Source organism: Vipera ursinii, assembly GCF_947247035.1.
Source record: "Vipera ursinii genome assembly, chromosome: 3".
NCBI classification, from domain to species: Eukaryota; Metazoa; Chordata; class Lepidosauria; order Squamata; family Viperidae; genus Vipera; species Vipera ursinii.
The window spans coordinates 179,594,176-179,722,254 of record NC_139516.1 but is presented as its reverse complement, the minus strand read 5'-3'; the positions used below and the strand labels follow the sequence as shown (position 1 = coordinate 179,722,254).

Sequence of the window (128,079 nt, the reverse complement as noted above, 5' to 3'; positions counted from 1 at the left end):
GGCGGCGGTGAAGATGGCGGCGACGGCGTGGGCGTCGGCCTTGGCGCGAGTAGCAGCCTGCACAACGATTTTTTTGGGCCGCGCTCGGCGGTGGTGGCGATGGCGGCGGCGGCCCGGCTTTGGTGGTGACAGGGACGATGATATGCTCCGGACGCTCGGGGATTCATCAGCTGGCTTTAGGGCCATTTTTGTTTGTGCCGGCGTTCTGAGACTGTCGCCCCGTTCGCGGGGGCCGGCTGCTGACTCTGGTGCCTTTGGGCTTTTGATCTTTTCGCCGGCGGCGGGACTTCCATGTGGCCCCAAGCCGCCTTGGTCCGCTTTGGTGGTGGTGTCGCCCTCGGGCCGTTTTGGCGGTGGAGAGGGTGACTATTATTACTCACCTTGGCGACGATGGTGGACCTATTCTCTTGCTTCAGGCCGCCTCTTATGGCGACGGCGTCTTCGGACCGCTTGGCTGGCGAAGAAGACGACCGGGAGTCATCTTACCGGAGCAAGGACGACATGGGGCTCCTGCATCGTATATCATCTTTGGACTGCTTTTGCAGTGACGCCGGTGATTTAGACTACTTTTACTCTGGCCTGCCTATCCTCCTTGCCTTGGACACACTTTTTACCATCTGCCTACCTATCCTCTCCCCTCTCCCTTTGGACTTTCGACATACCTGGGTATCGGCCACGGTGGGAGAGTGGCTGGACTTTTCCATCTGCAACCACATAGAGGTGGGAGCTCTATGGGTTTGCCTACCCAGAGGATATCTGGTCCACCCCCAGGAACGGAGCCTCTACCCGTTGTGAGAGAACGGGCTGCGGCCTGTCTTGGGGGCCACCCAACTGAGTGGCAGTGAAGTTGGGTGGATCCAGGTTTCTGTCATGTTCAATCCTCCCATGGACAACTAGGGATGCCTATCCTGGACTGTTTGGACTTTTATACTTATGCGGCAATATACGAGTACGCGTTTGTATGCCCTCAGGGGTGCCCCCCTCTCCTGGGTGCGACCTGCCTCCTTAAATGTTGATGACCTTGATGACGGGCCCGAGTTTTGGGTCTCTGAGAGATGGCTGGGCAGGGGCAGGGGCTATCCATGTAATTCTAGGAAGCCTCTGATTATTTTTTTATCCAAATTTTTTATAAGGTTAGGGAGCGGGGTGGGAGATAGCGGTGGTTTGGCTATGGGGGGTGGCCGATCTACCATGGTTCAGACCAGCCTTGGGTCTGATGGCACGGGGGGAGAACGGGGTGGCGTTGTCGCCGGGGCTCATGAGCGGGTCGTGGGATTATCAATTCCCACGACGGGGAAAGGCAGCAGGCGGATAGACAGGGGGCCGTATCGTTACCGGGAGGGCCGTCCCCGCTATTTGCAAGCGGTGAGGCGCTCCGACCCTCTGCTTCTTCCCCGAGGTTCCGGGAGCGAGGATGTGCAGCCTCCTGAGCTCCGGCTGGTGTACCTGAATGCCAGGTCCGTGGTTAATAAAGCTCCCCTCGTTAGGGATTTAGTTGAGGGTGAGCAGGCGGACCTGGCTTGCATCACGGAGACTTGGTTGGGCCCAGAGGGTGGGGTCCCTTTGGTTGACCTCTGCCCACCAGGCTTCCGGGTGCTGCACCGGCCAAGAGCTCAAGGTAGGGGTGGGGGAGTGGCGGTTATTATTAGGGAGACCTTATGTCCGCGGGAGACCACCGTTTCTCAGATAGTCGGGTGTGAGTCTCTCTTTGTGAGATTTGGTTCGGGGGCGCAGTTGGGTTTGCTGCTGACGTACATTTCGCCTAGTCGTGCAGCGGCAGCCCTGCCCGAGCTGCTTGATATCCTCTCAGGGTTGGTGGTTGAGTTTCCCAAACTTATAGTTTTGGGAGACTTCAATCTACCATCCCTGGGAGGCTCATCTGAGCTAGCTCGGGAGTTCATGGCTTCCATGACGGCCATGGACCTGACGCAAGTAATTTCTGAACCAACTCATGAGGGAGGCCACACTCTTGACCTGATTTTTTTATCTAGACGGTGGTTGGATGATCTTGGTGGGGGCTCTCCATTTATTATGCCCCTGTCATGGACCGATCATCATCTCCTGCGGATGGTCTTCCGTTTTGCCACCCCCCGCCGTGGGGATACGGAACCAATTAGATGGTACCGCCCCAGACGCTTAATGGATCCTGATAGATTCCAAGCGGCGCTGGGGTCCCCACCTGCCTCCATTGCTCACAGCTCGGCGGATGCCTTAGTGGAAACCTGGGAAAGGGCAGCCACTGAGGCACTTGACCGGGTTGTACCCTTGCGGCCCCTGACCCGGCGCAGATCCCAGCGAGCTCCATGGTTCTCCGCGGAGCTCCGGGAGATGAAGCGTCGGAAACGGGGCCTAGAGAGCTGTTGGAGGTCGAGCCGATCCGAACCCGACCGGTTGTGGTTAAGAACCTATATTAGGTCTTATCTCGCAGCGATGAGGGTGGCGAGGTGTAATTACTTCTCTACCCTCATTGCGTCCGCAGATAATCGCCTGGCCGCCCTGTTTAGGGTGACTCGCTCGCTCCTTAATCAGGAGGTGAGGGAGGATCCCTTGCAGGGTCGTGCTGAGGAATTTAGTCAACATCTGTCGGATAAAATCGCTCGGATTCGGACCGGTTTGGACTCCAGCTGGGCAGAGTCAGGCGATCAGGACACGGACGGTCTTGTCAATGTTATCTGGGAAGAGTTTGATTCTGTGACCCCTGATGAAGTGGACAGGATTATGGGGAGGCTGAGCTCCTCCACATGTTTGTTGGATCCGTGCCCTTCCTGGCTGGTTTATGCAGCTAGGGAGAGGACACGAGGCTGGCTCCAGGCGGTTATATCTGCTTCTTTGAGTGAGGGTTATTTCCCCACCGTCTTGAAGGAGGCGGTGGTGAGACCTCTCCTCAAGAAGCCTGCCTTGGACCCAGCTGTATTGAACAACTTTCGTCCAGTCTCCAACCTTCGCTTTCTTGCGAAGGTTGTTGAGAGTGTGGTGGCGCATCAGCTCCCTCTGGTCCTGGATGAAGCGGATTATCTGGACCCCTACCAATCGGGTTTCAGGCCCGGGTACAGCACGGAGACGGCATTGGTCGCTCTGGTGAATGATCTCTGGAGGGCTCGGGACAGGGGATATTCCTCTGTCCTAGTCCTATTAGACCTCTCGGCGGCTTTCGATACCATCGACCATGGTATCTTGCTGCGGCGTCTCAGGGGATTGGGAGTGGGAGGCACGGTTCTTCGGTGGTTCTCCTCCTATCTCCTGGGACGTTCGCAGTCGGTGTTGGCAGGGGGGCAGAGATCGGCCCCTAGGTCTCTCGTTTGTGGAGTTCCTCAGGGGTCGGTTCTCTCGCCTCTCCTGTTCAACATCTACATGAAACCGCTGGGTGAGATCATTCGTGGTTTTGGCGTTGGGTATCATCAATATGCCGATGATACCCAACTTTTCTTTTCGACCCCAAACCACCCCAGTGATGCCCTCGCTGTGATGTCCCGTTGCCTGGAGGCGGTTCGGGTCTGGATGGGGAGGAACAGACTTCAGCTCAACCCTGACAAGACTGAGTGGCTGTGCATTCCGGCATCCCGGGACATTCAAAATGTTCCATCTCTTTCTATGGGGGGTGAGCTCTTACCCCCCGTGGATAGGGCTCGCAACTTGGGAGTCCTCCTAGATTCACGGCTTACCCTAGAAGATCATGTAGTGGCCGTGACTAGGGGGGCTTTTGCCCAGGTTCGCCTGGTGCGCCAGTTGCGGCCCTATCTGGACCGGGATGCCCTGTGCACGGTCACTCATGCGCTCGTGACCTCTCGCCTTGACTACTGTAATGCTCTCTACATGGGGCTTCCCTTGAAGACCACTCGGAGGCTCCAACTGGTACAGAATGCGGCCGCGAGAGTTGTCTTGGGAGTTTCCCAGTACTCCCATGTTACACCTTTGCTCCGCGAGCTGCATTGGTTACCAGTTGTCTTCCGGGTGAGGTTCAAGGTCTTGGTTATGATCTTTAAGTCCCTACATGGCATGGGTCCGGGGTACCTCGGGGACCACCTGCTGCCGGCTTCAACTCCCCTCCGCCCTGTGCGTTCCCACAGAGAGGGCCTCCTCAGGGTGCCTCCGGTCAGGGAATGCCGACTGGCGGCCCCCAGGGGGAGAGCCTTCTCTGTGGGTGCCCCGGCTTTGTGGAACCAACTGCCGGTGGAGCTCCGGACGGCATCGGACCTCCGAACTTTCCGTCGTGGTCTGAAGACCCATTTGTTTGAATTGGCCGGTCTGGCCTGATGGGGGAGCTGGGTTTTAAATTGTTATTTTAGATTGTATTATTGTTTTTTAATTGGGCATTGATTTAATCTCTGTTTTAACTTTTGTATAGTATTGTATTTTTATTTATATGCCCTGTGAACCGCCCTGAGTCCCCAGGGAGAAGGGCGGTATATAAATTAAATAAAACGTAAACGTAAAACGGTATTTAACCATTCATTTTATTTTTTCCTTTAAAAATATCATGTTGAGGATAAGACATCTCCATATAGTTTTGACTTCTCCAGACTAAATATATCAGTGCATTTAACTATTCCTTTTAATTCCTTTCCCCTTAAATGAACATGTTGAGGACAACTTCCCATAGTCTTGTCTTCGCCAAATTAAATATATCACTTCATTTTAACCATTCCTTTTATTATTGTTTTTTAAAAGCTCTTATTACCTTGGTTCCTCTTCTTTGGACATATTCCAGTTTGTGAAGTTATTTAGAAGTATTTTCAAGAGAACATGGCCTAGAACAGAATCTAGTGAAATGCCAATCAACTCTTCCCTCTAGCTTGATTAGATTCAGCCAACTCTATATTCCTCTAACTATAATATAATGCAGGCCACATTTAGTCTTCGTCTTTATTTGAATATTCTAGTAAACTTACAAGATGCTTTCTTCAAGTCGAGGTATTCCATGTTCACTTCATTCTTGTGGTCAATTAATCTGGTCACGTATCTCCTCCCCAAAAAAATAAGGCATGTTTGGCATGTTTTATTCTAATAGGACCACAATGGATTCTGATAAGCAATACATTTTTCTATATTTTCATAAACAATCTGTTCAATATTTAAATAGGCATCATCAACATGTTCTCTTGGCAACGATCAAATAATTAAAAAAAACCAATAAAATACAAAATAATAAAAATATAAAAAATAGAAAGCACCATATCTGGCTTGCAAAAATCTAGAGAGCCACTTGATGCAGCAAAGAGATAGAGAAAGCATTTACTTTTGGCTGCTTCTAATCATTCATTCAGATTTTTTTTTCAGTCAAGATATGGCATACCTAAGAAAAACACTATAACAAATATTTTAAAAATGTTTTCTATCAGTAGGGAAATAAGAGCAGCTAGTAGCTCCTACTTCTAAACTTTTTTAATGAGTGTTTTAAAGAACAGTAAATAAGAAGCCACTAAAACGAATATCAGAGAAGCCAGGTTAAGTTCATGGGAGGCTGATATATACCTACAGTGGACTCTTTGGTAGATATTCATTTTTATTATTCCCAGAGTATCTCTTCTACTTGAGATCCAATTCTATAGTCCTGAAACTAAAAGGACTATTGAGTGAGGACAAAAAAACCTGCAGGATCCTGTCTTCTAGAGAAAATTTAAAAACTTATCATTCCACTATCTCTGTCGTGTGGAGATCCCTTTCTCCTTTTTAAGAAAATTTTTATTTATTTATTTATTTAGAAAATTTATATTGCCACCTACTCTCACATGACAACTCAAGGCGACTTACATGGATATAAAACACCATATAAAAAGAATAAAGAATAACAAGAAGAAAAATAATAAAATAATAACCCCCCATCCACCCAGTGACAACATTCAAACTAGCCAATTAATGGGCTCCATCCCGCACTGGGTTCCCCAGGGCCACTGGCAAAACCAGGTCTTCAGCGCCTTCTGAAAGAGTGTTAGAGTGGGGTCAGTCTAATCTCTGGGGGAATGAGGAAGCCACCACAGAGAAGGTCCAGAGAGAGGAAGCCACCACAGAGAAGGTCCTTCTTCTGGGTCCCGCCAGATGTATCTCCTTAGGGGACGGGACCTGCAACATTGCTTCCCTGCTCTAGTGAGTTGGGTAGATGTGACCAGCAAGAGATGGTCCCTCAGATAACCTGAAGTATCACCACAAGATATTAATTTCATTATTTGCCTGTAATTGATTTAAAAGGTTGGGAATATGAAGAATTGTTCCCAGCAGATTTAACTAGCCTGAATGTGGTAAAGAATGCTTGATTTTGACAAAGTCATTCTCTCATGCAAACTTTATTTCATCCCATATGGACAACTTACTCTTGCATGGAAAAGGATGGGAAGGTAGTAAATTGCAATAAACATACTATGGCAATCCCACAATCTACCTAGAGAGACATTTGCATAGCAATGAATATACATAAGATTGATTGGATGTCACTTAATTGTACTTTTATGTGCAATAAAACAGAATTACACTTGAGAGCTATAACAACTTCCTGTCATTAGAAACAGGAAAATCTGATGAAGCTTATGGTTAGTTTTGTAACAACACCACTTAACAATTTATATTTGAGTGAGCTTATGAGCTTCCCCAAATACCTCATAAAAATAAGCAAACAAGGAGCTCTTCCAGGGAATCATGACTGAAGCAAAGCGGGGGTGGGGGGGTTGGTTTTTCTTTTGCTATTCTGCAGCTCTTAGATTCTTCACTTTCCATGTGACCTAAGCTAGTGATCATCCATTTACATACTTGTGATTATTTGATATGTCAAGGTTGGTTAAGCTCAGAAAAAAATTACAACTAGGATCCAGCCCGGGTAAGATAGTGTTCCAAACACGGAAAATAAATTAATGGTCAGATTTGGAGCAGGTGCTCAAGGGGAAAATCTGGTGTGACAAGGATGTATTGACAGAGAAATGCATAATACACAAACACCATACTACTCCCTTTTGAATAAACAGAGGCAAATGGATGTGATTGTGAATGTGTTGTAGAAACAATAGCAGTCATCCTGTATTTTGCAGTCTCTCATCATTATCAGTATGCTTAGAAAAACTGGAATAGGTTACTGGTTGCTAATTTGGAGTACACATAGGATACCTTAAGTAAGTATGGTCATAACTGATGCATCAGTCAATGCTGAGAGTAGGCTTCCCTGGTTTAGCCACAACTCCAGGAGACCCCTCCCCTCCACAAAACAACTTTTTCAAGAGGAAGCATGACCCTATCCAGTGCAACATCCCAGAGCAGATATTACAAGATTACCCTGATGTCTATTGCTAACAAACAATATTTGATAACATGAAATATGAATTTGTTTTACCCCATCCAGATCCTTGCAGCTTCCAGACAGAGATTCAAATTCAGGACACATCTAGCTTGGTTACTTACAGTAATATATAATTGGGTAAGCTATCATATTATGACAAAGGAAAGATGTTAATGTCTTCCATTATCATGTCATGTGCTCTAAAGGAAGGACCAGTTCAAGCGTATGACCAGTTCTGTGAGTCAGGGCTGCAATTCACTATGTAAAGCTGATCCTCACCATGGAGACCATATACTCACGAAAAATTACATCCTAGTCTTGGGATGCAGCTGGTGTAGAACCAGAAACCCAGTTAGTCAAATAAGGATAAGATATATCCTCATAATCATCCAGCCACATCTCATAATACATACCAAGTTTGTGGATTCTTCCACTAACATGTTCTGAATCGATACGGTATTATTCTGCATTTATCAAAGGCACCTAATGATACAAATGATACATTGTATACTGTTTACATTTTTATTCATTGCATATATGTTATCCACAGTATATTTTTGATCTATTCTATAAATATATCTTTCTTTTATTAATTATATATTAATTACTAAATAATAATAATTATTAACTAAGCAATTATAAAAGAGGAGCAAAAGGAAAAACAAAAGATGAAAGTGGAAGAAGATAGGCTATACTATTAATTGGTACCACCATGAACTGACGAAAAAGAAATTGCCTGGAGGAAACATCTATGTATCATGGCTGCATGACAAGTACAAATAAACGTGGAAAAAAAACCCTGAAAACTTCAGAGAAGAAAAAAAATGTGCAAGACTGGAACAGTGCGCAAATATTTATGATGAGAACCAGCACAGATATTATGGTCCACTGAGTATAAAAGTTGGAAGCAGAACACTGGAAAGCTGTGATTCATCTAAGACAGACATGTCAAACACAAGGCCCGGGGGCCGGATGCGGTTTCATGTGGCCCGCGAAGCCATCCTGAAAACAGTGAGGGAATGGCCCCCACTGCCTTGGCCCTGGCCCAGAGACTCTCCTTCTGCCAGAGACCCTCAGATCTGTCCCACTCCTGCCCAGGCCCCCATAGGCACTCTTGATGCGAACGATGTAGAGCTGGCCATGCCCACCCAGTAGGCCATACACACTCTAGCCACGCCCACCCAGTAGGCCACACACACCCTGGCCACACACACACCCAGCCCCCGGAGGGCAACCGCAATGCTGATGGGGCCCTCAATGAAATTGAGTTTGACACCCCTGATCTAAGAGCTGTTTGAAATCCCGCAATGTCCTTTTTTCTTATCTGGTCAGTACATGAAAAATATTTTCTCTGTCTCTTTTCTCCTTTTCGTGGGGTATATAGTTTGTGTGTGGCGGGTGGGGGAAGTTTGTACAGTGGAATACATTCCCTAAGGACAGAACAGAATTGTCCTTTTCCATTCGTCTTACTCTATTTTCCCTCATCTAATTACCAGTCCCTCATCATCTTCAACAAAACCCTCTCAAAACAACCTCTATGCAGGTGTGAGCTCTACCATATTCACCTACACTAAACTCTGACTTTCAGTCTCTAATTCTCTAGCACTTTCTTCAGCTCTTCCTTCCATTCTAATATTTACCTTTCTCTCGCTAATAATCTAACCACCCAAAGTAAATACTCTGCTATTCAGCAACTTAATCCCTGACCTAAACTAAGCTATAACTAAGTCTAAGTGCCATCTTTAAAAATAGTATGAACAAATAGATATTTCTTTATATATTTTTGGCTTGCTGTATTCTGAACATTCTGTTCAAATCAAATGATATTTTTTCTCTTACTTATTTTTAGCTTGCTCCAAATCATATCTGATCCATTTTAATACTTTGTAAATTAGCATTTCCATTTTTCTGAGTCTCTTTTGCAGCTTTTAAGTTTTACTATCAGTCATAGTTTGATCTTTATATTATAGGGCTGCTAAAAATCCATTAGATGAATAACTTTCTAATTTCTCATGTGAAACTTGGTGGGTTTTTTTGTTTCAAATGCAGGACATTTTGAATACTAACAGAACTGTGCACTAGCTTATAACAGGTATGCCTGCCTGCTTTTTTTTTAAAGCAGCTGTTTCTTTTACTTTCTGTTCTTTTTATCTGCACCATTATGCAAAAATGTCAATGCTTTTAATGTATTTGCTCCTTCTCCCTACTGTCACCCAGTCTTTTACCCTTTCTCTAGTAACTTACTATTTTATAGTCCATTCTGTTAATTTAATTGGTATACACATACAGTATACAGACATAAGCACACATATGTGCATGTGTCCATGTGTGAATGTGTAATATCAATTATTAGTATAAGCTAATATTAGTAAAGTATTAATATTAGCTAATGTTAGTAAATAAGGGACGCGGTGGCTCAGTGGGTTAGGACGCTGAGCTTGTTGATAAGAAGGTCGGCAGTTTGGTGGGTCGAATCCCGAGTGCCGCATAACAGAGTGAGCGCCTGTTACTTGTCCCAGCTTCTGCCAACCTAGCAGTTCGAAAGCACGTAAAAATGCAAGTAGAAAAATAGGGACCACTGTGGTGGGAAGGTAACAGCGTTCCGTGCGCCTTTGGCATCTAGTCATGCCGGCCACATGACCACGGAGACGTCCTCGGACAAGCGCTGGCTCTTCGGCTTTGAAACGGAGATGAGCACCGGCCCCTAGAGTCGGAAACGACTAGCATGCATGTGCGGGGGAACCTTTACCTTTACCTAATGTTAGTAAATAATTAGCATTAGTCTTTGCATTTGTACTTGCATGCCTCCAATGCAGACAAATTTTTAAGTATGAAAAGTCTGAAAAAAGTGAAATCTTAATGAGAACTAATTGCTATTTTATTTACTCCATATGTAAAAAAGAAAAGGTTTTTTATTCAGTGGTAAATATTCTGCCAATGATCCAAGATTTAGTCCCAAGCAGCCATAAATAAGAGGAGGGGAAAGTCTTAAACCACAAAGAATCATTGGCAATCAGAATTATGTTAGGTTAGAATAATCAATTATATTATGTTCTATAAGCTGCCTAAAATAGCCCCATGATTATAGGCAGTAAATAAATTTAACAAACAATAATAATAAGAAAAGACAGATCTTTTGTTCTAAATCACAACTGGTTTGTTGTTAAAAAATTGAGATAAGGAAACATTGTGTGTTCAACCTTAAGCTCCTGAGCAAAATAAGAATATAAATCTAACAAATAGAAGAATACTGTACTTTAATTTGTTTCTAGGCCTAATTAATCAGTAACACTAACATTAATTACCATCATGAATCAGAATTAATCAGGAAAATACCTAGTAAGGTATTTGTAAAGACCATTTTTCCACTTGAAACTTCTGTTATATCTACTGTACATGATTCAAAAAGTGAAAGCTATAGTTGACTATATCATGCAAAGTATTCTTTTTCCATCCTCTAAACTATGTAATGTTTCCCATTTCTGTTTTAAGTCTCCTGGTGTATGTAAACAAAGCATCTTTCAGAAAAAAAACTATAAACAAGGAACAAACAATTGTTAATTGTTTACAAAACAATTTCTTTCTCAGCAAAAGTTCCGTAAAAAGGGATTCTGTGATATGTGCTTTTATTTGAGGTTAAATTACTAAAATGCTTCATGCACATTTTTCTTGATAATTCTACTTATGTGGATTTAAACACAATTTTCATGAATTCAAGAGAAGGAAACAATTTACTTTCAGGATAAGCAAGAAACAACACCTAAGACTTCTGATAAATTGTATTGTAGTTTGATGCACTAAGAAGTATTTTGATTCTATTCTTTTTTCACTTTTTTCAAAAAATATAAGAACACATCTTATGGTACAGATCTTATTTCTGTATGCTGCTATTTAGACTATCCATTAAAAGCAATTAGTTCATCAAAAAGAACAGTAAGTGACCTTTCCATGACTCTCTAACAAAGTTGAAGCTCTATTATACTGGAAGGTTTATAGAAAGCTAGTTCATTTTAAAAATGGGTTAGCTTGTCAAGGATTCAATCAAAACAAGGTCTTAGCACTTTATTCATTGGCCAAATATTTCTCCCATAAATGACCCTCCCAGGAAGAGATTATTCAGTGGGGGCAGAGCTCAACCACTCTACTTTCTGAACCATCTGAAAAGAACAACAGATAACAAGACAGAAAGCAGGATTCGGTTCGTCATGGATGACCAGGAGCTGTATCCTAGAGAATTTCTTCAGAAGGTAAGATAACACATTGCTTTCTGTAATTTAGTGGGCTATTCTTAATTTGTTTACAGGAAAACATATTTTTTGCCACAGAAAAATCTTTATATTTTAGACATACATTTAAATTTTTTCTTCAGAAAATCAGTAAACCTGAACAAATGTAATCACTTTTGTCAATGGTTTTAATTCCTAAATTTAATGTTTTCTTCAACATCATTTCACCTTGTTTGTGCCTTTGTTTTCCTTGTTGTTCTCTTTCATCCATGTGAATATATATTAACCTCATTTAGCATTTTCTTACAACCTTGTCATGTTTTTATCTCTTTTTGTTTTAAAGTCCCAGTTATATTTGGTCTGTCAATTCACTTAGTATTCTTTGGAACTAATTACCTTTGCTCAATTTATAATTAACTTTCTACATCGTTTTGAAAATCTTCCAGTTTCTTCTTGAAGAAATGCTATATATTCGGCTGAAAAAAAAATATAAATAGAACTTTGGAACCATTGCAAATAAATAAGTACTCTCAAGGTATTACTGATAGAGAACTTCTCAAATAAATTTCTCTAGACATATCAGAGAACAATTATTGGAACACAATAAAAAGAAATTATGACTAATCAAATATCAGAATATTATAATGTACAAACAGGCCACATATGCTTTCTATTACATAGTAATTACTCCTATTAGTCTTCCATTAAGGTGTCATATTTTTAGCCTAATTAAGTATGTTATTATGCCTGTAATCCTATACTGTATGTAGTTTACCTGGAAGTAATTCCCACTAATTCAATGGGATTTAGTTTTAAGTAAATATGCTTTAGATTGCACTGTCAGAATCTTAATTTTTGAAAGGATTCTTCTTTTTCAATATATTGCATTTATTAAACAGTCATATTTTCATGAAATGTTTGCTCTGTTATCTTCAATGAATCTAATTTAGCCTAATGGGGTCATTGTTTTACCACTATCAAGCTCATTTTGCAAGAACACAATATAAAAGCATTTTCAGTCCACTCTGGGGAAACTACTCTACTTTTTAATCTGCTTGTTACATTTATTATCTTATATAAATACATTAAAAAATATATGTGACGTTTGGTCATTAAGCTTCAGATTCTCCTTGGTACTCCTTAAGAACAATTCATTTCAAAATGTCCTTCCAAAATTTCTCAGAGTGCTTTAAGGTTGCAGCCTCACAAAGCTTTAAAAAACTGCAGTCTAAAAGAACCTAGTCAAGACTCTACAAATATACTAATGTTTCTTATTTAGGGAAACTGGGATCTTAAGGTTCCAGACGGTGTTCAATTGAACTAAATCACAAAATAATTAGAAGTAACACATGCAGATATGCACAAACACACACATATAATAGCAAAAGTTATTATTTGTAACTACAATTACAATTTTAACAAATAATACATGTATTAAACAGATGGTGAATCTTAAATCATAATTTTCATTAAAAATTCTTCAACCCCGTAGACTCTTGCTTTAGAAATTTTGTCTCTATGAATGCCTTCATTTCAGTCTTAACTTTGTCCACATAGGTCCACATAGCCTTCTCACCAGCTTTTTCAGAAGTGACTTGTCGTTTCATTCCTAGGGCTAAGAGAGTGTAGATGGCCCAAAGTTACCCAAGCTGACTTTTTGCCTAAGGCAGGGTAAAAGGAACCCATATTCTTCCAGTTTCTTGCTCAGGGCCTTTAACCACTAGACCAAACTGGCTTTCTATTTTGGAGTAAGCACCAGTAGATTCAGTGAGATAGACCTCTGAGCAGAGATAAGTAGGACTGGGCACTGGGCTAGAAAGTAGGAGTCCATGAATTCAAGTCCTGCCTTAGCCGTGAAAGCCAGCTGAGTAACTTTGGGCCAGTCACTCTCACTCAGCCTAACTCACCTCACAGGGTTGTTGTGGTGGGGAAAATAAGAGGAGGAAGGTGTATTGGGTATTAGTGTTAGGCAGCACAAAGAAACAACAGCCCACGACTTAATAGCCAGCCATCAAAACCCCAATCAATCAATTAAAAAAGCCTCACACAACCAGGCACAACATAAATACTGCACATCCTGGTAGAAAGAAGTTCCCGCAAGGATGGGTTCCAGCAGGAGTCTGAAAATCTTTGGTCCCAGTGACCGATCCACCCTGGATCCTGCAATATTAGGCATGTTCGCCACCTTGAGCTATTTGTAAAAAGAACAAAAGTGGGATACCAACAAACAAATCATGTAAACGAAAGACATATATGAAACGTGAACATATACAGATATATTCATGCTATCTCAAACTCAACGTGGAAAGACTGAGAGGCTATTGTGTGCCATCCTAATTGTTCCACCCATTTCTCATTCTGTCCCATCTGTTTTGGTTTTCAGATCTGCCAGCTGTGAGACTCCTCCTCAGTGAGGAAAAAAAATGGAAGAGTCCAACCTTATTTTCTTCGTGGCCCCACAGACGCCCGCCGCTTAGGGAAGAATCCAACTTTCTCCCACGCGCCGTCCGTTCTTTTCGGCGTCCCTGCCTCCCTTCCCCACCGTGGGCGTGTCGCGCCAAGCGAGCAGTCGGAGGGAGGGGGTTCAATACGGGAGACGAACTTAGGGTGTTTCCATAACTTCCTTCTTTCACGTCCCGGTTCTCAGGTTGCCTCCTGAAGTCCCGGCCAGCCACGAGCACGGTAGCCATGAAGCGCTCGATCCTGAAGTGGTTTCAGAGCCGCGACCAGAAGCAGCAGCCCCCTGCTTCCTACGAAGGGGTGGTCTGCGAAGCCGACGCTTGTTCGGTGGCCTCGCAGGATGTCTTTAAGGTAAGGTGCCTACGGGCAACACCTACTACAGCTGCCTCTGGGAACCGGTGGGAAACGAGAGACGGGCGATCCTGAGTAGCTTGTTCGGACCAAGACAAAGAGAGCGCTAGGGGCAGGGATGCCGACCGCTCCGGGGAATGGGAAGAGGTGGAATGCAAAAAAGGTGGAAAAGACAGCAAGCGAGAGAGAGCCCGTCCCGCGCTGGACTCTTGACCGATTCTTAGGATCATGGAGAAAATTGAAGGGTCGTTTAGCTGTGTACTGTTTCGTCCTGATTCTCCCCGTCCGCTCTGTATTTTAGAACCGGCTTCTTCCGTTGTCTTCAGATTTATTTTTATTTTTTTAATTTTCATAGTTTGGTGGAGAATTGGGGACTGATACCCAACCCATCTGGAAAGCTCTAGTTGGACCACCTGGTCCTTATTCAGGTAGAAGAAGAATGTTTTATTTTGTCACCTAAATGGGCCTAGGTACTTTGATTCTGTGTTAGATAGGGGAAAACAGACCTCAGGCTTCCAAGATCAGTTTTCTGTTTGGGAGGCCAGTGTGGAGATCTTCCATCTAAAGCCAAAAGTAATGGCTTAGGATAGGGAGTAAACCTCACTGAGCTGCAAAATCTACAAATGATTTGTTACAGATAATACTGCATCTATTGAATTAATTCCACACAACATTTTGAAACTGGCAAGAAGTGCCGGAAGATGACTCAGTGATTGCATGTGTTCTACATTAGTGAAACACTGAGGCTGGAAATTAAACAATTAGCAGATATGTATTTTCTTGCCATTTTTACTAAGGTTTAAATCAAGGGATTAGAAAACTAGTGCAATTCACTGAAAAATCTTTCAATGCTTGTTTTAAATTAAAACCAGTTCTTGGCTGAAATCTTCCAATTTGTATTCAAATCTAATTGTAATCTTCCATTGGGCTTCCAGTGTTCTTAGCTAAACCCTTTTCATTGTTGAGTTACATAGGACAAGCTGAGTGTACTTAATTTTTGTCCCAGGTCTTCTGCAGAATACTATTAATATTAAATATTAATAGTCAATTAAATAATTAATATTCAATAGTAAATTACTTGTTAAAATATTCTAGAGAATTCTGATAAGCATCCTAAGTGTTCATTCCAACTTTATGGATAAGTAGATGTGTCTGTATTTATGTTGAGTTTTCAACTACATGTATAGCATTGTTAGGAGAGTGGATTATAATTTGAATTATACGTTCTGACCAGAAAAGCTAAAGTGCTGAAAGATTTGTTTTCAAAATGTAATCTAAAATGAACTTCACTTACATATTTTTGCCATTTATACCGGTAACAGTTGAAATTTTTGCTTTCTTAATATAATACACTGTAATGTTCTAATACCTCATGCTAAAATATAGCCTTTTCTGTAATCTAATTGTTGTATTACTAGTATTTCTTTAAATATGCTTCAGTGTAGAAATTTAATACTTTCTGGGGGAGGTCTACCTAGGTGGGGTAGGCCTCATTCAGCAGAACTATTTTCATGTTTCCAGGACCCTTTTAGACCTAAATAAAATAAATTGTACTAATTAGATTAAAGGTCATCTTAAATAACTGCAGCTCTGCTATTAGTATAGTAGATGAAACTCTGTAGTGATAAATGAATAGTTAAGTAATAATTCACTGCCAACATCTTATATAATAAAGAGCTGCTAAAAAGCATTGATATAATTTGGAATTTCTGTGGAACCAGACTAAAATTGCTTAAACCTCAATTAGGTGATCTCTGATGGGAGTACTTGCAGACTTCGAAGTTTCATTAAGAAGAATCGTGAAGGACTTAAGAAAGTGGATCAGCTGAATGCTACACCATTGCACCATGCTGCAGGAAAAGGTCAACTTGAGTTAATGCAAATGATCATGGATGATTCCTCATTTGAAGGTACCAAAATGCAGTTGTGGTTAAGGCTGGATGCAAATTCAGTAACTCAGGAGGACAGTGAAGAATAAATTTGTTATGTATCATGTAGAGTGCTATGACCTAATAAAACATGATAATCATTAACAACATACTGTTGGGTTACATCATTCTGCTGCATTCAAAAAATGGCTATTTATACATGTATCTATTTATACATGTATACATGTATCTACTTGTAGTTGGTTCACATGGTGTGGTAGGATGGAGGGTTTGTTGTCACTGTGTGTTGGGGGGAGAGAGCATGGGGGAGGCTCAGCTAATCTCAATGTACACATGTTGTACTTTGACAATAAAGGTTTATTATTATTATCTCTCTATGTGCACCTGCAAACTCATATTTATTTGAAACGTTTTGTGATTAAAGAAACTAATTATAAGGAAATTGCTTCATCTAAACACAGACAGGTAGTTTATGTTTTTCTCCAAGCATATTTCCCTTGCAGATGTTCTAAACCAGGGGTGTCAAACTTGTAATGTCACGTGACGCGTCGTGACATATCATGACTTTTTTGCCCTTGCTGGCAATGGGGTGGGTGCAGATTCGCTATGATGCATCCGGCCCATGGGCCAGCAGTTTGACCCGTTCTAAATTTATCGGAAACATAGGCAAGGGAAGAGCGGTTGGTGCATACCTGTCTATGTTCAGATGAAGCAACTTTCTTCTAATTAGTTTACTTAATCACAAAACTTTTCAAATAAATATGAGTTTGTATGTGCATATAGATGGTTACTACTAAAATGGGAAACAGTGATTTGTATCAATCATAGTTTGATCCATGTAAAACATCCCAGCTGGGAAGAACAGATGCTTAGAAAAGGAAAGGGAAAACCATACAAGTTATCTCAATTTTCTGAAAAGTTCCCATCTGACAGCATCTGGAAATCAACAAGTCCAAACAGTGCAATCTGTTGAGTAATCATCATGCTTTGTATATGTTATCGCTACAGATGGTGCAATGTTTCTTCATTAAGATACTTTTAGCCATTGCTTTTGCTACTGCTCCAAATTTAAGGAACTGTGTAAATTGTTTCTATAATCAAAGCCATGTATTTAGTGGAAGTCCAGTTGTTAGTATATTGTGGAGGTCTTTCATTTTAAATGTTTGCATATTTTGCAGCACTCAGGAAATAGCTTTTTAAATTCTGATTATTTAACTGATATTGGAGGCTGACTGTTAGAGAGGGATTGTAGGAGACAGATAACATTTCCTTAACAGAATGGAGGAGTGTATGGAATTTAAACTTTGTGATACATGCAGTTTTGCAAAAGAAGCAAACAAGAAAAAAAATAGTTGACATCTGGCTGAAGCACCTCACAGAGTATTGCTCCTGGTGTTTGATGTGACATAGCAATAGCTTTTGGATGGAAAATTAGAATATATTCACAAATACATATACAGGTAGTTCTTGACTTACAACTATTTGTTTAGCAACCATTCAAAGTTACAATGATGCTAAAAGTGATTTATGACTGGTCATCACACATATGACTGTTACAGCATCCCTGTAATTATGTGATCACAATTTGTGCACTTGGTAATGGCACTTATTTGTAACAGTTGCAGTGTCCTGGGATCATGTGTGATCACCATTTGCGACCTTCCCAGCCAGCTCCTGACAAGCAAAGTCAATGGGAAAATTTGGATTCACTTAATGACAGTGTGATTTGTTTAATGGCCATGGCAAAAAAGATTGTAAAAACAGGCATGGTTACATGATGATTCACATAACCACCGCATCACTTAGTGATGGAAGTTCTGGTCCCACTTGAGGTCGTAGATTGAGAATTACTCTATTCACAACTCAAATTCATGTAGAATGAAATGCATCTACTGGTCTTTTGAGAGCATATTACAAACATGCACATACAGTTGATGGTTTAAATGCGGAATCTTGAGAATACATACAGAATAAGGTTTCTGCTCTAAAGCTAGTCTAAAGAAAAGAAGAAATAGGGGAGACATGATAGCCGTGTTCCAGTATCTGGAACAAGGCAGAGGGGACCAGTTTGTTCACCAAAGCACCAGAGGGAAGGACGAGAAACAATGGTTGGAAACTGATCAAAGAGAGAAGCAACCTGGAATTAAAGAGAAACTTCCAGACAGTGAAGACAATCAACCAGTGGAACAGCTTACCCCCAGAAATTGTGGGTGCTCCATCACTGAGATTTTTAAGAAGAGACTAGACTTTCACCTATCTGAGATGGTATAGGTCAGGGGTCAGCAACCTGAAACAGTGAAAGAGCCACTCGGAACTGGTTCCTTCACAAAAGGGAAAACTGGGAGCCGCAAAAAATGTGTGCACATGCGCATACATGCGTGCATGCACAGAACAGGGTTTGACTGAAGAGTGGAGCCAAGGCGAGCTATGCACCTACCCTGCATATTTGAATTGATTGGTTGAACTTTTTTAGTCCCACTTTTTTTTTTTTGGACTGCACATGGCAGAGGACCGGGAGCCGCAGGAGACGGCTGAAAGAGCTGCATGCGGCTCCGGAGCCGCGGGTTGCAGACCTGTTGTATAGGTTCTCCTGCTTGAACAGGGGGCTGGACTAGAAGACCTCCATGGTTCCTTCCAGCTCTATTCTATTCTATTCTATTCTATTCTATTCTATTCTATTCTATTCTATTCATTAAATTTATATTTCCATTTCCATTTCCATTTCATTACATTAGTTTTACATGAAATATAATACCATTTTATGTGAAATAAAAGTGTGAAGTGACATTTACTTGATTTTCCTATCTTTGGCATAGCTCTAAATGTAACAGACTCGTCTGGAAATACACCACTGCACTGGGCTACAAAAAAACAACAGACTGGAAGTGTTAAATTACTTCTCAGCAGAGGAGCCAACCCAAACATCCTTAATTCCAATATGATTTCTCCACTTCACTGGGCTGTGCTGTATCTTTTGAACGATTTAGTTAAGGTAAAGCTACATTTCCAAATTTATATGCATACAAGTTAGTGAAGTTAAGAAATAAGATCATGTCATAGATATTTATAGGAGTTATTGTGAATAAATGGGGTTTGATATGCTGCATCTTGATTTTTGGACAAGCTGAACTATACCACAGATGAGAAATGCTGCATCTTATAATCTCTACTACTAAGTGTAGAAGCTAAGTTAATCTTTCAAATTCTGATATTGTTCTTAAGTTTTTAAAACAAAACCAGATAACAGAAATTGCTTCATTAGCAATTTAGTTTTATTAGCTGACGGCAAAATACAGAGGAAAGTTTAAAAATAGTTTTAAAATTTTGGCTTTCAGGATAAGGTTTCTTCTCTTTTGATACTTTGGGTCCAGTTGATTCCTGATGAGTACCTGTTTTTTCTTGGCAGTGGTTTGCCTCCTTTCTAGGGCTGCGAGAGAGTAATTGGCCCAAGGTAACCCAAGCCAGTTTCATGCCTAAAGTGGGACTATAACTCACTGCCTCCTGGTTTCTAGTCTGATGCCTTAACCACTACACCAAACAAGCTCTATCAGGAAGTTATATTGAAGATAGTGAGTGTTCTGATATAATGAAGCTAAAATGATGGAGAGTACAGAGCAGGGATCCCCAGCCCCTTGGATATGGACTGGTACCAGCCTTTGGGAACTGGGAAGAAGAAGCAGCGGGCAAGTGTGCAAAGCTTCATTTGTGCATGCACAAGATCTAGGATGCACAAAACTATTCCCTCCCCCTGCTGCTGCTGCTGCCTGTCCGTGGAACCAGAAAGGTTGGGAACCAGTGGTGTAGGACTCCGCCTGGAAACAGAGAAAGACTATATCTTCATTCTGCCTTAGGCACAAATTGTCTAGTTATGAAACCACTACCAAAAGTGTTATAAGAAAAATTGCAGAGAGAGTCTTATTTGCAGTTATTAATCTATATATAGTCTACAACTTACAACTATAATTGTTCCAAACTGAGAAGAATTTAGTTAAATAGGCAATACAGGAATCCTCAAGTGTACAATCATAACTGAGCCTGGAATTATAATCATAAGTCATTGTGGTTGTTGTGTAGCCAGTTCTTTGCAGGCAATAAGCGAGACAGAAGGTTTATTAAAATAAACAGGAACAGAACTGAAACAGAGGCTGCTGCGCAGCTACTTATATGGATGGCCACTAGGCGGTGGCCAATAGGTTTAAAGGAACCCATTCCCGCCCCAAATCTACCAATGATATTCCTGGAGAGAACAAGTCTGGCTTGGTCTGTAGCTGTTACACAGACATACCATTGAGTAACCGTTAAGCAGCATTTAATCAATACAAGCAAAAACCCCAATACATTAAAGTGGTCATTAAGCGGGTTACCATATGACTGGACCTGATTTTATGACCTTTTTTGTGGCAGTCATTAAATAGACATGGTGATCATTGATAGGGAGGGAGGGAGGGAGGAAGTGTGGGTGGGAAAAGGCAGGCAGGTAAGAAGGAAGATGCTTCCACAAACCTTCAGGCCCTAACTCTGAGTTTAATATGATGATATCTGACTTTATTAATTGTGCCATAACAGAAAATTCAGTCTTAATTGAAGCCATTGTTATATAGCAGATTACATACAGAATAACGGTATATCTTAACACCACTGAATTGTGATAGGATCCTGGACGTTTAAGAGTATATGCATTCAATTTACAAACAGGAGCTACTATTTATTTGAACTTCTAGACTTAAAAAATGCAACACTGGAATATTGCTATAATACAGTACAACAGTGAGCATTGAAAATGGGGTGTAAACATATCAAAACAGGTTTTCATTAACTGTACTAATTGCATACTAATATTAAGGCACAGCTCTAAATCACAAATCTGGTCAGAAACATGAAGTGATCTATAATTGGAGAACAAGAGTGAGTCTGTCCTTGTCACAGTTACAATATATCCTGGTCCAAGAATATAACAGTGAGTTGACAGAAAACATTTACATTTTATCTGAATATTTAGATTTTCCTTGGATGCAGCAATACGGATGTAAATCTGGAAGGAGAGGGTGGGAATACACCCATACTAATAGCATGTTATAAAGATAATCCTGAAGCACTGAAACTTCTGGTATGTATAACAAATGTATATATTTTTGTCAGTGTGCTTGAGTTCTCCTTTGTCTGCTACTTACACTATCTTTTTATAACTTCATGTTCTTGAGGGTTGCGATGTTGTAATTGATTTGCCACCATAATTGAGCCTACTATTTCATGATGGTTGTAAAGTAAGTCACTGTATGGCCAGATCAGTTTTAGCAATAGTAATAGCAATAGCACTTAGACTTATATACTGCTTCATAGTGCTTTACAGCCTTCTTTAAGGACCTTACAGAATCAACATATTGCCCCGAACAAAGACTTTGGAAGGATCGAGGTGGTTAGGATCAAATTGCTGGCAGTCAGCAGCCTGCAATACTACATTATAACCACTGCACCACCATGGCTCTTTTTTTACAATCTCATTTTACAATCTTTTTTGTGGCAGTTGTTAAACACAGCTGTTGTTAAGGTTTCCAGAAAAATATAATAAATTGCACTTACAGGACCCTTTTCTTCAGTTTACCAATCGACAATGGTTGGTGACCTCTGCTCTGCCACCTTTACTCGAGCTTGCTAGTCGGCCACTTCGCCTCCTTTGTGCTGGGTGGGGCAGCGGCCTGATGGACCTGCTGCTGGCGGCGGTGGTGCGCATGTCAACAGAGAGGGCTCTGAGTGCCACCTCTGGCACGCGTGCCATAGGTTCGCCACCACTGCCTTAAGGGAAGAAATTGATTGTATGGGAACCCTGTAATCCCTCCATCATTCCAGGGAACTTTAGGATAATCTATCTCTACTGAGGAAGATGCACTTTGGCTGAGTGAGAAGTAGAACTTTTTGATTTGTGGCCTCTGTTCCACAATTGGGAGAGATCACCAGCTAAAATGCATTTGTATAAATTAGCCAGTGTTTTAAGATTTTCATTTCTTATGGTATGGTAGTGTATGCAATGAGTGTGTGTGAAAGTGTTTAAGAGTTGTCATTTCATAATTGGTTCTTCTTCTTGCAGATCGAAAATGGCGGTGACATTTGTAAAGCGAACAATATGGGCTGTATGCCAGTCCATGCAGCTGCCTTTTCTGGTTCGAAATTATGTTTGGAGATTATTATAAAGCGAGGTAAATACATTTAGGAAACCATCCATTAATATTGATTACAACTGAAGTAGCACTCAGACATGATTCCTTAAAATATTATAGGTCTGTAGGGTTTAAGTGGCTGTAAAGTTAGTGAGTATAATAGCCATTAATATGAACAGGGCAACAGATGCTAGGATGTGTTATTCTGCAAGGCTCCTGAGGCTGGAGGAGAAATAGGGCAGTGATCCAAGGGCTGGTACAAAAGGGGAAATGCTGCCTCATGCACATAATTTGTTGCTGTTGGTAAAATACTTTACTTTTAAAAAGTGTTAAAATGTTATCAGAGTTATATTTCCATTATTACCCAAAGTAATGAAAAAGAATTCCAATGATTTTTCAGCTCTTAGAAAAAAAGGAGCTTGGAACAGGATTACAGGTACCGTATATACTTGAGTATAAGCCGACTCGAGTATAAGCCGAGACCCCCAATTTCACCCCCAAAAACTGGAAAAAGTTATTGACTCGAGTATAAGCCGATCCGCCGTTCTGCAAGCCTCTGCCGCCAGCAGAGGCTCGATCCGCCATTTTGCAAGCCTGAATACACAGGAATACCCTGTGTGGCCGCGGCTCGTCGGCAGGTCTCCGTTCCTCCTGCCGACCTTTGGGGAGGTTTGGGCGCCTCCCCAAACCTCCCCAAACCTCGGCAGGTCTCCATTCCTCCTGCCGACCTTTGGGGAGGTTTGGGCGCCTCCCCAAACCTCCCCAAACCTCGGCAGGTCTCCGTTCCTCCGCGCAGACCTGCCGACCTTTGGGGAGGTTTGGGCGCCTCCCCAAACCTCCCCAAACCTCGGCAGGTCTCCGTTCCTCCTGCCGACCTTTGGGGAGGTTTGGGCGCCTCCCCAAACCTCGGCAGGTCTCCGTTCCTCCTGCCGACCTTTGGGGAGGTTTGGGCGCCTCCCCAAACCTCGGCAGGTCTCCGTTCCTCCTGCCGACCTTTGGGGAGGTTTGGGCGCCTCCCCAAACCTCCCCAAACCTCGGCAGGTCTCCGTTCCTCCGCGCAGACCTGCAGACCTTTGGGGAGGTTTGGGCGCCTCCCCAAACCTCCCCAAACCTCGGCAGGTCTCCGTTCCTCCTGCCGACCTTTGGGGAGGTTTGGGCGCCTCCCCAAACCTCGGCAGGTCTCCGTTCCTCCTGCCGACCTTTGGGGAGGTTTGGGCGCCTCCCCAAACCTCCCCAAACCTCGGCAGGTCTCCGTTCCTCCTGCCGACCTTTGGGGAGGTTTGGGCGCCTCCCCAAACCTCCCCAAACCTCTGCAGGTCTCCGTTCCTCCGCGCAGACCTGCCGACCTTTGGGGAGGTTTGGGCGCCTCCCCAAACCTCCCCAAACCTCGGCAGGTCTCCGTTCCTCCTGCCGACCTTTGGGGAGGTTTGGGCGCCTCCCCAAACCTCCCCAAACCTCGGCAGGTCTCCGTTCCTCCGCGCAGACCTGCAGACCTTTGGGGAGGTTTGGGCGCCTCCCCAAACCTCCCCAAACCTCGGCAGGTCTCCGTTCCTCCTGCCGACCTTTGGGGAGGTTTGGGCGCCTCCCCAAACCTCGGCAGGTCTCCGTTCCTCCTGCCGACCTTTGGGGAGGTTTGGGCACCTCCCCAAACCTCCCCAAACCTCGGCAGGTCTCCGTTCCTCCTGCCGACCTTTGGGGAGGTTTGGGCGCCTCCCCAAACCTCCCCAAACCTCTGCAGGTCTCCGTTCCTCCGCGCAGACCTGCCGACCTTTGGGGAGGTTTGGGCGCCTCCCCAAACCTCCCCAAACCTCGGCAGGTCTCCGTTCCTCCTGCCGACCTTTGGGGAGGTTTGGGCGCCTCCCCAAACCTCGGCAGGTCTCCGTTCCTCCTGCCGACCTTTGGGGAGGTTTGGGCGCCTCCCCAAACCTCCCCAAACCTCGGCAGGTCTCCGTTCCTCCTGCCGACCTTTGGGGAGGTTTGGGCGCCTCCCCAAACCTCGGCAGGTCTCCGTTCCTCCGCGCAGACCTGCCGACCTTTGGGGAGGTTTGGGCGCCTCCCCAAACCTCCCCAAACCTCGGCAGGTCTCCGTTCCTCCTGCCGACCTTTGGGGAGGTTTGGGCGCCTCCCCAAACCTCCCCAAACCTCGGCAGGTCTCCGTTCCTCCTGCCGACCTTTGGGGAGGTTTGGGCGCCTCCCCAAACCTCGGCAGGTCTCCGTTCCTCCGCGCAGACCTGCCGACCTTTGGGGAGGTTTGGGCACCTCCCCAAACCTCCCCAAACCTCGGCAGGTCTCCGTTCCTCCTGCCGACCTTTGGGGAGGTTTGGGCGCCTCCACAAACCTCCCCAAACCTCGGCAGGTCTCCGTTCCTCCGCGCAGACCTGCCGAGGTTTGGGGAGGTTTGGGGAGGCGCCCAAACCTCCCCAAAGGTCGGCAGGAAGAACGGAGACCTGCCGAGGTTTGGGGAGGTTTGGGGAGGCGCCCAAACCTCCCCAAAGGTCGGCAGGTCTGCGCGGAGGAACGGAGATCTGCCGAGGTTTGGGGAGGTTTGGGGAGGTGCCCAAACCTCCCCAAACAGGAACGGAGACCTGCCGAGGTTTGGGGACGTTTGGGGAGGCGCCCAAACCTCCCCAAACAGGAACGGAGACCTGCCGAGGTTTGGGGACGTTTGGGGAGGCGCCCAAACCTCCCCAAAGGTCGGCAGGTCTGCGCGGAGGAACGGAGACCTGCCGAGGTTTGGGGACGTTTGGGGAGGCGCCCAAACCTCCCCAAACAGGAACGGAGACCTGCCGAGGTTTGGGGACGTTTGCGGAGGCGCCCAAACCTCCCCAAAGGTCGGCAAGTCTGCGCGGAGGAACGGAGACCTGCCGAGGTTTGGGGAGGTTTGGGGAGGCGCCCAAACCTCCCCAAACAGGAACGGAGACCTGCCGAGGTTTGGGGAGGTTTGGGGAGGCGCCCAAACCTCCCCAAAGGTCGGCAGGTCTGCGCGGAGGAACGGAGACCTGCCGAGGTTTGGGGAGGTTTGGGGAGGCGCCCAAAGCTCCCCAAACAGGAACGGAGACCTGCCGAGGTTTGGGGACGTTTGGGGAGGCGCCCAAACCTCCCCAAAGGTCGGCAGGTCTGCGCGGAGGAACGGAGACCTGCCGAGGTTTGGGGACGTTTGGGGAGGCGCCCAAACCTCCCCAAACGTCGGCAGGTCTGCGCGGAGGAACGGAGACCTGCCGAGGTTTGGGGAGGTTTGGGGAGGCGCCCAAACCTCCCCAAACAGGAACGGAGACCTGCCGAGGTTTGGGGACGTTTGGGGAGGCGCCCAAACCTCCCCAAAGGTCGGCAGGTCTGCGCGGAGGAACGGAGACCTGCCGAGGTTTGGGGAGGCGCCCAAACCTCCCCAAACAGGAACGGAGACCTGCCGAGGTTTGGGGAGGTTTGGGGAGGCGCCCAAACCTCCCCAAACGTCGGCAGGTCTGCGCGGAGGAACGGAGACCTGCCGAGGTTTGGGGAGGTTTGGGGAGGCGCCCAAACCTCCCCAAACAGGAACGGAGACCTGCCGAGGTTTGGGGATGTTTGGGGAGGCGCCCAAACCTCCCCAAAGGTCGGCAGGAAGAACGGAGACCTGCCGAGGTTTGGGGAGGTTTGGGGAGGCGCCCAAACCTCCCCAAACAGGAACGGAGACCTGGGGAGGTTTGGGGAAGCGCCCAAACCTTCCCAAACGTCGGCAGGTCTGCGCGGAGGAACGGAGACCTGCCGAGGTTTGGGGAGGCGCCCAAACCTCCCCAAAGGTCGGCAGGAGGAACGGAGACCTGCCGAGGTTTGGGGAGGTTTGGGGAGGCGCCCAAACCTCAATAAAGGTCGGCAGGAGGAACGGAGACCTGCCGAGGTTTGGGGAGGTTTGGGGAGGCGCCCAAACCTCCCCAAACAGGAACGGAGACCTGCCGAGGTTTGGGGAGGTTTGGGGAGGCGCCCAAACCTCCCCAAAGGTCGGCAGGAGGAACGGAGACCTGCCGAGGTTTGGGGACGTTTGGGGAGGCGCCCAAACCTCCCCAAACGTCGGCAGGTCTGCGCGGAGGAACGGAGACCTGCCGAGGTTTGGGGAGGTTTGGGGAGGCGCCCAAACCTCCCCAAACAGGAACGGAGACCTGCCGAGGTTTGGGGACGTTTGGGGAGGCGCCCAAACCTCCCCAAAGGTCGGCAGGTCTGCGCGGAGGAACGGAGACCTGCCGAGGTTTGGGGAGGCGCCCAAACCTCCCCAAACAGGAACGGAGACCTGCCGAGGTTTGGGGAGGTTTGGGGAGGCGCCCAAACCTCCCCAAACGTCGGCAGGTCTGCGCGGAGGAACGGAGACCTGCCGAGGTTTGGGGAGGTTTGGGGAGGCGCCCAAACCTCCCCAAACAGGAACGGAGACCTGCCGAGGTTTGGGGAGGTTTGGGGAGGCGCCCAAACCTCCCCAAAGGTCGGCAGGAAGAACGGAGACCTGCCGAGGTTTGGGGAGGTTTGGGGAGGCGCCCAAACCTCCCCAAACAGGAACGGAGAACTGGGGAGGTTTGGGGAGGCGCCCAAACCTTCCCAAACGTCGGCAGGTCTGCGCGGAGGAACGGAGACCTGCCGAGGTTTGGGGAGGCGCCCAAACCTCCCCAAAGGTCGGCAGGAGGAACGGAGACGTGCCGAGGTTTGGGGACGTTTGGGGAGGCGCCCAAACCTCCCCAAACGTCGGCAGGTCTGCGCGGAGGAACGGAGACCTGCCGAGGTTTGGGGAGGTTTGGGGAGGCGCCCAAACCTCCCCAAACAGGAACGGAGACCTGCCGAGGTTTGGGGACGTTTGGGGAGGCGCCCAAACCTCCCCAAAGGTCGGCAGGTCTGCGCGGAGGAACGGAGACCTGCCGAGGTTTGGGGAGGCGCCCAAACCTCCCCAAACAGGAACGGAGACCTGCCGAGGTTTGGGGAGGTTTGGGGAGGCGCCCAAACCTCCCCAAAGGTCGGCAGGTCTGCGCGGAGGAACGGAGACCTGCCGAGGTTTGGGGACGTTTGGGGAGGCGCCCAAACCTCCCCAAACAGGAACGGAGACCTGCCGAGGTTTGGGGACGTTTGCGGAGGCGCCCAAACCTCCCCAAAGGTCGGCAGGTCTGCGCGGAGGAACGGAGACCTGCCGAGGTTTGGGGAGGTTTGGGGAGGCGCCCAAACCTCCCCAAACAGGAACGGAGACCTGCCGAGGTTTGGGGAGGTTTGGGGAGGCGCCCAAACCTCCCCAAAGGTCGGCAGGTCTGCGCGGAGGAACGGAGACCTGCCGAGGTTTGGGGAGGTTTGGGGAGGCGCCCAAAGCTCCCCAAACAGGAACGGAGACCTGCCGAGGTTTGGGGATGTTTGGGGAGGCGCCCAAACCTCCCCAAAGGTCGGCAGGTCTGCGCGGAGGAACGGAGACCTGCCGAGGTTTGGGGACGTTTGGGGAGGCGCCCAAACCTCCCCAAACGTCGGCAGGTCTGCGCGGAGGAACGGAGACCTGCCGAGGTTTGGGGAGGTTTGGGGAGGCGCCCAAACCTCCCCAAACAGGAACGGAGACCTGCCAAGGTTTGGGGACGTTTGGGGAGGCGCCCAAACCTCCCCAAAGGTCGGCAGGTCTGCGCGGAGGAACGGAGACCTGCCGAGGTTTGGGGAGGCGCCCAAACCTCCCCAAACAGGAACGGAGACCTGCCGAGGTTTGGGGAGGTTTGGGGAGGCGCCCAAACCTCCCCAAACGTCGGCAGGTCTGCGCGGAGGAACGGAGACCTGCCGAGGTTTGGGGAGGTTTGGGGAGGCGCCCAAACCTCCCCAAACAGGAACGGAGACCTGCCGAGGTTTGGGGATGTTTGGGGAGGCGCCCAAACCTCCCCAAAGGTCGGCAGGAAGAACGGAGACCTGCCGAGGTTTGGGGAGGTTTGGGGAGGCGCCCAAACCTCCCCAAACAGGAACGGAGACCTGGGGAGGTTTGGGGAAGCGCCCAAACCTTCCCAAACATCGGCAGGTCTGCGCGGAGGAACGGAGACCTGCCAAGGTTTGGGGAGGCGCCCAAACCTCCCCAAAGGTCGGCAGGAGGAACGGAGACCTGCCGAGGTTTGGGGAGGTTTGGGGAGGCGCCCAAACCTCCCCAAAGGTCGGCAGGAGGAATGGAGACCTGCCGAGGTTTGGGGAGGTTTGGGGAGGCGCCCAAACCTCACTAAAGGTCGGCAGGAGGAACGGAGACCTGCCGAGGTTTGGGGAGGTTTGGGGAGGCGCCCAAACCTCCCCAAACAGGAACGGAGACCTGCCGAGGTTTGGGGAGGTTTGGGGAGGCGCCCAAACCTCCCCAAAGGTCGGCAGGAGGAACGGAGACCTGCCGAGGTTTGGGGAGGCGCCCAAACCTCCCCAAAGGTCGGCAGGAGGAACGGAGACCTGCCGAGGTTTGGGGAGGTTTGGGGAGGCGCCCAAACCTCACTAAAGGTCGGCAGGAGGAACGGAGACCTGCCGAGGTTTGGGGAGGTTTGGGGAGGCGCCCAAACCTCCCCAAACAGGAACGGAGACCTGCCGAGGTTTGGGGAGGTTTGGGGAGGCGCCCAAACCTCCCCAAAGGTCGGCAGGAGGAACGGAGACCTGCCGAGGTTTGGGGACGTTTGGGGAGGCGCCCAAACCTCCCCAAACGTCGGCAGGTCTGCGCGGAGGAACGGAGACCTGCCGAGGTTTGGGGAGGTTTGGGGAGGCGCCCAAACCTCCCCAAACAGGAACGGAGACCTGCCGAGGTTTGGGGACGTTTGGGGAGGCGCCCAAACCTCCCCAAAGGTCGGCAGGTCTGCGCGGAGGAACGGAGACCTGCCGAGGTTTGGGGAGGCGCCCAAACCTCCCCAAACAGGAACGGAGACCTGCCGAGGTTTGGGGAGGTTTGGGGAGGCGCCCAAACCTCCCCAAACGTCGGCAGGTCTGCGCGGAGGAACGGAGACCTGCCGAGGTTTGGGGAGGTTTGGGGAGGCGCCCAAACCTCCCCAAACAGGAACGGAGACCTGCCGAGGTTTGGGGAGGTTTGGGGAGGCGCCCAAACCTCCCCAAAGGTCGGCAGGAAGAACGGAGACCTGCCGAGGTTTGGGGAGGTTTGGGGAGGCGCCCAAACCTCCCCAAACAGGAACGGAGACCTGCCGAGGTTTGGGGAGGCTCCCAAACCTTCCCAAACGTCGGCAGGTCTGCGCGGAGGAACGGAGACCTGCCGAGGTTTGGGGAGGCGCCCAAACCTCCCCAAAGGTCGGCAGGAGGAACGGAGACCTGCTGAGGTTTGGGGAGGTTTGGGGAGGCGCCCAAACCTCCCCAAAGGTCGGCAGGAGGAACGGAGACCTGCCGAGGTTTGGGGAGGTTTGGGGAGGCGCCCAAACCTCCCCAAACGTCGGCAGGTCTGCGCGGAGGAACGGAGACCTGCCGAGGTTTGGGGAGGCGCCCAAACCTCCCCAAACGTCGGCAAGTCTCCGTTCCTCCGCGCCCTGCCTGCCTGCTTCTTTCCGCTGCGGAAAGAAGCAGGCAGGCAAGGCGCGGAGTTTGGGGAGGTGCGCGCGCACCTCCCCAAACCTCCCCAAACTTCGGCAGGTCTCGGACGGCGGTGGCTTGGGAGAGGTGCGGGCGATCCCGGAAGCACCAAAGCCTCGGCCGCGCACAAGTCCTCGGTAAGTTTTTTTTGTTGACTGGAGTATAAGCCGAAGTGGAATTTTTCAGCCCAAAAAGTGGGCTGAAAAATTCGGCTTATACTCAAGTATATACGGTAATTCTCGACTTACAACCACAATTGAGCTCAAAATTTATGTTGCTAAGTGAGACATTTCTTAAAATTTTGCCCAATTTTATGATTTTTCTTGCCATAGTTGTTAAGTGAATCACTGCAGTTGTTAATTTAATAACCTGTTTGTTAAGTGAATCTGACTTCAACATTGACTTTGCTTGTCAGAAGGTCACAAAGGGTGATCATATGACCCCGGGACACTGTAACCGTCATAAATATGAACCAATTGCCAAGCATCCAGATTTTGATCCTGTGACCATGGGGATGCTGCATTGGTTGTAAGTGTGAAAAACGGTCATAAGTCACTTTTTTCAGTGCTGTTATAACTTTGAACTGTCACTAAACAAACTGTTGTAAGTCGAGGATTACTTTACTAGAGCTGGACTGCAAAGAAGTAGATGACACTAGATGGCAGCAGAAAGACATGCAGAAAAATTTAACACTTTGCTATGTTCAGCTTAACTATACAATGAGATTAATTACTGGGTGCATAAAATCTACACCTATTCATTGGCTACCAGTTCTTAGCCATATACCGTATATACTTGAGTATAAGCCGACTCGAGTATAAGCCGAGACCCCCAATTTCACCCCCAAAAACTGGGAAAAGTTGTTGACTCGAGTATAAGCCGATCCGCCGTTCTGCAAGCCTCTGCCGCCAGCAGAGGCTCGATCCGCCATTTTGCAAGCCTGAATACACAGGAATACCCTGTGTGGCCGCGGCTCTCGGGGAAGCCCTGGCTGTCCGCTTCCTCACTCCACGCTGCCATTCGGGGCCCGCGCGTTCCCCGGGCAAATTGCGGCGCCCAGCAGGCGAGGAAACACGCCCGTTCCAGTCGCCCCCCCCTTCCCTCAGGAGACGCGAAGCAAGTGACCGCCTGGAGCTTACCGAGGACTTGCGCGCGGTCTCCGTTCCTCCTGCCGACGTTTGGGGAAGTTTGGGCGCCTCCCCAAACCTCCCCAAACGTCGGCAGGTCTCCGTTCCTCCGCGCAGACCTGCCGACGTTTGGGGAGGTTTGGGCGCCTCCCCAAACCTCCCCAAACGTCGGCAGGTCTCCGTTCCTCCTGCCGACGTTTGGGGAGGTTTGGGCGCCTCCCCAAACCTCCCCAGGTCTCCGTTCCTCCGCGCAGACCTGCCGACGTTTGGGGAGGTTTGGGCGCCTCCCCAAACCTCCCCAGGTCTCCGTTCCTCCTGCCGACGTTTGGGGAGGTTTGGGCACCTCCCCAAACCTCCCCAGGTCTCCGTTCCTCCGCGCAGACCTGCCGACGTTTGGGGAGGTTTGGGCGCCTCCCCAAACCTCCCCAGGTCTCCGTTCCTCCTGCCGACGTTTGGGGAGGTTTGGGCGCCTCCCCAAACCTCCCCAGGTCTCCGTTCCTCCTGCCGACGTTTGGGGAGGTTTGGGCACCTCCCCAAACCTCCCCAGGTCTCCGTTCCTCCGTGCAGACCTGCCGACGTTTGGGGAGGTTTGGGCGCCTCCCCAAAGGTCCCAGGTCTCCGTTCCTCCTGCCGACGTTTGGGGAGGTTTGGGCGCCTCCCCAAACCTCCCCAAACGTCGGCAGGTCTCCGTTCCTCCTGCCGACGTTTGGGGAGGTTTGGGCACCTCCCCAAACCTCCCCAGGTCTCCGTTCCTCCGCGCAGACCTGCCGATGTTTGGGGAGGTTTGGGCGCCTCCCCAAACCTCCCCAGGTCTCCGTTCCTCCTGCCGACGTTTGGGGAGGTTTGGGCACCTCCCCAAACCTCCCCAGGTCTCCGTTCCTCCGCGCAGACCTGCCGACGTTTGGGGAGGTTTGGGCGCCTCCCCAAACCTCCCCAAACGTCGGCAGGTCTCCGTTCCTCCTGCCGACGTTTGGGGAGGTTTGGGCGCCTCCCCAAACCTCCCCAGGTCTCCGTTCCTCCGCGCAGACCTGCCGACATTTGGGGAGGTTTGGGCGCCTCCCCAAACCTCCCCAGGTCTCCGTTCCTCCTGCCGAAGTTTGGGGAGGTTTGGGCGCCTCCCCAAACCTCCCCAGGTCTCTGTTTCTCCGCGCAGACCTGCTGACGTTTGGGGAGGTTTGGGCGCCTCCCCAAACCTCCCCAGGTCTCCGTTCCTCCTGCCGAAGTTTGGGGAGGTTTGGGCGCCTCCCCAAACCTCCCCAGGTCTCCGTTCCTCCGCGCAGACCTGCCGACGTTTGGGGAGGTTTGGGCCCCTCCCCAAACGTCGGCAGGTCTGCGCGACGTTTGGGGAGGTTTGGGGAGGCGCCCAAACCTCCCCAAACGTCGGCAGGTCTGCGCGGAGGAACGCAGACCTGGGGAGGCGCCCAAACCTCCCCAAACGTCGGCAGGAGGAACGGAGACCTGGGGAGGTTTGGGGAGGCGCCCAAACCTCCCCAAACGTCGGCAGGTCTGCGCGGAGGAATGGAGACCTGGGGAGGTTTGGGGAGGTGCCCAAACCTCCCCAAACGTCGGCAGGAGGAACGGAGACCTGGGGAGGTTTGGGGAGGCGCCCAAACCTCCCCAAACGTCGGCAGGTCTGTGCGGAGAAACGGAGACCTTGGGAGGTTTGGGGAGGTGCCCAAACCTCCCCAAACGTCGGCAGGAGGAACGGAGACCTGCCAACGTTTGGGGAGGTTTGGGGAGGCGCCCAAACCTCCCCAAACGTCGGCAGGAGGAACGGAGACCTGCCAACGTTTGGGGAGGTTTGGGGAGGCGCCCAAACCTCCCCAAACGTCGGCAGGTCTGCGCGGAGGAACGGAGACCTGGGGAGGTTTGGGGAGGTGCCCAAACCTCCCCAAACGTCGGCAGGAGGAACGGAGACCTGCCAACGTTTGGGGAGTTTTGGGGAGGCGCCCAAACCTCCCCAAACGTCGGCACGTCTGCGCGGAGGAACGGAGACCTGGGGAGGTTTGGGGAGGCGCCCAAACCTGCCCAAACGTCGGCAGGGGGAACGGAGACCTGCCGACGTTTGGGGAGGTTTGGGGAGGTGCGCGCGCACCTCCCCAAACCTCCCCAAACTTCGGCAGGTCTCGGACGGCGGTGGCTTGGGAGAGGTGCACGCGATCCCGGAAGCACCAAAGCCTCGGCCGCGCACAAGTCCTCTGTAAGTTTTTTTGTTGACTGGAGTATAAGCCGAAGTGGAATTTTTCAGCCCAAAAAGTGGGCTGAAAAATTCGGCTTATACTCAAGTATATACGGTACTCCCCCTGCACTTACGACGACAAGAATCTCTTATTCGGGAGTATAGTAAGATCCTGCTAAACTCCTCTCTACCCATTCATGGTTATACCTCTGTTCTTTTAAGAGGTCGACTAAAGTCAAGAAACCCACCACTCCTTACAGCGCTTAAGCTGCTGGCCGAACACCAGAGCACCACACAAAAGTGGATGGAAGCATGGAATAGCTATACCTCCCAAGATATTTTCGAGCATATTAATCCTAATAATATACCTCCAGGGTATATTATACAATAGAATTAGAACGACTCATGGGGTGTGTGCCAATTCTTTGTATAAATGGGGGAAGACATCTTCAGCGCAATGTGATTGCGGGGCTTCCCGACAGACTATCCAACATATAATGAGGGAATGCATTAATAGAAAATACCCAGGAGATTTTAAGGACTTCCTCTGCGTAACAACGGTAGCTACTGACTGGATTTCCAAACTCGACATCAAACTCTTAAATGTTATTTCTGGTTTCCTCTTAGGTTTTACTACTGCTTCTTTTTAATTGTTTTAACTGTTTTAACTTGTAAATATGAAATGTTTTTTAATATTGTGTGTGACCAGCCATACGCTAAATAAATAGTGGGTTATATGGAATTTTACAGCCCATGTTCGTTAGCTCTAGGCTGCAGTGGACAGCTGATGTCTGCTCCTGTATTAAAATGTGTAAGGTACCCTTTAGTACAAATGATTTTATAAACAGAAGAAGGAAGGAAGAAATAACATAGAGGTTTTCTGGTGACACAGCACTCAACTCCTTCAACATTCCTTACTTTAGAATGCTTACAGTTTTGATAATCTTTGTAAGCTGAATAAAATCTTACAAAATGAACAGAAGTTGTCAAATATTTGAATAAACTTATTTTTAAATGTTAAAATGTTATATTTATTATTAAACATTTAATAGGAATCAGTAAAGCAGTAAATAATACCCTTTCTTCTTCTTCTCTTAGAAAACTATATCATAGATTTTTATTTTTATTTTTAAGGTGAAGAACTTGGGTATTCACCTGAAAATCATATTAATTTTATAAATAATGGGAAATGTAGTCCTCTTCATCTAGCTGTCCAAAGCAGAGACTTGGGAATGATTAAAATGTGCATTGAATATGGAGCAAAGATTGATCTGAAACAGGTAAAATCTAATAAATGTTTATTTTACTACATCGATTGTGGGGGGGAAAAACACAAGCATTTTTAAAATTCCTGTCGAAAGAATTAGATGTTGCACATAATTTATGCATTGCAATATTTATTGTATGTTTAGTTATGCCAATTTTATCCCCATAATTTAGTACAGTACCTCTTGGCAGCTTCTTCAATAGAAAAAAATTATACTTATATTTCCTTTTTCATACACAGAAATAGTTTTTCTCTTATTTCTACCCTTCTTGCTCTCTATTTCATGTAAAAAAACAGATATTTAATTACAGCTCTAGATATCCTGCATTTTTTATCCATGATGACTGGAGCTTTTTGAATTATAATTCAGCAAGATATGAAGAGCAATATTTTCTCAATTTATTTTGCAAAAAAAAAAGAAATGTTGCCTATGAACTGAATTTGAGTGGAATCAAAAAGGAAGAGTCCAGATTATGTATGTAATGCTGACTGTTATACAGTTAATAAGACTATATCATAAAATATCAAAAATATTTGGTTTAGGGATTATACATTTTCTTTTGGTTTATACCTCCACTTATAGAGTGACAACTGCACAGCTCTTCATTTTGCTGCTACCCAAGGAGCTACTGAGATTCTCAAGTTAATGATGTCATCTTATTCAGGGGAGGAGCCTATCATAAATGCATTAGATGGAAATAAGGAAACATTGCTCCATAGGTAAGGGTTTTCCTTAGGTTCCTTATATTATTTATGATATGGTATTTTCATTACTAATTTTTCCCAGCATTATGGAGTTATTTGCACTGGTTTCAGTAGCCTAGTTTCCTTGGGCTCATCATCGAGGCCTTTGGCAAGTGAGAGTGAGACCTCTTACTTCATTGCCATTGCCATCTTTTATCTTTTATTGAATTTATTGTATTTTTTTTCTTTTTTATTGTTATGAACTGCCCAGAGTTTTTGAGAATCAGGCAGGATGAAATTTAACAAAGAATAAATGTACAAAAGAGTAGAAGGAAAAAAAAACTAGAAAATCTCAAAACACAAAGACTTGCAAATAAAAGTAGAATGACTATGGCAAAAGAAAACAAAGTTAGTACCAATAATAATAAGCATCTTGAGGGCAATTCCAAAATATCTGGAGGACCACTTGAAAACCATCTGCATTGACAAAATCACCATCAGTCAATTGCTAAAAGCAATTTTACTTGGAACAGCTTACATTCTGCAATTATACTTTTAATGTCATCAAATAACATCTGCCTGTCACAGATCCTTGGGAAGGACTGGCTGGCTGAATAAAGATATAAATCCAGTCTAAACATCTGGCTAGCAGTGCAACCAATCTTAATAATAATTAGGCATCCTTAGAACACTGGTATTACTATTAAGACACTTGGACTAAACAGCTCATGGATTTCAGTTATGGTAATCCTGGAAAGCCCCTTTGTGACACTGAACAACAATAAGGGAACAACATTAGAGTTGGAAGTTCATATATTGTATACTTGGAAGAGCTTTTACTCTATCATGATTAGAGACTATAATTGATAAAAACTAGTACATCAGAGACAAAATATAACTTTTCATTTCACTATTATATGCTCCTTGTGATATTTTGGTTTGCTATTCATTTTTTCTGCTAGGGCTGCATTGTTTGATCACTATGAACTGGCAGAACATCTCATTTCAAAGGTAAACGTTTAGCTATAATTGAATTTTTAATTAAACAGCAATAAAGGTTGGTATTAAACTTACTGGAAGTTTGCATGGTAACATGCAGTAAGACATGATTAAAAAATTAATTTCCTGTTTAACTGATATAGTAAATTTATAGAGGAACACAAATATTAAGAATATAATGTATACGTTCAATGGTTCTAATACTGGTACCCATTTATAGTATCAGTGTAGGTTAAATGCTGCCAATGTATCAATTCTAAGAAACCATACTATATTGCCACAGCATCCAAATTAAGTGGTTTGATCCACACAGTAACAACAGAAGTCAGTAAAAACATCTTTTTGAATAAATATTATGTCATTCTTTGTTAATCTGTCAGATGTTACGATTTAAAAATCCAATTTATTTAAATAGAGAAATAGACTATGGTGTTCAAAACAAGCAACATTTTCATACAAACACACAGACACACACGCACAAATACATAATATATAAATTCATTTATTTATAATACTGTATATAATATATATAAAGCTGGAATGTATATATGCATATATGTTTGAATGTGTGTGTAAACATACAAACATAAACACCCACGTACTGTAATTCCCTAAGTTGTCATTAATATCTCTGTATTACTGTACTTTTGATGGACTTTTCATTACAGGGAGCAAATATTGATAGTGTTGACATTGAGGGTCGAACACCATTACTACTTGCCACTTCTTGTGCATCATGGAAAATTGTGAACCTGTTACTTTCAAAAGGTACAAAATGAATAAAACACACTTTATGAGCAAGATCAATGTTAATTAATTAAAACTGCTGGTTAGCAGTTTTGAAATCAAAATCTGTTTTTCAAATTAGGAGCAAATTTAGAATTAAAAGATCACCTTGGTCGTAATTTTTTACATCTAACTGTCCTACATCCTGGAGGGTTGCAGCATCTGAATGAAGATTTTTTGAAGGTAACAAAAATTTGTGAAACTATTAATAAACAATTGTCTAATAATTTTTAAGAACTAATACAGGTAGTCATTGACTTACAACAGTTCATTTAGTGGCTGTTCAAAGTTACAATGGCACTGAAAAAAGTGACTTATGACCCTTTTTTACACTTACGACCGTTGCAGCACCCCCATGTTCATGTGATTTGTATTTGGATACTTGACAACTGGTTCATATTTATGACAATTGCAGTATCTTGGGGTCATTTAATCAACAGTGGGCGGGCCTGCCCTTTGGAACCAGCTGCCCGCGGAGCTTAGGACTGCCCCCGACCTCTGTTCATTCCGCCGGGACTTGAAGACCTGGCTATTCGAGCTCTCTGGCCCAGGCTGAGAATTTTTAATTTTTAATTTTAACTGGGGTTTTTATTTTCTTTCAGGGTTTCATTTAATCTTTTTTAATTGTTTTAACTTTTGTATGGATTTTCTTTTATTTTTTTTATTCCATTTATATCCCGCCCTTCTCCGAAGACTCAGGGCGGCTTACAAGCTTAGCAGTAGCCTTCATTCTATGTATATGCCTGCTTATTAGGGCTTTCACACACACCCCAAGTGGCATTATTACAAAGTCAGCTTAATTGCCCCCAACAATCTGGGTCCTCATTTTACCTACCTCGGAAGGATGGAAGGCTGAGTCAACCTTGAGCCTGGTGGGATGCGAACCTGCACTAATTGCAGGCAGCTGGTGTTACTTAAGGAGGCATTAGCCCACTGCTCCACCAAGGCTCCTGTAATACCCTGTAAACCGCCCTGAGTCCTTCAAGAAAGGGCGGTATATAAATCTAAATAAATAAAATAAATAAACTTTTGTGACCTTCTGACAAGCAAAGTCAATGGGGAAGCCAGATTCACTTAACAAATCAGCAAGAAAAGTCATTTAAATGGGACAAAGCTCACTTAACAAATTTCTCAGGCCTCAATTGTGGTTGTAAGTTGAGGACTACTTGTATTTTTATTTTCTTCATGATATTAAAGATACATATTTAAGTTCAGTTTGGTTTAGTGATTAAGGCACCAGGCTAGAAAGCAAGAGACCATGAGATCAAGTTCTGCCTTAACTATGAAAGCCAATTGGTTGACTTTGGGCCAGTCCCTCTCTATCAGCCCAACCCACCTCACAGGGTTGTTATTGTGGGGAAAATAGGAGGAAGAAAGTCTGTTGGATATGTCTGCAGCAATGACTTAGTTGCAAAAATAATAGGCAGGATACAAATAAATAACACATAGGATGAAACATTACTGCTGGTATTGCAGTTTATATATAAAAACTATACTTCAATCACAGACATTTTTGTGGGTTTTAGTTTTTTGTTCTCATCTACTTTTATTCAACTGAATATCAATTTTCAACATCTCTCGGCAGAGAAATCAAAGTATTCCCTAGATCTGTACCATGAAAATACCAAAGTTCAATAGTAAAGCATATTCCGAATTCAAGGCAGCAAACAATATCAAAATCCCTTATGGTACAACATAATACAACCTTCTGTTGTATTATGTTGTACCATAATACCATCTGTACCATAAAACCATCTGTTGTATACAACATAATACAACCTTCTGTTGATCAGAAGGTCAGCAGTTTGGCGGGTCGAATCCCGAGTGCCGCGTAACAGAGTTGAGTGCCTGTTACTCATCCCAGCTTCTGCCAACCTAGCAGTTCGAAAGCACGTAAAAATGCAAGTAGCAAAATAGGGACCACTATGGTGGGAAGGTAACAGCGTTCCGTGCGCCTTTGGCGTCTAGTCATGCCGGCCACATGACCACGGAGACATCCTCGAACAAGCGCTGGCTCTTCGGCTTTGAAACAGAGATGAGCACGGGCCCGTAGAGTCGGAAACGACTAGCACGCATGTGCGGGGGAACCTTTACCTTTACCTTTACAACATTAAATTATATTCATCCATTCTAAAAGTGAACTTAGAATTATAACAAACTAAAGCATTGAAAACATGTTATAAATACAGCATCAGTCTACTGTATCCTGAAACATTATTTGTGATTTTTAGTATCAGAATGTAAGTTCAAAATATCTTTCCAACATTTCTAGAATTCTATTAAAAGGTACCCCTTTTATACCTGACAGATGAAACATATTAAAGATCTTATAACTGAGGAGGATCATGAAGGATGCACTCCTTTACATTATGCATGCAAACAAGGCATGCCCCTTTCAGTGAATATCCTTCTTGAAATGAATGTTTCGGTATATTCTAAAAGCAGAGACAAGAAATCTCCATTACATTTTGCAGCTAGGTAAGACTGAAAATCTTTCCTCGTTGACCATTTTCTATTCCAGATTTTATCCTTAATAATGGGACATGTATCTTTTATATAGCTATGGACGAATTAACACCTGTCTTCGACTTCTGGAAGCTATGGAAGATTCCAGACTGTTGAATGAAGGAGACAGGAAAGGGATGACACCTTTACATCTGGCTGCTCAAAATGGACATGAGAAAGTAGTCCAGTTTCTCCTAAAGAAAGGTGCCCTCTTTCTTTGGTAGGTAAATTGCAAGATTCTGTCGTTACAGACTTATCCTTCAGTAAAGTATAAGTCTGGTCTTTCCGTGGGTTTGATTTCCTGGTCTTTACACTTAAGTAAGGCTGACATACATTCATCCATACATTCTGCCCCCCAACTATATATGTTTGATATACGTATGTTTATCATGATCTGAATTATTAAGGAACAAATTATTCAAGAAATACAGTCATGTGGAAAAGAAAGTACATCCTCTTCGAGTTCCATGGTTTTATGTATCAGGATATAGAAGGGCAATTCGGAAATAAACCTCCGTTTAGTTATCAATGACAGATACAGAAGTTTTATTATACACATTAGAAAACTACAACATTATATTACCTTTTGACATAATCACTATTCAAATTGAGGCACTTGTCATAACACTTTACAAGGTCTGAAATTTCTTAGTAGTAGTAGTAGTAAGACTTTATGACAAGTGCCTCAATTTAAATGGTGATTACCGTATATACTTGAGTATAAGCCGACTCGAGTATAAGCCGAGACCCCCAATTTCACCCCCAAAAACTGGAAAAAGTTATTGACTCGAGTATAAGCCGATCCGCCGTTCTGCAAGCCTCTGCCGCCAGCAGAGGCTCGATCCGCCATTTTGCAAGCCTGAATACACAGGAATACCCTGTGTGGCCGCGGCTCGTCGGCAGGTCTCCGTTCCTCCTGCCGACCTTTGGGGAGGTTTGGGTGCCTCCCCAAACCTCCCCAAACCTCGGCAGGTCTCCGTTCCTCCGCGCAGACCTGCCGACGTTTGGGGAGGTTTGGGCGCCTCCCCAAACGTCCCCAAACCTCGGCAGGTCTCCGTTCCTCTGCGCAGACCTGCCGACCTTTGGGGAGGTTTGGGCACCTCCCCAAACGTCCCCAAACCTCGGCAGGTCTCCGTTCCTGTTTGGGGAGGTTTGGGCACCTCCCCAAACCTCCCCAAACCTCGGCAGGTCTCCGTTCCTCCGCGCAGACCTGCCGACCTTTGGGGAGGTTTGGGCGCCTCCCCAAACGTCCCCAAACCTCGGCAGGTCTCCGTTCCTGTTTGGGGAGGTTTGGGCGCCTCCCCAAACCTCCCCAAACCTCGGCAGGTCTCCGTTCCTGTTTGGGGAGGTTTGGGCGCCTCCCCAAACCTCCCCAAACCTCGGCAGGTCTCCGTTCCTCCGCGCAGACCTGCCGACCTTTGGGGAGGTTTGGGCGCCTCCCCAAACGTCCCCAAACCTCGGCAGGTCTCCGTTCCTCCGCGCAGACCTGCCGACCTTTGGGGAGGTTTGGGCGCCTCCCCAAACGTCCCCAAACCTCGGCAGGTCTCCGTTCCTGTTTGGGGAGGTTTGGGCGCCTCCCCAAACCTCCCCAAACCTCGGCAGGTCTCCGTTCCTCCGCGCAGACCTGCCGACCTTTGGGGAGGTTTGGGCGCCTCCACAAACATCCCCAAACCTCGGCAGGTCTCCGTTCCTGTTTGGGGAGGTTTGGGCGCCTCCCCAAACGTCCCCAAACCTCGGCAGGTCTCCGTTCCTCCGCGCAGACCTGCCGACCTTTGGGGAGGTTTGGGCGCCTCCCCAAACGTCCCCAAACCTCGGCAGGTCTCCGTTCCTGTTTGGGGAGGTTTGGGCGCCTCCCCAAACCTCCCCAAACCTCGGCAGGTCTCCGTTCCTCCGTGCAGACCTGCCGACCTTTGGGGAGGTTCGGGCGCCTCCCCAAACCTCCCCAAACCTCGGCAGGTCTCCGTTCTTCCTGCCGACCTTTGGGGAGGTTTGGGCGCCTCCCCAAACCTCCCCAAACCTCGGCAGGTCTGCACGGAGGAACGGAGACCTGCCGAGGTTTGGGGAGGTTTGGGGAGGCGCCCAAACCTCCCCAAACAGGAACGGAGACCTGCCGAGGTTTGGGGACGTTTGGGGAGGCGCCCAAACCTCCCCAAAGGTCGGCAGGTCTGCGCGGAGGAACGGAGACCTGCCGAGGTTTGGGGAGGTTTGGGGAGGCGCCCAAACCTCCCCAAACAGGAACGGAGACCTGCCGAGGTTTGGGGACGTTTGGGGAGGCGCCCAAACCTCCCCAAAGGTCGGCAGGTCTGCGCGGAGGAACGGAGACCTGCCGAGGTTTGGGGAGGTTTGGGGAGGCGCCCAAACCTCCCCAAACAGGAACGGAGACCTGCCGAGGTTTGGGGAGGTTTGGGGAGGCGCCCAAACCTCCCCAAACAGGAACAGAGACCTGCCGAGGTTTGGGGAGGTTTGGGGAGGCGCCCAAACCTCCCCAAAGGTCGGCAGGAGGAACGGAGACCTGCCGAGGTTTGGGGAGGTTTGGGGAGGCGCCCAAACCTCCCCAAAGGTCGGCAGGAGGAACGGAGACCTGCCGAGGTTTGGGGAGGTTTGGGGAGGCGCCCAAACCTCCCCAAATGTCGGCAGGTCTGCGCGGAGGAACGGAGACCTGCCGAGGTTTGGGGAGGCGCCCAAACCTCCCCAAACGTCGGCAAGTCTCCGTTCCTCCGCGCCCTGCCTGCCTGCTTCTTTCCGCTGCGGAAAGAAGCAGGCAGGCAAGGCGCGGAGTTTGGGGAGGTGCGCGCGCACCTCCCCAAACCTCCCCAAACTTCGGCAGGTCTCGGACGGCGGTGGCTTGGGAGAGGTGCGGGCGATCCCGGAAGCACCAAAGCCTCGGCCGCGCACAAGTCCTCGGTAAGTTTTTTTTGTTGACTGGAGTATAAGCCGAAGTGGAATTTTTCAGCCCAAAAAGTGGGCTGAAAAATTCGGCTTATACTCAAGTATATACGGTATATCAAAAAGTAATGTAATGCTGTAGTTTTCTACAGTGCTTTTTTTGTAAAAGGAAAAGGTGCCGGAACTCACACATGTCATACAACCTGCCTTGCCTACCCTACAAGGTTCCATCCAAAAAAGGTGCCGGAACTCCGCTCTGAGCGTTCTATGACAAAAAAAGCCCTGGTTTTCTAATGAATATAATAAAAGTTCTTTATCTGCAAGTGTCTGTCATTGATAATCAAATGGAGGTTTATTTCTGAATTGCCCTTGAGGTAAAAATCATCTGTCCCTTAGAAGTTCTTAAAATTAAGTTGTTGTTGGCATTGAGGGTTGAATACATTATTACTTGCCACCTTGTATATAGTATATCTCTCTACACATGTACATGCACACACACACACACACACACACACACATCACCATGGACTAACATTCAATTGTTATAACAAAGTGAGAGTATTTTATTCTGTTTTTTTCATAAGTGATTATAAAGGCTGGACAGCTTTGCATCATGCTGCTTTGGGTGGATATACTCGCACAATGCAAATTATTTTGAATACTAATATGAAAGCCACTGATAAAGTAAATGAGGAAGGGGTAAGTTTCTTTCTAATTTTTAGTTATAAAGTAACATTAAACTTTAATTTTAAGTACTATGTAGTTCAGTGAGCTCTTACATAATATTGGAACTCGAATGTGTTACAATTGTTATTATCACATAGCTTGCAGGGGTGCATGTGGCCATTAAAAAAAAAGGAGTACTTCTATCACTTGCCTTTATTCTGGGTAGCTGAGCCCAAATATTGGAGTTGCTTGTCATTCTTTTGGCAAGAATGACTATGTCATTATTTCCAGTTATTTCTATTAGGGCCTTTTCCAGAGATCTAGGTGTTACATAATATGCCCAGAAAAAAATAATATACTAAATTGATGTAAATCACCTATATCAGAAAAAAACAGCCTTTCCAAAATTGAGACGTTATATTTATATAAATTAAATTTATATCTATTAAATTCAATTTTTGATATCAGGGGTAATAGTAGTTTTACTATAACTAAGAAATATGGTTTTCTTAGCTATTCCCCATATCCAATATAACCGATATTCCTGTAAAATAGTCAGATTCCAGGATTTTGCAGTAGAATTAAAAATAACGTTGACATCTTTAACATGAAAGCATTTAGCCAAACATTTACTTATATATGTTACCATGTTCTTCCCCAAAGAAACCAAAGCTGGACATGAAAAAAACATATGAATTAACCTATCCTCATTTTTTCTACATTTCTTACAGAGAAAAATCTAGTTTCCTCTTTTTGAATACAGTACATTCTTTGAGGAATCCAATCTAAATATTGCAGATTTATATTACCATTACTGAATATCAGGCAAACAAAATTCTAAATCTGGTTGTTGTTGAAAGTCCTTAAAATAACACTTACAAACCACATGTCTTAGCACATGTTTTTAAAGTGGATTTTTTTCATAATGTTAAAAAAGTTAAATATTTAGAAGACTTAGTGTCAAAATTTAATCTATCTCTCAGTGTGCCCCAAATTTATCTAGCTACTTGTAAACCAGGGAGTGAAAAACTTTTGTTTACTATATGTTGACTAGAATAATTGCAAAGATTTTAATAAAGATACATAATAACTTTCCAGTGAAGCCTGTAGAGGTAGAATATTCAGTTAAATTCTAATTCATCATAAATATAGATGATGAAATAGCACTGGTACTTAGACTTACATACTGCTCCACTCTGCTTAACAGCACTTTCTAAGTGGTATACAAATATCAGCATATTGCCCCCAATAATCTCAGTCCTCATTTTACCAACCTTGGAAGGATAGAAGGATGAGTCAACTAGTCAGGATGCATCTCCTGGCTGAAAGCAGAGTTAGCCTGCAATACTACATTCTAACCACTTCGCCACTGTTCTATTACATTTTTGAAAATATGATAAATTAAAACCTCGTTGTTCATAAGATAACTTCAACTTAGAAAGTGAGATTCTTGGTGATCTGTCTTTCCATCTCCATCAAAATCTATAAATATGCATGAAATATATATTTGGAATTAATCTGGGGTTTCCCTTCAAATAGATATCAACCAAATGATATTAACTTTGATAACATTTGTCAACACCCTGTCAATGTAATGGGATTTTTGTCCATCTATTAATAATAAAGTTTGACATCAGTTTCCAAATATTAGTAGTATTTTTGGTATATAGTTAACTTTTTGTAAAGTACAATAGTGAATTTCCTGTTTACCATAAATAAAGTATTTGAATAATTATTCATTTCTTAGAAGTAATGCTATTTAGTGTGGACAGAAATGAAGCTACAGATCATATCAACAATTCTGAGTTTCGTTTTTAAAAAAATGGGTTTCAAAATGAATTTCTGACTCCCTGCATTGTGGGCATTCTAGAAGGATTGCTCTACAACCAAGCAGTAGAATAAATGAACATCCTCGCATCTTGATGTTTACAGTTTAAAATCTGTCGGAGGAAAACATAGAAGCAGAGACAGTGAAGTACTAGAGAAAAAACCAGCAGTTTCAGTTCCACATGCTATTTGTTTTAGACTAATTGTATTATTTTAATAAATTGTTCTTGGGGTGGATGTGGGGAAAGAACACAGCTCTTCATCTTGCTGCCAGAGAAGGCCACGCAAAAGCAGTGAAATTACTTCTCGATGAAAATGCCAAAATTCTCCTGAACAGAGCTGAAGCTTCTTTTCTTCATGAAGCTATACACAATGGACAAAAAGATGTTGTAAATGTTGTAATTTTACATAAAAGGTAAGCCTTCCTACATCTGTTTAGGAGACTTCTCCTTCTCTCTTCCAAAGTACTAGTTGCTCTTCCCAGTCCTGTGTAATAAATGACTAGCCACTCTGTGAAATCCCACTTCTAATTCCCATTATGAAATGAGAAAGTGGTCAAGAAGGCCAACCAAAACTTTTATTTACTACTGTACATCTACCACTGCAAGTCAGATGTCTTGATGTTATATTTCTTTGTTTTTTTCCTGGCTCAGTGCAGAACTTTATATTTATCTCTGCTAAATTCTATTCATTGCAGTGAAAGTTAAGTTAAACATGAGCAAGCAGTTTCATGCTGCTGCTAAAAAGGCAAATGCAAATTCTCTGCATTAATCATCTGAAAAATCGAGTCCAGATCATGCACAGTAATTTTCCATTCCACTCTGCCCTGGTTGAACATCACTTGCAGTACTTAGACTGGTTCTGAGCACCATAGCTGAAAAGGATATTAAATGAGTTCAGATGAGAATTACTAAAATGATAAGGGACCTGGAAACTATGGTTGAAAAATATTTATTTTTTTTTTTTATTTTAATTCCATTTATATCCCGCCCTTCTCCGAAGACTCAGGGCGGCTTACAAACTTAGCAGTAGCCTTCATTATATGTATATGCCTGCTTATTAGGGCTTTTTCACACACACCCCAAGCTGATGGAATTATTTATTCATTTACTTCAGTTTTTAACATATTCTTGGTGTGATTATAAGTAATAAAAGTAGTAAAATAATAATTACAAAAATTACATTAACATCAGAAATTATAATAAAAATTAAGCTGTATTGTTGCTGCTGACTCAAGTCAATTTCTGATGATCTCCTAAAAAAGCAACTTTTCCAGTTACAGAAGGCCATGCAAGGGAACAAGCTCTTCTACAAAAGGCATGTCCCTACTGAAAAGGCCTACTATATGCTCCTCCCTACCACATTCCACCCCCCCCCACCCCCACCCCCAAGATAAGTGAGGAATCTTAAAAGGCACTATTATAATCTGGATGGAAATGCTTGTAGAAGTCAAATCCTACATTGTTATTTTGTAGTTTAATAAAGCATAAACATAATAAGCATTTCTGATAAGAAAATAAGTTTTATGCTATATGTCAACATAGTCCTCTCATTGGTATACAAATCAATTTAAAGAATGCACACCAGTTCAGCTCCGGTTCAAATACGCAACTCAGAGTATTAATTTCCCTTTTTGAATCAGCTCAATATACCTGTATAGGTTTTTTTCATCCTTCCTGTTACATTTATAATATAGAGTATACTCACAAAATGCTAGATAAAGGAGTAGAAAGCCAATGTTTAGCTAATTTAAGACATTTTTCCCACCTGACATATAATAGCAATAGTATGACATCGTTACATAACTATATAAAGCTGTGACATACCACTTGACTTCAAGAATTGCTAAGACCTTGCTGTTATAAAACATGCTAAATACTGCCTAGCCTACTCCTTTTTACTTTGTTATATTTGTAGTTGAGCTGCATGTCAACATTTTTGTAGTAATCCTTTTAAAAACATGAATGTTGTGATCAGGTAGTGGCACATGGGCGGTCTTGTCTGGTTTGGAAGCTAAGCAGCAGAGGGCTTGCTTAGTATTTGGATGGGAGAGAATGGCAAGCCTCTTCTATACTGTTGCAAAGAAAACTGCATGGAATCATCCTGAATGGAGCTTTCCCAAAGGATACTTTATTCTTATTGAAGATACAGCAATGTGTATTTTTCTCCTATCACTACAAATAGTCATTCTGAACCCTTTCAACTTATTTTCTTTTTCAGATGGGAAGAATCTATAACAACATTTTCTCACCATTCTTCTATAAACAAATGTGCAATACTAGAGATGGTTGAATATCTTCCTGAATGTTTAAAAGTAAGGTTATATTGAGCTAGTGATGTAACTTGTAGTTAAGGCCAGAACTGGAAGTTACCCCATTCCCCCCAAAATTAAGGCAGTAATAAGCTACTTCCATATTGTTATGAAAAACAACAATATGGATTTCTGTCCATGAAATCCTAGGTGTTTTTATTTAAAAACATCGAGTTGTATATAAGAGTCCAACCCTTGAATTTACAAAAAAGTTGTTTTTAATTTTTCCAATTTGTGATCTCATTATATCCCCAGTTTGGGGACATCTGAAGCTATAATCCAGTTTGGGGTAGTCTGGAACTAAAATCCCAAAGGGGCATAAAGTTGAAGAAGACTGAGATAATAGTATTGTGTGAAATTAGCATATATTTGAGCATATCTCTCTTCATGTTTATTTTGACCCAAACTGTGGATATTCCTTATGCCATGTACAAGCTTTAATATGGCCTGTTTTCTTCTTATGTTATCGTTTCTATCAATGACTACATTTTTAACATCACTACAAAAAGAACTAATTTTACATGTACAAGTTCAGATCTTCTGATAGTAAAATAAAGAAGAATCATTCCAAAACACCAGACAATTCTCTTAGCAGAGAAGAATGAACGCCCGTTTTGAACAAATCCATTTGTCAGGTTATTTTATTTTCATCATTCTAAGATACAATCACTTAGTTCATACTGTTAGGTAGATTGACGTGAATAAGAAATTTCAAAATCACTATCTTCTGGAACTATGGTCAAACTAAATTTGAAACACGTTGATGAGTGTGTGTATTAAAACTTACTTCCATCATTGTGCTATTGGCCATGGAAAAGCTATCCTAAATGCTAATGGGAGTTTAAATTCTGGAGGCAATAGGAGTGCAAGAACCATCTTACCCTTGTGAATAATAGGGAAACGTTAATGCTACCCTTAGTGTTACGATTAAACTTTAAAATCCTAAACATGTCATCTAAATAGACTAGTCTTTGACACATGTCTCTGAACCTAAAACAAAAACAAATCCTTAATGTCCTTTTGAATATGAAAAATTAAAAACTGCTTCAGTTTAGATGTACTTTTCATCATTCAATTTTATTCAGAATTAATTTTCTACACTGTATAATGTGATTGCATAATTTTGTTGGTAAAAACATAGAAATGTTTCTCTATTTTTGCTTAGTTGGTTTTAGACAATTGCATTATTGAATCAACTGATGAAAAAGGATCTAAAGAATTCTGTGTAAGTAAAATCCAAAGCAGTTTTATCTACTAAGGAGTTTTAGAATTAATAAAGCATTTTGAGGTTGTAATGGCCATATGATTCTTGGGCAAGAAACATATAGTCAGTTTTTATATATTAAGTTAAATAATGTGTTTTAACTATTTAATTGGAATTCCCTGAAGGAAAAAGTTGAATTTGCATATTACATTAAACTATACCTTATTATAAATTAAACCCACAGGAACAAGCTGTACATCCATTCTCTTTTCTGCTTTCCTTTTGTATATGTATATGTATGTATGCATATGTGTGTGTGTATAAGAAGCAATTATATTAAATTTAATTAACTAATATTCATTTAATTAAAATTAATTGTTTAATTTTGAAGAATAGCTTATAGGATTATTATATGACCATGATTTAAAATGATATACAATTGTCACCAAAATGTAAGTTAAGTTCAGCACTAAAATCCAAAATGGAATATATACTGTCAACAGTAAATATTACATCAAAATTTTATAAAACACCCAAATATTTTAAATTCCTTAATTTCCCTGAATTGAAGAAATTATAATACCTCGGGGACCACCTGCTGCCGGCGTCGACTCCCCTCCGCCCCGTGCGTTCCCACAGAGAGGGCCTCCTCAGGGTGCCTCCAGTCAGAGAATGTCGGCTGGTGGCCCCCAGGGGGAGGGCCTTCTCTGTGGGCGCTCCGGCTTTGTGGAACCAGCTGCCGGTTGAGCTCCCGATGGCACCGGATCTCCGCTCCTTCCGTCGCGGGTTAAAGACCCATTTATTTGAACAAGCTGGCCTGGCCTGATGGGGAATCACTTAGGGTTTTAATATTTATATATATATTTTATTGTTTTTATTGTGGGCAATAATTTAATTCTTTTTTAATTTTTGTACTTTTGTAGTTTTAAGATATGCCCTGTTCACCGCCCTGAGTCCTTCGGGAGAAGGGCGGTATAAAAATTTAATAAATAAATAAATGAATAAATAAATAAATAATATCAAAGTTTGTGTGCACATATTTATGCTTATGCCTGTACCCTGAATATATTTACTGAAATAATCGGAGCATAGTAAGTAAGTAAGCTTGCAAACCACAATCATTGGCAATCATGCCCAGACTACTTTTTTCTAAGACTTTAGAAGAGATTTAAGTTAAATCTTTTAAAAGTATGATGTATTACAAGTTTGTTCCAAAATTAAGCTGTGTTGGTTCATATTTATATAGATTGAATATAACTTCAGATATCTTCAATGTCCATTGAAACTTAAGAAGAAATTTAAAGAGAATGAGGGAGTAGTTTATGAGCCACTTCTTGCTTTAAATGTAAGTTATGCTTATGTGAAACCATACCTAATACTGTAGAGCAGAGGTCCCCAACCTTTCTGGTTTGGTGACCTGGGCCGGGGGAGGAAGATGGGATAGTTCCCTGCGAGTAGAAGGGGAGGGGAACTTTGCATGCAAGTGTAAGACAGACACCACTCGTGTAAGGGGAGCTTTGTGCTCAAGGGCAAGTGTCTACCACTCGCACAATGGGAGCTTCGTATGCAAGCACAAGCAGCTGCCGCTCACACATGGGGAACTTTGCCTGTGATCATGTGGTCACCCCTGCTTGCATGGCCCAGTTCCAAACAGGCTGAGGCCCAGTAGTGGGCCACAGCCCAGTGGTTGGGGACCTCTGCTGTAGCAACTGAAACTGTAATCTAGGACCATTTAAAATATTCTGTAAGAATTCGCTGTAATTTCCTTAAATTTGCAGTTCATTAGGACTGACTTGAGATTCTCTTTTTCTTTCACCCCACTCCAAATAATCACATATTTTTCAAGTTATCCATTTTGATAAACTAAACTGTTAAAATCATATTTAACTGGTGGCAGAATGCATGCCTTACAGGACATCTATTTGCTGATGTAGAATAGCTTTCATCTTTGTACCAATAAATGTATAAATACACATTTTATGAATATGATCATGTTCTTAAATTAATAATAATGTCAAATCATATTATTGTTTAATATAAATAATAGGTTGGATGTAAAATGAAAAACCTGTATTTTTCCCATCTTATCCCAGGCCATGGTACGTCACAATCGTGTTGAACTGCTTAGTCATCCTGTTTGTACAGAATATTTACTTATGAAATGGTAAGTAGCCATTTTAAAAGATATTGTCTTTCACATTTTGTTCTAATTCAGGTTCTTTGAAATCTGACCTCTTAAATCACTGTTATTTTATTTATGTTGGGGAGATAGATGACTTACAAAATTAATAAATAAATACATTTATGATTTATGGAAAGAACACATAAGAGTTATGATGTCCTTAGTAACTATAGCAATTGTAAATATAATTATTAGAAAAATGTTCCAATTTAGATTTTGTTCTCAGAGCCTCTCCTTGTTTACATTTTTTCCTGCTGAGGTGAAAAATGCTATCACTTATATTATGAAAGTCATACTGAATACAATTTTATTTTATAGGATGGCCTATGGTTTCCGAGCGCATATTTTGAATCTGGCTGTGTATTCCCTTGGCTTAATACCTCTTACCCTCCTGATCACCAATTTAGAGCCACATATTTCTTTCAATGCAACGCTTCAGTATGGACCTTTTGATAATAAGGTACAGCTTTAATTCATTACATTGCTTTGTAGTTGAATTTATCAATAAAGCAATGAACTTGAAACTATGATTAAGTAACACATATAAATATATTTGCTTTCATATATTTTTGTGATCTTCCAAGAATAATCATTGTTAGAATTCTGGGTGAGAAAGGATCTTAATTTGATCTAGAAAAACAGTTCCTAAGTTCTTAGAGTATTACTAAATAGAACTGTAAAGCAGTATTTTAAGTCTGTATAAACATTAATATTTTAAAGTGCATTCTGATGCACTGGTTTTATTGACATGGAAACCATCTCTTTTCAGATATTTCAGGACTTTTATGTGGAAGAGGTCAAAGAAAGATGTTTCCTTTCAATATTTGCATTTACTTACAGTATACAGCTTAGGAATCTATGGAGGCATCTAGAACCGTTAGAACTCTGGAAAAACATTTCAGTATGACTTTTCCTGAGGCTACCTTGGTCAGACCCTAAATCAGGGATATGCTGTCATACAGTAGTTGTCCTTTGAGTGAGGTGAACAGACATATTTCCAAAAAAGTAAATGAGATTAGGACAGAAATTAGGGAGGGATCAAGACTAAATTGAGCTTAAATGAACTCCAGAAGATGGTAGAGGACAGGAAGGCCAGGAGGAACATTGTCCATGGGGTCGCGATGGGGTCGGACATGACTTTGCAACTAACAACAACAAGAAGACTAAATAAGTGTCATTAAATTTAAATTTGATTAATTGAGTTGATATTGCTAACCATTAAGATTTGTCTTTTTATAATTAAAAAGGATAATTTGACAATGTTTGGAGTGGTACTTCGGATTGCACTAACCAATATTTTTAATGAGTCACATGAAGACCTAGGGCCTAGGCACACAAATTGTGTAACCTTGTGTAGGCTCACAGATTGAACTTCTGTTCCTAGTTATATCTCCAGTGTTAGCAGACATTCAGGAAACAAGGTTTTATGGGAAGGGAGGAAAGGTCATAAAACAGGTGATAACTGGGAGTTGAAGTCCACAAGTCATAAAAGGACCAAGTTTGAAAACCCCTGTTCTAGACACTTGTCCTGTCAGTGTTGGTCACCAAGATCACACCTACCAACATAACCCCCACCCTCCACTACCATTGATGATGTTACCTTGTTTAGTAATAAAATGTCTGCAAGAAAACAACCAAATTCCATGACCAGCACAGACTTTTCATTTCAACCCTGAGCTACAAATGTTCTTCTCTATTGTTCGCTACAGTTGTTCCCAGCAATTTTAGAATGAATAATGCTTGTGTATTATGGATAAAACAAAAATATCCCTTTGGGAGATGTAATAGAAATGGAGGAACTTCTATTGAATGTTATGTTGTCCCCCTTACATAGCACATATTTACTGTGCTATGTAAGTACTGTAGCTGAGTTCATGTAACATGCATAATAAGGTTGGTTAAAGACCTGGCCCTGCATTTATACAATGTTATGTACTGGGCTTTTGGTACCTCACCACGTGCATTGCTGGAGAGTTAACGGCTCTCCAGCAACCCAGACAGGACATGTCCGGTCCTGCAATTGGTCAACCTTGGGCGGCAAGCATGGGTTCATTCTCATTGGTTGCTACCAGAGGGTTTGGCTATATATTGTGGCAAGATGCACCCCAAGTCCCCAGTACAGTTCCAGCTTAATAAAAGAATGGGTTTCTCTGTACTCAGCTGTGTGTCTTCATTCCTGCTCACCAGAGCCCACGACATAATATACAATATGTTAAAGATTTTGGTTATTGTCTTCCATAGCTTGCATGGATAATATAGTCAGGGAGTTAATTTACAAGCTGAAGAAAATAAGAAAGAATCCTTGTGGAGCTAGAAATACCTCATAGGGCAGGGGTGTCAAACTCAATTTCATTGAGGGCCACATCAGCATTGCGGTTGCCCTCAGGGGGCCAGGTGGGTGTTGTCTGGGTGGCCGTGGCCTACTGGGTGGGCATGGCTAGAGTGCATATGGCCTACTGGGTGGGCGTGGCCAGCTTTACGTCGTTCACATCAAGGGTGCCTATGGGGGCCTGCGCAGGAGTGGGACAGATCTGGGGGTCTCTGGCAGAAGGAGGGTCTCTGGGCCAGGGCCAAGGCAGTGGGGGCCGTTCCCTCACTGTTTCCAGGATGGCTTCGCGGGCCACATGAAACCACTTCGTGGGCCGGATCCGGCCCCCGGGCCTTGTGTTTGACATGTCTGTCATAGGGCAACAGGTATAATTTATTTCTTCTGTACTTGGAGCTGGATCCTGGGAAACCTGTCCTCTAGAATCCTCTCTTCTCTCTCCCTAAGGATACTGGGTGATACTGGGGAGTTTTAGTTTCAGTCTTGTGGTACAGTATAATAGTTTTGGATTAGAAATTTGAGCATTATCAATCTACTATTTTTCTAAGGAATAATTCCATGTTTCTGTAGTTCTGTAGTTCTGAAATATTTGTTAATAGTATAGGATAATCTTCTACCATCTGGCACCAGACTTCAATTTTCAAGTTTATATATTATGTCTGATTACTAATAGCACAAGATATTGGGCAATTTTCCCATCAATGTAATACATTAAAAGCAAAATGAAAAAAAATGTTTTCCATTTGCCCATTAATAACATTTCCTGTTTTTTTTTTCTCTTTTCAGAATTCAAACTTCATTAAAGTTTGTATGTCTTTAGTTTTTATCATGAGTTTATTTGGTATCTGCAAAGAAATAATACAGCTATTCCAACAGGTATTGGTTAATGTTGTGAATTTTATTTATTTGTTGTTATGTGAAGTATTTTATGTGCAATTAACATAAAATGTTTTTATGAAGAAAAACATTATTTAATAGGATCTCTTTTTTTTTCTGTGGATGTGTTTCTTTGAGTCAGTTTTTGACCTAGCACCTGCCTGGAATAGTTGCTGCAGTTTACTTGATAAAGTTTTTTTAAAGTGGTTTGTCATTGCCTCCTTCTTAGGGTTGAGAGAGAGCGACTGGCCCACAGTCACTTAGATGGCTTTGAGCATAAGACAAGATTACAGCCATAACCACTGCACCAAACTGACTCTCCAGAATTGGTCTATTAGAATTAATTAGAAATAATAATATGCTATTTGATTTGCATCATTTTCAACAATATTAATGTTTAACTTTTTTTATATCTTAGAAATTAAACTATTTGTTGGATTATTCTAACCTTCTTGACTGGACAATTTATACTACAAGTATCATTTTTGTGTCATCTTTATTTGTGACGTTACCAGTTCGTTTACAGTGGGACTGTGGTGCAATTGCTATACTCTTGGCTTGGACAAACTTCTTGTTCTATTTACAAAGGCAAGTTTGAACCTTCAGGAAAGTAGTTATAAATTATTCTATATTAAGTTTTGAGCTACTGTAGAATGATTTAAATTCATAGGTTCTTATAAGTATAGAAATGAGTGTATCTTGTTTTTAGAAAATGGTAATTTATATTGTAAGAATATGCAAACATCAGGGACTAAAAAGTTTCATTTAGCATTTGAATAAGTCTTCCTTTCTATTTCTTTTTTTTCTTTATATGTAATATTAGTATTGTTTGTAGTTATCTTATATGAGCTAGAGAGTGATAGATTTAAGAATTTATTGTTGGTAGCATATGGATGTTTATGATTGTTCTTTGTTTTTATACCCTGTACTTAGCTCTGGGAAGTCGGGGGGGGGGGGAGGGGGGAAAGGGGGGAGGGGAAGGGAGGGATAGGTGGGGGGGAGGGGGGATTGTTAAAGATAAAATGTATTTTAAAACTTTTCAATAAAAAAAGAATATGCAAACATCAAAGCTTTAGAACATTATCAGCCTGATATCTGAAAATTAGAACCTAGGAACTAAAGAGGACTTAAGTTGCTGAATTCAAATCAGATTGGTTTCGAATTGTATGGGATCAAATCAAATAACTGTGTTCATTATTGAAGCAATCCAATTTTTCCTAATGGCCTCCCCTTTCATGCAAACAAACAAACAAATAAATAAATCCTATTTTTATGAGAGGCATGTTTTGAAGAATTATCCCAATATAGTGGGGGGGGAAAGAAAATTAATCCCAATTGTTTGACTCATAGTTGGATTAAAATGATTCCATATAGAACAGGAGGGCTTTTTCAATATGATACCAATTTTCTTGAGTGCAGCTCATCAGACGAAGACAAGGAAGACTTCTAGATATTCACCTCAAGACTTAACATAGTCCAACTATTTTTTTCTGCAATGATAACCCAATGCATATTAGACACAAGCAGGGCAAGGTTATTAAAGCATGCTTCTATTCATGTTCTACAGGAACTAGCATTTTTCTCAACTAATAATGAAATAATAGTCAGTATAATTAGAGCACATTGTTAGCTATTATCTTTCCCATTGCTATAGGGCAGCAGGAGTTTTACAAAAATTACTTTATTTTAATTGTTCTGAATTTTTTAATGTTCAGTCAAGGTACCTTAGTTTCTCATATTACAACAAAAGGAGAAAACTTCATATTTTTTCAATTGGAAAATGAGATTTAAAGCATACATAAGTAGATACAGTAGCTAATACATATTTTAATACAAGGCAACCACGTTGTTTTGTCAGCCTATGAGGACTAGATTCTATTCTTATAAATGACAAAAGAGAATGGAGACTGAATCAGAATTACCGTAATGAAAAAGCATAATTACTAAAATGAGAATCTTTCTACAAACATTTCTTGGTTGAAGAATTGTAAATAGCAGTGATCTGTATAAACAGAAGACTTCTCAAATGTGTCATGTGATTAAGAGATTAAGAAAATTATATATACCCCTTTTTAAATTAAATATTGTGTTTTCTCTTCTCAGATTTGAAAATTATGGAATATATATTGTGATGTTCTGGGAAATTTTGAAGACTCTGATACGGATCATTATTGTTTTCTTTTTTTTGATGTTAGCTTTTGGTCTCAGCTTCCATGTTCTTCTTGGTTCACAGGTTTGAAATGTCATATTAAATACTTTAAAAATTATTTTAAAACAAAAAATAATTTTATTAAAATATTGGTATTAAAATATTATATTACATTTAATTCCACAAATGCCTAAACATTTATTATCTGTAAATTTGAGAGGGTTTTTTTAAGTAATGAGAGGAAGTTCTAATTTAAAAACTGGAGACAAAATGCAAACTTTGCTGTAGAAACTGTCTATACGAGGGGTGTCAACCCTGATCACAATGTATGGTAATGTATCAGGAGGTTTTTGCCTTAGCAGTGCCAGTGTGAGTGTGGCCTGTGTGGGCAGGATGTGGCCTACAGGGCGCAAGTTTGACATGCCTGGTCTATATGTTTGGATTCGAATAAATGTAAATGAAATATGGAAGATAAATTATTTTAACTGAGTTATTTAATGGGATTGTATTACTTAAGTCAAGTTAAATGTGACAGCAGAAGACAACAGTATCTTGGAGTGAACTTCTTTAAGTCTTGGTGGATACACCAAAATGTAAGATGGTGGATAGAAAAGGCATGGATTTAATTGACTATATGCCATCAAGCAGCTGTTAACAAAAACAATGTTTCGTTAACTGATAATACTGTTTTGTGAGTTTCAGACATGAATTTAGACAACATGAAGGTGTTTTAATAACTTTAATGCCTAAACGTACTAGTGTCTATTTACCTGATTTTAAAAATTCTTTTAACTAAAATTAATCAGAAATAAATCATCATATTTATTTTCTTAATAAATTTGGTGTTTCTGGTATTATTAGAAAATTAAGTGGTAGGTGACTATAGCTCATTGTTCTGTTGGAAATGACCTCCCTCAACATGCATAGGTAACCTAATACACAGAAAGGAGAGATTAAATAACTATTTTTGGGGGTATCCAAACTGTCCCAAATCCAAAATCCTACTGTTTAAAAATCAAAATATACTTGCTTCCTACCAATGATAAATGCTTTCAGATTAAAAAATTATATCCATAATTTTCTTTGGATTGCTTAATGTGAGCACTGAAGGCATTTAAAAATCTATTGCAATCTCTGTTGGGTCTATTAAATATAAAATTAAAGATATATTTAAAAGAATGCAAATAGTAACATTTGAGATAATAGAACACCTATGAAAAACCAGGAAATTATGTGTAAGTCTGAAAACAGAACCTTATAAATTACTATCTTTCCTCTTTTTCCTTTTAGCAAACATATGGCACTCCATATCTTTCAGTAATGCAAACATTTTCCATGATGCTAGGAGATAACAACTACCGTGAAGCTTTCCTTGAACCAATGCTTTCTGATAAACTCCCTTTTCCATTCCTGAGTTTTATAATTCTCATTATCTTTTCTCTGCTTATCCCAATTCTTCTTATGAACTTGCTGGTAAGAATTAACTATATTAAGGTCAGGTGTTGACAGCACCTTAGTTGGAACTTGCATAAATTTATTTTATTTTATTTATTTTTTCTCTATGGAAAATATATTACTAGAGATATGGAAGGAACATTGCTGCAATTTATTAGGAGCAAATAATAGGCATCAGCAACATTTGCTTTTTGGCTTGTTGAGGGCAGAACTATTATGGTCTTGTATTTTTCCTAACATGGAAAGAATCTTCCTTTTAGCCCATTGCAGTCTATTCTGACTAACAAACATTAGCCACTGTCTGCATTTCTTAGGAGATTAATTAAAGAAATGTTAAAGAGATTGTACATAGGAATTTCTGCAGGCAAATCAGACAGCTGTAGTTCCTTTAATGTATTATTTATGATGCTTATAGTGACTGCAAATATTACAACAAAACTGCATGACTGCCATCCAGAAATGGCTCAAGTAGTATTATGAGAATGTTTATTATCCTTCCTGAAATACTTGAACAATAACTCCCATTATCTCTTACAAACTCAACGTAGAGGCACCAGAAAAAGCTGCTTTATAATAGTTTCCATATAGGATTATTATAGCATTTTGGAACTGTCTTTGAAAATCTGGGTGACTCAAAATATTGCATCTAGGATGATTATAATTGGAATTGATATCTATTTGCATTTTATTTCAAATTTGTTCAATTTAGTCTATTGGGGTAAAGTGAATTAGACAGGCTTTTAATGGTTACTGATGAAGGAATCCAAGGCTCTCCTTATTCTATCCGGACTATCAATTCAGATTATCACTATGAGATCCATTTCTAATGGCTGATGAGCTTTGAAGTTAAAAGAGAAATATTAAGTCAGTGTCTAAACCTTCACCTCTTTTTCCTCATAATGGATGGGTGGACAATTTTAGTAAAACTACTTTAATTTTAGTAAAACAGAAAGGGATTGAAATACTTGGAAAGCATTAAAAAAAAACCTTTTGCTGAGTCTGATTTCTGTGTTATAGATTGGTTTGGCTGTTGGTGACATTGCAGAGGTGCAGAAGTATGCTGCAATGAAAAGAATAGCAATGCAGGTTTGTGAAGTGCATGGTAGATTTTATATTGATTATATATAGGAGTTAATATTCCCCCTTTGCTGCTGGGAAAGTAAATTGAAAAATTATTGGTAAATTGCCCAAATTATTCTTCTGACAAGTTATGTGAAACCCTAATACAGGGGCTTACAACCTTGACAACTTTAAGATTTGTGGACTTCAGTTCGCAGAATTCCTCAGCCAGCTATAAGGAACCTTTAATGTATTAAAATCCAACAATGAATATCACAATATCTACATACATATCCATCACACTATGCAAAGCATAGATGTGACATAAAAATAGTGTTCCAAAGAAATGAAAGGTGCATGATAAGAAAATAAGAACTGCAACAATGCCTCCCTACACTGCCTTCTGTGATATAAATATTTTCATTGTCTCCCTTTTGAAGGACCTTATCAACTCCATCCAACCATTTGGTCTTTACCGTACCACATTCTGAAGAATCCCACTCCAACTAAATTCAATTTTTATATTTTCCCTTACAAATTTAATTCACATTAATTCCATGTTTCAAAGTGGTAAAAGCATGCTTATATTTGCAGTTTTACTTCTCTTGATAAATTTATTATTTGCAACAGACCACATATTACCAGTACTACTACTTTTCTGCCGGCATTTGCCCATCTTAAAAAATTGTCCATCCACTTTCACTTTTAGCAAACATTCTACCAAGTTACAATGATTCTTCTGTTTGTTTTAATCTTTCACCATTTAGCTATATCATGCAACTTATTATTACATTTTTCCTGTCAAATACAATTAACCTGGTATTTGATTCATTAAGTTTCATATGAATTTGTCTGGTTGTTTTAGTCTAGCTAATATTCATTTCAAATATTCTCACCCAATAGGCATAATTGGCATATATTCACATCCATAAACATCATGTCATTGCCACAAGCCTTTATACTTTTATCATAAATGTATTAAACGAATAAGAAACATCATAAATCTTTCATTTGCTTCCTCATATTGAATCATTCACTAAGCTCTCAAAATACTCCCACACATATGTTACCTCCATCATATATTCTTATGCTGTTGAGTAATCATTGACCTCATATTTGTATTAAAATATTATATTGTAACCTATAATTTTCTCATAAATTTAGATTCATAGACAATATACTTTCTCATTTTTATATATTTCTCAATGATTAGTACAAATGCAGTCTGAAGTCAATGATTAGTACAAATGCAGATGCCCTGCCTAGCATGAAGCGACTTATACTTCCAGAATTTTGTTCAGTGACACCACCGTATTCTTTCACCAGAATTCTTCCTAACATCTTCCCAGGCATAAGGAATCCTAAACTTTTTGTCTACACTCTTGCTGTTTTATACAGGGAAACAATAATAGCATTTTTCTAGTTTGAACCCAGATTAAGCCTGTCATACATGCATTCCAGAAAAAACCACATTCATATTTAAACACTTCTTCAGACATGTCATCTACACTTGCAGCTTTGTCATTTCTCAATGTTCTCACCTCATTTATAACTTCAATTTCTATAAAATTGTTTCAGTCTATGACATATACATTTCAGTCTTTAACACATCACTGATATTTCTAAAACACCTTTTCTAGTATTGCCTCCCTTCTTTTTTTCTACATCAATAACTCTATTCAGGTTCTTTAACATTTGCTTCTCTTATATTCCAATTCAAAGTCCTTTATACTGCAGTTCCTGCCAGCTTGCCCATAGATAGTTCAAAGATAATGACATCTAACACTCCTCTTGGTTAATTGAGGTTTTTATATAAAGTGTGTTATTAAGATTAGTTGTCCCTGTGCCACATGCAATATCCCCAGCTAATAATAAGAACTAAATCAGTTAGTTGAGAATACTTTGGTCAGGATTGCACAAGGACAACTAAAGTCCAATTTTGTCATGAATACATTCATTTTCTATGCAATCTATGCAATCTAAAGATTATGTTGCTATCCAACACACGTTTGCTGACATGCTACCAATCTAGAGATATAATATGTGCCTTTTACTAATATACTCTAACAATGCCTGCTATGATCCCAGCTAATCTTTGAAATACTTAATCCAAATATGTATTAAGCAGGGATTTCCCAGGATTCAAAATTTTGTTAGCATTTCTAATTATTTTAAAGCTTTACAATATATAAAACATTATCCTTAAGCCATAAGCTTTTAATATGCTGTTATGAGAAATGACATGACCAGAGATTAATTTATCAATTTTTCTATTCATCTTTTTGTGAGGAGAGATGGAAAACCTTAACTTACTTTCTATCCAAAAAGTATAATCAACATTACCTAAGCTAAAAGTTATAACAATTTTTCTATATTGCATGCAGAATTAATTTAGGGAGTGCATGGACAGCCCAGTTGTAATGGCATAATTCTTTAGTTTTATTCTTATAGCAAATTTATTAAAGATATATTTATTTATTTTTTAGGTTAATCTTCATACAAACCTGGAAAAAAAACTGCCATATTGGTTTCTCAGTAGAGTTGATCAACAATCCATTCTTGTGTATCCTAATAGATCTAGATATTGTGGCTTTATGGTAAGTTAAAAGCAAGAATGACTGGCTTTTATGATTTCTATAAACCTTCCTAGCCTCAAAAACAGGAGGATAAAAATAGACAGTTCTTTTTCAATTGTGTAATGACTGCAAAGGGCTTAATTGTCAATAAAACTCAAAGCAAAGGGAAATTGGCTTCTCATGATCTACTGTCTATTACTTCTTATTGTTGCTTTGGCAGTGAACGCAAGGAGGAAAGATGCTGATCTCTTTCCTTTGCCCTTTGCATTTCTTTAGTCTCTTACCAGAGCATTAGAAGAGCTAAGAAGCAGAAAAGTCTGACAGGCAGGTAAGCCAAAAGGAGAGAAGTTTGAAGTTCATTTGGAAGATCACCAAAAGAATCAGAGAACAATAACTTCACTGCAGAATTGATAGTATAAATATGGACATATCAGACTCATAACTGGTTTTGGAATAAGAGAGTTGGAAGGGACCTTGGTGGTCTTCTAGTCCAACCCCATGCTCAAGCAGGAAACACTGAACTATTTTAGACCATGGTATCTCTTTTTAAAAACCTCCAGTGTTGGAGCACCCACAACTTCTGGACATAATTTGTTCCACTCATTAATTGTTCTAACTGTCAGAAAATTTCTCCTTATTTTTATGTTGGTTCTCTCCAGTGGAGAGATTCAAATCCCTGAACAACTGGTTCTCTGCGTGGATGCAAACCTGGTATCCTTGCTCTTCTGGTGGGCCATTCTAGGCCTGGGAGGCCTCTTCCAGGCCTCCCAGGCCTAGACCAGACTTCCAGAAGTAGTGTGCATTCAGACGGTTCTCCAAACTCTACAAAATTTAGCGACTGGTTCTGCTGAACTGGTGCGAACTGGCTGAATCCCATCACTGGTTCTCTCCTTAATTAGTTTCCATCCATTGCTTCTTGTCCTGCCTTCAGGAGCTTTGGAGAATAAAGAATAAATAAAATATTGTACTTGAGACACTTTATAAACCTCAAAGAAGTTTGATTTCTTAAGTTTATTAGAAGCATTTTACTATTTCTATTCTTTTTTTTAAATAGAGTGTGTTCCAGTATTGCTTTGGATGGGATAATATAGCAGCTGATACAAAGAGTGCTGATACAACATTAGAACTAGAAGTATTGAAACAGAAGTACAGGTATTTGTTAATTCTGTGGTAATTTTATTAGTGGGGGAATTATAACTTGGCAGGCGAAGGACTGTATTTTACTTTCAAGAGTATTATTAAAACATGATAGAAATGAACGTGGACTTTATTTTTACTATAGGCACAAGCAAACATTTACTGAAACATTTTTCAATAATTTTCATAGTATATTTCTGAGATTCAGGGAGGTAGTGAAAGAGTCTAACATGCACCTTGGACTATGTTCTTCACTACAATCAAGTCAATCTTAGAACAAAAATATTCGCAATCTTTTTAATTTTCAAAATAATATTTATATATTTATATACTATGAAATACATAAATTGAACAGGCTTTTTTATTCATTTATTGAGAAGGTAGTGATCAAGTGACAAACTGGGTTTATTACAAACAGCATGGATTCAAATCTGACTTAAAACAAAAAAGAACTTGACCTAATGTAAGGAAAATACTATTATTTCCTATAGCATGTGTAGGGTTAACTTTTAGTAAATACCAACTTCAATGCAGTACCCAAGAAAAATGGAGCTGATAAGCTGTTCTCCACTATCATTAGTCTGCATTGGTTGAAGAACATAAATCTTTATAATTCTATCAAAATATTCCAAAATATGAAGAAAATGTAGAAAAAAGGTAACTCTGTTCTCCATGGGAATAGGCCATGCTCATGGTCATAACCCTTGAATTAAAAAAGCTTGTTTCAAATCAAATACTTTTAAAACAATTTATGTATGTTGTTACTTTGAATTGGTGTAAATATTTTTTTAATGAAAAGTAAAATGTTCTGCAAAAAGAAAAGAAATCTTATTGTCAAAATAATTTAAAGTGCATCATCTTCAGAATAGATTAAGTATCTTAACAATTTTTCATATTTAATATATTGAATATTTAATATATCGTGTAATATAACATGTATTAAAATGTGCACCTTCTTTTAGGTTTTCTGAGTGATGTCAGTGGAGTTAAGACAAAAAATATATATTTTAACTTCATTTCATTTTAAATTTAAATATTAGTAAACAAATTTTAAAGGGATTCTTGGAGTGTTACCAACATATAAGGTTGTCCATGCAGCTCTGAGGCCCTCATTGCCAATCCTGGTGTAGCCTATATAACTTAATGACTTGTCCTGTAACAAATGTAATTTTTTTGTTTTCAGGCTTAAGGACATTGCAGCTCTGGTAGAAAAACAGCACAATCTCCTTAAACTAGTTGCACATAAAATGGAAGTAATATTTGAGGCAGAGGATGGAGATCCAAATGATTCATTCCAGAACAAATTTAGGAAAGAGAAGTTGGAACATAAGAACAATAAATGGGACACGGTGCTCAAAGCAGTGAAATCAAAATGTACCTAATTTGATTACAACTATCCTCATATTTTGATAAAATAGCTTCTTAGTAGGAAATAGGAAATACCAGTGTGGCATTTTAAGTTGGGGCAGAAGTTACCATTATGGGACAGTAGTACGTCAATGTGGTTTGTGGAATTGATTAGCAAGTCCCCTCAATTCCAGTCAAGCTGGCTAATAAGCAAATACTGGGCTATATAATGCTGGTTATTCCCTTCCTCTTGGCTCACTGTAGACGATTGCTTATTGTCAGGTTGCAATAGTGGCTAGCCAGTACTGGCTGAATCAAAACTTATTTCAGTGTAACTACCATACGTTTCTGTATTCTGTATTTAGAGGCTTTTTTCCAGCTGCATGGTATAATGTTAATTTAATTATTACCATATACTAAAATGTTTCCAACAGAGGAAAATATAAAAGACAATAATTTAGCTTCTTAAATATTAACACATAGCATAATTAATGCAGTAGCAGCTTTGCTGATGAATTCAGCTCAAACTAACCCAAATTTATCTTTCTGGAATGTCAAAGAGATTAATATGATAGTTGGCTTCTCAGAGCGTTCACTCAGTACAATCTCATTACAATAAACTGATTTTCCTGAAGGTATGGTAATAGGGAGTATCAAAGACTAACAGTTCAACCCTGAGCTACAGATATTCTTTTCTATTGATTCAACCCTTCCAAAGAATGTGCTTGCTTTAATGCTTTGAAAGAGTGTTTTGCTCATGCCAATACACTTTAAAAGCATCTCTTTTAGCAATGGCAATAGCATTTAGACTTATATACTGCCCTGTAGTGCTTTAGAGCACTAAGTGATTTACAAATGTCAGCGTATTGCCCCCAACAATCTGGGTCCTCATATTACCGACCGCAGAAGGATGGAAGGATAAGTCAACTTTGAGACAGTCAGGATCGAACTTCTGGCGTGTGGGCAAGTTAGCCTGCAATACTGCATTCTAACCACTGTGCCACCACGTCCCAATGCTTTTAAATGCTTTGCACGTGAAATCATTGCTTTTACATCATATGGCAAATTAATTGAGTAAACGATATAAAAAGATTTAGGTCTCTTTAACCAGTGGTGCATTCATTATGCCTTATAGAAATATAGAAATAAACTACAGTCACTGTCATATATTAGTTAAAACGACAACTAACTGCAGATCTACTCAGATGTAAATTCCATAAACTTTAGTGGACGTGTTAAGATAATACAATCTAAATATATGATGAGGAATGTTATCTAGTAATAAAATATTAGAATAAAAAATTTAAACTATTGTGCTGAATAAGTTCGAACAAATGCTTCTTTTAGTTTTAAACCAAGGCTGGCTTTGTTGATTATATATTGTTCAATAGATAAAATAAAGTTACAATTTATGTAAATGTGAAACACAATAAAGATATTGTAATAAACTTCCTGTTTCAATAAAACTCCTAATTAATAAACCTGCTTATTTCTGTAGCATTTATTTGTCTTTTTTCTAAAACAAGAGAAGTAATACATTTTATGCATTTCATTATGTATTCTTCTAGTACTGACTGCGATTTTTAAAATCTAAAGAGCATTATTTTAGCCATTCAGTTAATTCTGATTTCTTTACAGATGTAAGGAAATTGCTATTCCACTTTAAAAATCCACAGAGGATTTATTCATTTGAAAATATCAAATCCTCCTTTTTCTGCAGGATTTAATACACAAGAATTCTACTCTCCTTTCTGAATTGGAATCTGCCTAATGTTCCCCACCTTCCACATGTGTTGAAACTAGAGTTTCTAGAATTGCCAGCTAGCATCATCAAATTCACATTTCCATTTACAAAGAATTTTGTTTTAGTTGCAGATGTTTTTGGTTTTCAGGCTGAGCCACCTTCCCCAACTGGGGCTCTCCAGATGTTCTGGGACTAAAATTGCCATAACACCTGTACAGAGCAGATTGATCTGATCAGGTTTATATGCAGGCTGATGCAAAGAAATGACCACTTTTTATGATGTATATGCCATTATTTTCAATATTATTGCATTGCATAGAGCAGAGTTGCTAGGGTTTAACAGGAAACCATCACACATAGATACGGAATATACAACATAACTATATATCTATTGCATCTGATGAAAATATTTTCTGGAGATGGAAATATTTCCCTTTTTTCTCTTTTAGCCTAGTAATTTTCTGTCAATTCCTTTTAAATGACTTGTGTCATTTTTTTAATGTATTTTGGGGCTATGATTATGTAGCAAATAAATATTAGCAGTGTCGGTAGTCTATCATAACACTAGATGGCAGTGAATGCTAGTATTTCCTATAAAACATTTAGTTTGCTGTTAAAGAATTTGATAGAAATGATTGATTTTAGTTTTACAGCATATGTTCTAAAGCCCTGGTGGCAAATCTATGGTACGTGTGCCAAAGATGGCACGCAGAGTCATCTCTGTTGGCATGCGCACCGTCACCCCAGTCCTAGGCTTTCAGCTGGGTTTTATAAAATCTTTTCGCTTTAGACCTCTGCCACCATGTGCAAAAAAATAAAAATGCTGATGTCCATTTTGCTCTATGAGTTCATGGTGAGGTAATCCTAACCCTAAGTGGAATTTTCCTCCAATGGGATTTTCCCATGTATTTTACCAGGAAACATAGATAGGGCAGGCTACAAAAGTCAGTGCCCTCCTAACCATACCCGAGTATTTCAAATTTCTTGCCAATGTCCATTTTGCTGTATTAGTTCATGGTGACCCAACCCTAACCCTTAGTGGAATTTTCCTCTAATGGGATTTTCCCATGTAGTTTACCAGGAAACATAGCTAGGTCAGGCTAGAAAGGTCAGTGTCCTCCTAACTATACCCAAGTATTCCAAGTTTACTGGCAATGTCCATTTTCTCAATGAGTTCATTGTGACCTAACCCTAACCCTAAGTGGAATTTTCCTTCAATGGGATTTTCCCATGTATTTTACCAGGAAACATAGATAGGGCAGGCTATAAAAATAAGTGCCCTCCTAACCATACCAAAGAATTCTAAATTTGTTGCCGATGTCCATTTTGCTCTCTAAGTTCATGGTGACCTAAAATTAACCCTAAGTCAAATTTTCCTCCACTGGGATTTTCCCATGTATTTTACCAGGAAAATAGATAGGGCAGGCTAGAAAGGTTAGTACACTCGTAACCATACCCAAGAACTCCGAATTTGTTGGTGATGTCCATTTTGCTCCTTGAGTTCATGGTGACCTAACCCTAACCCTAAGTGGAATTTTCCTCCAATGGGATTTTCCGCAGCCATGCCCACCCAATTGGCCACACCCACCCAATGGGCTACACCCACCCAGCACCCAATGATACATACGTGGGTTTTGGGTTGCAATTTGGGCACTCGGTCTTTAAAAGGTTCACCATCACTGTTCTAAAGTAAATGTGTTGAGACTATTTAAGACTGGTTAGGGACAGATTATTTATTTATTTATTTTATTTTTATTTTTATTCCATTTATATCCCGCCCTTCTCCGAAGACTCAGGGCGGCTTACAAGCTTAGCAGTAGCCTCCAGATTATCCTGGAGAACATGTAGTCACTAAGGCCTGAAAGCAGTTGCTGAGACATAATTACTCAATTTATGAAAAATAGTAGGAATGACCCCTTTTTTGTTGATGGTTTTGTTTAACAGTCTTTTCTTGTCTTTTTCTTTAGCAATAACATTTTCATGCTTTTGTGTTGTGTTCAGTAAGTAGATTTCTACATCTGGAAAATGAATCTTTAGGGTTCCCCACTTCCAGATGCATAGCTAAAATTAATTTCTGAGCTAGAGTGGATTTGCCTAGCAGAAACAACTATTCACTGAGTAATGTTAGTGATTTCCTAAAGTTTCAAGTAGTTTTATTTATTGTGAGATAGATATACAAAAAATTCAGAGTCAGGAAAAAACACAATTGTTTTCTACAGATAAGGGTAAACACTAGAATAACCATTGAGCACTGTCTGACTTCTTAATGTTAGTATTATTAAAGGAAAAAGCCCGCAACATTACTTTGGCTAGTAGGAAAATACTTGTTAAAGTAGATTTATATTCTAACCTAAATTTAGACTTAGAGATATTATGTACGTAACTGGGTATTAATCTCCTTATTTGTTTGCTTGTTTTATATCCTGCTTGTTGTTCAGGAGCTCCATTCATAGCTGTCCTTCCCCTTTTTATTTTTTTCCACAATAACTGTGCAGTAGGTTGGGGTGAGAGAGTATGATTGGTCCAAGGCCAGCCAGTGTGACAGACAGACAGACAGACAGACAAACAGATCAAAAGTACAGGAGCTTCCAAAATTGCTGAACAATGCAGAGGCAAGTCTAAATAAATGTAATTAATTAATTAAGAGCAAGCTTAGCAAATCTTAGGGGTAAACAACCTAGGCAGGCTGTGGGTGGACCCCTAGCACCTATTTTACAGCCGTTTCAGCCCCCTTCTCAATATTATGCCACCAACATTCAGTGGGGAATCAGCAATTTTCAGTGGCATTTTATAATTTACATGTAGGATGCATGCTGAGTGACTATCAGTATACTTGCTAGGTTTATGGGATGTGGACAACAATATATTGGTTTGCAAGGTAGAAATCTTAACTTTTCTACAGTAGTGTGAGCATGTTTGGATAAAACTTGTGCTTGTGATATGTGGGTCAAAATGTACCAAATTGATCAATACGGATATTAGTAGGGAATGAACGTTGCACGGATATGACTAACAGTGGCAACTGGTTGGTTCCTTTGCTATATTACAAAAATAATTATCTGGCTGGCTCAATTAGTCAAAGTCTTGTTGGATGGCAGAAGTAAAAAATGTTTGGTGCTAGCCATAGAGTCTGTAATATTACGTCCCAGAATAGAAGAAGACCACAGCATAAATTTACAAATGAAAGAAATAAAGTATATTTGTGAAACTAAGAAAAACTGGACGGATATAACAGATCTGAATTAAAGTTCTCATCTTATCAAATACTGGAAAGAAAATACTGTAATTCTGAAAGAGAAAAAAATACATCTCAGGAAGTACAAATTAATGTCACTAAAGCTATACCTTGTTTGAAAATGGCATTTATAGGTTGATAATTCAGGGATTTGTGGAAAAATATGCAAAATTCTGGATGAAGACAATTTGGGGAGAGAGAATTCTGTTAGATGAAAGGAATTAATAATGAAGGAATGAGTTGATAGTGGAAAAACTGATAAAGCCATTTGGAGACCTAAAAATAAATATCAATGGTGGCTGGAAAATATAGACTGCCTAGAGTACTTGGTTTTTAACTACAGATATTTATAGGAATACATGGCAACTGAATGAATATCAATATAAAAACATACTTGTTTATAAGGAAAAATTGAGAAAATTAGTGAAGAAATATAATAAAAGATTGGAATGTGGAATACACAATTATTTGGATTGTGTGTGTAAAATTAAAATGTTAAAATACATTTTAAAATAGAGCTACCATTTTTAATGTAGGACATAAACTAAATAGCAATTTAATTATGTAACATTACTATTGTGTAAGGCTATAAGTTAAAAAAGCACTGTTATATTAAAAGGACTATAGAATGAAGCAAGCAAGGAAAATATGTATTAAACTCAGGAAAAAAAGAAAAGACATTAAAACCTCTATTTAAAAAAAGCAAAATAAAAAAAACAGACTGCTGAATACCACTTTATCTAACACTGCTGAAATTATCTTTTTTGTCTATATTTTAATGATGATTCTTTCTTGAACAATGATTTAAATGTAGACCATACAGAAACATGTTGTCTGTTCATTCAGTACAATGAAATTCAAAAACTGATGTTCACAAATTTAATTACTCATTTAGATTTTAGAATACAAACATTTTTGCATAAGTACATAATCACAATTTTTTTGCAATATGTTGTTCATAAATTAAAAGGCCAAGTTCTTTATAAATTGAAAGATACCAGATATACATATATTCATTCCAAGAATCTGGTTCACCACACTGATAATAACTAATCAATAATAACTACTAATGGACACACCCATAACACATATGCCAAAGTTTTTCAAATTTATTACTTCTCCAAAATAGAAAGGATGAGAACAACCTTTTAAAAGCATTTTTTTAGGAGTCCAAAATACCCTATAGAGGGATTTTCTGAACTAAATGACTTTTTAAGTCTCAAGAGTGACTCTTGGGAGAAAAATGTACATGGAAGAAAAGGGGGAAAAAGTGAAACAACTTAGAGTAAACTACAATGACTGCAAAAAAGTACAGAGAACAAGATAGACCAATTTTACCTCAATAAGAGTAAAAAGTGGACATAAGGAAAGAGGATATGGAAGCTCCTGGGAACTGAGTGAAATGAATAAACTTACATTAAAATCTATAGTTAAATTAATAGGAATTAAGAAAAACTACAGGTAGAATTAAGAAGGAAAGGACTTAATGACAGAGAGAAAAAGAATGAAGCCTGCAAAAATGAGGATAAGAAAAAAGATACTGCATATTGTAGATAAGTATTGTTAAAAAAGGAGACAAAACTCAAGGTTAAAAAATGCATAGTTAATTTTTACTCAGAAATAAATCTCCTTGAGTTTATTTGTTTTGTATCCTACCTTTATTTTGTACAACTTAAAGGGGCATTATGTTCCCTCCTCCTATTTTCCCCTCAACATCGACCCTGTGATAAAGGTTGGGATGAGTGTCATAGGATTGCCCAAAGTCGCCTGCCTGGATCAGTGGGTCTTGTCAAACTATAGCTTCTACATGTCATCAGTGGTTTTTTACCTCATCAACTTTAAGATGTGTGGACTTCAGCTGGGGAATTCTAGTTTCAACCATTTTAAAATTGCTAGGGTTGGTAAATAGTGATCTAAATATAGAGAAAGCAGAAGTCTCAAATTCAATCGTCATGAGGACCACACAATTTATACAATGATACAAAACATTTTTCTAAAATGACATTTTTTCTAGTTTCTCCAAAATGAGAATTATCACAGTATGCTGTGAAACATAAATTTATGAAATAAAAATACTATATTTTGCGAGTTTGACACTGCCACTCATCAAGTAGCATTTTGTATTTCCCAAAACACTGTTATATCATGTGTCTGCTATGGAATAACAATACGAAAACCCTGGAAAATAATCATCTGACATTTGTCAGGGTTTATCTCCTCAGAAGAGGCAACTATGCATGAAAGTATTTTTCAATTTTAATGATATTGGCAGTTCTCAAAGGAAAAACAAATCATGCTTTATCTTTAACTTTTTATAATTCCCACTGAATTAGCTCAATTTTAGATTACTTGTATCCAAAAGTGAGATACAAATTAATTAAATATATTCCATCACACAGGAAGAAAAGTAACTGATCTTTTATGACATGTGGGTGTAATTAACAGGGAGTTTTGGATTTTGAATCAAGTTTTTGATTTGCAAAAGATTGGAAACAAATCTCTTCAGCTATTCTCCATATCTGAAGGCTGGAATGTGCTATTCCACATCAATGTTGGTTGATTGTAATCATGGAATTTATGAATTAAAATATATTAATATAAGATTTTTTTCATAAAAATAGGAAATCTACCCCTTCCTAATACTGTTGATCTGAAACATCCCACCCAACATAAAAGGTGCGAGAATTATTTTGTTCAATTTTTTTTAAAATTTTAATTTATTTATTTTTATTTGATTTAAGAAAAAATTGCTCTACTGATTTTATTCTTAAAATTAAAAAGTATAAATTTTTAAATAGTTCTGTAGAATTATTTGTGGTTTCTATGAATAGAAATAACGCTATTTTGGAAAGAAACAAGATAGAGGCCTCTTCATTGGCATTTTCTACTACTTAGACTCATATATTCATGACACATGTCAAATCGACCAACCACTTACAAAATTCTGCCTTTTAGTCCCATTGACTAACAGTCAAAAGTGATGTGGGATTTCTATACCTGGATCTTCCAAGTGAGTTCTACTCCTAAGCCAAGTGAAGACATTGTGGTTGGTTCCTCCTTATTTCCAGGTTGAATCTCCTTCTGACCAATTTCCACCTGTTGCTTCTTGTCTTGTCCTCAGGTGCTATGGAGAATAAATCCACCCTCTCTTCCCTGTGGAAGCCCTTGGAAGGCTACTATCAGGTCTTCCCTGAGCATTCTTTCATTAGGCTAAACATATCAAGTTTCCTTATCCATTCGTAATACAACTCAGTTAGACCTCTTATCATCTTTGTTGCTCTTCTTGGCATCTTTCTAGGGCTTCAGCATCTTTTTTGTAACATGGTGACCAGAATTGGACAGAGTGTTCCAAATGTGACCTCACTATTGCAGTATAGAGTAAATGTAAAAGTTTTCTTTTTATTTTAGAAGGTTTTTGTCATCAGCCTGCAGCTTCCTTAGCTTCTGTATTTCAATTATGTGTCAAGGAATACATGAGGGTTTCTCAGACTGGGAAGTAGTGTCTAGTAGGGGGAAAGCAGAGAGATAGAGTGAGATTGAAGATAAAACAAAAATAAATGTTGTCAACAATCTCTTGTCAATAAAATCTACTTATATTTTCTCCTTGCAAAGAGATTTGACAGATTTTCAAAAGCATCCTGAGAAAGAGAGGGAGAAATAAGTACCATTTTTGACAAACCAGGCAGTCAGTTTCTGGGAATTTGAAGGGAAGTACTGTTGCTCAACATTATTGTTCAGTGCTTAGATAATCTAATCAGGCTTGTTCTGTGTCATTCCAGACTGGTTCTATGGTTCCTGTTGGTGCTTTGTGCAATTTTTGGCCTGCAATCTGGGTACCTGCTGGATTCAGCTCAGGAACATTTGGCTAGAAATGGGGATGGGGGAATACTACAAAAAGGGCCAGCTGTATGAATCTTGCTCCTATCCCATATAGAAAGAATGATTCATAGAAGCACGTACTCATGTGGTTCAGATTCTTAAGTGCTTTCCTGAATCTGGGCCATAGATAATGAAATCAGTCTTTGGAAGGGAAAATCGGGTGGAGTAGATGATGAGGTGCAGGTGTCTAATCACTTGGTGCCTGAGCTAGAAATAAGCAAGAAGGCTGCTTAATTTGATCTCTAAAAGAATGAGCAAAAATATTGCTAATAAGTATCAGGAAGGTATGAGAGATTGTTGTCCAACCATGCAGAGCCCAAATCACCTCACAGGATTGCTATTACAGTAAAAATGGTATGAGGAAAGTGCATTAGATATGTTTACTGCCTTGAGTTATTTATAAAAATAATAGAGGCAAGATAGAAATAAAAATAAATAGGCACTATGAGTCATGATTTCATTCTTCCAGAGTTGTATAATCATCATCCAACTACATTTCAGATGAAATAAATTAAATCATAATGTGAACATTGGGTTTTGCTTCTCTATTTTTTCAATTTTCTGTTCTATTATGACAATTGGGTTATAAAAATGAGCAGGTTGACTTCATGTGGATGAAATCTTGATCTAACACACAACTGGAGTACAATCCTGTGTTGTTTATTCAAAAATAACTCCTACTAAACTCAATCAGCCTTACTTCCAGAAGCCTTTTTCACAATTGCTGTTCCTCTTGCTTGAACAAATCCAGACCAGTTCATAAAATATGTAGTTAATGATGCAATAAAATTGTAATGCATATATATATTCTATTTTGGTGGCCTCCCAAGCTATTTCATTTAATAAGTATATTGGGAGAGACCATTATGAACAAAACAGCAAAAATTCTATCATCGTGTGTAGCTTGAATCTTGGATAATTTAATTGAAGAACTGGATCTCTAATTCTATCTGTAGCATAAAAACACTCTTAACTCACCTCAAAATCTTAAATCAAACAACCACAAAATATAACTTCAGGATAAGCATTAGATATTCATTGAAACTTATCCAGGAATTGCAATCCTCTCCTAATAGAAAATTGTATTAGTGTAGGAGATGATCAAGCTTAGCCTGAGGGAAGGGTCAAACCTGACTTCAGTCTTGAGTCCCTTTGCACTCACAATAGGTCTAAATTCAGCCCATATTGACTCTTATCTAACACCAATTTGTTTTGATTGTCAGTATTTCAGATTCTTGTAGAAACCTAAGCTTCCAATAAACCCATATATTCATTTGAACTGCCTGGCCTCATGCTTTTCTGTGCTTGACAGATAGATCCTTCTTACATGTGGGTTTATTTATTTTGAAAAAAATAATGCTTATTGTATAGAATTAAATGGAAACTATGTCGTTGTGGCCAGCAAGTGGTTACTTTTTTAGACTCCATCAAGAGCTTCTGAAATTTGAAGGATTTCTGGGTTTTTGTTTAGTAGAACATAAATATCTTTCATTTAGTACAATCTCCCCAAACTCAAAATAATCTTTACAAAAATATAGAAACACTAAGTATTCCAACTTGCTCCCTAATAATGCTGATTTTCATGATTTGGTGATGTTATTGCATGACCACACTATCCAGATTGTCCTCAATTTTCAGGTACTATCCCAATTTTTTATTTTTTTTTAACTACATAAAGTTATACACCCCAGCTGTGTACTGGATATCAATGAAAAAGTAAGCACTTTCAAATCCATTAAGTATATATGTGTATGTGTTTGTTTGTGTATTTATGTGTGTGTGTATGTATGTATGTAAGGGACGCGGTGGCTCAGTGGGTTAGGACGCTGAGCCTGTTGATCAGAAGGTCGGCAGTTTGGCGGGTCGAATCCCGAGTGCCGCGTAACACAGTGAGCGCCTGTTACTCGTCCCAGCTTCTGCCAACCTAGCAGTTCGAAAGTACGTAAAAATGCAAGTAGAAAAATAGGGACCACTCCGGTGGGAAGGTAACAGTGTTCCGTGTGCCTTTGGCATCTAGTCATGCCGGCCACATGACCACAGAGACGTCCTCGGACAAGCGCTGGCTCTTCAGCTTTGAAACGGAGATGAGCAGCGGCCCCTAGAGTCGGAAACGACTAGCACGCATGTGCTGAATGATCAACCACCCTTTCTACTGCTGCCATATTTCTGCAGATATTCCACAGATTCCTATAACCTGTAGTTTGGAAATAATTGGAATGCTGATTTAATTTTACCTTCTCAATACTAAAGATTCATGTATGTAGGGAATGTATATAGGATAATGACATTTTTGTTGTACAGCAGTTCAATATATATTGAACTATCATTTGTTCTTGTTTTTTTTAAAGTTCTTCAAATAAGTTACTGTCTATCCACTGACATCCTTTAGCATGTCAATCCAAGGTTGGCTCCTTTGAGATTTGGAGAATCCTTGGAAGAGCTTCTTTGATTTTGTATGATTGTTTCCATCTTTGATGTCTTTACAGATGTTGCAATAATCCTTGTTTCTTTTAACAGCCCTCTGAAATTCTTTGTTAAATTCTTTCCTGAGATCTTTCTCTTTTTTGGTTTTACCATCTCTTTTATTTTTTTATTCTTCAATTTCCAGTGTTTGTTCTGACATCCATATTGGTTTCATCTGTTTCTTGGGTTTTGACAATGTTTTCACATTCATCCTTAACAATTACTTTGATTTCATTCCATAGTTTTCTAGACCTTTGTCACTGAGGTTCAGGACTTCAAAGCAATTTTTGAAAATGGTGGGTATATGTCAAGATAATATCTTAGACACCTGTTTGCTTTCTTCTTTCTCCACAGCATGGCTGACAGTTTGCATATGAGCAATTTTTTATCACTTCCATAGTCAGCCCCTAGTTATAGTTTGCTATTATAACTAAGCTTTTCTACCTCTTCTAACCAATAATATATTAGATTTCTGCAAATTCTATCTGATGATGTTCACATAGCATTGTTTTGGGTTTTGGAAAGTTATAACAATGGAGAACCTATTGAATTTGTCAAAATTGGTAATAGGTTTGAACACCCTGGGTCAAGATCTTAGCAGAGGCAGAGTCTTTCATAAAAACAGTAAACCAGCCAAACTCACTGTATTAGAAAATGTTCAATTTAACCATATTAGAGACTTTCAAAAAAGAAAACCTAATTTGGAATCTGGTTGGTATTAGGTTTTTCAGATTAAAAAAAAAAATTAAACAGAGCCTTAAGAATCTAAAATAATATACAATTGGCAAAGAAAAATAGGAGTGTGTTATTGGTTATTTTTGCTGTAAGATTTTAATAATAATAATAATAATAATAATAATAATAATAATAATAATAATAATAATAATAATAATAATAATAATAATAAGAAGAAGAAGAAGAAGAAGAAGAAGAAGAAGAAGAAGAAGAAGAAGAAGAAGAAGAAGTAGTTGGAAGGGACCTTGGAGGTCATCTAGTCCAACCCCCAGCTCAGGCAGGAAACCCTATACCATTTCAGACAAATGGCTGTCCAGTCTCTTCTTAAAAACTTCCAGTGTTGGAGCATTCACCACTTCTGGAGGCAGGTTGTTCCACTGGTTAGTTGTTCTAACTGTCAGGAAGTTTCTCCTTAGTTCTAGGTTGCTTCTCTCCTTGACTAGTTTCCATCCATAAGTAATAAATGATATAGTGATAGGAAATGACTGAACTGGAACTAAACCCATGTAAGGAATTGAGGCTTACAGGCGGAAAAGAGTTAAAATGGCTATAACTTCTTCTTATTTTAAAGTTGTTGTTTTTTTAAAAAATGGACTGATATATTAATAACTAATAACTTGAAAGGGCTACCAATTTTAATGGATAAAGTTTTAGAAGATGATAAGAAAAAACTTTTTTTTCACCTGACATTTTGAAGGTATGGAAGACAACAAACGTGAGTTTGGCAAAATAAGAGTACAAAAGGCAAATCAAGAAAAGAACTTGGACATGGCACAGCTGTGACAAGAAATCCTGGTTCTTTATGGGATTTACAGAGTAGGCTGGTGAAAGCTTTGAAGGCTCCATTTAAATGCCAAACAGTGATGAAAGATCAAGTCCAGTAATCCGCAGGAATGATTTAAAGGTCAAGGTTCTGCAGAGCAAAAAGGATGTCAGCCCTTCAGGGCAACCCAGATGGAAAAGATGACAGATGAACTTATTCTACTTTATGGTATGGGTACATTAACAGACCTTTGCAAGAAAGAAAGACAAACTTTCTGTCTTTATTTTTCTTGTTTCTTCTAGTTGAGCTTGCATTAGTTTTTACCACTTGTAATAAAAGCTTTAATAAAATTATTTATTAAAAATGAATGATGTCCCCTTATAAAATAGCGTACTTTGCTACCTTTGATCACTTTGCTGTTCTGAAAGCTAGGAGGACTGGTATTGGTGATTGGCAAGTTTGACCTGCCTGGCAAAGACTTTCTCATCCTTGGCAGGACTTGATTGTGTCAGGGTTGTAGCTTGCTGTCAATATTCTTATATCACTGAGAAGCAGGAACACAGAATAAGAAACAATGCCACAAAGGTAAGCATACAACAGAGAAAGAGGTTGGCATTTATAACCTGTCCACCCACATTTATTTTTTGAGGACTAAAATTTTGAGCTATTCATTGTCAAGAAAATTAAACCCACTCCTATTGTGAAGAATTTAAGTCAGATTATGTTTTGTGTAGCTTCTGCAATTATTTCCTGTGTTAAACTGCCCTTATGATTGTGAATTTTTTCCTTAACATTCAGTGATATCCGCTTTCTTGCTATGTCTACAGTTCTATTATTTCAATCTTTGAAAGAATGAACCTTGATCTTCTCTGATCCAGGAGGCAAACCTTTAGTATGGTGGAAACTTTAAACTTCCTACTACAATGGGGCTGGAGATACTCATACGAGCAGGGCTTTTTTTGTCATAGAACTCTCAGAACGGAGTTCCAGCACCTTTTTTGGATGCAACCTTGTAGGGTAGGCAAGACGGGTTGTATGACATGTGTGAGTTCCGGCACCTTTTTCTTTTACAAAAAAAGCACTGCATATGAGTAGTAGCTTTACTCTTCTCTCACTTATTAAGAATATCATCCCTGGACCTCAGTGCTTCCTTATTCTTAACTCTTTTGTCCTTTACGTCCTGACTGATGAGACAAAATGATGTGGGGCCAGCTGGAGGAAAATTTCTTGATCTAACCTCATAGCTGGACAGCCATTTACCAATCAAATGGATCACTCTTATTTAAGAAGCAGATAGGAATTTCATTCTCACAGGTAGATTGGGAAACTTGATAAAGGGCATTTATTTTATAATATTCCACCCACCATCTTCAGGATTAGCTAGCCCCATACAAGAACTGAAATCTTAAAATCAGAATGCTCTCTATCATTGTTTTTCAATCTCAGCAACTTTAAAATGAATGGATTTCAACTTCCAGAATTCTCTAGCCAGCATGCGGGTTGGGGAATTCTAAGAGTTGAAGTCTATACATTTTAAAGTTACTAAAGCTGAGAATCACTGCTCGGTGTAACTGCTACCTTTAGAGGTTTTAGTTACAATTATTAAGTACTACTTTTAACAACTACAGATATGAATTTGATCTAGGGTGCAATAGGGCTTAAAATTGCATTGGCTGACTGTTTCTTTTTACTAGAGATGTTGTTGACAGCGTAAAATCCTTTTCTTATTAAGGATTAACTAGATTTGTGATAATACCATCTGGAGAAACTCATGTTAGTGTAAGTAGGAACAAGCCCTTGGAACCATTCAAATCTAAATGTGCCCTCTGCTCTTTGGGCTCAGAATATGAAACTTAGAACTATTAATGGATTTCAAATAAATGGAAATGGATTTATAGCTAATGGACATATAGGCCACAATCCAGAAAGCAACTTTAAGTGCATACAAGGAATTATATGAGTACAGTGGGTACCCTCCCCCATATGGAACAGCAAAGTTAAAGAATATCATAAATTGCTTTTGAAATTTGGAATTTTAAGAGATATTTGCAAAAAACAAAAAAAAACCCCACCTTCTAAGAGACCTGATGCTTGGAAACAAGAACATGAGGTCCTTCCTTTAGAATTAGTCATTCAGTGTTCCGGAGTGTATCCATGTAATCTATCTGAAGTGAATTTCAGCTTTAATTAAGCTCAGTGCTTTTTTTGTAAAAGAAAAAGGTGCCGGAACTCACATTGCTTACCCTACAAGGTTCCATCCAAAAAAGGTGCCGGAACTCCATTCTGAGCATTCTATGAGAAAAAAAGCCCTGATTAAGCTTATTAAAACCCCTTGATTTTAGGAAAAGTTAGGTACATATTTAACTCTATACTGTTTCATAAACAAAAATAAAATTATAAATTGATAAAAATCAAGTAACAAGTTTTTTGGGACCAGAATAATCCTTGAAATTTTCCCTGGACTAGTGCTAATCAAAGAACTATAGAAACCTAAATTGGAAGGAGCCATTTAGGCCTCTGTCTCCAACTCCCTGCTTAATAAAGGAACAAAATAGAGCATCCCAGGCAGACGTTTGTCTACTTTCCACTTGAATGCAGTGAAGAGAAGCCCAACAACTTATTATCTGCTGAAATTTTATGACATTTTCTTAACTTGGAAACTGATCTTCCTGGAATATACATTTATTTTTTATGTTTAATACTTTGTTCTTTAGGAATGCTAATGCTGGAAAAAGTGGAAGGAAAAAGAAGAGGGAAAGATGAACAGTCAGTTACAGTACACCCACCACTGGGAGACTTGAAAGAACAGATTAGGACTAGACTATCAGGCAGAAAATCTATCTATGATTGCTACAAATAAAAAGATGTCACACAAAAGAAAATAATTATTTATTCCTTACCATTCTAGAGTAAAATAAGATAAGATAATCTTTATTGTCATTTTTTACTGTGGGCACAACAACACACATCAAAAATGAAATTTAGTTGCCCACTCTCAAGGTGAAACACGTACATGACACACACCTAAAACATACTATATACAACATATGTATAGACCAACACCCCAAGACTTCATGACATATAATCAGTCAATAATTTGGAATGGCAGAGAACAAAGACTAATTTTCTTTTGTGTGACAAATATATAGGATGATACAAGTACTATGTAAACATATATAGGACCCTAGGAACTTGTGTTTGACAAAGAACAAGGGATGAAGGTTAATAAATGGTTTTAAAAGAGTGGATAAGTTTGTGTGTATGTGTGTGTGTGTGTGTGTGTGTGTCTGTGTGTAGAATGTTTATTGAAAATGGGAAAATGAATGAACACTTTTCAAAATTTGAAAATGCGGGCACAAAGGTAATGGCTAGTATGAGTATTAGTTTAAAGAAGTATACATTTTTCTGACCATTTTGTTAAATGGCAATGAGATTTCAGACAAACATAAAAGCAAGCTAATTGCAACAGAATGTGTTACTTAAGAAAAGTAGTGTCAGTAATAAATGGGTATTGACAGAATTGAATAGAAAATAATTGCCTAGCAAAATAAGTTTTTTGAGGTGATTTGGTCACATAGAAGAAGGAAAGTTGAACCGCAAAACAAATAAATGACAGAAGACAAAAACGGATAGAGAGGAAGAGGACTATTAAGAAAGTTGTGATTGGATCGAGATGATGAGATCCTGAAAAAGAGAGAGGCAAAACCCAACCAAAATCCCATAACCAAAGGGAAGATGTGAATGGATGTAGTAAAAACAATTACAATTTGAAAGAATCAAAAGATATAAAGTGCTGGCATTGGTGTAACTAGATATAACCATGTTTTCTATCCTTTTCTCTTAAGCTCACTTTTTTCATTTACTATCTTTTATTCTTTTTCTGTGTTTTGAATAAATGTTGCTTGTTTATAGTAAGGAAGTTACCTAATAAAAATGAGATATTAATTTGATAAGATTTGTTCTTGACAAATGACTTCTAGTAATTATCACATTATTTGCACTTACAGACTGATCTCTTTATTTTCTTCTCAAAAATCTTCCCAAGCTTTGATGTCACATTGATATAACTGCAGTTCCCTCAAATCATCATTCTCCCTTTCTTTAAAAAAACAACAGGGATTTTAATACATTCTTTAGAATTTTTCAAAAATAACATATAATGTTTCAGCCAAATCACTAGTGAGTTTCTTTAGCACTTTAATTGTACAGTATATCTGTAAACATGTTTACAGTCCAGTTTGATTACAGGTAGTTCTCTACTTATGATCAGTCACTTAGTAACTATTAAAGCTTTTGCTGGACCACCAAAAGCTATTTACAGCCCAATTTCTAAGTTATATAGCTGCATACAGTCCTGCACTCACATGTTCACCTTTTGGTACTTGGTAACTGGCTCTTCTTTATGACTGTAATGTCCCACAGTCATGTGATTGCACTTTTCAATGATTTTTTGCTGATTTCTGACATTAACTTTCCATTTCCAGCAAAAAACATCCATTGGGTGAAATTGATATCTTAACAACCATGGCATTCACTTAACAACAACCACCACAAAAAGATCATAAAATTGGGTCTGGTCATGTGGTGATCTGTTTATCAACTGCAACAACTTACAACCATAATTCCAAGGTCATGGGTTTGTGTACTATCTATATTGGCACATTTAATTAAAAGCATCTTGGTTTTAATAAAATTGAAAACCAAGATCATGGCATCTGGCCCTCTCAATTCCTGGCAAATAGATGGGGAAGAAATGGAGGTAGTGACAAATTTTATTTTCCTGGGCTCCAAGATCACTGCAGATGGGGACTGTAGCCAAGAAATTAAAAGACGCTTGCTCCTTGGGAGGAAAGCCATGGCAAATCTAGACAGCACACTAAAAAGCAGAGACATCACCCTGTCAACAAAAGTGCGTATAGTCAAGGCTATGGTCTTCCCAGTTGCAATGTATGGCAGTGAAAGCTGGACCATAAGAAAGGCTGAGCGCCAAAGAATTGAAGCCTTTGAACTATGGTGCTGGAGAAGACTCCTGCGAGTTCCTTGGACTGCAAGACGATCAAACCGGTCAGTCCTAGAGGAGATCAACCCTGACTGCTCTTTAGAAGGCCAGATCCTGAAGCTAAAACTCAAATACTTTGGCCACCTAATGAGAAGGAAGGACTCACTGGAGAAGAGCCTAATGCTGGGAAAGATTGAGGGCAATAGAAGAAGGGGACGACAGAGAATGAGGTGGCTGGATGGAGTCATTGAAGCAGTAGGCGTGAGCTTAGATGGACTCCAGAAGATGGTAGAAGACAGGAAGGCCTGGAGGAACATTGTCCATAGGGTCGCGATGGGTCGGACACGACTTCGCAACTAACAACAACAACAACAACAACAACCCTTTACTGCATAGGCTTGCTCCCAATTGACATACTGTAAAGAATCTAGGGTTGCTTGAATAATGATCAGGTATCTTATTATCTTAACCTTTCTGGTCATACAGCATATTCTTCTCCAGCTACTTCACAAAGTTGTTCCAGAGGGAAATCTCAGTTTGATAAGCATGAGGAGCCTTCAATTGTTTTATTCTTTCTAGTATGTTCTTGTTCTTCTTGCTGTTGTTGTTAGTTGCAAAGTTGTGTCCAACCCATCTGACCCCATGGACAACATTCCTCCAGGCCTTCCTGTCTTTTCTAGTATGTTTGAACCCAATTCTAAGTAAATCAATTTTTACAAATTAGAATATACGCTTTTTAAGTTTTTTTTTTAAAGAAAGTATGTGCTAAATAACTGAATTGCAATTAAGGGAGGGGAGAAATCCTCTTGATTTTTAAAGAGTGAAGTAGATCTGAGGCTCTTAGGTTCCTACTCTTAATTTGCTTTGTGATTTGATTTAAACATTAGCCATAAATTTAGGGAAATAACATAATTATATATATATATATATATATATATATATATATATATATATATATATATATATATATATATATATATATATATGTAGATCTAGAGTCTCGGGTTTCTTCCCGCGTTCCTTTCATCTTCAGAAAGTTGTGGCGACGTTTCGACGAAATCCCATCCGTCATCATCAGGCCGGAGTGTTCCTCCTGCTGCTTCCAGGAGCAATGCGTGGTCTGGCTGTTCCTTTCCTTCCAACTGCCGGTGGGGCTGTGTTCTGACTGGGAGGAGGCGTGGCTGCTTTCTGATTGGGTGGGGGTGTCCTCCGACTGGGTGGAGGCATGGTTGTCTTCTGATTGAGTGGAGGCGTGGCTTTCTTCTGATTGGGTGGATGCGTGGTTGTCTTCTGATTGGTTGGAGGCGTGGCTGTCTTCTGATTGGGTGGGGTGTGTTCTGAATGGGTGGGGTTTTTTGTTGTGTTGTAATATCCTGAGTGTTGTGATTTGGTGTCCTGAGGAGTGGGCTGTGTAGTGGCCTCCAGAGCTTTGGTTTGGCTCCGAGTTCGAGGACCAATCGCCAAAATAGAACATCTCAATAGCAGAATAATCAGAGAAGCCATTGAAATAGAAAAACACCCAGACAGTATGAACAAGCGAGACGACACCTCCCGCCTACATGCCATTTGGAAACCAGCATTGATAGAGAAATGAATTTCAGCAAACAAGGATTTAAAAAACCAACAAACAACCCCAAATGCCACCAGCCCCAGCAAGACTCATCCACACCCAGAACAAAAACTCTCCCACACAGAAGACAGAACAAGTCAAGCAAAAGGGCCATCACCCAAGCAGAAGAACGCACACACGAACCTGAATGACCCATACCAGAGATACATAGCAGGTCCTCGAACTCGGAGCCAAACCAAAGCTCTGGAGGCCACTACACAGCCCACTCCTCAGGACACCAAATCACAACACTCAGGATATTACAACACAACAAAAAACCCCACCCATTCAGAACACACCCCACCCAATCAGAAGACAGCCACGCCTCCAACCAATCAGAAGACAACCACGCATCCACCCAATCAGAAGACAGCCACGCCTCCACTCAATCAGAAGACAACCATGCCTCCACCCAGTCGGAGGACACCCCCACCCAATCAGAAAGCAGCCACGCCTCCTCCCAGTCAGAACACAGCCCCACCGGCAGTTGGAAGGAAAGGAACAGCCAGACCACGCATTGCTCCTGGAAGCAGCAGGAGGAACACTCCGGCCTGATGATGACGGATGGGATTTCGTCGAAACGTCGCCACAACTTTCTGAAGATGAAAGGAACGCAGGAAGAAACCCGAGACTCTAGATCTACACATACAGACACCCGCGAGAATCTACGAAAACATATATATATATATATATATATATATATATATATATATATATATATATATATATATATATATATATGTATATATGTATATATGTATATATGTATATATGTATATATGTATATATGTATATATGTATATATGTATATATGTATATATGTATATATGTATATATGTATATATGTATATATATACACACATATACACATATACATACACATATACACATACACATACACATACACATACACATACACATACACATACACATACATATATAATTATATATATATAATTAATAGCTGTGATCCCCCAGACAACCTTTCCTGTGGTCTTTTATCCCTTTTACAATTTTGTTAAAGGTAATGCTTCTTAGCAGCTGCAAATCTGCCAGCACCTTTGGTAAGATCCGAAGTGCTTTTTTTGTAAAATAAAAAGGTTCTGGAACTGACACATGTCATACAACCTGCCTTGCCTACCCTACAAGGTTCCATCCAGAAAAGGTGCGGGAACTCTGTTCTGAGCATTCTATGACAAAAAAAGCTCTGGTAAGTTCAGACATTTTTCACAGCCATCCCATGGACTTGTCCTATTTTTTCCCTATTCCTTATCCTCCTCCAACTCTGAAGTCACACACAGAGGGAGTAATCATGGCATACTCCTCTCCTGATGTCTTCCTTGGATGCATCTGTTAAAAGGCACATAGTTATAAAGCCATATAATTAGCTGATTGACTGTACTGGGATGACTCTAAATAATTCTGATTTTGAGAATTTTATCATAGTGTCTTTATGGAATCTTTATCTTGTGTTTTTAATGGCACAATTCATGGTATGATTTAACAAGACTGTTTATGTCAGAGTAGAGCAGGAAATATGGAAGACAACACTGGGCTGCCCAAGAAACATAATACTTGAAAGCGCATTAGCTTAGTCTTTCAAGAGGTGATAGATGAGCTGTAACTTGAAATTGTGTTTAAATTATGTGAAATAATGCAGTAGTGGTTACATTCATTCTAAGCAAATCACTTTTACTTACTTGAGCTTTTCTATCTATGTCCTCTTCCTCTTGCACTTCAGAATGCATACAACAAAAGGAAAAGAAAGGAGAGGGGGGTCACCAACATGATTCCCATGGGGATGTTTCTGTCTGGAGACATTTGTCTCCAATAGTACCATATGGAATAGCTGGAAGCTTGGCATTCAGAGAAATAATCCATCAATAGATACATAAAGATAAACCACATTTACAGACCATTTAAAGAGACAATAACAAAGCTTAGAAGGAAACAAAAAGACCCAAACACATCATCTCCAGGCAGCCTACACCTAGATAAACAGGGATTAACACCACACAAAGTGTCAAGTAGGAAACAATATTTTAATTAAGGGATTATCAAGAAGAAAGCCACACCCCCACCAACATAGGCAGGACAAGCTTGTACTGGTACATAAACCCCATTCACAAGCATTGATTATGTTAGCTAGTAAGGTGTAGGAGAAGGACTGGCAGAGCTAGGGGAGGAGTGAAAAGAGAGATCAGCTTAAATCACAACATAATTACCACAAATGAACTACCCCCCCAACTGCTGTTGATCCTTCTTTTAATCATTAGTTGACAAGATTCTTGTGCATAGGTTTCAGCAATACTGTAAATCAGTTAAATTGAGTCTTTGTGGCCTTTTGTTTGTGCCTGACATTTGGTAATAAAATGTCCACAAGCACATAACTAGAGAACACCAAGAACTCCACAGTTCAGCCCTGGGCTATAGGCATTTTCTTCTACTGGAACTTCCATAAAGTCAACTCATGCACCACCAGTTTTCTTTGAAAACTGAAGCTACAATCCTGTATATTTTTCATGTCTGTATGTAAGTCACATTTGTTGCTCAGCAAAAGAGCTAATGGTGAGATGTGTAATGATGATAATGATAATGATGATGATGTTGGAAGGGATCTTGGAGATCTTCCAGTCCAGCCCCCTACTCAGGCTGGAAACCCTGTACAATTTCAGACAAATGGTTGTCCAGCCTCTTCTTAAAAACTTCCATTCACAACTTCTGGAGGCAGGTTGTTCCACTGATTAATTGTTCTAACTGTGTATCATACAAAGCCATGATTTACAAAGCTTGATGGTTCAGTTTATATAATACACTAAACTAAATCAAAACTGCATTGTGGCTTAATGAACACAGGTACCCAGGCAATGAAGGAAATACTATTTGAGGTGAGAGGAAGGAAGGAAGGAAGGAAGGAAGGAAGGAAGGAAGGAAGGAAGGAAGGAAGGAAGGAAGGAAGGAAGGAAGGAAGGAAGGAAGATTTATTCAAATCTATATGCAACTGGAGCCTCTTACTATTAATTTATGCTCATGAACTTTGAGGGAAAGCATTATTCAGAGAAATGCTTTTTTCCCACCTGTTTTGGAACAATTCTTTTATTCAGAACTACTTCTCCTGCTATTCTCTTATTCAGCCATACTTGATTTCACAAATCAAGCAAAAATGGCTTTGAAATGCATCAGGCAGAAAACACTGATCTGATTTTTCCTGGCGCTTTAAGAGCATTCTTGTCTTTTGCATGTTTCTTCCATTGGTGGCTCCCTCCCCCCCCTTCCTCCCAGTATTACTTCTCATGGGAAACTGCTTGTGGAAGTCAGCCAGAGGTTGGGCCAAAGTATCATTATTTCTGACTCAAGTTTTAGTCTATGAGTCCTAGGGAAGCAGTGGGAATTTTGAACAGGTGCCGAGAGTCAGGTTTGGATTGGATGAGGATTAAGCAGCAGAATTTTAATCCTAGTAAAATAGAAGTACAGCAGGAAGCATATGCCATAAATGAGAATGCACAGATAAAAAACATATTTCAGTCATGGCCAAGCATAGATTGGAAGCACAATTAGTAAGCAACTATGCATATTTTCCCCACTATGGGAAAAATTGCTAGCATTATCTCTTGCTATAATATATTTTGTGCTTGACTATTTCTGCTTTCTCTCCATTCAGCAGCATGCTACATGCAGATTATGACTATGCAATATATAAAATATATCAAAAACACAGTGTGGTGAATTGTTTTTGTCTGCATACAGGATTTTTTTCAAGTACAGAAGACCTTTTAAAATCAAAAACCTATTTGTATGATCTCTGATGAATAAAGTAAATACATTGAGTTTCATTGAGGGTTTAGTGTTGGGTAAGAAATAAATATTCCATTTGCTTTTGGTGACTGAATTTTAATCTGTATTGCAAAAAACTAATAAAAGAACTTTACAGTGTTTTTTTCACAATATTTTTAGTTTCCAGCTAAAATTTTAGATTCCTGGATTCCTACATTCAATGAACAGGATTTTCTGACAGATAACATTTTGGGGTCATTCTTTAGTAGCAAAAACACTTGTAAAACCAAAACATTTTCAACAAACTTTCTTGACTTTGACTTTTTATCAGCATGACTGGTAGATTGGTCATCTTTAGCTTTTTTTAAAAAAAATCACCCAAGACAAAAATTTTCATTTTAAAAGGTTAGGAATTTAAAATAGTGAATAAAAATATTGAACTTCACAATGAAATATTGAATTTCACTATACATTTTACCAGTATTCCTTAAACTGCATTGATACTATTATAATTTATATTGGTGGAGACGCTGAAAATACATAGATATTTCCAAAGGGCACCTAAACTGCTCAGTAACTTGGACATTTATTTGCTTCCGATAAATACAGTTTAAAACAGAAAACTGGGTAATGAATAACTATTTGTGTTTTTTCTGTTTTCATACAATATTGGATTCTTGTTTCTTAGGTCAGCTGGCTTTTCTGATGTGGCTAATAACTCAGTACAGAACAGCTCTATTTTTGACAAAACAAAACAAAACAAAACCCTGTTCAGCTTTCATAGGTCATTTCTTTTACTATTTTAGGTTAATGTACATTTTGTTTTTAAATCAACAAAAATAAATACTGTTTTATGCTTTTGTTTTTGATTCTATTACTGGCTTCAAAGGACTTTTCCAGACACTTAAAACATTAATACATTTTAAGGATTTATTCTTACAATAGTTATTCTTACAATTTGTTCTCCTGAAATACAGATCAAAATAATGTGGATGGCAGTAAATATAATATATTTTTATGATTCTTGATGGATCTTTTTTATTGCAGCTATCTTTCACTGCACATTCACAAGGGGTGAAATATCTTTAAATTAACCAAGGGTTGTACTGTTGCATTCATTTATAGGATGAACATTGGAAAAGATTTGATAGATCATAACAGCTAGGGAATAATCAGATTTCAAGGTGCTCTCTCAGCACTTGGAAGAACAACTCAGTCACTAACAAATTAATTAAAAACAGGTGCCAGGGTTTAAGCTGCAAAACTGTAATTTCTCAGAGAATGTTGTCATCGTTGTTTGAAAAGTGCTGGTGTTCGCTGACATCGTCCACTAAGTTTAAAGTTACAGTGAGATTACTTCCATCTCTAGAAGAGTTCCATATTACAATAATACCACTATAATTATTTAATAGAAATCTAGATACATACAGGTTGAAATATTAGACATGCAAGTGATGATTGGCATCCCTAGTAGGATTTATTTTCATTCTAGTTTTTCTACAACTCCCTTTGCACCTAGTTTTTCTACAGCTCCCTTTTCACCTTTCAAAAGAGCTACAGAAGATTGTAGAATGCTTTAGAGATTTGGGGGGTATCTGTGTGGTGGTGAAGTGAGAATGGAGAAGATCCTAAAAATCACAAGTGGAATTTGCCCATAACTTTTGAAACACTTTGCAATGTAGTGACAAACATATTGCTAGATTCTCCTGGTATCATTTGGAAAACTATTTTTGAAATTTGCTGTTTTTTCTGAAAATAAAAAACCATGTCTTTCCTAGTTACTATCAACTGCTTGAAGCAAAATGAATAATAAATGTAATTGTGCTTTATAAGTAGCATTTTCAGAACGAACTAATAAGAATATGAATATTTTTATTCCAAACTATACTTGATATATAAATTTTATTATATATGCTTTGAATGTCTCCATGCTAAACAACAATCCTGTGATGGAGTGCAGTTTAAGATTCCCAGGAGAAGAAAATGCATTCCAGAGGAGCAAGAGACAACTTGGTTCAAATAGTTTGTGTGAGGAAAAATGGGTGAAGATGGCTCCTCCCGAATAATTCCCAGAGTATATGCTTTATAGAGTTATTAGCATCATTTAGTTTGGCAAGGTTCTGTCTATAGGTGAGGAACAATAAAGGTGCTTGGAAGAATCACAACATGTCTTTCTTGATTTTTGGAGCCGGATAGATCTTGATCATTGTGTTATTTGAACCAAGTGTTTGTGTATTTTGATACTTGAACATTATTGTTATCATTTCATGGAAGATTTTTTAAGGTAATTTAGATGCAAGCAAGCATGTGCACAAGACAGGAACAGTTTCAATGGTAAATGAATATTGCCCATTGTTGATGTGAAAAATAAGAAAGACAAGCATATTATAGCTCTGAACATCCAAGCTAAATATGTTATATAAATGCTTCACTGAGATGCTTTCCTAAACTATTAAGTACAGAACAAATGCATTAACATCATCCAATGTTACTATGTATATAACCACAGATAATATCACATGCAATAAACTGAGGATAGAAACCACATTTTCCTTTTTTCTACATCAACCTGAGCACCAGCTGATCTTGTATTAAATAGATTCAAGAAATACATGAATGAATTATTTGTTATTTTCTTTCCCGTCATACCAGATATCTGTCCAATGGGTCATCCACATTGTTCCAAAACTGGCTTCTTGACAGACACTTTAGTTAACATTTCCTTGTTTTCACTGCTCTGGCTTCTGACTAGTTTCTTTTTAAGTGATCAGGAAACTATGGTAAAGATGTTTTTATTTATTTTCTTATTTATTTAAAACAGTTTAGTTCTTCCTTTCTAAAAGTTAAAAGAAGCTAATAATAAATACATTTACACATATATAATCACAATACCATTAATATGCAAAATGCCCTAAAATATTCCTTAAAAGATCAAGCAGAAAGATGAAAAAATCAGGAGCAACAACCTGTGTTCATTAAAATCACTAATTTACCACATAATGGTAAAAGAGAATCATGGAAAGCGCAATACTAGATATGGCGGTAGCCATTTAAAAATATCCTTTGTCTGACTGCAGTCAATCATTTTTTTCCTATAACAAAAGACACCAAGCAGGACCAACCCAAAGAGTTTGTTACTTCAAAGCAAAATAATTGTGCCTGATTACATGTCCCTAGACTAGTAATTTTGTTTCAATATTGTTAATGGGATAACATCTTCATCTCACTTGAGGATGGCCCTTTAGTTTATGGGGGTACAAGTGTCATTACACAGGCCAAGGCCCAAGCCCAGGTCAAGACTTGAGTCCAGCCTCAGACTCTCAATCTGAATCTGAAAAAGCTGGTTCAGCTGTACCAGTGCAATGTCAACTCCAGGAGAGAGAAAGCCAGGATTACAAGGCTAATAAAAAAAAAACAGGCACTTGAACAGCTGGATCAGATGAGGATGATGTAAAGCTGCCCAGCCCTGCACCTGGTGAATAGAATGGATAACAGAACAGAGGTGTTCTATGAGGCTCCTTGCCAAGCAAGAAAATAAAATTCTTAATGGCAGTTGGTTGCAGGCTGACTTAAAAGGCAGCTCAGACCCATGTTTCTTTGCTGGAAACAACTGTATGATCTCTGGGGTTTGCATAACATTTGTGTAAATTCTACCCATGAAATTCTGACCTCTGGATTGGCTGACAATTGTAACCTGGCTCTCAAAACAGTGGATTGACTTTGGACTATTCTTCTGCATGCTTTTGTCAAAAGCAAACCATTCAGGAAAGATTATGTCAGAGAATTTATTTTGTTTTGCATGTTTTGACTGGGTTATATCCTTGACCTTGAGAAAACTCTGAACCACCACTTGCAACTGTGCGTGAGTCAGCATTTGAAACCAGAAGCAGTACACACAGAGTTAATTTACATATAGTTGTATCTTCTGTTAAAGAGGAATAGTATGGATTGGAAGCTCCCATCAGCCACTGAAATGAATTGCTTCAGTTATCTTAAAGCGGGGAGGGGGAAGCAATTCTCTGACTTTATTAGCCTATCACGGGCTCAGTTGCCAATGTTATATGCAGCAGTTTCAGTCCTAAAGCTGATGGAACAGCTGGATATTTTAGGCATACATTAGCTTTGCACTGTATTTCAATCATTTCATCATATGTTGAACTATAGTCTCTACTAGCATTTAGTGCTTTTTTATTCTCTCAGATCATTACCCTGGCACACTTCTCCTACATTAAAGTCAACACTTGCTAGCTTTAAGATTGGCTTTTAAAGCATTTGTAAAGTAGACATATATCTGAACTAAAATGTGGTAAGTATTTAATGTAGGTTAATGGATTAATCCACATATATTTTAATGATTTATAAAAAGTATCTATTACACAGGCATCCCTATTGAACATTTTGTGCCATAATTTACCATATTGATGCTGAGCAGGTTGGTAGATGTTGTTCAACTTCCTAATCTTGGACTAGAACTCCTAGAAAGTCTAAACCTGCCTCCAAAACAGCACTTTAGCTAAATCTGATTACATAATTCTGTGTTTCTCAGTCTCAGCAACTTTAAGATATGTAACGTTCAACTTCCAGAATTCTGAAAGTTGAGGTCCACACATCTTAAGTTGCTGAGGTTGAGAAACGCCAAGATAAATAGATAATAACTAGATAGATAGCTACATGGCTAGACAGAGAGATAGATGGATGGAGAAAGCTGATATAGATAATAAATGATAGACATAGATGATAGATAGATAGATAGATAGATAGATAGATAGATAGATAGATAGATAGATAGATAGATAGAACACCTATGTCTATGTACATGTGTGTGTCACATATGTTGGTGTGTGTGTGTGTGAGAGAGAGTGTGTCTATAAACTCAAGGCAGTGCACCTAGTTCTTAATTCCATTTCCACAGCAAAGCTCTACAACTCTGTGTGTGAAGTTGGGATGACAATAAAATGTAGCGAAAGTCACTCAATGACAGTTTTATGCATGAGAATAGACTTCCTAGTGCCAGCACTTAACCATTATTCCACTCTTGTTCTCATCACCACAAGGGACAATACTTGTCTGAATATCTGTCCTGCACATTGTGTCAGCTGTAGAGATTTTAGATTATTCCAGTTCATCTTTCCAGAGCTGAAGTTTGGTAATTAAAGTCTTCATAGAGCAGAAAGATTTTATTTTATTTATTTAGCATTTGGTATCTACCAAGGTCATGCAATCACTGAAATAAAAATAAAAATAAAGCATCAGCAAATATATACACATACATAGTATATGGATAATACAATATACAATATAAAGTATTAAATTAAGATAAAACCATAATAATAGAAAAATAAAGTTAAGAGGATCTCCTGTTCAAAAATAGCAGGAACTTATGTGTGTGATTTCTTTTTTTGTGTACTTAGTAGTTTGAACAGTGTAATAATTTCTTCCCTTTCTTTCAATAGTTCAGCCTTGATTTGCAGACCCCTTTCTACAAGCTTCACCAAAATTTAAAATTGCAGTTGAAATTCTGTATGATCTGAATAATGTGGAGGGAGAGAGAGATTTTTCCCCCACCACAGATAGCTAGAGTTCAAGGTCATTCACTGAGACTAAATGTATGAGATTCAGAATTGACCTACAGAACATTTTTTAAATGATTCATTTTGTTGGCAGTGAATCCTAAACTGTGGGATTCACTGACAACAATGACAGCCAACACTGACGATTTCAAAGAGAATGGGAGAAGTTCCCTTTTCCTTTTGTTGGCTTATTTTCATGAGGCAACACGGAGGTACTAAATCCTTTTCTACTATTGTAGAACTGTTTGTGTGAATACATATTAAGGAGTGTAATTAAACAGAAAATACACAGTTATGAAATCCAGATATTCTGAATAATAATAATAATAATAATAATAATAATAATAATAATAATAATAATAATAATAATAATAATAATAATAATAATAATTTGAAAGGGACCTTGGAGGTCCAACCCGCTGCTCAGGCAGGAAACCCTATACCATTTCAGACAAGTGGCTGGCCAGTCTCTTCTTAGAAACTTCCAGTGTTGGAGCATTCACCACTTCTGGAGGCAGGTTGTTCCACTGGTTAATTGTTCTAAATGTCAGGAAGTTTTTCCTTAGTTCTAGGTTGCTTCTCTCCTTGACTAGTTTCCATCCATTGCTTCTTGTCCTGCTTTCAGGTGCTTTGGAGAATAGCTTGACTCCTTCTTCTTTGTGGCAGCCCCTGAGATATTGGAACACTGCTATCATGTCACCCCTCACCCTTCTCTTCATTAAACTACACATACCCAATTCCAGCAACCGTTCCCTATATATTTTAGCCTCCAGTCCCCCAATCATCTTTCTTGCTCTTCTCTGTACTCTTTCAAGAATCTTGACATCTTTTTACATCATGGTGACCAAAACTGGATGCAGTATTCCAGGTGTGGCCTTACCAAGGCATTGTAAAGTGGTATTAGTACTTCACGCGATCTTGATTATATCCCTCTGTTAATGCAGCCTAGCACTGTGTTGGCTTTTTTGGCAGCTGCAGCACACTGCTGGCTCATATTGAAGTGATTGTCCACTAGGACTCCAAGATCTCTCTCACAGTTGCTACTATTGAGCAAGGTACCACCTATACTGTACCTGTGCATTTGATTTTTCCTGCCTAAATGTAGAACCTTACTTTTTTCACAATTGAATTTCATTTTGTTAGATAGTGCCCAGTGTTCGAGTCTGTTCAGATCTTCCTGTATCTTAAGCCTATCTTCTGGAGTATTGGCTATTCCTGCCAGCTTGGTGTCGTCTGCAAATTTGATGAGTTCCCCATCTATCCCCTCATCCAAATCATTGATGAAGAAGTTGAAGAGCACTGGGCCCAGAACAGAGCCCTGAGGCACCCCACTACACACTTCCTTCCATGTAGATGCAGTTCCATTGAGGACCACACGCTGAGTATGGCCTGTCAGCCAGCTACGAGTCCATCTGGTGGTGATGCTATCTAACCCACATTTTTCTATCTTATCAAGTAGTAGGTTGTGATCTACTTTATCAAATGCCTTAGTGAAGTCCAAGTAAATTATATCTACAGCATTCCTCTGGTCCACTAGTTTTGTCACTTGGTCAAAGAATGCAATAAGATTTGTCTGGCATGATCTGTTTATGACAAACCCATGTTGGCTTTTAGTGATAACTTTGTTCGCATCAAGGTGTTCACTGATTTGTTGTTTGATTATCTTTTCCAGAATCTTCCCAGGTATTGAGGTCAGGCTGATAGGTCTGTAGTTTCCTGGATCTATTTTTTTCCCTTTTTTGAAGATGGGAACTACATCAGCTCTCTTCCAGTCCTCAGGTAGTTCCCCAGTGCTCCAAGATCTTTGAAAAATATAGTTCAGTGGTTCTGAGATCACGTCTGCCAGTTCCTTGAGAACCTTGGGGTATAATCTGTCTGGACCTGGTGATTTGAACTCATCTAGGCTGGACAGGTGCTCACTTACCATTTTCTTGCCTACCTTAACTTGTGTTTCTATTCTGTTTTTTATGGCACTGGTTTTGGTAGGTTGGACTGTTTTTTCCCTTTGTGTAAAGACAGATGCAAAAAAAGAGTTAAATAGTTCTGCTATCTCCCTGTTGCTTGTCACCTTCTTGCCACTTTCCCCCATTAATAGACCAATCATTTCCTTAACTTTTTTCTTGTTTTTTAGAAATAGTTCATGATCATATTAAAAGCAACTTGAGGAAAGAGAAGACCATTTGGATATCAACTTGAAGATACTATGTTTAATTTAAAATTATTGATAAGTATTTAATGATTGTGATAGATAAGGTAAAGAATGATTGACAATCCAATTCTTATCCATTATTTTAAAAAAAATCATATTTTAGTTTTATGCATCTCATTAATTCCTTCAGTAGGAATTAATTTCAGCAATATTATTTTATTAAATATTATTGATTAACCACTGATTAACAAAACATAGCTACAGTGACTCAGGAAAATGTATTCTACACATTCTTAGAAATGCCTTTCTTGAGAAGATAGAGAGTCCTTTGTAAAGTCATGCCAGGTCCTCTATGACTGTCACACCTGTAGAAGTTTCTTCAGACCAGGAATTAGCAGTAAATCCCTTTTACAAAGCTTAAGCTGCTGTGCTCAAACTCAGCAGACATCTTTCAGCTTAACATAGCACTGCTAGATATGAATCTTTCCTACAAGCTAGATTGAAGCCATATTGTTGATTGCCCTCTGTCAGCATCAAGATTCAGTTCCACTTGTATCCATGGCAGTTCAAACATGCTGCTTCTTTTTTAACCTTTCCAGGATTCAGTGGTGTGTGCTTCATGATCTTGAAGCAGAGCAATTTGTTGTTGACAGAACTGACATCTCTGTCCTGAGAACTGTTGGCTCTTGGCTTATCTTTTACACCTGAAACATTTTTATTCTTAACTTTCTACATGTGAAAGTTTTCCCACTGTGGTCTTAGTGTACTCATGAAGAATTGACTATACAGATTGGAAGGACTGCTCATCACTTCTAACTCTATGGGTACTACATACAAATGCAGTATCTGATTGCTGCTTATACATTCACTGTATTTTAGATTTAAAGCTCTTGAACAGACTTTTTTGTTATAGTCTGCAAAATAAAGGCCATAAAAAGAATTAAAATTTTGCAGCAATAAAATGAATATTTTTATCTTCCTATATTTCTGTATATTTATTTTTCCTATTCAAGATTTTAACCCTGTGATTGAGACAGTCAAGGACTGGGCTCTTTTCTGTTTAAATAAAATAAAGCCTTGGCTGGTATAAATCAAAGATAAACAACTAGCAATTTATAAACTCCATTAGACTTCTGGCCTTAAGACTTTGAACTTTCCAGAGCTATCATCAGTCTTAGATTGCCTTTTTTTTGTATGTATCATCCCTGACTTACAACTCTCTCTCACCCTACTATATACATAATAAACAGACATTGCTTAATATCTTGAGCCTAGTTATACTATTTATAAGGTCTGAAAATTATAAGGAAATTACCATAGAAATCTGTCCTAAAACTGCCTACTAAAATGTCCTTCCATAGGTTGCATTTGCTGCTTGCAAACTAAGATAAGTTATTTCATAGTTTTAAAGTTTGAGTAGTTTGAAATAGTTTTGAAATCCTTCTGTGTAGCTGAAAAATAATTGGGGGAGGGGTGGTAGATTATAAAGACAGCTGTGTGAATTAATGAACTGATGTATGAATGGGGCTTGGCCACGTGCCCTGTCTGAAAGTCATGTAGATGATCTCATAAGAACAGCCAAACAATGCCCTTTACTTTACTTGTAAAATCAATCTGCTTCTTAAGAAATGTCCACATAATTCAATGTACATTTAAGCTCAATATTATTGCTTCATTATTGCAGAATGAACATTTCCCATGAAAAGCATATTTAGCCAGCAAAGGCAACTATAAACCATAAGTGATATTTCACAGTATATACAGGTTTGCTCTCTGGAGAGAATAAAGTGTCCATTTTGCACCTGCATTTTAACAGCAGTCTTATAGGCTTTCAACCATTAACATTTTTCATTAACACACTTCATGCACATTTTTTTACAAATTTGTTTTATATTTAGGTTTCTCTCCTCATCCCATGTAACATTAAACAACTTAAACACAAAACCTACTACTTAAAACCAAATGGTAGAGCCTGACTATTTTATCAAATGGTTTTGTCCTGTAGTGGTTCTAGAAAAGTGGGTGGCAAGTTGTCAGCCTTTGCCAAATACACCAGACAGAAATGCAGCCAAATAAGCTAATTCTATTTTATTGTAAAGCTACCTTAAAAGTCTGAAAGTACAATTATCCCACCATCACCTTTACAACCCAACAATTTAGGGCTGGTGCCTCCTAAGCTTCTTACTCTTAGGCTATGGTCCTCTGGACTATGCTTCCTCTTATCTGATTGTTCCCTAGGCAGCATGGTGTCTCCAGTCTCCCCAACTCACTCCCACATATCATTAAACTAGTATATATTATGCAGGTAGTTCTCCACTTACAACAGTTCATTTAGTGACTGAAGTTACAATGGCACCGAAATAGTTATTTATGACTATTTTTCACTCTTACAACAATTGTAGCATACGCATGGTCATGTGATCGAAATTCAGACGCTTGGCAATTGGCTCATATTTATGAGTTGCAGGGTCCTTAGGTCATATGATCACACTTTGCAACCTTCTGACAAGTAAAGTCAATGGAGAAGTCACTTCAGTTTTATTTCATTGTGTGCCTTTCTTGGAGACTGCCTGGACAAGTTTTTTTGGCAATGTTTTCCAGAAATGGCTTGCCATTATCTCCTTCATAGGCCAGAGAGAAAGTGACTGGCCCACCAGAGCTAGCTTTGTTCCCAAAGATAAAGTAGAATTAATGGTCTCTCATTTTCTAACCTAATGCCTTAAGCACTACACCAAACTGACTCTTGAATTCATTTTTTTTCAGTTATAAAAAAGCACGAATAGGCCTTTAGTGAAATTTCTTGTGATGGCCAGGTGGTGGGAGGGAATGTTCTGACTTCCACCATACCACAGGTCTGCAACCCGCGGCTCCAGAGCCGCATGCGGCTCTTTCAGCCATCTCCTGCGGCTCCCAGTCCTCTGCCATGTGCAGTCCAAAAAAAAAAGTGGGACTAAAAAAGTTCAAGCAATCAATTCAAATATGCAGGGTAGGTGCATATCTAAGGGAACACCTGCTGCCGGCATCAACTTCCCATCGTCCTGTGCGCTCCCACAGGGAGGGCCTTCTTAGGATAACGCTGGTTAAGGAATGCCGGTGGGTTATTCCCAGGGGAAGGGCGTTCTCTGTGGGTGTGCCGGCCCTTTGGAACCAGCTTCCCACGGAGCTTAGGACCGCCCCCGACCTTCGCTCATTTCGTAGGGATTTGAAAACTTGGTTTTTTGAGCTGTCTGGCCCAGACTGAGGGGTTTTAATTATTTAATTAATGGGGTTTTAGTTAAGTTCAGGGATTAATTTAATCTTAGTTTTAATCAATTTTAATTGTATATTTTAACTTTTAATTTTCCCTGTAAACTGCCCTGAGTCCTACGGGAATAGGGTGGTATATAAATTTAAATAAATAAATAAATAAATAAATAAATAAATAAATAAATAAATAAATAAATAAATAAATATCTCACCTTGGCTCCACTCTTCAGTCAAACCCTGTTCTGCGCATGTGCGCACGTATGCGCATGTGCACACATTTATTGCGGCTCCCAGTTTTTCCTTTTGTGAGGGAACCGGTTCCGAGTGGCTCTTTCACTGTTTCAGGTTGCTGACCCCTGCACTATACAATACAATCAGATCACAAGCAGTCTCCCATGGTGTTCCACACTTTATTTCAAACTGAAGGGAAGACCTAATGTGGATGCTTAAGATACAAATTGCAGGAATCCAGAGATGTTGTGGAGTAAAAATGAAATTATAGCAGTGACATAACCTACTGTACATGAGTTCTTCCCACACTGAAACAAAGTAAGTTGAAATAGGCACCAAAAGGAATTCAAAGAGAAGATAACTTGATAAGAAAGCTGAAAAACAGAAACCTCCTTTCAATGGAATAGAAAACTATCAGGAAGTTGAAAGACAGATTTTAACCCAATGGTCATATAAATCATTCAGCATTCCATAAAGAACTGTATGATCTAATGCTATGCATATGATTCATACCCATTGACACATTGATCATAGCTCCCAAAAGAGTATTTGCAAGTAAAGAAATCAGCTTCAACCTCCAAAAAAGTAAGTAATCCAAAATTTCTACACCACAGTTCAAAGACAACCATTTTTCTTTAGATTAGACCTTTCTGAGGTCCACCTTTCTTAAGCCAGATGTTGCACCTGTAAAACCATAGTCTTAACAGTACACACCTATGTTGTTATTGTGAAATCTCTCCATTGTTAATATTCTGCCTAGGCTTGTCATTGTTGTTCTGTACCAGCCTGCTACCGGCCCTGCAGAAAAGGCAGGGACAACCCCTTTTACAAGAAGGCAAGAGGCTGGAACTAAGCCTGCCAAATTTATTAACATAAAAACATAAAACAGAGCAAACAGAGCAAAGAAAGCAAACACGAACCATGAAACAGGAGCTATTCAAACGGTTGCCTTCAGCAAACCAGCCCTCCCACACATTCCCCTTTTAAACAATTCAGGGCGTGGCTTCTCTCTGCCTCCTTCCGAGGTGCCCCATTGCCTTCCTCTGTTTACTCCTGATTGACTGCCTCCTGCATCGAGCGTCCTTGAACAGGGCCAGCTGTGGGTCATCTTCATCCACGCTGTCAGGCTCACACAGCTGGGTCTGCGTCGTGACCAGATGGGAGGGGCCTGGCTGAGGGCTCTGTGGAGCCTCAATATTATTCTCAGCAAGCTCTCCAACACCCCCCTCCTCCTCCTCTGAATCGTCCGACCCAACTGCCGAACCCACAGGCTGACCCTGAATCACAACAATTGTTCTGTTTCTAGTAGCACAAGTTTATTTTTATTTTATTTTATTTATTAAATTTTTATGCTGCCCATCTTACTGTTGAGCAACTCTGGGAGAATCATAAGTAAAGAAGAAGATAAACCAAGAAGAGTTTGGACAGGCATTTGTCCAGAATGGTATAGGGTCTCCTGCTTGAGCAAGGGGGTGGACTAGAAGACCTCCAAGGTCTCTTCCAAACCTGTCATTCTATGTTCTATCAGGAAAAAAAATGGGAAACTTTCTTTGAGGTTCCAGGATACTACTGCTGGTGAAGAATAATATAATAGGCCAGGTTGAACAAATCATAACTATTTTTGTGATGCTCAAATTAATTTTTATAAGAAACTTCAATCTTAAACCTACACTGTCCAGTATCGAAAACAGTCTGTCAGGGATATTAGTATCTAAGAGGATGGTGGAGCCAAAGAACAGACAAATAGGTTATAGACAAGTTTTGTCCATGACAGTCATGAAAACCATGTTACTTTCCAGGTAGTTACTGACCTAGCACACATGGTGGGACACACTCTGAAACTGTATGACTTCCTCTACTAAACTGAAGGATAATGGGCTGAAGTTGGGGGTTTTATATCGACCTACTTGTCACGGTCAAATCACTTCCTGCTGAGCTTTAGACCTGCAGCTGTCATTTTATGTCTCAAATGATACGAGATCCATTAGAAGAAATACATGCTAAGAAGTTAATGGATGCCAATGAATTCCAAAGAGCTCTGGGAGATTTTCCAGCCATTGTACTGGATGCTCTTGTAAAAGTTATCATTATGGCCAGGCCTTGGCATCGTCTCCCACTATGTACCACCTCTTGTTCATTTCCTTATTTACCCCTGATGAGGGCGATGAAGCAAAATTTGACCTGACTAAAAATCCAGAGAGAGGAAAACTTCTTGTAGATCTGATTGGATTAGAGTTTATTATCACATCTCCTCTATGTTGCTAATAGAGGAGAAGCATATTTTTTCTCCTTCACAACTTCTTTCTCTAGTTTCACTCTGCAGAGCTTTTCCAAGAAGGTTGTCCTCAAGATCACATGAAATCCTTGGTATTGAATGTGATTAGTTGCCCAAATACTGAGATGAAATCTACACAGAAAAGTTGACTTTGCTAATATTGATATGGTTGTTAATTTTCATAGTAGTTCAAGATGTCTTATGTGGGAATTTCTCTTTAATATTATACCCACAGTAATAACTGTCCCAAGGCAGATTAGAACATGAACCTTCCTAGCTGAAGTCTAACATTTTAACTACTACCCTACCAGTAGTTCAATGATGTGTGGGTGTGCAGAGCATTGCCTGGTCAGATTTAATTTTTTGTATGTTTTTCAATTTTTGCAACTGAAATGATTCTTTTAGATCCATTTCAGTCGATGCTGGTTTTGAAACTGGAACTGTCTTGGGTATCTGGTAGTTAATCATTGCCAAAAGACAAATTTGCGCGTGTGTCTGTGTCTGTGTCTGTGTCTCTGTGTGTGTGCAATTGACTTTTCAGTGGCTTAGATACTTTTGAGCTGGTATTTTCCACATAGGTTATCTGAATTAAGTGTGGTTGGAATGGTTTTGTAGAAGGTAGTGATGGCCATCTCCAGAATGTAGATCTTTTTGCCATATGTAGTTTATACAGTAATTATAGTAGTTACACCAAAGGGCTTTAGCTCCCCTGGTGGATAACATCTACATGGAGTCATTCAGTAATATCATCTGTTGACACAAAGCTTGATTTCTCCTTTTCCTCAGCTCCTGATGAGATGGTGGAAATCCTGAATCAGTAATCAATAATAGATTCTATAACAGCCAAAACATTTAATTCAGCTTAGATAAGACAAGGATATATTTAGAGATTGTCAAGTGATATTCAATTGAATCTAAAAGAGGCTCTTGAGAGTTTGTAACTTAAGACTTCTTCTGGGCCCCCCATGGTCACTAAAATCACAAGTGTCTTCTGTAGCACAACAACTTTTAGTAGCTTAGACTAGTGTGCTAATTGTGCCTCTGTGTGTATAGAGATATTTTCACTTCATTAATCCATGCTTTCTTCAAACATTCTGATGTTATTCATATCATAGCATAAGATGTGCATTTAATAAATAAATGCATTTAGGCTGACACTGGTTTGTAAAAATTAATGTGAAGTCAGAAAGATATGTTTCAAGCTTCATCTTAATTTTGTCAGCTTTGAAACTAGCTACTTTAATAGGCAGCTGCCCAGTGTTTGAAAGCTATATAAAGGTTTTTAATACATGCATAAATAAATATCAACAACAGGAGTGTTGATTTACCACCAGCCTATCAAGTTCTTAGAAGGTGATGGCTGGACAGCACAAGCAAACAACAGCTAATGACTTAAAAGCCAGCCCAATCAACAACTAAAAAGCCACTTATAACAGGCACTATAAATATCACACAGAGAACAGCACACTCTCTGTTAGACAGAAGATCCCTGAAGATGGGCTCCAGTGTAAGTCCAAAAACTCAAAAGACAAAGCCTCTGGTCCCCTCTGACCAACTCAGATTGGATCCTGCAGCATAAATAAATAGTTTGCTTCCATAAGCATTTTTTGGGGGTGGGGATGTGTAAGCATCCTACTAATATTTACTACTAAACCTCAGTATTTGTTGCCAGATTTTTCCAAAGAAATTGGAGCTCAAGCTAAAAAATAAAATTATCTACCACATATTTTTATAACTTCCATGCCAAACAGCCGTAAAAACTAAAAAAAAGAGCATCAGATAATGTGGACTATCCTCCTCTATTACTTATTTGAGCTAAACAAACCTAAATAAAGTCTGTGGGTGCTGTATTTATAGCAGTTGGCAGAATAAAGGAAACAGCTGTGAGATTATATATTTTTAAAAATCTGAAATGATGTCCTGGCTAAGTGATTCAGTTTGAATATAGATAAACTCAAAGATTAAAAATGAATTGCTGGAGCATCTGTCCTTAATATCCCTGAGCAAGATTTTTTTTAATGTGCATTCGGCCTGTGTGACCATTGTCCTTACAGTAAAAAGGTAAAGGTAAAGGTTCCCCCGCACATGCGTGCTAGTCGTTTCCAACTCTAGGGGCCGGTGCTCATCTCTGTTTCAAAGCCGAAGAGCCAGCGCTTGTCCGAGGACGTCTCTGTGGTAATGTGGCCAGCATGACTAGATGCCAAAGGCACACAGAACGCTGTTACCTTCCCACCGTAGTGGTCCCTATTTTCCTACTTGCATTTTTACGTAGGGTATATTTGGGTAGCACTATTTACAAAAGATTTGATGCCATAAGAAGATCAGACTTCTTTTGACCAACTGCAAGAATGCCATTCTGAGCAAGTTGAATTAAACAAGTATGTATTGCTTGTACAAAATATATGATTCTTCTGTTTTGAAAACAAGGTAAACACTACTTTAGGAAATCTATTTGTTCCCATGCTGCAATTTGTTATTAAAAATGTTTGATTGTCAAGGTTGACCCCTTGATAACTACTTAAAAAACCCCAAATGCTAAGAAACAACATTTAGTGTCACTATGTGTGAACTGAGGGTCACATCCACAAATCCCACAGAAAGGACACAAAGAGAACCAAAATGCTTTTCAGAGTGAGATGGGCAGCACATAAATTTAATAAACAAATTAATAATACTGTTGCTCAGCTGAAGTCCATGTCCCAGTAGCAGATCAAATAGGTCCCCAGGTTTAGTAGTCTGAAGGATTAGAAAATGTTGCTCTAACTCATCACAAGGGCAGTTAAACATAGAAGTGAAGTTTCCTAGTTCTACCCCTATTATGCTTATATGGATCCAGCCAAATGGCCATATTATTCTGTTTTTTTTCTTCTCAAAAATCTCTTTAATTTCCTTCAAAAGAAAACAGAAAATAGACAATGAAGAATGATGGTGGACTCATCTTTTTAACATTGAAGGGCAACCCGAACTAAACATATTTATTCATTTATTTTTTACATTTATATCCTGCCTTTTCTCCAGAAGTCTAGCAGCATTTATTCTATCTTGGTTGATGTTGAATAGCTTAGCAAGGATCTGGTTAGGAATAGGTAGAAGACCATCAGGTAGACTAAATTAGGAAGACCACCAGGTAGACTAAATTATATATTGGTCAGTCACTATCTCTCAGCCCAACTCACCTCACAGGGTTGTTGTCATGGGAAAAATAGGAGACAAAGAGGATTGACTACTTTCTCCACCCTAAGTTATTTGTCAAAATAATAAAGACAAGATACAAATATATAAATAAATCTATCCAAAGTCTCCTAGCGACGGTATTTGAATTATATGATGAACCAAAGTTCACTAGAACTATGGGTTAGCTGTACACAAACTGGGTTACTAGTGCACAAACTGTGATACTACTACAAGTCCATTTCATCAACACATGTATATAAATCCATCTGTGGTTTGATTAGTGTAAATATCAAACCAGGAACTCTGGCTTGTGGATCATTTAAACAAGTGAATTGGCTTGTTATATCTTAACAAGTATGGAAGTATTTGGTTAAATAGCATACAAAATAAGCCACCAGTGGGGCACAACTGAAATACAGAATTTTCTTTTTTTTAAAAAAACATTTTATTAATATTCTGTTATTACAATTCATTAGCGCTTAATGAACAATGTGTTGTCTGGGTTACTTTTTTGCTTAGTAATAGAAGTTAAATTCTTATTCTCTATCTTGTTTTTGCAGCCGTTGATAAAATAAGTTCCATGTTTAAAAATATTGTGTCTTCTTTTTGTTTCATTCTCATTGTAAGTCTATCCATTTCAGCACAGTCCAATATTTTCTTGGTAATCTCTTCATCCAATGATGTTTTTTTTATTTTTCCAGTGCTGTGCAAATACAATCTTCTCTGCTGTTAATAGATGTAATGTTAAATATTGTTGTTGTTAGTTGCAAAGTCGTGTCCGACCCATCGCAACCCTATGGACAACATTCCTCCAGGCCTTCCTTCCTCTACCATCTTCTGGAGTCCATTTAAGCTCACACCTACTGCTTCAGTGACTCCATCCAGCCACCTCATTCTCTGTCGTCCCCTTCTTCTCTTGCCCTCAATCTTTCCCAGCATTAGGCTCTTCTCCAGTGAGTCCTTCCTTCTCATTAGGTGGCCAAAGTATTTGAGTTTTAGCTTCAGGATCTGGCCTTCTAAAGAGCAGTCAGGGTTGATCTCCTCTAGGACTGACCGGTTTGATCGCCTTGTAGTCCAAGGGACTTGCAGGAGTCTTCTCCAGCACCATAGTTCAAAGGCCTCAATTCTTTGGCGCTCAGCCTTTCTTATGGTCCAACTGTCACAGCCATACATTGCAACTGGGAAGACCATAGCCTTGATTATACACACTTTTGTTGGTAGGGTGATGTCTCTGCTTTTTAGTGTGCTGTCTAGATTTGCCATGGCTTTCCTCCCTAGGAGCAAGCGTCTTTTAATTTCTTGGCTGCAGTCCCCATCTGCGGTGATCTTGGAGCCCAGGAAAATAAAATCTGTCACTACCTCCATTTCTTCCCCATCTATTTGCCAGGAATTGAGAGGGCCAGATGCCATGATCTTGGTTTTCTTAATGTTAAGTTTTAAGCCAACTTTTGCACTCTCCTTCTTCACCTGCAACAAGAGGCTCTTTAGTAACCCTTCACTTTCTGCCATTAGAGTGGTATCATCTGCATATCTTAGGTTGTTGATATTTCTCCCAGCAATCTTAATTCCAACTTTTGATTCATCTAACCCTGCCTTTTTCATGAAGTGCTCTGCATATAAGTTAAATAGACAGGGCAACAGTATACAGCCTTGCCGGACTCCTTTCCCAATTTGGAACCAATCAGTGGTTCCGTGTCCAGTTCTCACCATTGCTTCTTGACCCGCATATAGGTTTCTCAAGAGACAAATAAGATGGTCTGGTACACCCATCTTTTTAAGAACTTGCCACAGTTTGTTATGATCCACACAATCAAAGGCTTTAGCATAGTCAATGAAGCAGAAGTAGATATTTTTCTGGAACTCCCTAGCTTTCTCCATGATCCAGCGCATGTTAGCAATTTGATCTCTAGTTCCTCTGCCTCTTCGAAATCCTGCCTGTACTTCTGGTAGTTCTCGATCCACATACTGCTGGAGTCTAGCTTGTAGGATTTTAAGCATAACTTTACTAGCATGTGAAATGAATGCAATGGTGCAATAGTTTGAACATTCTTTGGCACTGCCTTTCTTTGGAATTGGAATGTAAATTGATCTTTTCCAATCCTGTGGCCACTGTTGAGTTTTCCAAATTTGCTGGCAAATTGAGTGTAGCACATTTAATGCATTGTATTTTAAGATTTTGAATAGCTCAGCGGGAATACTGTCACCTCCACTAGCTTTGTTGTTGCTCAGCTTTCCTAAGGCCCACTTCACTTCACATTCTAGGATGTCTGGCTCGAGGTCAGTGACCACCTCATCATAGTTATCAGGGACGTTAAGTTCGTACTTGCATAGTTCTTCTGTGTAATTTTTCCATCTCTTCTTAATCTCTTCTGCCTCTGTTAGGTCCCTGCCATTTTGGTCCTTTATCATGCCCATTTTTGCATGAAACGTTCCCTTCATGTCTCCAATTTTCTTGAAGAGATCTCTGGTCCTCCCTATTCTATTGATTTCTTCTATTTCTTTGCACTGTTCATTTAAGAAGGCATTCTTATCTCTTCTAGCTATTCTCCGGAATTCTGCATTCAGTTGGGTGTATCTTTCTTTTTCTCCCTTGCCTTTCGCTTCCCTCCTTTCCTCAGCTATTTGCAAAGCTTCCTCAGACAGCCATTTTACTTTCTTGCATTTCTTTTTCTTTGGGATGGTTTTGGTTGCTACCTGTTCTACAATGTTGCGAACCTCTGTCCATAGTTTTTCAGGCACTCTGTCTATCAGATCTAATTCCTTAAATCTATTTGTCACCTCTACTGTATATTCAACAGGGATATGATTTAATTCATACCTGAGTGGCCTAGTGCTTTTCCCTACTTTCTTCAGTTTAAGCCTAAACTTTGTAATGAGAAGCTCATGGTCTGAGCCACAGTCAGCTTCTGGTCTTGTTTTTACTGAATGTATAGAGCTTCTCCATCTTTGGCTGCAGAGCACATAGTCAATCTGATTTCTGTGTTGACCGTCTGATGATGTCTATGTGTAGAGCCGTCTCTTGGGTTATTGAAAAAGAGTGTTTGTAATGACCATCGTATTCTCTTGACAAAATTCTATCAGCCTGTGCCTTGCTTCATTTTGTACTCCAAGGCCAAACTTGCCTGTTATTCCAGTTATCTTTTGGTTTCCTACTTTAGCATTCGAGGTTGCCATTGCCAATTTATAGTTTCTTTCCCAAAGATTTTGCCATTTCTCTAATTCTATATTATATCCAAAAAAATTGCCCATATTATCATTGTTTCTTTTACTTTTCATCTTCCATTTTCAAGTTCAGTAAAAAGTTACACAATTTTTTAATCAGTTTTTCATCAGACATCAACACACCTGATCAAACATTGTCTGGTCTTTATAGAAACCATATTTTTTAACATCTTTATCATACCTCGATTGCATTTGCAGTCAAGGCCACCATGATAAGTCAATACCCTGATCTTCTAACTCTTGTTTAGATTTTAATTTCCCATCTGTATTCAGGATATCCTTATATGTTAGAATTTTCTCAAATTTAATTACATTTGGGTGAATGAATGCTTCCATCATTGATAGCAATCCTGCGATTTTTGTATAGATTTTTGATTTTATCTTTTCTCATACAAATAATAATGTGTGCCTTATATAATGATTTTGGAAATATCTATGGCTTTTCATACCATAAAAATGCGTGCCATCCAGGTTGCGGGTCTGGATGAGAAGGAACAGGCTCAGGCTCATCCCCTCCAAGACCGAGTGGCTGTGGATACTGGCATCTTGTGTTGTCCAACTAGTTCCTTCTCTTTTAATGGGGGGAGGTATTGCCCCACTCAGAAAGGGCTTGCAACTTGGGTGTCCTCCTGGATTCATGGCTCAATTTGGAAGATCATTTAATGGCTGTGACCAGGTGGGCCTTCGCACAGGTTCACCTAGTGCGCCAGTTGCACCCCTTTTTGGAACGAGATGTCCTATGCATGGTTACTAATGCCCTCGTCACCTCTTGCCTGGACTACTGCAATGCTCTTTACATGGGGCTGCCCCTGAAGAGCACCTGGAGGCTTCAACTGGTGCAAAATGCATCCACGTGGGTGCTCATGGGAGTATCTTGGTACTCCCATGTTACACCACTCCTGTGTGAGCTGCATTGGCTTCCGGTTGCCCTCCAGGTTTGATTCAAGGTGCTGGTAATAACCTTTAAAGCCCTGCATGGCTTAGGCCCGGGGTACTTGCGAGACCACCTGCTGCCATTGTCAACATCCCATCACCCGGTTCGCTCCCACAGAGTCGGCCTCCTCAGGGTGCCACTGGCCACTTCTCTGTGGGCGCACCGACCCTCTGGAACGAATTACTCGCGGACCCCTGGCCTTCGGTCCTTCCGCTGTGACCTGAAGACTTGATTGTTCCAACGAGCGGGTCTGGACTGACTATGTTTTTTAATTAGGTTTTTATCGGGCTTTTAAAATTGTTATGTAATTAATGTATTTATTGTTTAATTCTTTTTTAAAACTTTTCATCTTATTTTTTTAAATTTTTATTGTTGTGAGCCGCCCTGAGTCCTCAGGGAGAAGGGTGGCATATAAATTTAAATAAATAAATAAATAAATAAATAAATAAATAAATAAATAAATAAATATACTTCTAAATATAACAACCTAATGGTTATCTATTCTTTTAACCACGTTAGAGCACATGCTTGGTAGTATAAGACCCAATCTAGTAGTCCAAATCCTCCATTTTCTTTAGCTTCTTGTAGCATTTTCAGTTTAATTCTGGCTTTTCTTCCTTGCCAAATAAATTTTGAGATCAGTGTATTCAAATCATCAAAAAACTTTATTTTTATAGTTACTCTTTGAAATAAAAAAGGAATTTTGGTAAAATATTCGTTTTCACAGTAGCTATTCTTCCTAACACTGATAGTTGTAAATTTTTCAATTTTTCCAAATTTAATTTTGTTTGATTTAGTAATTTTATATAATTATCTTCTTTTATTGTTGCACATCTTGCTCTTAAGTATATTCCCAAATATTTAGCTTGAAATACACAATTGAAATACAGAGTTTTCTAGTGTTTAGTGTGGTGTCACTGGAGTAGCTGCTGCATATAAGATTGTTGTATGGCATTTACTGATTAGCCTCAGGCAACCACTGAAATTTTATCTCTATTCTTGTGTTACATTTTTCTTGCATAATGCAATTTTTATTAAGCAGTTCAAAGGTCTGTTTGCAGTGATAGGAAGGCTGAATCTGCACGCCTTCATATTATTCAAATATGAATCCTCTTCTCCTCCAGTTGTGTGTGAAATTTATTTATCTGTGGAGAAATCAATCAGTTCTGTCCATCTGAGTAGTTTACATCTGTGATGGTAGCTTCTTTCTATAAGTAAGATACAGCAAATTCCATAATCCATGTGAAATAATTGTGCCCCAAATGAGTCTTTTGTTTTCTGCTTTCATGGAGATTGCTTAAAACAAGACACACATGTTGCAGCAGTAACACTACCCACAGTGAGAAAAGAACTTTCCTGTTGTGTCTTGAATCAATCATTCTTGCATATTTGAAACAGCAAGAGAAAAGGGCTAAGAAACCACAAGTGTTTTCTTTCTCAAGAAAAGGATTACATACATATCTTTGTGCACACTCAAGACTGGGGAGCAGGCTGTCTTCCTCCTTCTTACCACAACTGAGTAATATTTAATTAGTAGATTTCCCCTCTATTGTTTAAAAGAGTTGGACCTGTTTGCTGCCTACCTATCTTGTACTTCTTGTAATGTGTTAAATATTTTGACAAATAAAGTAGAAACAGAGGATATACATTTGTGGTGAGATATTTTTATGTTTCTAGTTTTCTTGGTAAGATTTTTTGGGAACCAGTTGTAAAACATAGGGGAAAATGAGAACAATGTATAAGTGTTCTTAATTTATAAGAAGTACAGTGAGTTTGATGCAGCCTGTAAGGAAAAAAATATTTCCAAATATTAAAATTGTCCAATGAACTTTATCATGCACACTGTTTCTGATTAATGCATGAGTCTTCTACTGAATTTAGGATGCTCAGAGTACAGTATTTTATGTGTATTGTGTCTGCTTTCACAGGATTCCTACAAAATGTGGGTGGCCAATTGGTAGAACTGTCTGGTCCTATTCTAGACACAAAATGTAGGTGAATATGATGTAAGTGAGTCAGCATGGGCCAAAGGACAATGTTATTGGGCTGGATGTGTGAAACCACAGTTTCAAATTTCAACTACAACAAAGTTCAACAGCTAACTGGGTGGCCATTTGGGAACCACTCCTCCTACTTTGCCTTGTGTTATTGAGACAACTGTTGAAAGCATATTCAGAACGAGAAAGTGGCTATTTTGGACAAAGATGTGAAGGTAAAACAGGCTGACTTATAATGGCAGTAGACAGGTACTGGAGAGCCAGCAAAACAAAGGAGCTGATTGAGAAAGGAAAGAGTGCAACATTTCGAAGTGAATTATGATGTCACTTGTAAGGATTTGACATCCAACCATTCTTATGAAGTTTGCACATTCATAATCATTGGAAGTCCACAAATAATGCAATTTATTAATTTTTAAATAAATTGAGTTAATATTGTCTCTGCAACATTTCCTAACACACAAACACACATTACTATTATTATTAAATTTATTTGCTGCCTATCTCACCATGGAGCTACTCTAGGTGGCTCACAACCATATAACATGAAGAAATAGGAAGTATAAACAAAGTGAAAGTAAAAGAGTAGAACAATAAAATAAACAAGAAAAAAAGAAAACAAAGAAAATATATTAATATAATTAGTAAAAAAGTTGGGTGAGTGGGGAGCAGAGAGCAGGAAAGGATGTGGAGTCTGTTGTCAATCTAGCAGCCACCTTGAGAATCGAAGTCCCCCATTAGTTCCCCAGGCCAATTTGCAGAGGAAGGTCTTTATACTCTTATACTGGAAGGATAGGATAGGACAGATCTTACTCTGAAGGGCAGGAGTTCCAAAGGGTGGGAGCTGCCGCAGAGAAGGCTTTTCTTCTGGATCCCAACAATTGGCATTTTTTTTAACCAACAGGATCTGTAGAAGTCCCTCTCTGCCAGCCCAGTCCGCAGATAACTGCCCAGCCGCCCTGTTTAGAGTGACCCGCTCCCTGTTTAATCAGGGACCGAGGATGACCCCTTGCAGGGTAGGGCTGAGGAATTTGTACAGTATCTGCAGGAGAAAATCGCTCAGATCCAGACTGGCTTGGACTCCGACTGGGCGGAATCCGGCAGAGTGGAGAGGGCAGGTCTTGACCATACCATTTGGGGTGAGTTTGACCCTGTTACTCTGGATAATGTGGACAGGATCATGAGTAGACTGAGCACTACAACTTGTTTACTGGACCCATGTCCCTCCTGGCTGGTTTCAGCCGCGGAGGAGGTGTCAGGGGGCTGGCTCCAGGCAGTTGTTAATGCTTCTTTGATGGAGGGTGTCTTCCCCTCTGCCTTAAAAGAGGCAGTGGTGAGGCCCCTCCTCAAGAAGCCTGCTCTGGACCCGGCCTCGTTGAATAACTACCGTCTTGTCTCCAACCTTTGCTTTGTAGCGAAGGTTGTTGAGAGTGTTGTGGTACATCAGCTCCCGCAATTCCTGGATGAAGCGGACTATCTGGACCCGTACCAGTCTGGTTTCAGATCCGGCTACAGCATGGAAATGGCATTGGTCACACTGGTGGATGATTTCTGGCGGGCCCAGGACAGGGGCTGTTCCTCTTTTCCTGGTCCTACTTGACCTCTCAGCAGCTTTTGATACCATCGACCATGGTATCCTGCTGCAACGGCTCGAGGGGTTGGGAGTGGGAGGCACTGTTCTAGGGTGGTTCTCCTACCTCTCGGGCCGCTCGCAGTTTGTATTGGCAGGGGGACAGAGATCTACCCCGACGCCACTCACTTGTTGGGTGCCTCAGGGGTTGGTTCTCTCCCCCTCCTGTTTAACATCTATATGAAGCCGCTGGGTGAGATCATCTGTGGCTTTGGGGTGAGGTATCACCAATATGCAGATGATACCCAGTTGTTCATCTCCACCCCGAGCCAACCCAGTAATGCCCTTGACGTGATGTCCCGGTGCCTGGAGGCGGTGCGGGTCTGGATGGGAAGGAACAGGCTCAGGCTTAACCCCCTCCAAGACCGAGTGGTTGTGGATACCAGCATCTCGTATTGTCCAACAAGTTCCATCTCTTTTGATGGGGGGAGGTATTGCCCCCCTCAGAAAGGGCTTGCAACTTGGGTGTCCTCCTGGATTCACGGCTTAATTTGGAAGATCATCTAACAGCCATGACCAGGGGGGCCTTTGCACAGGTTCGCCTAGTGCGCCAGTTGCGCCCCTTTTTGGACCGAGATGCCCTATGCATGGTTACCCACGTCCTCGTCACTTCTTACCTGGATTACTGCAATGCTCTTTACATGGGGCTGCCCTTGAAGAGCACCCGGAGGCTTCAACTGGTGAAAAATGCAGCCGTGTGAGTGCTTATGGGGGTATCTCGATACTCCATGTTACACCACTCCTGCGTGAGCTGCATTGGCTTCCGGTTGCCCTCCGAGTGTGATTCAAGGTGCTGGTAATAACCTTTAAAGCCCTGCATGGCTTAGGCCCGGGGTACTTGCGAGTCCACCTGCTGCCATTGTCAACCTCCCATCACCCGGTTTGTTCCCACAGAGTCGGCCTCCTCAGGGTGCCATCAGCCAGGCAATGCCAGCTGGCGACCCCCAGGGGGAGAGCCTTCTTTGTGGGCATGCCGACCCTCTGGAATGAGTTGCCTCCAGAGCTGCGGATGGCCCCTGACCTTCGGTCCTTCTGCCATGACCTGAAGACGTGGTTGTTCCAACAAGATGGCCTGGACTGACTACGATTTTTAATTAGGCTTTTTACTGGGTTAAATTGTTTTGTAATTTTTTATTTATTGTTTAATTCTCTTTAAAAAATTTTACTCTATGTTTTTAAATTTTTATTGTTGTGAGCCGCCCTGAGTCCTCAGGGAGAAGGGTGGCATATAAATTTAATAAAATGAAAAATGAAAAGAGATTAAAGAGCATAGATTATAATAGATGATTGCTAATTGTTAGTTAATCTGTAATTACAGGACAAATTTCATTCCAAAATGGTGTTAACATCCTGCAAAAGCTATCCAGCAGTTTTTTCAATAGCTGCTGGGTGTTATTTTACCTTTCTAATGCTTTATACTGTAATTCTGGGGACACCATCTCAAGCACCTTAGGGGTCTTCAGATTTCCGCTACTGAGGATGAAATCAGGTCTGTATCTTTTCAGGGAGAAAGTTGATACCAAATCCTTCTTCCATCACCCCACCAGCCTCTGCAGCTGTTTCTGTTACTAGGATAAATTTTGCTTCTCCTAATAAAAAACCAATGACATTGAAGGACTTTTTGACTATAAAATCCACAGCTTTTCCAGTTCTTTCTCTTATCCCCAATTTGAGAAAAACGTAGGACAACATTTGCAGTTCAGACAAAATGTCAAGAAGGAAAAAAAGAGTTGAGAACCAAAAGCAAAGCCAGAATCACAGCTCTTTTATGTCTGTCCTGAGAAATGAAGAATATTTCAAAGTATTCAAAGTTATAATTGTACTACTGAGGGGTTAGAGTTGCTGTATTATATCCCAAACCTATCAGCCACAACAGAGGCCAAATAAAGTTTAACTATCATGGGAATATAAACAAAACCAAAATATTGGATTATTTTGTCAGTCTAGTCAGTGTATATATTGTTGTTGTTAAGCTAACTACTGCAGTAAGAGTTTAGCAAACACAAAATAAACCATATACAGCCCTGGACAGATACTAATGCGGCCCCACAAGATTGTAAATGTTTAATATTATTATGTGAATAATATACATTAATAATATTATATATTTTATATGCCGTCCAAGACAATTCCTCTTCACTCAATGTGGCCAAGGCTAGCCAAAAAGTTGAACACCCATGGTTTAGATGTTTGGTCTTGGAAGGCTTTATAACATTCAGACACCAAGAAATAATCTGATGAAAACAATTTTATGTTACATATATAAAGCATTTTATTTAAAGCAAATTAGGTATCTTTTACACATGGGAGTTGTACTGAACTAAAGTTCTACTCTTTGTGTCTTCTTAACATTGTGGGGCTGGCAAGGAATTGAAAAATTGAGCCAATGAACTGAATGCCCTTTGGGGTTATCGTCTTCCCACCTGGATAAAATCTATTTATATGGTCATTAAGAGTCAACACTGACTTGATGACACATAATGAATCCTCCTCATTTATCTAGCAAGACCTAGCAAATGAAGGTACCTACATAGCAGACAGATTAAGCAGGAGCAAAACTATTGTGAAGGCATTCATAGTTCTTAACTTTGACTCAAATATGCCCTATTAACAGCTCATTATAGACACATCCAACACTTTGATGCAGCCTACTCTTCATCCCCAGAGCATAACTATGGCTAGAGAATGTTGAGTTTTTAATAATGCAGTATAGCAATGGTGTTTGTCATCTTCTTCCAACACAATCCTTGCTTTATGCGGAATCTGAATCACTTAAGTAGCAACTATAGTGATGGTGTGTCAGGACCGAGGAATTGCTTTTCCTTTTGGTGCTTTGAGCTTTAATGAGCACACCCCCTGCCCTACGGTCACTTCTGCCAGCTTCCCTCCATGACTGTCTTGATCTGTGGGGTTACACTAGTGTGACATCAGGGAAAGATCTCTTGACGAAACAGTAGGCCAGGAGTTCTGTACAGTGATCTATTAGGCCATGTGGAAATAAAGAACCCAAAACCAGTCTACTGATGGGGTGCTCTAAATTCCTACATGAGTTTGATGGATGGGTTACTTTAAAGATGCCATGGGATACCATGTTTTCTAGCCCCACCCGTCTTGATGCTCCTCTACTGACAGCAGCAAGATCAGGGCTATTCTAAGTAGTAGATCAGGAGTTTCGTAGAGAGCTGCAAAAATGGCTAAAATTATAGTTGTCACAATTCGTCAAACTTTGTTTCCTCCCTCAACCCATGTTTGAGAGATGGAATAATGGATGTTATCCTATTTTCCGGAAAAACCAATAGCTGTACCTTAATATTCCTGCCAGCAGTAGTACTGTTGTGACTCAGGGCCAGCCTGTGGGTCCGACAGCCGGGTCCGATGTATCGGAGGACTCAGATGTGGGGGAGGAGGGAAACGAACCGGCTGATGATGATTTGGAGACTTTGCAGAGTCCTCAGCCGGGAACCTCTTCTCAGCTGTGTGAGCCCGAGAGTGCGGAGGATGATGACCCACAGCTGGCCCTGTTCAAGGACGCCCGACGCAGGAGGCAGACGAGCAGGGACAAACAAAGAAAGGCTATGGGACTCCTCGGGAGGAGGCACAGGGAGACCACGCCCTGAGCTCTCTATAAAAGAAGTGTTTGGGGAGGGGCTGGTTGCTGAAAGCAACTTTTCCGTTTGAGAAGTCAAGCTCTTGTATTCTTGTAACAGTGTAATTAAAACTTGGCAGAAGCCTTTTGGTCTTGGACGCTTTCCAGACTCTTCTTTTGATTAGGGGTGTGAGAAGAGGGCTGGTTCAGAACAGTTTGCTTTCAGCCACCCACCCCTTAATACTACGATGGAGCAGCTTCTTGCCGAGAATGCCCAGCTCAACCAGCAACTCACCTTGCTGGCCACTCAGGTGGCACAACTGCAGGCTCAGGTACATGCTGCCCCCCCACCCAGGAGGAAATGTCAGATAGCTATGCCGGATAAATTTGCTGGTAAACCAGAACTGTTTCCTGCCTTCCTGGGACAATGCCAGCTTTATATCAGCGTGAGAGCAGCTGATTTCCCCACTGACCGAGATAAGGTGGGATTCGTATTGAGCCTTCTGTCGGGAGATGCAGCTCGTTGGGGCACGCCTCTGTTGGCACAGCCTAGCCCTTTGTTGGATAACTTTGGGGGGTTTTGTGACCATATGCGCCTCATGTACGAGGACCCGATTAAGGCGCAGACGGCCACCCGACGCCTGAAAGCTTTGAGGCAGGGTCAGCGCCCTCTACAGGCCTATATCAGCGATTTCCGGCTGCTTAGCCAGGATTCCGCCTGGAATGAGGCTGCGCTCGTGGATGCCTTTCAGGATGGCTTGTCAGAGGAGATGTTGGATGAGCTGGCCCACGTGGACATTCCCTCAGACCTGAATGGGCTGATCCATCTTTGTCTGCGGATCGATGCTCGGCTGCAGCAGCGTAAGAGTCGCCGTGCCACCCCACAGACCCCTGCCGCCCCTGTTGTGCGTGAGCCCCCAGTCCAGAGGGAGGAGCCAATGGAGCTGGGTGCCGCCAGGTCCCGTCTATCGGTGACGGAAATGGACAGACGACGATCGGAGGGGTTGTGTTTTTACTGTGGGGACCCTGGACATTTGGCTGCTTCTTGCCCGAAGAAGCGTCAGCGGGCGTCAGTGACCAAGCCTGCTCCGAGAAAGTCCCCTGCTTTGCTATCGGGAAACGGCCCGAGCCCGATCTAGACGGTGTGAAAGATCGGGCGACCCACAACATCCACACCGAGCGACGTTGTTCCGACGGTGCCTGTGAACCTCCACGGCATTTGATTTTGGAGGCACGACTGATCCTTCCTGGCAAGCCAGAGGGGATTCCGGTCCATGCCTTAATTGACTCTGGGGCTACCACTAACTTTATGGATTCGGCCTTTGTGGCCAAATGGGCTGTTCCCCAGTGTCCAGTGGATCCGCCCATGCTTGTGGAGACCATCGATGGTCGAGTGCTCCTGTCCGGGCCTATCACGGCCGCCACGCAACCCGTGTGTATGGCCATCAGTACCCATGTGGAGGCCATTCAGTTCTACGTCACTTCGGATCTGCACTTCCCCGTGGTCTTGGGACTGGCGTGGCTCCGGGCGCATGATCCACAGATCTATTGGTCTCAGAACTTGGTCACCTTCCCAAGTTTGCAGTGCGTGGACCACACCCGCCATATCTGTGCCGGCCAGGTGGAGGGTTCCCCAGGGGTTTCCTTGCCTCCCGAACTGTCCGACTTTGCTGACGTGTTCAGCGAGTCAGAGGCGGACCAATTACCCCCGCACAGGCCCTACGACTGCTCCATTGACCTAGTCCCTGATGCGCCTCTCCCAGTGGGGCGTTTGTACTCCATGTCGGAGCCCGAGTTGGCTGCATTGCGGGACTTCCTGACGAAGAACTTGGCTCGTGGTTTCATCCGGCCCTCGTCCTCGCCAGTGTCTGCGCCCGTGCTCTTCGTCAAAAAGAAGTCGGGCGAGTTACGGCTTTGCTGTGACTACCGGAAACTCAACGCTATCACGGTGCGTAACCGCTACCCGCTGCCCCTCATCCCCGAGCTCTTGGACCGACTCCGGGAGGCTAAGATCTTCACGAAACTGGACCTGCGTGGAGCTTACAACCTCGTCAGGGTTCGGCCGGGTGATGAGTGGAAGACAGCGTTTGGTACTCGCTATGGACATTTCGAGTACACGGTGATGCCGTTTGGCCTGACCAACGCCCCCGCTGTGTTTCAGCATTTTATGAATGACATCTTTCGGGATCTGTTGGACCAGTTTGTTGTGATTTACCTGGACGACATCCTGATTTACTCCCCGTCGCGTGAAGCGCATCATCAGCATCTCCGTCAGGTCCTGCAGCGCCTCCGGAAACATCGGCTGTTTGCCAAGTTGGAGAAGTGCCAGTTCTACCAGGTGACCATTGATTTCTTGGGTCACCGCATTTCTCCTGAGGGCATCGCCATGGAACCGAGTAAAGTTGAGTCGTTGCAGAGTTGGCAACCCCCGCGTCACATGAAGGATATTCAGCGACTTCTTGGATTTGCCAACTACTATCGGACATTCATCCCTGGCTTTGCTGCCTTGACAGCCCCCCTCACCCGGCTCCTGCAGAAGAAGACTCGGTTCCAGTGGAACGCCCCCGAACAACAGGCGTTCCAAGCTTTGAAGGACGCCTTCATGAAGGAGCCCATCTTGAAGCATCCTGACCCGCAACGGCCGTTTGTCGTGGAGGCGGACGCCTCCGACATTGCCATTGGGGCCGTGTTACTCCAGGCAGCGACGCCCAACGGTACCCTTTTCCCTTGCGCGTATCACTCACGGAAATTGAATCCCTCGGAGCGCAACTATACCATCTGGGAGAAGGAGCTGCTGGCCATCAAGGCGGCGTTCGAGGCTTGGAGGCATCATCTGGAGGGGGCGCGGCATCAAATCGAGGTCCGGACGGACCACAAGAATCTGGAAAGCCTGCAGACCGCTCGGAATTTGAACCAACGCCAGATCCGGTGGTCCCTCTTCTTTGCGAGGTTTGACTTCCGGGTGCGGTACATACCAAGCGGGCACAACCAGAGAGCGGATGCTCTGTCCAGGAAGCCCGAGTACACCCGAGTGGAAGACAAGCTTCCGCCCAGGACCGTGATCCCCGTCGAGTCTTTTGCTGCGGTGCGGGAGCCGGTGGATATACGGGCTCGGATCCGGGAGGCGCAGCAGCAGGAGGCGTGGGTGGCTCAGCGGAAGGAAGAGGTGGGGCCAGATTCGCCTTGGTCGGTCACGGATGGACTCCTGTATTATCGTGACCGGCTCTATGTTCCAGGAGGGCCACTCAGGGGACTCGTCCTCAGCCAATGTCATGATAACCCGGCTGCGGGGCATTTTGGCCTGTTCAAGACTCTGAACCTGGTCTCCCGTACATTCTGGTGGCCCCGAGTCCGACACGATGTCCAGTCTTATGTCACCTCCTGCGTCCCATGCAGGCAGGCCAAGTCAGCGACAGGGGCCCCGCCTGGTTTACTGCAGCCTTTGCCAACGCCCAAGAGACCCTGGGGGGCTGTGTCCATGGACTTTCTGACGGATCTACCCCCATCCTCCGGCTTCACGACAGTGTTTGTGGTGGTGGACATGTTGACCAAGATGGCGCACTTCATCCCCTGTTGCGGCTTACCGTCAGCTCGCGCCACTAGTCGCATGTTCATCCAACAGGTGTTCCGGCTGCACGGCCTTCCCGATAGAGTCGTCTCCGATAGGGGGGCCCAGTTTACAGCCCGCTTCTGGCAGGAGTTGATGCGGGCGTTGGACATTAAGGTTTGCCTCTCGTCCGCGCATCATCCTCAGACCGACGGGGGTACCGAGAAGGTCATCGGCATTTTGGAGCAGTATCTGCGCTGCTACGTTAACCTGCAGCAGGACAATTGGGTGGACTATTTGGCCATAGCCGAGTTTGCCTTTAACAACTCGCAGCACACCTCCACGCAGATGACACCGTTCTTGGCCAATGTGGGTTATCACCCTCGGTTTTTCCCCCTTTCTCCCGTGGACTCACCGGAGCCGGCAGCGAACGAATTCATGGCGGAGTTACAGGCGATCCATCGGTTGGTGCGACGGCAGCTGGAGAAGGCCAAGGCCGACTACAAGAGGTTCGCCGATCGGTCGAGAAGGGATACGCCTCCATTATCGGTGGGGGATCGGGTCTGGCTGTCCACCAGGAACCTACCATCCACTCGGCCGGCGAGGAAGCTGGACCACCGTTACCTTGGACCGTTCCCAGTCGAGGCCGTCATCAACCCGGTCGCCTATCGTTTAACTCTGCCACGTTCCCTGCGCGTGCACCCCGTCTTCCATCGGTCCTTGTTGGTCCCCGAACAACCGGCTTGTCCACTTCGCCAAGCGGAACCTCCCCCATCAGGACCTCGTGATGGCGACAGCACCCCCGAGTACGAGGTCGCCAGCATCAGGGATTCCCGCTGGCTGAAAGGTCGCTTCCAGTACCTGATCGAGTGGAAAGGGTACGGGCCGGAGGACTTCACATGGGAAGACGCGACCGCCGTTCATGCCCCTGCGTTGGTGACTGCGTTTCACGAACAGTTCCCATCCCGACCGCATCCGGATCGGCAGACCCGGGGGAAGGGCCCTGCGGTGCGGGATAGTGTTGTGACTCAGGGCCAGCCTGTGGGTCCGACAGCCGGGTCCGATGTATCGGAGGACTCAGATGTGGGGGAGGAGGGAAACGAACCGGCTGATGATGATTTGGAGACTTTGCAGAGTCCTCAGCCGGGAACCTCTTCTCAGCTGTGTGAGCCTGAGAGTGCGGAGGATGATGACCCACAGCTGGCCCTGTTCAAGGACGCCCGACGCAGGAGGCAGACGAGCAGGGACAAACAAAGAAAGGCTATGGGACTCCTCGGGAGGAGGCACAGGGAGACCACGCCCTGAGCTCTCTATAAAAGAAGTGTTTGGGGAGGGGCTGGTTGCTGAAAGCAACTTTTCCGTTTGAGAAGTCAAGCTCTTGTATTCTTGTAACAGTGTAATTAAAACTTGGCAGAAGCCTTTTGGTCTTGGACGCTTTCCAGACTCTTCTTTTGATTAGGGGTGCGAGAAGAGGGCTGGTTCAGAACAGGTACAATGCACACACAAAGAAAGATTTTATGATTGTATTTTGTGATATAATGCCTATATTTCTAGTAACTGTATAGTAAACTTTGCTGTATGAAGAAACCAAGAATATGAACTTTTCAACTTTCAGAGAATAGCAATCCAAGACTAGAACTGGTTTCAACTGGCTTTGAGGAAAGTAAACTAAGCAAACTAAGCATGATCATGATGTGTACCTGACTAAATAGGTGTGCAAGTCTGATGGCATAATTGGAGTGTAAACACCAAGTTAGATAAACAAAGAAGTCTGTAGCTGAGTCTTTTGTCTTTAATCCTTCATATTATAAGAGGTTGTTTTACTCCTGTTTTACTCCTAACCCTGCAGTCAATTCTCTCTGGTTGTGTTTTATTGGATTTAAAAGAAATCCCACAAGGCCCTTTGCTGCCCTTATTTCAGAGGAGCTGTAGAGACTTAGACAGAGAAATGATGCTGGCATCTTTTTGTGCGGCGTTAAGCATTTTAAACTGGCTGTCTGGATGTGCTCTGTGTCAGCTTCCTTATGTCTAATCATCACCTCAGTGCTAAAAAGCAGGGAGCAGATATCCACCAAGTGACACAGCATCTTAATCCAGATTTTATGAAAACCACTGACCCATTCATAATATCTGAATTAAGACTCGTTCTAATTACAGGCAGTCCTCAATTTACGACCACAATTGAGCCAAAATTTCTGTTGCTAAGTGAGACAGTTGTTAAGTGAGTTTTGCCCCATCTTACTACCTTCCTTGCCACATTTGTTAAGTGAATCACTGCAGTTGTTAAGTTAGTAACACAGTTGTTAAGTGAATCTGGCTTCCCCAGTGACTTTGCTTGTCAGAAGGTTGCAAAAGGGGATCACATGAACCTGAGACACTGCTACCATCATAAATATGAATCAGTTGCCAAGCGTTTGAATTTTGATCACATGACTGGGAATGCTGCAATTATCGTAAGTGTGAAAAACAGTCAGTTTTTTCAGTGCCCTTGTACCTTTGAACAATCACTAAATGAACTGTTGTAAGTTGAGGACTAGATGTATATTAAATTTGGTTTAATATATTGACAGATTTCATAGTTATTTTAAAATTATCTAGCATGCTTGATTCCCATCTTCACATATGCATAGAAAATAACAGATTTAGCAGAGTTAATTTTCTACCCCATAAAGTAGTCATTGAATAGATTATTCTCTAATTATTAGCTAATATGATATAATTTTATTTCTTTTCATTTTTCCTCTTGTGTAGCACATTAATGTCTGGCTTCCAAACAGATTGATTGCAAGTATTTTTCTTATTCATCACCTGAGCCCATAGGATGATGGAAGGATAAACACCTCAAATTTCCTCTCTCAAAGGTCCTAGGTTTTCACTCATGATTCCACTTCCTGCTTTAAGTTAGCGATTGAATGTTTCCTGCTGACTCTACCAATCTTCCAGAAGCACCTCACCTGTTGTCTTCCCCCTCTCCACAAGTGCATAGGAGAGGGGGCAATTAAAACATAAAGATGAAAACAAAACAAACATCTATAAAACAATGTTCTGGTCATTTAGCTTAGAGACTTGGGAGTACAGGTTTCCGCCCTTCTCAAAAAGACAAAATCAATATTTAGTAAATAACACATATTACACAACATATAAGAGGATCAGCTTAACATAGTGGTTAAGGCATCAAGCTAGAAACCAGATTTCTAGTCCCTTCCTTAAGCACAAAGCTAGCTTGGGCCAGTCACTATATCACAGCCTTATGAAAGAAGCAATGGCAAATCACTTCCAAAAAATCTTGCCAAGAAAATTTGCAAGGAGAAGCACACACACACACACACACACACACACACACACACCTGTACCTCCAAAATAATTCCTTCTGCAATATGCATTTTAATATTTTAGATATTACAATACTACATAAAGATAATTTTATAGAAGGTCTAGTTGAAATAAAAACATGAGATTTGTCTCTTTGATCCAGCTCTAATAATTTTCTGTAATATCTTGACCTAAATCTTTTTTCCATTTATTCTTATTAAAATATTATCACTGGCTTTATTCTATTAATATTTTTGATGCACCATATTACTAGTGAATTAAAAGAATATCTAGTCTATAAATATTGAAAATAAAGTAGTACTAGTACAGAAAGGACATTTTAATTATTCCATGGTTCTTCTGATGCCTGAATATTGCACATTTTTTTATATCCTGTAGTTCCATGTCATAAAATAATCATTGAATATACATATAAGCCAACAGATGGTCTCATTAATCTTTTGACCTGAATAAATTATTTTTCTGACTAAACCTAAGGTTTTACTAGGACATAAACAGATTAATGAAGAAAGAAGATGGTATTCCAGAAAAAAACCTAAACGAACTATTTGTGCTAGACTTTATAAGATATAAAATGATGTATATCAGGGTATCATGCCACAAATGTTTTCTTGCTATTATTAGAGGACAGTGAAGTTGCCAATGTTGGATTCTATTTGATATCTATGTCATCACACTAGCAGACTCAGAGCACTGAATTAAGTGTGGTTCAAAGTGTTTTAAATAGATTATCATAATACAAGTAGTCCTTGACTTACGACCACAATTGAACCCAAAATTTCTGTTGCTATGTGAAATACTTGTTAAGTGAATTTTGCCCTATTTTATGACCTTTTCTACCACAATTGTTAAGTGAATCACTGCAGTTGTTAAGTTAGTAACACAGCTGTTAAATGAATCTGGTTTTCTAATTGACTTTGCTTGTCAGAAGGTCACAAAAGGGGATCACATGACCCTGGGACACTTTAGCCATCATATATATGAGCCAGTTGCCAAGCACCATTTTGATCATGTGACCATGGTGATGTTGCAACATTCGTAAGTGTGAAAAACGGTCATAAGTCACTTTTTTCAGTGCCATTGTAACTTCAAATAAACACTAAATGAACTGACTACCTGTAGTTGGAATTATACTTCTGATGCATAACTTGCCCACTTTGGTTTGTACATATTTTATTTCTCCAATCTGATGTTTTTTCTATATACTGAATTCTTAGATATGGCAATATGCTGAAGTACTGTGTGTTTCTGTTCACATGCAAGTGTTTCCCAATGATTCTGACACTTACTATATTTGAGCAGCCATGTAACACCTATATAAATATCAGATCATACTAGAAAGGATGGACAGGGTAGTTCCCACAATAATAGTCCTACGTGCATATGAATTAAAATCCAGTGCCTCAGGCAATTATAAGTACATATGAGTCACTTTTCCCTACCAATTCTCTTATGCATTTACATCTATGTAATATCATTGAAAAAAGGGTTTTATAGGCTTTCCAATGTAGATAGTGATATAATTCCACTAGCTTTTAGCACTGGATTTTGTTTCTTCTTGTTAGATTTGGGGAGGGGGGTCACACAGTTCAGAAATGATATAAGTATGTAACAAAGAAGGAAGAACAGTTGCTGGTCACATTTTTGCAAAAACTGCAATATTAGAGCAATAACGTAATCTTAATGCTGTATAAAAAAAATCTTGCACTAAAATCTTTCCTAGTCTTCAGCTGTGTTCCAAAAGGACTGGTGGTAGTTAGCAAAAACTATAGAATGTCTTGTTTTCTGAAGCTTAGAGGTTGAATAACTGCTGTATATAGAAGTTGTCCTTCTGCTGATATAAGTATGAATCTAATATTTCTCCCATTTTAAGCAATGTAACTTACTTCATGCATTCAGCTATTTCTTTGAGGTACTGCTGAATTAAATTCTAGTATTAGAATATATGTCAGTAAAGTTACATGGATTTATTTACCTTGATTTATCTGAGGGGTGGGCTTTTGTTTCTGTTTTTGTATTTAGGCCCGCAAGTCTAAACATATTCTTTAGGCCTAAAGGATAAATCAGAGGATATGTAAAATGAAACATTTACTTTTAACATGTGTAATACCACTGCTTGTGAGGTCAGAAAAAATTAATTATGCCTAATACCTATTTATCTAAAAAAAATCATCCATAAACAATGGAATTATGAAGAAATTAGCATTGATCATAGATGCCAACTGACCATACATTATTAGCTAGTGTAATGAGTCATCACTCACCAATACAAGACCAAAATAGCTGCCATATTCTAATTTTTTTATCAGTTCTAAAAAAAATCATCATGAAAATTACCATGATGCAAACATTCTAAAGGTAACTTCTTCTCATGAATAATTTAATATTGCAATGTCAATTGTTTAAAAAAAACAACCAAAGTTTTCACCATAGAATTCCAGAAACATAAACATGCTAGTCTTACTCGCTTACGTGTACCAATAATACATAATTATTTTGCCAGCTGAGGCACTTGCTTTGTCCAAAATGTTGAATACAGTTTACACTTACCAAAACTAATTTATGGCTTACCATAATCTATAACCCATGCTCCATAAACTAAACTGATTGCTAGTCAGTTTATGGGTAGAATTTAAGTGCTGCTCATTGGCCATAATGACTGAAATCCTACTTACCTGCAGGACTACCTCTCTCCAATTGCATCTGCTTGTCTTAAGCAAAGGTACATTTGAGAAAGCAAATGTATCTTACAATGAGGGTTGGGTTCATAGAATATGATAAGATGAATATATTTGGTTTGGTTAAAAATGTATGACCCCACAAAATGCATGGCTTGGTGTGATGTGTGAATTTATTTTATTTGGAGTCGTGGACTGCAAGTACTTAAAACTAAGACTGTCTTGTTTTGGAAGGTCAGGCAGAAATCTTGATATGGATTTAACTCAGTTTAGACATTCCACTTAGATTGGTGTGATTTAGGACATCAGGCTAAGCACATTTCTCATTTAGCTTAAGATCACAGCCAAGACAAAAGGAAGCCATTATTCACTAGTTAACTGTTCCCCATAGAAACATTCCAACTATAACACTGGCCAATTCTCACAGAAAATGACCAACAGTTTCAAAAAATTGCAAGATTGCAGACTCAGTGTAGAGATTTTCATTAAAACTTCCATTTCCCCTTATGGAATTTCAAGGTGTACTAATTAAATAGAATGAGTGAAAAAGGTTACATACATTATTGTGGTGTGCCTGGAAATAAGAGTTTTCAAATAGAGTTGCTGGAAGGAAGCGGTTCTGAAAGAAACACCTGGCTTGGACTCTCAGCAATCCATTAGTTAGAAACAGGAGAGAAAAACAATCCCACCACTAATGAGTCCCAGATGAAAAAAGCCTGTTTAACTAGATGGAGGCTTTTAAAAAGAATTCTGAATATTCTGATTGATGAGAAAATTGTTTGGCGTTCCTAATTGTTCCTTACATTAAAATGTAGAGTTTATTTTTCCCAGCTAAACCATTTGGATAGCCAACTATTGAAAACACATGTAATAAATTAGGAGGGAAACAAAAGAGAGAAAATTCCAAGCATGTATATATATGTAAGATAAAATTTGCATCACATTTTGTGTTGGTTGAGTGTTTATGAGATAACACTGTGGACTGAGATTCAGGTTTAACTTGAAGAGGTTTATTAAACACAAAGGGAGGGAGTTTTCATAGTATCACCTTTGGAGCAAAACTGAACTTCATGTATCCCTTCTGTATTTACTGTATTTTCTGCTAAAAAGCATGTATCCACATTTGATGTACTGTGTTTTTCAGTGAAGAATGGTAATCATAACAAGAATATTTGCATCTGACAGGGCCCTAAGTCTGAACCCCAAACTAAAATTGACAGCTTTATCATACAGTTTAAGGGTCCCAGGCCAATAATTAATAGTAAGTAATAGTCACTCAGGGCAGTATTCGGGTGTTATTTTTATCTGAGAATTATGGGGGAAAAACACAGAAACCTTTCAAAAATTATTAGCACCTCCTATTATCTCACATCAAAAATTTCATGAGGTTAAATTCTGGGAATTTAGCCAACTAGAAAAACAGTTGCTTAACTCATCTCCCTTTGTTACATATTTCCCATAAATGTTTTCTTCAGGTAACTGTAGTTTCCATATAAACAAAATATTAATAATCAGGACATAAAACCAGTTTTTATTTTCAGTACCATATACTGGCACCATCAAAAGGATTTTCTTCAAAGTAGAATATGTTGAAGATTCATCAACATTTTCTAGTATTGTAGCATTTAAAAGCACTTTAAATTAATCTAGCACAACCATTTGGTTTATGGTTAAGACTTTATACTAGGAGTAGAGAAGGAGTAGCGAAACCTGAATTTTAGTCCTGCCTTCGACATAAAAGCCAACCAAATAACTTGGGACAAGTCACACACTTTTAGCCTTAGGAAGAACATAATGGAAATTCACTTCTGAAAATGTTGCCTAGAAAATGCAGGGACTTGTCTATGCAATCAATGTACTGTACTCATCAAGAGTGAAGATATAACGCATCCCCTCCCTCAAGAAGCATAATGTCATCAAAAGTAATAATATTAATTAAAAAGAAAGAACACTCTGTTCTATACATTCCAGCTGCATCAGATATTTCTTACATAGTATTAATGGGTTAATGCTTACTTTGGTGAGAATTTTTTTATTAGCAATTCTATTAAATTTGTATAACAAGCTTTTTTACAGTAATTTATCTAACATACTATGATGATGCTTTCTTGAGAGAATGAGAAGCAAGGCAAATCAGCTAGTTTCAGTTCATATCCACTGCACAAAATCTTTATTTGGGGCAGAGAGTTAAGTAACTCATGTAGGGTGTTCATGACAAACAAAATGTTTGCCTGTTGAGTCAACAGTTGCTATTTGTATGTAATTTTCTGCATATACTATTAAATTATTTGTAGAGCAATCACACATATGATTCCCTAGAACAGGGGTAGGCAACCTTGGCTCTTTTATGACTCGTGGACTTCAACTCCCAGAATAATAGATTGAGTGAGGGAGCCTTTTTCCCCCTTGCAATCAACTGCCTAGACCACGGGTGTCAAACTTGCCACGTCATGTAACATGTCACGACAAATCATGACTCTTTTTGCATTGCTGGAAATAAATAATAATAATAATAATAATAATAATAATAATAATAATAATAATAATAATAATAATAATAATAATAATAATAATAATAATTTTATTTATATACCGCCCTTCTCCCGAAGGACTCAGGGCGGTGAACAGGGCAGAGATATAAAAAATACAAAAATACAAAAGTTAAAAAACATTAAACATATGCCCAAGCTAAAAACAGTAAATACATATATCAAAAATGACAATAAAAACCCCATGAGGTGGGCGCAACTTCAGTATGATGAAACTGGCCCATGGGCTGGCAGTTTGACACCCCTAGCCTAGACAAATAGCTATAGTTTCTTGGCAAGATTTTCAGAGGTGGTTTTCTATTTCCTCCTTCCAAAGGCTGAGAATGACTAGCCCAAGTTCACTCAGCTGCTTTTGTAACTAAGGCAGGACTAAAACTCACAATTTCATGATGCCTTAACCACTACACCAAGCTGGCTCTCTAAGATAGACATAAGCTAGAATAAAAGTGTTATGTACTGGGCTTCTGGTGATACACCACATGCGTTGCTCTCCAGCAACCCAGACTAGCTGTCTCCTGTCCTGCAATTGGCTAGCCCCAGGCGGCAAGAGTGGGTTCAAATCTATTGGCTGGCACCTGGGGCTAGACTATATATTGTGGCTGGTTGCAGCCCAAGTTTCAGTACAGTTCTAGCAAGAATAAAGTATGAGTTATCCTGTACTCAGCCTCGTGTCATAATTTCTGCACCCAAGAGCCCACGACTTAACAAAAAGCATAATTTGTAAGACCACAGTAGCAGCATAGAGGCTGTTTCAGCAGTCAGAATATCAGGGTGGTGTGGAGCCCATAAAATGGATGTACTGTTCTTGAATGTCTGTGCTGTCCAGGTGACTGTACTGTATGGTTTTTAATGATTTGTTTTTAATGTTTGTTTTGTTTATATGGCTATTTTTCTTTTTTTTGGTGCTATTTATGCTTTAATTGTAAGCCATTCAGAGTGGTGAGTATGTGATTGGGCAGCTATATAAATTGAATAAATCAAATATACAGTCTGGATATTCAATTATTTAAAAATGATAATTATTATTAACATATATAATCATTGCTATGAGTTTCCAGAAGAAATTGGCTGCTTTGATCTCTGGTATGTCTGGTATGCTTGGGAAGAGAACGTGCTTTGCTAGATATTTCCATGCTAAGGCCTAGAATTGAGAATGCATCCCTGTGGTTTCTGCAGGGTTTAATTTTGTATTCTTATTGTTAATTTGGGTTGATATGGCCACCCAATTCAAACATTTTGGGTTTACATAGATGATCAGGGCTCACATTTATAACCCTCTCCAGATGTGAAATTTACTCATTCAGGTTCCAGTGGCTGAGGAAATAGCTAGTTTTTTATCTAGCAGGGGGAGATCA

General features: G+C 40.6%; 1 protein-coding gene across 1 annotated transcript; it reads left to right on the top strand.

The window, feature by feature from the left end:
• Positions 1-14,175: 14,175 nt before the first annotated feature.
• Positions 14,176-63,437, top strand: TRPA1 (transient receptor potential cation channel subfamily A member 1; the record flags this gene model as incomplete). Its single annotated transcript, XM_083360324.1, has 27 exons — positions 14,176-14,298; positions 16,046-16,208; positions 19,004-19,179; positions 21,187-21,294; positions 22,273-22,381; positions 34,295-34,440; positions 35,011-35,147; positions 36,074-36,122; positions 36,779-36,878; positions 36,979-37,079; positions 39,205-39,374; positions 39,457-39,621; positions 42,872-42,986; positions 45,029-45,195; positions 47,001-47,094; positions 48,257-48,316; positions 49,542-49,640; positions 50,389-50,459; positions 50,796-50,937; positions 53,590-53,679; positions 54,098-54,267; positions 55,783-55,912; positions 57,119-57,301; positions 58,301-58,369; positions 60,829-60,939; positions 61,973-62,070; positions 63,239-63,437. 27 exons carry the CDS (start codon positions 14,176-14,178, stop codon positions 63,435-63,437), a joined length of 3,345 nt encoding a protein of 1,114 aa, XP_083216450.1.
• Between the last annotated feature and the right edge of the window lie 64,642 nt (positions 63,438-128,079).